The 110,843-nt window shown below is 43.4% G+C and overlaps 9 protein-coding genes across 11 annotated transcripts; 6 read left to right on the top strand and 3 right to left on the bottom strand.

The window, feature by feature from the left end:
• The first annotated feature begins 1,416 nt into the window (after window positions 1-1,416).
• Window positions 1,417-8,037, top strand: LOC139212678 (deoxynucleotidyltransferase terminal-interacting protein 1). The gene is made up of 13 exons (XM_070843183.1): window positions 1,417-1,742; window positions 2,545-2,615; window positions 3,844-3,940; window positions 4,057-4,155; window positions 4,391-4,450; window positions 4,530-4,586; window positions 4,974-5,029; window positions 5,120-5,162; window positions 5,886-5,944; window positions 6,153-6,213; window positions 6,721-6,792; window positions 7,574-7,629; window positions 7,723-8,037. Exons 1-13 carry the CDS (start codon window positions 1,668-1,670, stop codon window positions 7,829-7,831), a joined length of 915 nt encoding a protein of 304 aa, XP_070699284.1. The 5' UTR covers window positions 1,417-1,667; the 3' UTR covers window positions 7,832-8,037.
• Window positions 8,038-8,719: 682 nt separating this feature from the next.
• Window positions 8,720-10,056, bottom strand: polr2j (RNA polymerase II subunit J). Its single transcript, XM_070847681.1, has 3 exons — window positions 9,858-10,056; window positions 9,013-9,121; window positions 8,720-8,928 (listed from the first exon to the last, which is right to left on the bottom strand). The coding sequence occupies exons 1-3, from the start codon at window positions 9,998-10,000 to the stop codon at window positions 8,827-8,829; spliced, it is 354 nt and encodes a 117-aa protein (XP_070703782.1). The 5' UTR covers window positions 10,001-10,056; the 3' UTR covers window positions 8,720-8,826.
• Window positions 10,057-19,296: 9,240 nt separating this feature from the next.
• On the top strand, window positions 19,297-24,529 carry ube2c (ubiquitin-conjugating enzyme E2C). 2 transcript variants are annotated; one of them, XM_070844259.1, is made up of 7 exons: window positions 19,297-19,356; window positions 19,853-19,982; window positions 21,017-21,044; window positions 22,581-22,667; window positions 22,782-22,986; window positions 23,843-23,902; window positions 24,393-24,529. In XM_070844259.1, the coding sequence occupies exons 2-7, from the start codon at window positions 19,876-19,878 to the stop codon at window positions 24,428-24,430; spliced, it is 525 nt and encodes a 174-aa protein (XP_070700360.1). In that variant the 5' UTR covers window positions 19,297-19,356; window positions 19,853-19,875; the 3' UTR covers window positions 24,431-24,529. The 2 variants fall into 2 exon arrangements, with proteins under 2 accessions (XP_070700360.1, XP_070700369.1); XM_070844268.1 differs by having other exon boundaries at window positions 19,317-19,356; window positions 19,856-19,982.
• Window positions 24,530-26,625: 2,096 nt separating this feature from the next.
• On the bottom strand, window positions 26,626-29,976 carry LOC139219944 (regulator of G-protein signaling 9-binding protein). Its single transcript, XM_070851962.1, has 4 exons — window positions 29,775-29,976; window positions 29,483-29,686; window positions 26,992-27,134; window positions 26,626-26,805 (listed from the first exon to the last, which is right to left on the bottom strand). The coding sequence occupies exons 1-4, from the start codon at window positions 29,974-29,976 to the stop codon at window positions 26,626-26,628; spliced, it is 729 nt and encodes a 242-aa protein (XP_070708063.1).
• A 9,501-nt stretch (window positions 29,977-39,477) lies between these two features.
• On the bottom strand, window positions 39,478-41,842 carry LOC139218968 (E3 ubiquitin-protein ligase RNF182). The gene is made up of 6 exons (XM_070850728.1): window positions 41,779-41,842; window positions 41,122-41,275; window positions 40,442-40,509; window positions 40,220-40,343; window positions 39,873-40,099; window positions 39,478-39,660 (listed from the first exon to the last, which is right to left on the bottom strand). Exons 1-6 carry the CDS (start codon window positions 41,824-41,826, stop codon window positions 39,478-39,480), a joined length of 804 nt encoding a protein of 267 aa, XP_070706829.1. The 5' UTR covers window positions 41,827-41,842.
• An 8,140-nt stretch (window positions 41,843-49,982) lies between these two features.
• On the top strand, window positions 49,983-53,488 carry snrpb (small nuclear ribonucleoprotein polypeptides B and B1). Its single transcript, XM_070840976.1, has 7 exons — window positions 49,983-50,081; window positions 51,229-51,380; window positions 51,583-51,694; window positions 51,944-52,096; window positions 52,184-52,313; window positions 53,110-53,235; window positions 53,349-53,488. Exons 1-7 carry the CDS (start codon window positions 50,079-50,081, stop codon window positions 53,387-53,389), a joined length of 717 nt encoding a protein of 238 aa, XP_070697077.1. The 5' UTR covers window positions 49,983-50,078; the 3' UTR covers window positions 53,390-53,488.
• Window positions 53,489-56,520: 3,032 nt separating this feature from the next.
• Window positions 56,521-64,045, top strand: ctsa (cathepsin A). Of its 2 annotated transcripts, none has more exons than XM_070840956.1 (14): window positions 56,521-56,742; window positions 57,720-57,898; window positions 58,371-58,482; window positions 58,563-58,613; window positions 58,736-58,822; window positions 58,920-59,075; window positions 59,270-59,446; window positions 60,241-60,332; window positions 60,578-60,656; window positions 60,743-60,891; window positions 61,211-61,286; window positions 61,510-61,599; window positions 63,316-63,417; window positions 63,595-64,045. In XM_070840956.1, the coding sequence occupies exons 2-14, from the start codon at window positions 57,720-57,722 to the stop codon at window positions 63,676-63,678; spliced, it is 1,434 nt and encodes a 477-aa protein (XP_070697057.1). In that variant the 5' UTR covers window positions 56,521-56,742; the 3' UTR covers window positions 63,679-64,045. The 2 variants fall into 2 exon arrangements, with proteins under 2 accessions (XP_070697057.1, XP_070697065.1); XM_070840964.1 differs by having other exon boundaries at window positions 56,521-56,750.
• Window positions 64,046-67,042: 2,997 nt separating this feature from the next.
• Window positions 67,043-82,545, top strand: ralgapb (Ral GTPase activating protein non-catalytic subunit beta). Its single transcript, XM_070837496.1, has 32 exons — window positions 67,043-67,198; window positions 67,657-67,859; window positions 68,278-68,444; window positions 68,610-68,796; window positions 68,939-69,070; window positions 70,758-70,897; window positions 71,869-71,919; window positions 72,570-72,614; window positions 72,876-72,923; window positions 73,025-73,124; window positions 73,329-73,498; window positions 73,657-73,786; window positions 73,965-74,132; window positions 74,318-74,432; window positions 74,517-74,652; window positions 74,852-74,913; window positions 75,111-75,219; window positions 75,342-75,475; window positions 75,582-75,764; window positions 77,129-77,277; window positions 77,964-78,133; window positions 78,405-78,508; window positions 78,590-78,745; window positions 79,036-79,221; window positions 79,303-79,461; window positions 79,649-79,772; window positions 79,898-80,017; window positions 80,247-80,320; window positions 80,440-80,542; window positions 81,056-81,110; window positions 81,217-81,356; window positions 82,160-82,545. Exons 1-32 carry the CDS (start codon window positions 67,043-67,045, stop codon window positions 82,330-82,332), a joined length of 4,149 nt encoding a protein of 1,382 aa, XP_070693597.1. The 3' UTR covers window positions 82,333-82,545.
• Window positions 82,546-83,324: 779 nt separating this feature from the next.
• On the top strand, window positions 83,325-109,764 carry kcnq2b (potassium voltage-gated channel, KQT-like subfamily, member 2b). Its single transcript, XM_070842078.1, has 20 exons — window positions 83,325-83,457; window positions 84,792-84,942; window positions 86,098-86,188; window positions 87,414-87,540; window positions 88,201-88,376; window positions 96,152-96,277; window positions 97,046-97,156; window positions 97,255-97,350; window positions 98,036-98,130; window positions 98,268-98,336; window positions 98,505-98,534; window positions 99,346-99,425; window positions 99,642-99,857; window positions 102,309-102,356; window positions 104,540-104,648; window positions 107,847-107,978; window positions 108,467-108,587; window positions 108,718-108,890; window positions 108,994-109,559; window positions 109,623-109,764. The coding sequence occupies exons 1-20, from the start codon at window positions 83,325-83,327 to the stop codon at window positions 109,739-109,741; spliced, it is 2,769 nt and encodes a 922-aa protein (XP_070698179.1). The 3' UTR covers window positions 109,742-109,764.
• The last annotated feature ends 1,079 nt before the right edge of the window (window positions 109,765-110,843 follow it).

Genomic DNA, 110,843 nt, shown 5'->3' with positions numbered 1-110,843 from the left:
TCTGAGTTATTTTGAGACCTTTTTAAGCTTTAATTCAGAGTTTGCATCTCAATTCTGACATTATAGCAAGCATTATATTACAGAAGTCATAACTACAAGATAACACCTCCAGTTGTTTTGTCTCTGCTGACTTTGATGTACATGTTTCTTTAATGATTCAAACCAGCGACTTGTTTTGTGTCCGTCAGATTTAGTTAAAAGTCTACAGTGAAAACAGCAGTTTTATAAAATCAGACACATGATCTTCTCATCACACTCAAAAACCTCTCGAGTCTTGTTGTAAATATGAAATGACCTTCAGTGTGATGCTGTGTGGCGACGCTGCAGAGCGATGAAAGCCCGGCCATGTTTGCGGCGGGGTCCTCACAGCTGGAGAATGTAAATACAGTCTGTCCTTTATTCTGCCCGCAGACAAACTGCAGCTTCACTCTCCCAGTAAAAAAAATGTCCATCCCAGTTACACACCAGTCCAACTCGTCTTTCTGACCGTTCAGACCGCAACTCGCTGTGTATTTGCACATGTTGTTCTGAGGAGCCATGAAGTGAGAAGTTTCCATTGATGTTCCAACAGTCTCAACAGTCCCTGCTGGCAACAGGTTTCAAGATCTTAAACACAAGAAAACAACTTTAATGAAGACAATTAATTCAAACTGTCCAAAATCTAAAGGCAGCGTGCAACATTTCCGCATATTGAGCAAATATGTTTACAAAAAAAATCAGAGCAAATGCTCTAAAATATCGAATAAAATATTTCAACTGTAAAATACTGTGCAGTAGGATTTCTTTACATGATGCTAATTGCAGTTTAAGTCGGTAATAAATCAATCACATTGTGATAAAATTGGTTCCAAGAACTGAATTTTAAGAGAACCTGGACATCACATACCAATAAAAACCTTTAGGGAACACTACAATAATAGTTTAATGCCAATTCACAGAAATAGTTACACATCTAAATACAAACTCTTAATTACATGATTTTAATATCAAAATAGAAATATTTACAGTGACATGTCAGCCACCAAATAAACAAATAACCAGTTTATGATTATAAGTATGTCTGAAGCATATCTCCTGTTTAACTGTGAGAAAACAAGGAAACTACAGGGAAACGGAGAATTTCAAAATATATTATTACAATAATACAAAACATTTTGGGTTTTTTTCAAATTAAAGTTCTCGCTTCATCTTCACATTATATATTTTCTTGCACACAAGATCATAGAATACAAAGATGCATGAAATAACTACGAGTTAAAGATCTTGTGGTTATTAAATATTTTGTATTGGTTGTGTATCATATATAATATAATATTTAAAGGCTTTATTTTTGGATTCGTGGAGATCGTGCTTTTATTCTGAAGTGGATAACCGGAAGAGATCGTGGTGCTCCTGCTAGCTTCACCTAAGCGGAAGAAACAAGCATAACTTCCTGGAAACAAACATCACGGTCATCAGTATCGATTATCGGTTTATCAGGAATCATATTTCAGCCTCTAGGTGCCTGACAGCGCTGTGACTCGCGGTAACAAACCGATAACGATAACTAGCTTCCTTGTAGCATCCTTTCCGAAAGCTAAACACCGAAAGCTGCTTTAGCTGTTGTTAGCCTAGCCTAGCCTAGCCTAGCAGAGTTAGCTCCGGACTGGATCAGAACCGTTTCCACCATGGGAGCCCACCGCAGTGAGGGAGGCCGAGACTGGCTGGAGCAGGACGGACCAGAGCAGCCGGAGCAGAGCCCGGTACGAACCAGAGCTATCACTTCGGTAGCTACTAGTCTGAGCTCACATTGTAATAGTTCTATAGTAATGTATCAGCTATCATATTGTATCACATTAATATTCCTAAATCTGTGTGGTTTGAAATATGTGTCAAAGTATTTCAGGTGACGTCATAGCTGCCAATCAATCACTCAGTATTGTTTTCACTAACATTAAATATGTCATAAAACCAATTCGTACAAAATGTCTGACTTGGTTGATATACGACTTCAGGGATTAATTGATTGATCAAAGTAGTTTCTGCTTTCCTTTATGTTGATTGAATGATGGATTAATGAACTGTGAACTAAATGTTACGTCAGAGTGTGAGGTAACAGCACAGTGAGCCATTAAACTGAAGTTGCATGACGTCACAGTGTGTGACGTAGTATCTGAGGCGACAGGGTGAAAGCAGCAGAATCAATCAAAACATCGAAATTTCAAGGGCACCTATTATTACTACAAACTAGTGTTTTTGTCATTTATAAGCTCAAGAAAACAGCCAAAGACAGAAACCGGCTGCAGTTCTTCATAAAATGTAGTTTTCCCTGGAAACCTTTTCTGTATTCGGTTGTGTTTTCTTTGTTCGCTTTACTTTTTCTCTGAGCTCTCTATTCGCTGAGACTGAGCCATCTCTCATAGGTTGACTGTTTAGTATGTGCAGGTGTTATTTAAAATATCTTCAGTGTCAGGCTCTGTCTCTGACCTGATGCCGAGTTTATGCCTAAAGCTAATGAGTTATTTTTAATTATTTAATTCTTCCATTCACTCTGTGTTTGTGTAGATGCCCTGGAACCTGATGATCAAACACAGACAGATTCACAGACGAGGAAGACGCTCACACATGACTGTCAGGTAAGTGCTGCTTTGTAGTGGGTCGTAGTGGTCCACGCTGGTTTCTTCCTCCCCGACGGTACAGGTTGTGCTCCATCACAACTGGTTATAACGATCTTTATGAACCACAGCCTCCTGCGATTGTAAAGATTAAAAATGACTAGACCCATGACTAGGGTTGGTACTGTACATTTGAACACATCAGTTCTGGTATTGGTACTTTACTCTGCCTGTAATAACACAAATGTCATTTCAGTCGTAAAAAATAAGTCCTCTCCAACAACAACTTACCAAAAGATATTTATGAAATTCTCTCTCACTTGAATTTCATTGTCTATGAAGTGTTGAACTTCTTCAGCGCTGGCAGCAGGCGTGCCAACATTAGCTGCAGCTGCCTCAGGGAAGCTCAGATACCCAAACTTGGCAACGATTGATTTAACATGAATCGGCCATCTGTAGTACTGATGCAGTCCGGTCAGTACATCTAAAAGTATGGAGTTTGGTACCTGACCCTTCTAGTGACTGATTAGAAGTGACGGTGACGTTTGAAACAGTTTTCACACATTAAGAACAACAGACCTCTTGTATTTGTATGTTTTGGAGGAAGAAGACGATGCAGGAAGACTGATGAGAATTAAACATATCACTTTGCAAGTTCACTCTGCATCACCCAGGCCTCGGATTGACAACCATAGACCCCGGGGACGAGTAACGATCTTGTTAAGCTACCTGCCAAGTGAGGATGGCTTCACGCTATGACTTAACATAGAGACGTCTGTACAAAGACTGATTGCTCGACAAGTGACAAGCTGCTGATGAAACATGCTCTTTTTCCACCGACTGCAAAAGTTTACACGAGGATGGAATTCAACAATCTGTTTAAAAAACAAAAAGCTTGAGATACAATTCTGAAATTTACCACAGCACATCTTCCTATCTAGAAGAGTCAGAAGATGCAGTGTAGAAAGGCCAAAATCTTCCATCACAGGATAAGTGATTTTATATCCCGGTAACAGTATATATCACGATACAATAATTGTTATTGTGTGCAAATAAATACCAGGAGACACTTTATTTTGACACTGTTGACTGGTTCATACTGGTTTACACCACTCATAATGTTGGAGGAAAGCTTATGCTGGTTGGTACCTGTGCATACTGTTTTAACTGTGTCTGATCGTGTGTCTGACCGTGTGTCTGATCGTGTGTCTGATCGTGTGTCTGATCGTGTGTGTGTGCGTGCGTGTAGTTATACTGATCCTCAGGTGTCCATGGACTTGCTCAGGGCCGTGCTTCAGCCCAGTTTCAACGATGACATCATGGCAGTGTTCAAGAAGTACCAGAAGGTTAGAGGTCACACGGGGGGTGCGGGGGGGAGTGGGGCCTTGTAAGGTTTGTAACCAGGTGTAAGCAGATGTTTGCAGATGTTGCTAATGTTCACATGTTGTTGTTTTTGTTACAGTTCTTCGACAAAGCTGCGGAGAACGTGAAGGAGAATGTTGGCGACGACATTCAGACTGATCATCTTATCAAAGAGGCCTGCAGGAACGTTCTGGAACATGTGAGATCACTTCCTGTTGTCTGACCCTGTTAGTCATGTGACCAACTGTACCCACTTGTGTGTGTGTGTGTGTGCGATGTTCTTCACTTCCTGTTTCACTGCACACTGAGCGTTCACAAACAGAGAGGCTATGACTGGCTGTACACAGTTCTGACCTGGTGACCTTTGACCTCAGTTGTCTGTCTGATTGATTCTCTTTTGTGGTTACCATGGTTTCCTCTGATGTCATTAACAGGCCAAACAGCTGTTTCCAGAGGCGGAGGTGAAGAGGCCGGGGTCAGAGGTCGTCATCAAGGTAGGAACTGACCAATGGGAGCATGCAGAACTTGGTGTAACCTGGTTGAGTTCTGATCTGGTTCTTTGCGTCCTGCCAGAGGTCCAGACCTACTGATGAAGACTACAGTCAGAGAGGAAGCCCCCTCCTCAAGAAGGTAGTGCCACTTCTGACCTCTCAGGTGTTTACTAGGCAGTCAGGTGACCAGACCTAAATACAGGCTCTGTGTAAAGAAGGGACACAGCAAGTGAGAGTGAAGCTGCAGGTTGTCTGAACAACCAGAAATGCATTAATGCAGAATTAACTCTGGTTTGGACTTTTCTCAGTAAATCCAGAATTGTCTCATTACATGTTATTGGGCATAAACGTGTAAAAGCACCAAAAAGGTTACTGAAATCAGTGTGTACGAAATTAAACAGCTGGAATCAGAAAAGGAAGTGTCTGTGTTTCAGGTATTAAACCTGAGCATCCGTCCTCAACATGGAGGTCAGGTGTGTGACAGGTACTTATTGTATCATTAACTGTGATCATTGTGGGTGTTTAGAGAAGGACTCGTCCAGGAGCGGGGGCCGTCTCTGATCGACCTCACACCTTCTCTCAGTAAGTATCTGACAGGAAACGGGTGACATTATCATCAGTGTCCAGGTAGATTATGACACCTGACAAACCTTTCATGGCTCCTTTCCTCAGAATGAAGGTCAAGTCTGATCCCATCAAGAAAGAAGGACCAAAGGTGAGTCTGTTAGAGGAGCAGTTCACACAGACTGGCCTTCAGTCAGGTGTCTTCAGACAGGTGGTCCAGCAAAGTGAAAAGCTCAATCGATATGAAAACAGATCTGTTCCAAACTGGACTAAACTATAATTGAATATACTGTCATTCATACAGGCGTGTTTTATACCTGTAATCTCAGTTTTGTAATATTCAGGTCTGTGCTTACAGGCTTCATATGATCACTCAGATTTAAGCTTCTGACTGAAGACTCTCAACTCTAAATGAATATTTGCAACTCAGCAATGTTAGCATGACACCAGCACTAAAAGCAATGCCTATGATGCTGCCATTGACATTAGAACAGTTAATCTCAAAGTGCGCTTTGAAGACTTTGCGTTCAGAAGTTGAATGTCTTGCCCTCCTCCTTACAAAGCTCTGTGTATAAAGTCAGTAAGCCTGAAAGTGAGGGCAAAACCCTGCTGAGCAGACTTTACATCTCACCAGATGAAGTCTGATAGATAAAGATAAAGCTAAGACCGGAAAAACTCCAAAACTACACACACTTCACACGTTTAGTCAACTCTGTTCCACCACTTCATCCTTCAGCAGCTAATCCTCCATTTATCACACCATTCATCATCAAGAAATTACTACAAATACAAACATGAAGTCCCTGCTGTCAGGGATTCAGCATGCTGTGACAGTGACACATAAATAATGTGTGTGTGTGTGTGTGTGTTTCAGTGGGAGCCGTCAAGGCTGCACGAAGGCAGCACGTTTGTTCTCGGATCCAGAGCCAACAAGTGAGTTAACCCTGTGGAAACAGTAAGCAAACATCATGGAAACGTCATGGAAACGTCATGGAAACATCATGGAAACATCATGGAAACACGGCCCCAGTCTGGGAGATTTTTTAAAAGCTTAATTAATGTTGTGACATAAAAAGTGTCACATGTCAAACAACCAAGCAGGAAGTGAGTCATCATATGTTGTTGTGATGCCACTGTGTAGGGCGCTGGGGATGGGCGGGACCAGAGGACGGATCTACATCAAACACTCCGATCTGTTTAAGGTAAACACACACACACACACACGCAATTCCAGTCCAGTCCCCTCACTCTCCCACTCTGTAACTGTGTGTGGAGTCACACTCATGGCTGTGGAGGGTGTCCAGAATAAGGGGGAGGGTATAAACTTTGGGATGCTTTTTCGCTTTTCTCTGGACGTTGCACACGTTACAGTAACATTTGTAGGTATGTGGCGTTTCCTCCATCGTGGACACAAAAGTGGTTCTGCACTTGAGGAGCGTGGTTTGGAATCCTGCATGGATGCAGGCTCTGTATAAGAGGGCGTTATGACCCACTCCCATTTAAGGCTCAGAATGACACGTAATGTGGCCGACCCTCCATGCAAACACACGTACGGAGTGAGAGTGGGTAGGGGGAGGGAGTAGGGACCTATGTGGGCCTATGTGTTGTGTGTCCTGGTGTTTTTGTCCATCAGCTCTGTGATCGGCTCACTGCAGCTCTTCTCTCTGATGTCTTCACCCTCTGTGTGTGTGTGTGTGTGTGTGTGTCAGTATGCAGCAGATGCGAAGGATAAACAGTGGCTGGCAGAGAGACACCACATGAGAGCGACAGGAGGAAAGATGGTGAGGAAACACTTTTCAGTTTGATGTGTTAAAGCTCAGAGACGAATCATCACTTCTAGTTCAAACACAGTGGGACCCAGAGAAAGACTCAGACATTTGTGGTCCCACTTCCTGTTTCTTTTTAATCTCAGTCATGCCGTCTATCAGCTGTTTCATTAGTAAACGATGTGTTTGTTTCTACTTTTAAAGTCCAACCTAATGGATAATTCAATATTTTCATTTTTATAACTATAATGACAAATCTGAGTAGTATTATACAGTCTGCTACTCTAAGTACTAACCCTAAGTACTTTTGATATTTTAAAGGTTTTGCTGGTGTACCTGATAATCTGGGCACTGACTTTAGTTAGAGCAGATTAGTAAACTAGACAGAACTGACAGAAATAATGATAATGAGAAGAACTGATCTCAGCAGCCACAAACGGGAGGTTCAAAAGGCTGTGAAGGCAAAGACAACCAGGAGGTAGTGTAGCGTGTCAAAAATAACATGCTAAAATAGTCAAAACAGCTTCAAGCAGGAGGAGACGAGCTGGCAGACAGTCAGCAACACATTAAAGGTCACACGCAACATCTGAAAGCATCACTGTCATATTAAGGTGGCAAACAAACATATCAGCCTGGTGCAGCAGGAGCTCACAATCTGCACTGTTCAGTGTGCGAGCTCACAGCAGCCTGGGGTGGACACTAAAGCAGGCCAAGAAACCACAAACAACTAAGGAAAATGTGTGTGTGTGTGTGTGTGTGTGTGTGTGTGTGTGTGTGTGTGTGTGTGTGTGTTCAGGCCTACCTGCTGATCGAGGAGGACATCCAGGATTTGTCTCGCAGTGACGAGTACAAGTGAGTTTGACATCACCCCTCTGTGTCCACGGTAATGAGGTGTAGCTTTTCTGTGGTTGCCACGGTAACCGGCGTGTGTGTGCATGTACGCAGGGACTGTCCAGACGTCAAGATGGACGAGTTGAAGCCGTTCTCAGTTCCTATATGGATGGTGGAGAAGATGCAGAGATCCATGGAGACTCAGAGAGACGCTGACCTCTGAGACCCCCCCCCCCACCCCTACCACTGATCACATGACCTCTGACCCCCTGTAGTGCAAACCTGCCAGATGATGCTGTAGAAACGAAGAGCCAACGACAGAGAGGAGAAACTGAGCATGTGACTTCTGGGCTCTGATTGGTTGCTTCTATTGTTTTTATTTTTACTGTTTTTAAAAAATTAAAGAAAAAGATCCTTCTGAGACACATAGACCTGCTCTCCCTCTCTTCATTAACTGAAGCAGATCAAACCAGTTTAAACAGGGTTAAAACTTTTTGGATTTCTCTTATTTTAGGTCTCACACTTTAGTATTAACCTTTAGTTTAACGTTGAGCATCAAGTTGTACCAAAATTGATGCCGAACTGTTTCGGATTTTCAGTTTATCAGATTATCTGCCATCCAGCAGAGGGCACTTAACTACTATCATATTGACCAATAGGTAAGTACGCTAATTAATAACAAAGGAGGACACTAGCAAGCAAAGCCAAGCTGGTCTGATAATCAGGACTCTAATGCATCAACATGTACAATGTGTAAGTATTTGGGTATTTGGGTTATCATACTCCAAAACACAACACACCTGAGGCGGTGGAGGAACCAGAAGCCAGCTGTTCAACATCATCTGGCTGCCACATTGTTTTCACACTAACGAGTCACGAGCTTGTAAAAAGGCCATCAGTGATATGTCAGATCTCTGAAGGAGATGAAGCCCATTGATTTTGTTTCAGGATAATAACAGAACAATGCAGCGGTTTATTACTACACAGGAAAAATATAGACTGTAGTGAACTTTAATATGTTAGTTTGAACTTAATGAAGAGACAGCTCTGATGATGTCTGAGATGCAGGTTAACATCACAGAATGTTACATCACACACCAAACCCTGCAGGTTGTGACATCATGCACTTTATTTATAAAAAATAAACCAACAATGAAACAGAAACAGTATGAGAACGATCTGATCGGCAGTAAGCGACTTCATGAGGAGGGGGAGAAGTCACTCGATCCCTTCCTGTTTGTCCTTGATCGCCACTCTGAAGCGCTCCTCCAGCAGAGAGAGCTCACTGATGAGATCTGTGATGGCGTTCGTAAACGCTTCCTGTCAACAGAACACATCAGGTACATGACATCCCCTTCTGTCAAAATAAAACAGTAATAACATGATGTCAGGCGAGTGTGATACCTGTGGACTGTAGTCAGGTGTGGTCTGCACTCTGATGACGATCTTGTGTTCCAGAGGATGAGGGACTTTATAACCAGCAAACAGAACCTGAGGATCTTTCAACAGCTGACTGACACACACACACACACACACACACACACACACACAAACACACACACACAGTTAGGATCCTGACATCACCACAAATTACAGATCAAACACTATCTTTGGAGAAAAGTTAGATACAAAGTTCACATCTAACTCAACTGTGTGTTGCAGCAGCAGCTGACACTAGATAGGAAAAACACATCATCGTGTTATCAATCATTTTTTTCCAGGTCCATGAATGTGTCTAATGATGTAATTAAGAGATCTGTACTCAGCTCTGTCAGTCCTTCAGCTGTATGTTCAGTTATTCAACTGATCAGATATTTGATCACATGATTACAAGCTGCAGATGCCAATCTATATTTTCTTAACTGTGACGTGATCCTGATTGAGATTGATGTCTCACACTTGTATCTGGTCAGCTGTCAGTGTGGGAACAAAAGAGCAGAATTCTGTTTCATTGAAGGCCTTTCACAATAAAAGCTGCTGCATTAGCACCGTTCTATTATTCTATCAGATGTGTGTTCATACTGCACTTTTCAGTTTTACAAAAGGAAACATTTCTGCGATGAAGACTAGTTATTTTGCTAAATGTCCGCCTGTGCCGTAGTTTTAAACAGGGCTTCTCTAACAGGAGCCTGTTAGCATGATAGCATGTACATAGCTAGCCCATGCTAGTGCCCTGTATGTAGAAGCTGTTAGTATAGTTGACGCTGTGTGTATTTGTTAGCATGCTGTTAGCACACTTAGCCTCTTACGCTCGGATGATGTTCCCCAGCGTATGGTCCTCCTTGTTCAGGGTGAATAAACATGCATTCGGGACTTTAGTATCTTTAGTGATACTAATCTTTTTCTCTCCTTCAAACAGTAGAAACGACTCGAAGGCGGGTGGCGCGTTCATCTTTTCTGTCTGGGCTCAGGCACCATCTAGCACCAACACTTCCGTCTTCCTCGTCTTCTTCTTCTTCTTCTTCCGTTTGCCCGACAGACTCGACGTCTTCCGGCGCAGTGCTGCCCGTCACAGGTCAGGTTTAGGTAGCAGTGTATTTGTTCCCAAGAGTGAAGTGATGGATTCAACAAGTGTTTTCACAATGTTTGACCGGTTCTCCGCTCTTCTGTGTTCTGGTGTGATAATACAGCATCAAACTTTGCTATTTGTTCCATGTAATAGCTGCATTTAATGATCCCCCGCAGTGGCTCAGTCTGAGTCTAGTCACGGTCCATCTCTCTCTCTTTAAATGCTCTTTCTCTTCACATTTTATTGAGTTATAACACCCCTTATTTTAATTTCCCAATCTTTCTACTACACAGTTATGCTTCTTGTGATAATGGATACACACTCAGATATCCCATGTGTGTACTTTCACATATTCAGCCCTTTTTACACCAAGACCATAGAGAGGTCACACAGAACCGAATAACAGCAGCAGATTGCTGCTCCAGTGTGTGATTTTTAATGTTAGCCAGTGACATGAAGCTGCAAACTATTGCCTGAAATTTGTCGCTGTTTTCTTGGGGGTTTGTCTTGAGATATTTTTATTTTCCCTGCCAATCTGATGTTACACACTCCTGTCCAGGCGGTTGAAATGCATCTATAAACTGGTTTGCCAACCGCCATTAAAATCCAAGCCAAGCCTTCAGGAAGTGGGCCAGGCCACTCAGGGATGCAAATTATTACCGGCAGCGCCCCTCCAGCAGCTGCCGCTCTAGGCGACGGCCTATATGGCCTATGCCTAGAGCCGGCCCTGGTCCTGCAGATGTTGAAGGACCTCAACCGCCTCAGAAAACAGAGACGGCTCTGGCCCTTCCTATAAAGGGCATCAATGTTCCTCCCCCAGTCCAGTTTGTTATCAATGTGTACCCCCAAGTACTTATAATACTCAACAATGTCCACACTGACCCCCTGAATGAAAACAGGGGACACCGGCACCTTGGTCTTCCTCAGATCCACCACCAGTTCCTTCGTCTTTGTCACATTGAGCTGTAGATGGTTCTGCTCACACCATGTGACAAAGTTGTCCACAACAGCCCTGTACTCGACCTCATCACCCTTGCTGATACATCCAACCACCGCAGAGTCATTAGAAAACTTCTGGAGATGACAGGTCTCCGTGCAGTAGTTTCCGTGGTGTAGAGGGTGAAGAGGAAAGGAGAGAGGACAGTCCCCTGTGGGGCCCCGGTGTTGCTGACCACTCTGTCTGACACACAGCGTTTCAGGAGCACATACTGTGGTCTGCCAGTCAGATAGTCCACAATCCAGGACACGATGGTGGGGTCCACCTGCATTGCTGACATCTTCTTACCCAGTAGACCTGGGCTGATGGTGTTGAAAGCACTGGAGAAGTCAAAAAACATGACTCTCACAGTGCTCGCCGTCTTGTCCAGGTGAGTGTAGATGCGGTCAAGCAGGTAGATGATGGCATCCTCCACTCCAAGTTGGGGCTGGTAGGCGAACTGTAGGCGGTCCAAAAATGATTTGACCACGGGCCGGAGCTGCTCCAAGATGAGTCTCTCCAGGGTCTTCATGATGTGGGAGGTCAGCGCCACAGGTCTGTAGTCCTTAGAGTCACCGGGGCGCGGCTTCTTTGGCACAGGAACTAGGCAGGACGTCTTCCACATCACCGGGACCCTCCGCAGACTCAAACTCATATTGAAGACATGCTGAAGAACTCCACAGAGCTGGATGGCACAGGTTTTGAGCACCCTGGGGCTGATACCATCAGGGCCTGCAGCCTTGCCAGAGTGAAGTTTCCCCAGCTGTCTTCTAACATCTTCAGCTGTGATAGTCACTGAAGATGGGGGTGAGGGGGTGGGGAAAGAGTGGCCTTCCCTTGAAGATGAGAGGCTGTAAGGAGGGTGAGGGGGAGAGAGTGGAGTAGGTGTTGTTGGGGGCAGAATAATCGAGGTGTTGATGTTAGTGTCTATAGGGAGTGCAGGGGCCTGGGCATCAAATCTGTTGAAGAACAGATTAAGTTCATTGGCCCATTCCACACTGCCTTCAACTCCACTGTTGCCAGCTGACTTAAAACCAGTGATTGTTCTCATCCCTCTCCAGACCTCTCTGTAGTTATTTTGTTGGAGTTTCCGCTCCAACTTCTTCCTATATTCCTCCTTAGCCTCTCTGATCTTGTACTTCAGGTGTCTCTGTGTGATTCTCATCTCCTCCTTGTTGCCAGCCCTGAAAGCCCTCTTCTTATCATTCAGGAGGGCCTTGATGTCCTTTGTTACCCACGGCTTGTTGTTTGGGTAACAGTGAACAGTCTCTACTGGAACAATGGAGTCTACACAGAAGTTGAATAACCTGACACCAACAAAAAATTGCAAAATGTATGCATGTTTTAATTCCAAAAGTTCATGAGAGATTCACGTATGAGAGTTACTTTCAAGATATGAATTTAAACAACATTTAAGGCAATTTTTTTTTTTTTTAGGATGGAAATTGTTAATGTAATTCATTGTAAAGGCAAATAAACAGGCTCTCCAACCGTATGAAAAACAATGACAATTAGCATTGTAACAACAGAGAAATAATCTACAAAACTATTTTTGCTGAGTTTATTATGGCATAGTTCTGTTATCTGCACAATAGTATAGTAGAGTAGTAGTTACAAACTGCATTCTTTACGAGAAATGAATGTAAAAACTGCAATGTGACCTGTTATAAATATTACAGCATTTTTCCATTATCAGCACAACAGTTTGTGTATTTAACATTTAATATGTATTTTTAGCATGATGTGTATGCAAAAATTGCGGTTATAGCTGTCATAAATATTAAATCATGTACAATAATGTCCGTTATTAACACAAAAGTAGATCAATTTCTCAGGTATAAACTGTATTGTTTACATAAAATAAATGCAAAAATCGTCATGTTACTTCTTATAAATATTACGGCATGTTTCCGTTATTAGCACAATAGTGTGTTCATTTAACTGTGAAAAATTGTATTCTTTTCGAGAAATAAATGCAAAAATCACAGTATTGAATGTTAGACATATTACGGCATTTTTCCATTTAAAAAAAACAGTGTAAGAGTAGGGAAATGTATTTTTTCGAGAGAAAAACTGTAAAAAATAAATTTTTTTCCTGATTAACTTATTTATGGTGATTCAGTGTTGTATAAACAGTATCAAACTGTTTTAGAGTTTACAGATTTTTACTGTCATGGTTTGACAGTTTTTCATCGTAAAATCTACGAAATTTTTTGATAGTGTACAACATCTGAAGACATTAGTTTCCAGGCAACCAGCATCTTTGTACATCGTGTAATTTCTAAGCTGACAGATGCTTATTGGGAATGGCAATTATACTCATAATCAGGTCAACAGTGGTAATGCCTATCCCCACCTCAAGAGAGACGTGACCCTAAATTGGAGAACAGATTCTTTAAAAACTTGACTGGACAGCGACAACAAAACACAAATACATATACAGGAATTTTATCTAATTATCTATTTATTATTATTATTATTATTATTGTGGTGTGGGGGGAACCGGAGCACCCGGAGAAAACCCCAACAGCCACGGGGGGAACATAAGACCTCCACACAGAAATACACCAGCCGTTTGGCAGGTTCTCTCCGTGGAAGACCACTGCACCTCCATGCCGATGTGAAATGACATGATGTTGCCTTGTTTGGGTGTATGGTTTTCATCATGTTATCAAATAAACCTTTTTCACTGCAGACATTTTGGCTTGTCGTATTATGACAAGACAAAATGTTTGCTGTGAAAAGGGCCTATGGACTTCTTGGCCTCAATAGGTGGGGGGGGTAAAGTCCGGTAAGGTGCCTCAGTTGGATGGAGACACGTTTTCTTCTTTCTTTTTCTTCCAGCACTTTGGTTTTCTCAAACCCAGAAAGTGGCGAAATCTTTTCAAGCCTGAAATCCGCTTCGTCTCTGGGAGATTCTCCTGAGAGACATCAGCTTTCTTCAGGGCATCGATAGCCGGAGCATTCGGAATGGCTTCCTCCTGCCCGCACGGCATCTTCTCTACGATCTCGACCTCCTCCAGAAGTTTGATAGCCGGAGCATTCGGAATGGCTTCCTCCTGCCCGCACAGCATCTTCTCTAAGATCTCGACCTCCTCCAGAAGTTTGATAGCCGGAGCATTCGGAATGGCTTCCTCCTGCCCGCACGGCATCTTCTCTACGATCTCGACCTCCTCCAGAAGTATGATAGCCGGAGCATTCGGAATGGCTTCCTCCTGCCCGCACGGCATCTTCTCTAAGATCTCGACCTCCTCCAGAAGTTTGATAGCCGGAGCATTCGGAATGGCTTCCTCCTGCTTGCATGGCTTCTTCTCTGGGACGTCAACATCGGTTTCCTGTGTCATGGCCGGAGCATTCGGAATGGCTTCCTCCTGCCCGCACGGCATCTTCTCTAAGATCTCGACCTCCTCCAGAAGTTTGATAGCCGGAGCATTCGGAATGGCTTCCTCCTGCCCGCACGGCATCTTCTCTAAGATCTCGACCTCCTCCAGAAGTTTGATAGCCGGAGCATTCGGAATGGCTTCCTCCTGCCCGTACGGCATCTTCTCTACGATCTCGACCTCCTCCAGAAGTTTGATAGCCGGAGCATTCGGAATGGCTTCCTCCTGCCCGCACGGCATCTTCTCTAAGATCTCGACCTCCTCCAGAAGTTTGATAGCTGGAGCATTCGGAATGGCTTCCTCCTGCTCGCACGGCTTCTTCTCTGGGACACCAGCCTCCTTCAGAGGTTTGATAGCCGGAGCATTTGGGATGGCCTCCCTCTGCCCGCATGGCCCCTCTTCTGAGACCTTCTGACGGAGGGCGTCCAGCTCAGCCCTCAAGGTCTGGATCAGACGCTGGTCCTCTGACACCCTGTCTGCGTGACACCTGATTTCCTTCTCAAGCTCACACTGACGGGTTTCAGCCTGCTGTCTGACAGTGGCCAGGACCCTTTCATAGCGGATGCTGACCTTATGGTGTGAAGCGCTCATCTTCTCCAGTTCTTCTTTGAGACGGTTGATCTCCAGACGGAGATCAGCCATCTTCTTATGCTGGCTGGTGTCCCTCGCCTGAGCAGCAACCTCTGCAGTGCGTAGAGTTTCTTGAAGCCTCTCTAGCTCTCTTCTGGTTTCCTTTCCCCTGTTGATATACATTTCTTTCAGGGTTTTCTGCTTGGTCAGTTTCACCTTGATGTCATCCAACTCTTGGTCAAGTTGGACTCTGATTTCTTTCTCACTCAAATTGCGGGCTTTCTCTCTCTCCAAGAGTTCATTGAGCCTCGCAACTTCAGAACGAAGTGAATCAGACTCCATTGGGACGTCAACATCGGTTTTGTGTGTCATGGCCGGAGCATTCGGAATGGCCTCCCTCTGCCCGCACGGCACCTCTTCTGAGACCTTCTGACGGAGGGCGTCCTGCTCAGCCCTCAAGGTCTGGATCAGATGCTGGTCCCTTTCATAGCGGACGCTGACCTCATGGTGTGAAGCGCTCATCCTTTCCAGTTCTTCTTTGAGACAGCTGATCTCCAGATGGAGATCAGCCGTCTTCTTATGCTGGCTGGTGTCCCTCCCCTGAGCAGCAACCTCTGCAGTGCGTAGAGTTTCTTGATCACTGCACTGCTGCAGCCTCTCTAGCTGTCTTCTGGTTTCCTTTTCCCTGTTGATATACATTTCTTTCAGGGTTTTCTGCTTGGTCAGTTTCACCTTGATGTCATCCAACTCTTGGTCAAGTTGGACTCTGATTTCTTTTTCATTCAAATTGCGGGCTTTCTCTCTCTCCAAGAGTTCATTAAGCCTCGCAACTTCAGAACGAAGTGAATCAGACTCCATCGGGACGTTGTGGCGAGACACGACTGGGGCCTGCTGACTGGCGTCCCTGTTGTATCGCCTTGGCTCGCGTACTGGCTGCATTTCCTTTGGCTGGAAGAACCAATTTAAAAGAAATGCTGTCGTGTAAAGTTGCAGTTGGGCTCTGATGAACAGATGTCGTCTGTATCAGTGGTCTGCGTTGTCAATTCTTCCAAGATATCCTCGTCTCACAGTGCTGTTGAACGGGTTGAAATGAAATGACGTGACTGCCTGAAGAAATGTCACCTACTTATATACTCTTCAGAACCTCACGGAATTCTGCCTTTGATGATGCGAGAACATTCCATCCTGTCGGCGTGTGTCCGTTCAAAATCTGCGATTCAAATGTCAACACAAGAGCTGCCCCAATAACAAGGTTCCAAACAGCTATTAATGATGCAGGAGCTAATATGGTTGCCTCTGTCAGAAGTTTAAATCTAAGACATGCACTTTGCTTTGCTCATTCACTAAATTTAGTGGTGAAGAAGTCTCTTGATGCAACTTCTGGCCTACAAGACCTACGCACAATGGCACAAAAAGTAGTCACATTCTTCAAAATCAGCACAACAGCAAAAGAGAAGCTCAGAGAAGTGCAGGAGCAGATGAATCACCCAGTGATGAAGCCTATTCAGGAGGTGGACACACGCTGGAACAGCACCTTCCTCATGCTACAACGCCTTTTCGAAGCGAGACAGTCAGAACAGACGTGAGACCTCTGTCTTCTGAGGACTATGAAACAGCTGCTGCATGCCTGCCATTGCTTGCCCCCTTTTACCAGGCAACAGTACAACTGTCCAAGGAGTCTCAGGGTCAACGGTTATCCCAATGACGAAAATGTTAATGTTATACTTGTATGACACAATGGGGAAAATAAGCCACAACACAGCTAAACTACTGGGACAGAACTTGGTGTCAGTGATGCAAAACAAGTTTGACACTACGGAGAACCAAACAGCACTGACCATTTCAACGCTGCTGGATCCTAGATTCAAAACCATTGAATTCTACAATCAAGTACAGGCACAGGCATCAGTAAAACGACTGACAGCACAATGCTCACAATTGATAAGATACACACCACCTGACACACCTACAGAAGCAAGCACCAACCAGCACCAGCAAATGTTGAAAATCCATCATCCACAACTAATGTTATTGATAAAATGCAGGACAAGATACGTACAAATAAAAAAGGATACAAACTGAAACCTTTCAGTACTCATGATTACCTTTACTTTTGTCTTTCAGGTATTAACCTTTGGGAAACTCTGAACAGAGATGCTTCTGAAGCAAGGAGGGCAAGGAATGCCATAGCGGATGCTACAGTGGAGGTGCAGTGACTGATCCACCGCTGGAAAGATCAGAAGACCCACTGGCTTACTGGTTGATCCATCAAAACGTGTACCCTCATCTGTTCAAACTAGCCAGACGATTTTTATGCACGCCAGCATAATCTGCTCCTTGTGAGCGAGTATTTTCCAAATGTGGAGAAGTTGTGAGCAAAAAAAAAGAAACTGGCTCAATCCAAAAACAGCTGAAAAACAAATGTACCTCAGTAAAAATCTTTGAGTGCTCCCCATCCCATGGCATATTTTCCCAGCACTCTCTCCTCAATAACACAATACACACATTCATCAATCTTTATTTGTAAATAGAACATGATACTTCAAATCCGCTGCAGCCTCGCACTTCGCCAGGAGAGGTCACTGTAACTGAAGCTTCGAGTAATCAACCCATTTTCTAAACAACTGGCTCAAGTGGTTCAGTGCTTCACAAAAGCTTAATTTTACTTTGGATATCTTTTAATATCCTTTTCCTGATTTATAGAGCTCAACTACCTTTTCTCGCAGGTCCTTGGACAGTTATTTTGCTTTCCCCATGGCTCAGTATCCAGAAAAACTGTGCAGCTCTGGATGAAAGGTGCAGGGCTCTCTCCAGATCTAAGAAACCCACTGACTATTTATACACAGACACTAATTACAATCAAACAAGTCACAGGTGTGGACACTTTCCCCTAATAGCCATTTAAACCCGTGTGTGTCAACCTGTGTGAATATCATCGGGCCAAACCTTCAAGGGTATGTAAACTTTTGATCAGGGCCATTTGGGTGATTTCAGTTATCATTATGATTTAAAAAGATAATAAATGGCTTCACCTGACCACTATCTCTAAATAAAAGAAAAGTTTTCTGCATGATCAGTCATAACTTCCAAAATAAAAGCCAGGGTATGTAAACTTATGAGCACAACCATATATGACATTGACGCAAACTCTCTGCGTGCGTCTCAACAGCGGCGCCACTCGGGGATGCAAATTATTACCGGCAGCGCCCCTCCAGCAGCTGGTGCTCTAGGCGACCGCCTATATGGCCTATGCCTAGAGCCGGCCCTGCATACAGTCCAGTATGGTGGCAGCGTCTGTGAAGTTCTCCATGCTGTGCAACCAGTCAGTTGCCTGCTTGAGTATTTGGTCCTGTGTGAGCGGACAGAAGCAGGACGCCTGGCCACCGCATGTCACTATTGTCCCATTTTGGGTCCCACCCAGACAGCTGGGGCAGCGAAGCCCACCCAGGGCTGCACCAACAGAGTGGAGCTCTCCATTCCTCTGTGCTGCTGCTGAGCCCTTAGTCCAAATCCATTCACATTATTAGCCTAACAGTCCTTCAGGGCTGTTAGAAGCCAACTGTTGTGTTGGCTAATGCAAGTAACTATCTACTGCTCAACTGCTCAAAGGGAAAGGAAATTTGAAAAAGGAAATTTGGACTTTTGGAATAAAAATTATGATTTATTTTCTAAAATACTGCTGTATGTAGCAATTGCTGCACAGCCAGTTAATCACATTTCCATACAGCAAAGTGTTGGAGAACTGAAGCTGGAAATTATCATTGGACCAACGCTATGTTAATATTGTATTCTATCTATCTATCTATCTATCTATCTGTCTGTCTGTCTGTCTGTCTGTCTGTCTGTCTGTCTGTCTATCTATCTATCTATCTATCTATCTATCTATCTATCTATCTATCTATCTATCTGTCTATCTATCTGTCTGTCTGTCTGTCTATATGTGTGTATGTTTATCAATCTGTGTGTGTATATCTTGTGTGAGTTTCGGTATACACGTAGACACACACACACACACACACACACACACACACACACACACACACACACACACACACACACACATACACAAAAACAGGCTAAGATAGTTCGGAAGTTCGGTCGGTTTCGTCGCGTTCCAGACGTCCCTCCTGTCCAATCACATCATTGTTCCTTCCGTACACACCATTTCATTGGATGGCCAGAGGTAGTTTGTTTTTAAAAGTCGGGCGCTGATTGGCTGTGCGAGAGAGGAAGCGCCGGTTTAAACCGGGGGGCGGGAGTGTGTTCAGTTTGAATCAGAGGGACAACAGCTCCGCTCGGACCTCTAACACTCGGTAAGTCACCCAGGTACACGAATCGCCCGGCTAATACACGTAGATACATTAATACTGTGTGTAAATGTTTGTCCACAACAGCTGTGTTTTTGTGTTCTCTCCTATTCAGATTACGAACAGGCTAACAGAAGAGCTAATGTGTAGTTAGCCAGCTGAGATACCTTTAACAGTGCTGCTATCGTTAGCAAGAAGCTACAACAGAACCACTGCTGTACCGGAGCATTAACCAAACGGCTTCACCGAATAATGGCTTGTTTAACTCCGTTTAACAACCAGCTCAGTATCTTAACAGGGCTACTAGTAAATATTCTTCAGCGGTACATCCGGTAACGTTAGCTAACATTTAGCTGGTGTGGGCTAACGAGCAGAGGAGTGCTTGCTACTTAAAGGGCGAGTCTGAGGACTTAACCAGCTGTTTGTGAGCTGTGTGTCAGTGTCTTTGTCCTGCTGTGTGTCCCGGTGTGCCTTGTCTGACCGTCTGTCTGTCTGTCTCCAGCAGTAGCCACACCGCTAGCACTCATGGCCTCCCAGAACATGGACCCCGCAGCGGCAGCGGCTTCCACCACAGCCGCTCTGAAGGGCAGCGAGAGCGGCGGCAGCGCGGCCAGAGGCTCGGTGTCCAAAAGGTAAGAGAGACGGCGCCGCTGCGGTCAGCCAGTCCTGCTGTCACCGACTATACGGACCATGATTTCCAGTCTGAACAGTGTCAGCCCAGCCTCCGTTAGTGTGCTCTCATCTCACCCGGAGCTCAGCGTGACATCTGAAACACCACCGTGTCCGTTCCGCTCATTTCTGCAGTTATCAGGTTTTAATTCTGGGTGAAATGATCCTCCAGACAACAGTGGGCACAACCAGGATTCTGACTAACTGAAGCAGCTCTGAAGCCTGAAATTCACTGAATATATTTGAATAAGATGTTCTGTTGTCACAGTGGAGATCCTATTAATTATTTCTTACAGAGTGATAAACATAATCATAGATTCTGACAGGGTGATGGACTGTTTAACATTTGACTACCAAAATTAGACATTTATTTGAACAACACGGTTAAGGCCGTTTTCCATTATCTCCATGTTATTTTACAGTATAGGCCGATCGTGTTTGGACAAACAAACACACAAACAGATTGTTGCATCTGAAACAACCCGGGTTGAGCCTGCTGAGTTTTGTTAGGAACACAGACTCCTACAGCCTCGGAGAGATCTTGTGTCTCACTTCATGTTAAAGCTCTGTCATGTTCAGCTGCTGCTAAACTCTTGAGTACATCCAATCAAAGCTTCTTCTTCTCTTCAGCTCTCTTTACAAGCTCCCCCTAAACAGAACTTTCCCCCAAAGTCATTGACCTGAATTTGTTAATTTTTTGCAGACGATGTCGCAATTCTAAACAATGATTTTATCTACAGCAGCGTGTTAATGATGGCTGGTTAACATTTTTATTAAATTACTGTTTCAGTTTTCTGACATTTATTTTGTGACCAACAGCAGCTCAAACTGAACACTCACTGTTGACAGTTTAGTGCTGACCTTTTGTTGTATCTCACAGACTAAACACACAGGGTTAAAGAAGCATTGTGTTTGTAAATGTAAAATGACTGTAAATGACATTTAAGGTGTGTGTGTGTGGACAGATGTTTAACTGTGTGTCTCTGTGTGTCCTCAGGTTACAGCAGGAGCTCATGACTCTGATGGTGAGTTTATATCTGCTTTGTGTGTTTTTATATTGTCTTTTCATCCAGTCCAACCACTGGGCTAGTCACCATGGTAACCAGAGGTCCCTCACATGGTCTCTTGTAGCTCTTTTTCACTACAGGAACATGCTGACCTGGAGCTTCACAAACCTGACCCTGTGTAAGGTTCAGGTTTTGTGAAGCTCGTCTGCGTGTCCGTGGTTTATTTTCTTTGCAGCTGTCTGTAGAGTGACAAGAAGGCCAAAGAGCCGATCTAGCAGATTGGGAATCAAAGAATCGAGATAGGATTCTTTGCTTGAAGAGCTGAACAGCTCCACGTATATAGCTTTGTGGTTGGAGGAGGCTCAGGGTCTAGTTTTTTTTTTTTTTTTTTTAAAAGTCTTTAAATCTCCCTATTCAGTATTCCACTTCTGTTTTTCCATGCTCTGACCAGCTTTCTTCATTTATGATGCGTTTCTGAGAAGTCGTGTTTTGTCTCAGATCATCATTCATTTGATAGAACACCATTTGGTAATTGTTTCCCTGAATTCGATACAGCTAATCAAACCTCGTATAAAGCAGTGGTGCCAACGCTCTAAAATGAGCAGACACCCAGCGGCCAGCTACACAAGAGCCACAAGGCCCGTTTGAGATGACCAACATTGCACAGGTCTACATCCGCCTGTCTCCGTCTCACAGGGAGATTTTACTCAGTGCTATTGATTAAACTCTCCAATTGGCTTCACAAGTTTGAGTCACCACTCGCAATGAAATCACAACCATTAAAATGTTATTATCTTGACTTGTTTTACAAGGAACAGACACTTGAGTCACATGAATTTGTAGTGTTTCAGGTGTTAAGTTAAACCAGATCATTACATTAAAACGTTACAAATGGTCTGGGAATTGTAATTGCTGTTTGCACTACAATTGTATGATAGAATTCCATATAATCCATGATGTACACATCATATACCCCATAATAAAATGCCTGCTGAAGAATGGTTTTACACCAATATGAATTCTGGTACATGTTTATTATACCTCAAATGTTTCTCACATTGTAAGTGATCTGTAATGTTAAGTAGTCAGCCAGAATTACATACTCATACTTTTAAGTATACTGATACTGCCAGTAAAGGCCTCCACAGACAGTTCTTCTGCTTCCCTGTACAATAGTAGTTGGGTTTCTGTTGTATCCACTTCATCAGTAGCAAAACGTTGCTAATGCTGCTTGTGCTGTTGCAAGTCGAGTCAAACCGACTGAGCTTTGTGTCTTCAGGTACTTTCTGATCCCTGCAATCGATGACTCTAGTCTACTTTTGGGAGGCAAGCAGCTTCTCGTTTCAAACAAGTGTACAGGCTAGGTGGCTCAGCTGCAGCACATTAGATGACATGTAAAGGTGTCTGCAAACATCACCTAGATGTGTTTCATTGCTGGTGGGGTTCCTACTCTCCAGTATTACTAACCCTGCCCGTAAAGTTTGGCTACAGTGCTGGTTTGCTCACTTTCTGTGGCTCAGTGACGACATCAGGTGTCTCTTTGTGTTGATGCAGATGTCGGGTAATAAAGGGATCTCAGCGTTTCCAGAATCGGATAATCTTTTCAAATGGATCGGAACCATCGACGGAGCTCAGGGGACGGTACGCACACGGATGATAAATCAAAATGTCGCTGTCATGTGTCGTCAGAGCTGCATCTGCAGGGGATGTTTCTTTTTACTCGTCTGTCTGCTCACCTGTCTGTCTCTCTCTCAGGTGTACGAGGGCCTCAGGTACAGGCTGTCTCTGGAGTTTCCGGCTGGTTATCCGTATCAGGCTCCTCGTGTAAAGTTCGTCACTCCGTGCTTTCATCCTAACGTGGACGAACAGGGTTTCATCTGTCTCGACATCCTGAAGGACAAATGGTCGGCGCTCTATGACGTCCGCTCCATCCTGCTGTCCATCCAGAGCCTGCTGGGAGGTAACCAGTTTATTCTAACCAGTGCTTCAGCCGTCCAGGTTGTAAGAGCATAATGGCTGCTGTAAAGTCTATCTTTTGAGTTTGTGTCAAAATCGCAAATCAACTACGATCTGTTTTAGCGGTTTGTTTGTCAAACCGGAGTCAAATGAGATGGGCAAACACAGCTGGGTTTATTTGAACTGAACCAAAGAGGTCGGAGGTGAAATGATCTGAAACCTGCGTGCAGTGGCTTATTTAATCCACCTGGGGGCAGCAGAAACCAGTTGTGAACAGTTTAAGTCAATCAGCAGAAGAACTAAACTCCACTTCAGATCAGATACGTTTCTCTAATTCTGGCGCAGACGACCGTCAGATTAATTATGGGACTCATCTGTTTTTTAATATGTTGGTTTGTAAGCTAATAGTTAGAGTAGTTCGTCCAAATGTTCATCAGGATCTCTGACTTTAAAGAACTCACAACTTCAAGACAACTTGAGCTGTAAAAGTTAACTTGTGGTTTTGCCAAACTTAAAATTTTCACTCCTGTTTCATTTAGATTTAATCTATTTTTAGCTAATTTCTCTCAGTGGTACCCTTTAAAGTTACAGCCGCGCATGACCTCATCACACAGCTGTGTTCATCTCATCTGAAGATGTGAAACTGTTCACAAAAAACAGACTTTAGATGTCAATAAGAATGTTTCAGAAAGTTTAATTTCTTGCATTTGTTTTTTTTTTTTTCTCCGGACCCTTCAGGCTCATCAAGGTTTCACTAGATTACTGCAGATGTAATTTGTTCTCTACATGCAGATGTATATTTCTGATGTATGTCAGAGCAGTCGATGCAGCAGCTGATGTGTTTTGTTGTGTCCGTCCAGAACCGAACAATGAGAGTCCACTGAACACAGCGGCTGCTGAACTCTGGGACGATCAGGAAGGTAAGAAACTGCAGCTGCTGCCTTCAATGACGGCACGTCAATCTGATGATTCAGATAATGAGGGTTAGAAACAAGGACTTGACTGAGCCAGATAGTGATCAGTTTGTGAAATCAAAATAATGGCAGAGCTCATCTCCTACCTTGGAACACGTCTGAGGGGAAAAATGTTTTGCATATATTTAACACGTTACATAGTGCACTTGGTAAATTAGTAACATATTTTTATTACAAAGTATTTTTCCTATACAAATCAATATTTGTCGAACTTTCATTGTCCTTGGAATAAAGAATACATTTAAGTTTTTCTTTTTACAATCTGAGACCTTCACTTTATAAAAGTCTTACAGGCTGATCAGTTATTGATAGTTGTTTGATCAGTCAAATTCACTCAACCATATGATCTCCTGAATGCAGCAACTGTTAACAATGAACCTGCTGGCAGCAGGGGCTGATGGGAGTTGCAGTTCTAATAGCTGTTTGTCTCTTTCAGCCTTTAAAGCTCATCTACACTCGACTTTCCAGAAGTGAAGCAGCTCCACGTTCTCTTCTTCTGTCTTTGTCCTCTGTGTTTGTACAATATTTTTATGTTTGTTCCTGTGCCGTATCAATAAAGTTCTTAATACAACATATAGACACTGGCTGCCCATTTATTGGACTCTTAATGCTTCTTGTATTCGGTCGGTCAGGAAGAGAAGCCTCAGCTTTTTAAGAGTTTAGACAGGAGACTCGCTTGAGCCGATTAGCTTCCTGTCTGATTTGCATTGACGTCATGTAAACATCAGCTATGCTGACCTCACAAGATCAAGACAGCTGCAGGTTTCAGACTGCAGTACCTGCCAGTTTGCTTTGTTCAGGTCGCCTGGGCAAGTTCACATCTTCTAGCGTCTTTGCATTGACGTGTAATCCCACAGAAAAATGCACCTCGCTTTTGGTCTAAACAGTTATATTGTTTTGTTTTTTTTAACTCCAGATAAAAACTGTATAATTCAGCCAACAAATGTGGATTTTAAATACATTTACTACCATTTAGTCAACATACTCAAATACTATTGGAACCAAGCCCCCCCCGTCCCCCTTAATAACTTGATTCTGAATTTGTTTTCCATTTCAGAAAAGTGCTGGTGACATGAAATCATCCACCACAGTGATGCAGCAGCGCTCCAAATATTTTGAGAACCCATTTTTCTTTGGGCCCTCTGCAGCTGACTCAGTGGTCATATTAAACAGGCTTCAACTTTAAACAGTCCATGTTGTGCTGAGCTGATATTCTATGATCCAGTTCCAGTTTTGCTAACGCTACACTTCTATTTTGATTCAGTTTGAGCAGCTTTGCTAAAGCAATGCACCTGCTGAATCCAGCTTGTGTGAGTTCTTGTGCACTTGACACTGAAACAGGGACCTTTGCTGTTTAAAGATTTTGATGCTAAGCTCCCAGTTTCTGATTTTATTGTTGCTCAGAGAGATCTTTGTCTCTTTCTGCCTTTTCAGTGGTTGGTTTAGTTGAACCACTGCAGTGTTTTATTCTCTGCATACAAAATAACAATTGTAAGAAGGACTTTCTACAGCCTAAAAGCATGAAAAAACATTCAAAAATCTCAAGTCTCAACTATTTTATGGCACAGAATCAAGCTTTTGATTCCAAACTTTTGACCAGAAGTATACATATTTGCACAAAAATAATATACAGTAACCTCAAAGTGTGTATGTGTGTTATATGCATCTCTCTCTGATAAACATGCACCGAGTTATTTAATTCTCATGGTACCTTTGTTCCCACCCTGCCTATCTGAATGATGCTGCACTGATCTAGTGATCCAGAAGTTAGGACTCAAAGTAGCAATACGGTCTCAAAATATATGGTCTATAAAAAGGTCTTAAAAGGTATTAAACTTAACCTCAAGTATTCTGGATATACCCTGATAAAGTAACAGACATAGAAATACTCAAGTATAAATGCCTCAGACCTGACTTGTACTTAAGTGCAGTAATCCCCCCCCAACGTTCATCTTAAACTTTTCAACATGAACAGAACTGAATCGCATCCTCTGATGAAGACCATGTGATACAGTCAAAAACTCCAGAACAAGTGAGAACGCGGATCTTTAGTTGAGATTGTTTTGTCAATTAAAACATTTTAGCCTCTATCATGTGTTGTAGCTAAAATTCTTTCTCACTGCTAAAGTGGAAACACACTCCAACACACCAGCTGCTGTTTTAGTGTAACTTCTTTCCCAGATGCACCCTCACTGTTAGAGACGATGTCCGATGTATAAAGCACTAAACTGTTTAACTACTGAGGCGAGATTATTAATGCGCATGCTGTGTTTTCATACAAAGAGAGGGTGACTTTTATTCTGATAAAAACCACGTGCTTTTATTTTGACAGAGCTCACTTTGAATCATTCGACAGAATTTGGAAAAAAAAGTTTTGATAAAATCATATTAAAAAAGGCATATATCAATATTGTGACTTTAAAATTACAAATGTTCTAATTATATTGGGACCATTGCAGATACACTTACATTATCTTGAAACAGTACAATTCTTATATTAATATTACTTTATCATAACATATTTTTTGAAATATAAAAATAAGTAATAAAATCAGTATTGCTGAAGTTATTTTTGTGTCACATTTATTATTTAGACACAGACATGGGTATCCTGTATTGTCCTCAGGTGTGTCACACTGGCGACATCATGGTGATGTCAGCGGCCCCTTCTACCCGACGCAGCCCAGTCCGCAGCACGGTGGCTGGCAGCAGGCGGCCATCTTGTTGTTGTTGGAGACGACCTCAACCTCCATCAGGTCCTCCAGGCTGGCGTCTGGCTCGTCTAGTTCACCACGAGCCTCAGCCCACGCTGGCTGGGTCGCCTCCACCGACCAGAATGCAACAGGAACCTGCAGAATACCAACAAGTTTAAATGAAACATGACCAGACGCTCCCCCCGCATACAAGACACCCCCATCGTGTATGAAATACTCCTTCAGGTCCCACCTTCAGACCTGAGTCTGGTCTACAGGTGGAACCTTCATGTTCCATCTGTTCTAAAGAGGCAGTGTTCCTTCTCACAGATTCTGTCTCACCCTCAGCTGCATCTCGCTCAGCATGGCCTCCAGTCCTGCGATGTGATTGGTCAAATCAGGGCTCGGCTCCTCTTCCAAGGTGAGCCATGGCGCCTGGACCGACGCCACCCGAGCTGCCACGCCCACCACACCATCAATGCACCCTGAAGAGACAGACAGGTAAGAGGTTCCAGGTAAGTAAACACATGAGGAGTGTCTTCCGCTCCTCAAAGAAGATCCAGTGGTTCCACAGGAGGTTTTAGGGCTCTTTAAGGAACCTCAAAGAAAGCTTGGAGGTTTTCTTGCAGCTGTAACTGAGACTAGGGATGTAACACCAAACACTCACTGTATGATATTACCACAATAAAAAGTCCATGAGACCATATTCATCGCGATATTTAAAAAAAAAAAAAAAAAAAAACTAGAAAAGAACTCAGAAAGTGCAGATCTCCATTTCACTTTTTTTGTTTTCTACTACAACCTCTGGTCTCCCCTGGCATGTTTGTAATTGTAGACTCAAGCTGTATACACAAGGTGTCTTTAACTTGTATCATGTAACTGCTTCAATAAAGTTGTTAAAATGGCGGCAAAGATAACAGAAATGGAACTCATCTTGTATGATGCGAAAGTCTAGTGGATCATAACGTGTCGAGAAAATGAGAGCAAACTTTTCTTGATGTCAGTTTTTGAGCCATGACGAGGTCGCAGCTGCAGCTTGCGCCTGTGTGCAGGTCAGGATCATTGGACTGAATGAAGCGCACACGTGAAGGAACATTGTAGCGGAACTCCTGCACTTTCATCATACGCTTAAACCCTGCATCCTCTACGACTTAATATGGTCGCATATCCACAGTGATAAAGACTTTTCTAGCATTAGTTATGACTTTGGAACGGTCTGAATCTGCAGAGAGGCTTTGTGAACGCTGTGGTGAAACGGTCTGGTCTTCCAATCTGTTTTGTCTCATTCCGCTTATCAACACTCACTGCTGAAGCAGTCATGTTACCACAGACATACCCGACTTAAGTTGATCAACGTCGGCATGCAGTTTGACACAAGTCATTCATTTCCGTTGTAACCAACCACGCTAAGCTGACTAGCATGCTACAGCAGATAGACAACAACTAGTGCATTTCAGCAAACTTTCCAGGTAAAACGTGCTGTGGGTTAGGGTTAGGGTTAGGGTTAAGGTTCCACAGTCCCACAACAGCATCAAGACATTTTTTTATTGTGATATCACAAAATTAGATTACATCCCTACTAGAGAGCCCATCAGGGAGGTTCCAGGTATCAGTATGGAGGCTTTTCGGAACCTTGAAGAATGTATATTGGACCATATGGAGATTCAGGAACTCATTGAGGAAAAGCTATTCTTGACAATGTTCCAATTATTCTCCATTTCTTCGGAGGGCTCTAGAAGTTGTGAAAGAGTTCCAGGGGTCCTTGAGGAGGTTGCAAACATTTCATCTTTCTGAGTTTAGGGGATTTCTGGAGGATGTGGACCTTTGAGGAGGTTCTGGGGTATCCCTGAAGAGGTTCTTGAGGCCCTTGAAGAATGTCTGTTAGTCCTCAAGAACACTGAAGGGCCCATTGAGGGACATCCAGTAGGTCTTGAGGAGGTTCCAGATGCACTTGAGGAGTTTCTTTGGTTTGAAGAAATTCTCTGCTTCTCGTGGATGTTCTAGGGGTGCTTGAAGGATGTCTAAGACCCTTGAAGATGTTCCTAAGTTCTTAAGGTGCTTCCAGAGAATTTAGAGAAAGCGTTGGGGCCCTTGAAAAAGTTTCATTTGTACCTGAGGAGGTTGCAACAATCAATTTCAGGTTTCTGTCCCTTGGAGGTTGAAAATGTACCGGACACGTCCGAGGGGGTTCTGTGGTGCCTTGAGGAGGAACCAAGTATCCCAGAGAAAGTTTTATATGTCCTTTAAAAATATTTCTTGGTATTCAAAGATGTTTAATGACCGTTAACCTTGCGGATGTTTCAGATGTCCCTAACAAGGTTCCACAACTTCCTGAAGGAGCTCCAGTTTCAGGTTATTCTTGAGGAATTTCAACTGGGCTGTGAAGGGATTCAGGTACTTGAAGAAGGATATCTGGAATTTTCTGCAGAGGATGTTTAAGTCCATGAAGAATCTGGATGCCCATGGAGAGGCACAATCAATCAATCAATCAGTCAGTCAATCTTTATTTATATAACGCCAATTCATAACAACTGTACAGAGAATCTGTTCCAGGGGTGTTGGAAGATGAGGTTGAAGGTGTGACAGAGGATGTGTTGGTGAACCTTGAAGAGGCTGGTAGAGGTTCAGATGGAGGCTTCAGGTGTGTTTGATGGGTTTATTTTCCACTGCCAGGAAGTCTGGCAAAATGTAGTGGGAAGGAAGTAAACAGAGGAAGTAAGGTAGGAAAGTGAGGAAATAAGAATGTAAAAACAGCGGGTCAGAATCTAAGGTGGCACATGGCTCAGCCAATCACGAAGCTCCCACAGACGGGAAGTTGAAGCCATGAGCTGACCTGAGTTGACCAGGGAGCGTCTGTCTTTGCGCTGGGTCAGAGGGAACTGTCCAATTAGACTGCAGGCCTTATGGAGGTCAGACAGGAAGCTCTCCAAAGCTGACAGGAAGAGAACCCACAGACGCTCTGAGGCCTGTCTGTCCTCCACAGCTGAGGGGGCAGAGTCACAGTCTGACAGCAGACGCACCAGACGCCGGGACAGACCTGCAGACAGACCAACAGGTGAGAGAAAGACAGGCAGACCTGCAGGCAGACAGAAAGAGAGATCAAAGACAGGTGCAGGTCTTCGTACCACTGCAGATTCGGTGTGCGAGAGCTCTTGTCTCGTCCATCTCGTCTCGCAGGAAACTGCAATCCGCTGAGCTGCCAAGCGACGCTGCCAGCTGCTGGAAACAGGAAGTGACCCGACTGAGAGCCTCCTGGGCACGCTCACATTCGCTCTGCTGCCGCCGCCGAACCGCCAGCTCGTCCACCGAACGACGCCACCGACTCATGATGTCATCACCCACCTGCTGGGACGACAGCAGGTGAGGAGAGGCAAGTCTATGAATCTGTTGTCGTTTTAAGGTTATTATTACTTTAAATTGGGTTTGTAAGATACTCAATAAGATCTAGAATCAATCTTAATCTCTATTTAATCTTTGATTGAAACAAACAGCTACTTGGAGAGGAAACAGAGTCATAACGTGTGAAATGGGTTAAAAATCTTTGATCATTCAGAAGACGGAATATTTTTTCATCCAGATGACTTAATGCTGTGCTGCAGTTAAATCAAATGTGTATTTAGATGTATTAAAGGAGTTCTTTGCTGATTTTCAACCAGCTTTGTATCATTACATTGTGGGTAGCATATGCAAATGAACAATGTTACATTTCCTCCATGTTGCCTGGACCTAAAGCTGTAAAAAAGCACGTTGTTTTATGGTTCTAGGGCTGTTTTGTTTTTATGCCCACTATAAGAGAATGTTCTTAATAGTTTAATGCTGGAATCAGACATTCAGGGCTACTTGAGCCAGAATAGAGTTCAGAGGAATGACAGTGCACGAGGGACGAAGAGGCCTCCACAACCGAGAGTCAAGCACTGCCAGTGAGGACAGCGGTGCAGTGCATTCTGGTTATTGTAGGGGTTTTTTTTAAGCGAGAAAGAATACCATATCTTCTTTGTTTTCTCTGGCAGTTTCCAAAAATATTAGCACCTTCTACTGCATAGACAACCCATTTTTATTAAACTTGAATGTATTTAATTTACTGTATTGATTTGAATACACATGTTAACGGCAGACAAACTGATGTCTAATAAAACAGATACATTTAGTTCTTAAAAAGAGTGAAAATGAACAAAGAATAAAGAACATAGTTTGAAGATATTATGTTTTTCAATTGAATGTCTGTAGTTTTAAGTATCACGTGCTTCTATCAAAGGAAGTTTTGTAGTTTAAAAAAAGTATAAAATTGAGGCATTGCACCTGTTTTATCTGTTACAGTTTCCAGTCTGAGAACTTTAAAACCTTTATTTTCACCGTCACTCTGTCTGTAGATGGTTATTTGTATTCAGTATTCAAAAAGACAGTATTATTTTTCAACACAATTCATGTTTCAGTCTTCTGTGACTTCACTGTGGCACTGACTCAAAGCTTTAACTCCACATCTTTCATCTGTGATATAAACGATGTATTAATATATTACATGTTCTATAATTACATCTCCAATCAAAGAAAAGGTTGTTGCTCCTGGTTATTATGGAGACCTCAAAGAGTTCAGGTTTGGGGCGATTTCTACTTTTTTGAGCTCTACAGAACTAAACTACAATCATGTCTGACGTTCCAAAATGTTTAAAGACTTCAAAATGCTTCAGTGACCACGAGAAGACGCGTTTAAAGTTTTAGATCACAGAATAAAATCAGTCTGTTGTCCTACCTGCTGCTGATCACGACTACATCCAGCTTCTTCTTCTGTAACGGAGGACCATGAAACATCGGGCAGGTTTCTACCAACACTCTTCCTCTCCTGTCAGGGGACTGTCAGTGTTTTTAATTAACGCTGGGAGCCCAGCTGAGGCCTGAAACCTGTCAGCCCCTCAGAGACTCCTTATTTTACCCTCAGTCTTGCCTTGCGGGCAAATCTCTCTGTCAGGGATTTACCTGTCCAGGTAGACTGCGTCATGTCAGGGTTATTTATAGACAGACGGACCTGGTTCGGTACTACCACAGGTGTTCACACGCGTACTTTTCAAGCGCCTTAAAGTCAGAAAGTGCAGTTTCATGTTTCCAGCTGGAAACTAAATTAAACTAAACTAAACTAAACCAAAAAACCGAGCTGTCCATCATCACAAATCAGTCACTGTGTTTCTACTTTGCAATGTTCTACTCAAAGATGGCATCAGAGTGGCTTCTTATATATAGTCTGTGGTTATAATTGCTAGTTAATCAATCGCTGTTGAGTTCTTAAGATTTCTAGGATTTCGTCTTTTCATAAATCCTGTTCCTATTCATTTTATTTGTCTGGTTTAGTTTTAGCTACTGGACAGCAGGTGTTCAACTCATATGTGTTTTCTGATGTGTGTAACTACATCTGTGCCTGCTTTGAGTATGGAGCTAAAACAGTTTCACAGGTATTCGCAAACACACACTCGTAAAAGCACGATGCACAAATAAATGCAGAGTGATCTGTAACTTGTATGAATTAATTTGTATGTCAACTTAGCATTTTTAAATAGAAATATTTTATGAATCTCAACAGAATCCTGTGGATCTTTTTGAGACTGTTTTATGGTGCCGTTTCATACAAAATCCATTACAATACACAGCACATTACAATAATCAAAGAAAGTAATGGGGTTACATTCTCCTCACTGCAGCAGCTAGTTAGTTAGCCATGCTGCTGCTGCACCTTTACTTCGTCTTCTTCTCCTCCTCCTTTATCTTGTCCTCCTTCTCCTCATCCTTCTTCTGTTTAGTTGAACAGTAATCAGCATTATGGGGTCAGCATCCACCAAGTCACAGTTTTTGAGATGCACGCCATGTGGTTAAGCAATCTCATAAGGATCCACAGGAATCTGTTGAGTCATGAATATATTCCCATTTAAAAATGCTGAGTTGTCGTACAAATGAAAATATTTAAGTATCAAATTAGAGATACGGATGCAAAACTGATGAGTTGTGGATACAAATCACTCTACATTTATTTGTATATTGTGACTTCACAGTTGTTTGTGAATACTTCGACTGAGACTGATGTTTTAACTCCACGATTGAGGTCTGAGCTACAGTCCCGTGTAGGACTTTCTGATCCCTCTCCCCCAGGATTTTGGATCATTACCACCTGCTCCAGCAATATGTGTGTTCGCTCCCAACTGCATTAGGCAAAGTTTCGGATCATTCCTACTTGCAGCAAAGTTTGAAATCCCGGCCTCTGCAAGATTTGCATTGGCTCCTGTGGGACGCTCCATGGAGCTGTCCGTGGTGCTCAAGTATTTCTCTCCGTAGTATCTTCTTTAATATGTGCATGTCTATACTTTTGCACATTTGAAGGAACTAAGTCCAGTTAAGATAAGATAAGATAGACTTTATTTATCCCACACTGGGGAAATTCACTTGTTGACTCCCTCCTTCTAGTTAACAGTCAGCCCTAAATCCTGTGATTCATTTGACCGCCTGCAGCGAAGGTTAAACCACCTGCTCCCATGACATTTGTGCTGGGTCCCACAAGACAACTGATCCCACTCCCAATGCAGCCCTGTAGTCTGTTGACCTCGTGGATCATAAAGGGTAAAACTAAGCTAAAACAATGCAATGTTTATAACACTGGATGAAAACTATCAATCAATAGATCAATCAACCAGTGCTAGTTAATTTACTGAGATCACCTGCTAACTTTAAAGGCTAATGCTAACCCTGAACCTAAGTAGCAGCAGCAGTAGTAACAGCTGGACTAACAGTAGCGTTGTAGTAATATCTGCAGTATTCTGGGTTAAGAAATTGTGGTCAGCCATGTTTCAGTGTGTCTATAGTTTATTTGATGTTACAAAGTTTCATCACAGAAACAAGGGGAGCAGAACGTCCACATGCTCCGCCCACTACACAGACATGACACAACAGCTGCTGCAGGTCAGCTGACTATCAGTGTCCTCCTGATGTACACCTGATCGTCATCATCATCATCATCGTCATCGTCATCATCGCGTGATTCATCAATCAAACATCAAATCAAATGATGGCACTTCATAAAGGACAGAAAACATAAAGGAACAGTCCCACATTTATTAAATCGTCTTGATCTCTGTTTTGTCAGAGGGAAACTGTTAGCCTAGCTTAGCGCAGAGGCTGGAAGCAGGGGGAAGTGGTTAGCTTAGTTCATATTGGACGGCGTGCCCGGAAGCAGAGAAGTAAAATGAAAGATACTGTATATAATAGCATGAGTAACAATAAACTGTGAAGCGACTTCTTATCTGAGAGCTGTGTTCCTCCAGCATCTCTGTGCACCGTCTACGGCCGGTGCTTTTAGGCATGAAGAACATTAGAAACCCAGCGAGACGCAGTCAAATACAACAATAAATACGCATCCATCAAAGGTCACAAACTCTGTGCCAGTCGATGTTGGAGGTCTTGGTGTGAAATCACATCTAACATTACATCTGTCATTATGCAGATTTACTATTCAGGTATTTAGGTCAGAAAACCAGTAACATCATCAGCAGACGTGACGTGACACCTCCACAAACATAAACTGTACAGATTTCTACACCAATAACACTGTTTTCTGAAGACAATATCACACATTAAAGTGCCTACGTCACATCATTAAGACCTCAACAACATGGAGCCAAACTGAGAAATGATGATTCTGGAAAACACAGAAGAGTTACAGTTCCAAAAGGTACATGTCAATAAAATAAAATGAGAAAATTAATAATAATCAACTCGATCAGCTCAAAATGAAAAAGAGATTCTTTGTTTCCTGGAATAACGTCTAAACACTCCCGAGTCTGAATCACTGTCCTGTTGCAGTAAATAGGACAGGAAGTAACATCAGGGCTTTGATGGAGCTAGGCTAACAGTTTCCCCCTGCTCCCAGTCTTTATGCTAAGCTAACAGTCCTCTCACTGGACGGAAACACCCGCCTGTGGAGAAGAAAAACGGAGAACAGGAGGATTTAAAACATATCAGTGCTGACAAAAAGAAGTTACAGATTCACACATATTAAACAGTTACATGTTTTGTTTTCCAACATGGTTAATTAGTTATTTGAAGTCTGTGTCAGTCTGCACAGTACAGCGGTTCAGTCTACAGCAGCTTCTCTGATTGGCTGACAGGTGTGACATCAGCTGACAGTCTGGATCCTCCTGTTGTTTCTGAATATAAAATAAACTGTTCTCAGTTTGTCTCAGCAGGAGGTGACGAAAAATAAAACAAAACCTTCACAGTAAAATAGCAGAGAGAGGAGTGGGGTGGCCTATTCTCTGTACTGATGTCATTACCTGGTCCTGGTCTAATTGGCTGTAGCTTCACAGAGAGGAAGGAGGGGAGGGGGGGGTAATGCTGGTATTCAGAGGGGGCAGGAACAGAGTGGACAGGTGTCTCAGTGTGTGATGGGTCGGCCTACAGAGGGGTGTACTAAGAAGCAAGAATGGTGGGTTAGCGAGGTACGCTCAAGCTAAAGCCAGAGTTCTCAACGTCACGAAGGTTCCTCTCTTTTAACCTGGCTGGATCACAATGGTAACTTATGCTGCACACCAGACCTTCACCAATGTGGTTATGCTGAGATTTTTGTGTATAAATTGGGTTAAGATTTTTGGATATAAATCGACTGCAATAAATATCGTTCTTTCGCTAATTCTTTTCCTGACGATATTCTCTAAGAGCAAAATAGATTCTCAGCTGAGGGAATACGTTATATATGCAAAGCCTTTGAGCTGTACATTAGTTATGCCACAGAACGAAGCCATGCAGTTACAGTAGCTGAAACTGTATGAATCTGGTCGTCACGAGGACGCGCAGTTCATGCATTCAGCTGGTGACGCAGAAAATCGAACATGTCAACACAGGGACACAGATATATTTTACACAGCAGATCATCCACACACCAAAAGAATGAGGAACGCTCAGCAGCTCAGACCACTGTGGATTATGTTTTTATGCTTGGTCCTGATTTACTAGCAAGTCCATTTTACACTTTAATTATACTTTCAAACATTTTAATAGGCCACTGAATATAAAATGGTATTTATCGCAGACAATATTCAATCAATAAAATTCATTTCACTTTAATTTGTACAAACACTAAAATGATTTCCATGTATTCTTCGTTATGTCGGAACTAAATCAGCTTAAATCTGTTTAAGAGCTTGAGAGAGTGCAGCTGCTATGATAGAAATAAGTGAGGTGCACTGAGGGCGACTGGTCAAATAAATATGAAGGTTTTTTCCACCATTCTTTCTCGCCTTATCTGCAACAACAGTTGGTATATTATTCATAGCTCCGAATTATAACGACCCATTCCTCTTTACTGAAGTAGGAGGCATATGATTGGTTCATTTTGTGTGAAAGAACACTCAAATGATACATCCCTGTCAACGGGATGTATCATGTATCTTCAGGCACAGAGCCTGAAGAAGAGAACCTGTGTTAACCAACGTTAATGCTGAGCGATGACACAACGGTGGTTTCCCCAATCTAGCTCTGAGCTTGTTCACATAAAAGGGACGACGTTTGCACCATAAAACCACTCAAACATGGACCAGTCTAGCAGCATATTTTGCGAACTAAGCGCAAATATGACAAATACAAAGAAGTTGAACACATAATCCGTGCTAAAAGCACCAGTTACAGCTGTAAAATGCAAAAAATGTGTTAATGCGTAAACTAATAGGCTTATAATATCACTATAATTACATCTCCATTAAATGAATGTGTTGCTTAGTTGTATTTGGCCTTATTCTTTCAGCTGCAATCCCTGTGGTGTAAAATGGACTTGGGAGCAAATAAAAAATAACCATATCATACCATAATTCAGAGCAGTAAGTAGACTAGGCTCATTATCATATCTTATAAGTACAAGTGAAAGCAGGTTGGACATAACCCATGGCCTGATGGCCTGGGGCCAGCAAAAGTTTATGTTTTATGAAATGTCACTTGTTTTCAAGACATATGACCAATGAAATGCACTGTGATTCACTGAAATACACGTGGGGAAGGTGACTAAACTGTGGCGCAGGGTCACTGCTGAATGATTAGCATCAATTTTGTCCAAACGCAATAAACACACTATCTCTACTTTAAGCAGCCTGAGTTGGGGACGAGTCACAATTCTACATCAAACACTCCTTGACATCACCATCAGCAATCTTTTATTGCTTATTGTTTGTTAGAAAGTGCAGCTGGCAGCGAGGGCCGCTGCTCCCACTAGCTACCTGTTACAACAGCTGTAAGACAGACAGTCATGCTGATAATGCTGTCTGGCTGCTGTAAGTAGTTACTACCAAGAACCAGAGTTAGCCAAAGCCTCTCCTGTATGGGAGCCTCTATGTGCCCATAAAAACCTGCACAGCTCGTACAGTCTCTGAGTCTGACTATTTTGGGAGCTCATCTGTTTCTCACTTTGAATAGAGGAAAGTATTTCATCCTGCTTTATTTGTCCTATTGATGTACTTTCTGTTTTTATTTGCATATAGTACAGAATTATATTCAACTTCTTCAACAATCCACTGATTTTGTTTGTAGTTATTTGATGATCACAATTTATGGACAGCTCATTACTCTGGGTAGATTTGATGGATAGTCGTGACATTTTAAGTCTACGGACATCTAAAGTGACGTGCTAATGAGAGCTTTGTTCTGACTAATCATTTACCTGCTAAATAATTGTCCTGCCCTTCAGCACAGCTGCTGGAAAAAAATCATAGTGAAAACAGTAAACAACACTCCTGGGTGGAAAACAGCAACTGTGGTTCGATGCCTTGGAAAGGAGCACTAACGAATTCAAGGGAGACTTCACTGTTGTACATATTATGTACAGTAAATCACCAAAATGATGGAAAAAAAGACTTGTTTTCGTTTTTGGCTGCAGGGCCAGTGAAAATATATAAGGGGCTAGTAAAACTGGCCAAATGGACCAGTGTTGAAAAATGTCTCGTTGAACCCTGACAAGGCCTTAGTGCTTCTGCCAGTCTCTGTTGTAGGACGATAGAAGTACAAAGAAACCAATGAAATTCTGCCCAAAGTTCAGTACGGTGACCTTTGGGCAAGCAGACCAAACTCTGTTGGCGCTTCATAGCCCTACCATCGTGATCGAACCTGCTCCCTCTCTGCTGTTGTCTCCCCACTGAAATGACGGGAGGCGACAAATTGCCATTTCTAAGAGGTGCTTTTATGTGCAATGACCTGTTATCTTGAACATAACCTGCTCTAGAGTAAGTCAGGTGTGCAGCATGGCAGTGTACCCCGGTAAGAAGTCAACCACCATCGTAACCCTGAAAACACACGGTTACACCTGAGGTTACCTCACTAACCCCAAATCCTGCATTGTAGCCTCAGGTTCCACTGTTCAGTTGTTGTTCTGGTTCTGTCGTAGCGTTGATGAAGTGTGTGTGATGGCTCATGCTGTTACTGTGTCGATGGTTCTGGTTGCAATGTTGCTGTTCTGTGATTGGTTTAAATTTTGTTGTCTTGTTCTGGTGGTTCTCATTGTTGTGTCGTCATGGCAACAGCGCTGACGTTCTGACTGTTTTATGTTTGTTCTTGGGTTGTTATAGATCAGATCAGCACCCGACCCTTTCTGGGGGAAAACAAACGATACTCGCCGCAGACTTTAATGTACAATAGCAGCACCAAGCAAAACCAGTAGAAAGCCACCTGAATGAAATTACTTTATAAATGACCTGAAGACAACATGTCAGGAAATATATGCCCTCTCTGCCTGACCTAGAAATACAACATACATGGAAAAGATTCATTTGATCCACCTTCAGTCACATCCCTTCATTCTCCAGCATCAGGCTGGTGTATTAAGGTCCGTCAGTAACTCCACTCAGTGAACAGGTGTCCTGCCCGGACACTTGTTCTCACCTTACTGAATCTCCAGGTTAGCAAGTTTCCCCCTCTACTAATAGTATGCTAGCTAACAATAACACTGTGCTCTGAGCTGACCTAGCTAATGTTTCGTTATAGCATATAAATTAAGGTGAACGTAGCCCAGTCAGTGTAGCCTGAGCCCCAACCAGTAACTGTTAGTAGCCATAAAGAACATGGGTCCAATAACAACCTATTCTTTAGCAGGCTATCATTTTTATGCAGTCATTTGCTGCCTTGCTTCTGCAGAGAGGATGAGCGCTCACAGGCTCTCTGCCACTGTGCTGTCCTGCATGTGCTTTGGCTGGAAGCATGTGCTAGTAACACAAGACTACAGCTGTTAATATTAAATTCATGAGAGTAAAATTGGTTTGGCTTTGCGCCTCATAAATAAGCTAAGCTAATACAGGGTCAAGAAACACAGGTGACTCGTTTCACACACTGGCAGACGAGCGGCTAACACACAAGCATACGGCGTCAGCATGCAGCTTGGAGCCAGAAAACCCTTCTATCAGGATATTTTTCAGCACATGGCGGGGGAACAAATCAGAGATCAGTGATGTGGGATTTTATCCTGACAAAACCAACTACACAAAATCTCTTTGGCATATTGTTATTTATCTAAATTGGTGAGTGTGGGTGCTGTTGCTGTCTACGTGAGACAAGGGATTGTTTTCCCCCAAAAGGGGGGCGTGGCGATGAGAGCCTACACTGGACGACTTGATGCCGATCTGATCTATAGCAATAGTGATGTGTAGCTTTGTTCTTGTCTTTGTCATGGCAGCGGTTCTTGTCGTCATGGTAGCAATGTCACTGTTGTCATGGGAGTGATCATCTTGTCGCTCTTCTAACGCTATAATGGCAGCATGTGTTCTTGTCATCATGACAGCGTGTATTGTTGTGTAGTCATGGCAGCGTGTGGTGTCATCGTCATGGCAGCGTGTGTGTGCGTGCGGCAAGCGCCTCCATCAGCTCGTGGCACAGACACTGACAGAAGCCGTAGAGGACGAGCAGGAGCAGTGTGGAGGGAACCAGACTGACCAGGATCACGCCCAGCCACAACTGACCAATCATCAGCAGGTAAATCCCCAGAGGCAGAGAGCTGAAGTACACCTGTCCAAACACACAATGACACCACGTCAGATACACACTGGTCTGGTCAGCTGGTCTGTCTCCTGTCCTTCCTTATGGTCTGTCTCTATATATAGTTACTGGTTTGCTTGGAGCTGGGATTGGCTCCAGCCCCACCATGACCACTCAGGACAAGCAGTATAGATAATGGATAAATGGATGGATGGATGGTTTGAAGTTTTGAATGTACTGACCAGACAGAGCGCCCCCAGCAGGCAGCGGGGGAAGCTACGGGATGTCCAGGCGCGACACTTCTGAGCCGGCAGGTTGCAGGGCAGAGAGTCCAGGCTGGGGGGACGGTACAGACCCACCACATTGAGCATGCTTAGAGAGTCCGAGGACGGAGACTCCTCAGGGAGCTCCATGATGGTGATGACCAGACAGTCTGAGGAGCGATGAGACGAGTCCACGCCTCCTGCACCTGGCAGACAGACAGGCAGAGGGACAGACAGGGAGGCGTTTAACTCTACAGACTGTACATTTTAATATGGAGCAGCGAAATAAAAAACATTTAGAAAATAAGCTTGTCATGTTAATTTACCAGGCAGACTGGTGGGACTCAGCACCACCTCCCCCCCACCTCCTCCTCCCCCTCCTCCTCGACGGGCTCGGTCCTGACATGACAGAACAGCCAGGATGTGTCGGTCGTCCTCCATTAGCCACACCTGAAAAAGAAGGCAGTTTGACTTCAGTCCGTCCAAGTCTGACAGCTAGAAGTCAGGATGGAGAGAATCGCCTCTTTGTTAATAGACTAAAGTCTCACCTCTTCGTCCGGGACGTGGGTCTCATGCCGACAGAACGGACAGCTGATGACAGAGGGTGAGGACTCGCCTGTAAACCCGTCAGAAAGGAGTCACGTTATACTGACGATGGCAGAATCATGTCATAAGCCTCACACTGATCATACTGCTCATGTCTATCTCAAATCTGTGTAGACGGCTCTCTTTTGAAGTCCAAGTCAAGCAACAAGTTTTCATCAGCAAATGTCTCCAAAAGACTTTGAAGTGTGATTTTACCACTTTTTTGTTGTTGAAATTTTTGCTTTTAAGTCTCAAAACAAGGAGCAAGCTTTCAAGTAATTCAGATCTTACAGCTGTCAAATCCAAGTCACCTTTTAAATTCTTCACTCAAGTCCAACTCTCACTCTTAGAATTCTGGTTGACATCATCGACTCCACACCATCAACACCATCGACTCAAGCTGAACAAGCTCAGGACAGACAACTTTGCCTGCCAAGTCTCAACTCTTTTAAGACAAGTCCATGCCAACTCCAAGTCTTTCAGGTCAATAAAAGACTTTAATGTTTTTACTTTCAAGTCTCAAGTCAACTCAGACAAGTCAAGGAGTGATTGCTTGACTCACCATGTTTATCTCAGGTCAAGTGCAAGTGAAGCCACTAGTCTTCATTCAAGTCAGCAATCTTTATCCGGCAAATAAACTCACCCATGTCGACCATCTTCTTCAGACACTTGGCACAGACTCGGTGTAGACAGCCCAGCAGTTTGGGTTTCCGGCTGCGAGTGTCGTAGCGGTTGTAGCAGATTTTACACTCGAGTTCCTCTAGAGTGTAAACCAGAGACTGAGCCCAGGTCTGCACCTGAACACACCACAATAAAGAGTTAATAACCCTGACCCTCCCAACACCCGAAACAACTATGTGGAGCCACCACCTGATAGGGTTGGGTAAAACGTCAGGCAAGCAAAGGCGGGAACCCCTGCCATCATAGAGTGGTTCTAGGGATGTGGAGTGTCATCTCTCTGGCAGGGAAGGAACCAGGTTGGTACCACAGCACCATGTGCCATAGATCGATGACCAATTTTGTGATTGTGTCATCAGATCTTCGGCTGTATTTTGTTGGGACAGTTGGGTAAAGTGAGAGGAAGACCTGCCAACTGATCATTACCTAGAAGTGAGTTGGATCAGATGGTGGGGGATGATGCCTGACAATCCTGGTAAACCCCAACATGTAGTGAGGGTGAACTGAAAACGTCTCGACTTTATCTTCCACCTCTGGAAGGACTTCATCCCAGGGGAGGAACCTGCTCCAAAGTGATGAAGTCAGAGGTGACACTGCAGTGAGGCTTGATGGGAACTCTCACCTTGCCTTCCATCTCTGGGCCGGGCTCCGCCTCCTTTTGTTGGCTCATCCTACCAGCTGTCGTCTTCACCTGAACCAGGAAGGAGGAGCAGTGGTGGGTGGAGCTTAACTCAACCAGAGGTCGTCACCTGACTGGATGACAAACAAACAATAAAGAATACTACAGAGTAAAACTACTGTCTCCATGGTACGTTTTTCTCCATACAAGTAAAGCAGCAGGTAAGCACCTGACTCCAGATCAGCTGAGCAGTCTGACAGTCTGAGAGGATGTCCATCTGTCCAACCAGGAGATTGAATCTACAGGCAGAGAGGGACAGATAGATCAGAGTGAGAGAGACAGAGGGACAGACAGGCCAGAGGGAGAGAGAAACAGACAGACGCGCCTGAGGGACAGACAGAGATTTCAGAACTAGATCACAGATTCCTGTTGTTTTCTATAGAGCCTGAACAGGCGTGTCTACCTGAGGTGAAAACAGCAGTTTGATCAGACACATGCATAAATACTACACATGACCATATGCTGCAAGTATGTAAAGTAACCTAAGTAATTACATTACTCGTTGACCATTAATTAAAGCATCCTTTTCTCACAGCTTACAGAAATGGTTTGAGCTGTACACACACTGTATTTTTTGTAATGCATATTTTGATATTTTTTCATCTATTTGTGTGAACCTGATAGTTCTACATTAATGTTTTAACTCTATCCTTGTTTTTAGCTGGTTGTCTGTTTCTATCTTTCTGAACATTGTTCTTGTAACTGTGTGTAAGGACAGTGAACATATTGACGGTATAAATATGATGATTTGGATAAAATACCTTTATGCATAAATACAGGAACATGTGGCTGAGTGAGCTGCTGCTGGTTCGTTTTTTCCCTTTTATAATTACTTGTTTTTACAGAATAATAAATATTTTGCTTAAAATAAAGTCCTGTGTCTGTCTGGTCTCATTTATTGTTGATGTTAATTTAGAGTAGCCTCAGAAACACACACACACACAATCTGCTGAGGGTATTTATAGACTGCAGTTGTTATGTAACTGGGGGTGGGGACACTGGGGATGCTGACATTGCTATGGCAACAGCTTTCCCTGTGTTTCAACGAGAGATATCAGCCAATCAGATGAGTCAGATGTAATCATGCCGGTGTATCAAAACAGTGTGATCAGCTGATTCACTGTCCACAGAGGAGATGATTTCATTTCATTCAGCCCAAATGAATTGATTGGTCAGCCAACATGCCTGTCTACCTCCATACCTGCCTTCCTGTGTGTACCTAGGCAGACTTGTTGCAAAAGCTAGTAAATCGTACGAGAATGGCGGAGAAAGCACAGCCAAAATTTGAGCTGCGACTCAGCGACAGACTGCACGATGTACACACCCACTGAGCCTCAGCTCTCAAATTTGTGTACGACAACAGACTGACGTTTAGTTTGCTAACACCACAAAGTGCACTCGCTGAGCCGAGAGAGCAGTAACTATGAGATGTGGGTTCTTTTACTATTTAACAGAGCTGTTGTTGTTTGGTGGAACATATATTTTAAGCCAAAAAAAGAAAGAAATACTGATCTTATAAAGTAACTTACTGCAACATGTTTGAGAGTCTTGCATGACTGAGGGAGACTTGGATCTTTTTACTTGTTGTGTTTACAACTGAGACAATGATTGCTATAATTATGCTTTAAATTGTTTTTCAAAACTGCAGATTACCTGTTTGATACTCTTTCACAAAACTGTTGAGAATATTGTGTTAATTGTAGTGTGATCTGTCAACACTATGATTAAGTCTGACTGTGAAAAACAAATATTGTGTGCGCTTTTTTATTACTTTTATCATTATTTTTATTACTCAGAACACAGTCACAGAGTTAAACCAGGTTTGTTGACTATCCTAAATGCATGTTTTTCATATCACTTGTTTAAAACGTGTAATCACATACAATAGAAGAACAACTACAACAACACTATCAGTACAACTACTGAGGGCTGCAACAGCTCATTGCAGCTCGAAGTAGTTCTAATATATTAAGCTCTAGACCTGCACTGATGTTAGGCTGAAGAGTCCAGCAGTGGGTCTTTGTTGGTTGGTCTGACAGCTGTCAGACAGATGTCCCTTGTTGCAGGCCACTGGTGATGTGCTGCCTTCTATGCAGGAAACAAAGGCTACTGAACTTTATTTCATGGTCACATGGGCACTAATTTAAGTTACACAACGTTGCCAAGCAAATGAATTCCTGCAGTTTGACCATTTGTTTTTCAAACTTAGCTAAATCTTACCTTCAGTGGCATGTTAATTTAGTACATTAAGCTTACATAACATTACAGCAGCAGCACACACATAGCCGGGGCGAAATCGACCTTTTGTATAACAAATCTAATGCTAGGTCACAGCTAGTGCTGCAGTATGACGTTTCACAAAACGCACCATGAAAAAGCTGTAATCAGTATCCAACTTTACTCTTTAAGTTACTCTTATCATTTAGCGGTAGTCTGCTTCAATTGAGATTCACACAGTTGCTACTGACTAGCCCTCAATATTCCAACATTACCAATCTAACATCACTCCATCCCGTGATGATTACAGTAAATGCTGGCCACATTAACTGTACGACAACGCCAAGTTCATAAGGCTAACCTACACAATAAACAGTAAAACAGCATAAACATGGCAAAACTTACAGCTTCCAAGTCTGAAGTTGGATCACGGACAGCCGGTATCGATCCACTGAGCTTGTAGAGTTACCGAACAGACACACACACACTGGCAGCTTTCTAGTTGTTTTGGGGACATTTCCATCACATTTCTATCCAAAATAAAGAAAATCCACTGGGTCACAAAGACTGCTGCGTGGATTCAAGCAGCCAACAACTGAACAATCTGCATGCATTGGCCTTGCTTCTTTGTCTTATCAGTACCTTCATTAGCAAGCGAAAAACAATGGCAGCCAACGAGTTAGATTCATCTCTGACTTGAGGGCGCGCCAAACAAGCCTTTAGATGGGCTTTCTTTCAAAGTGATGTCATAATGTAATGGAAGAAAATGAAGTCCCTCATTTTCTTCCATTACATTATGACATCACTTTCTGTGGGACAGATCACTGCCTTTGGCGTGGACTTTAGGCTTCATAGCTATACAGAACAAAAGCTACACAATTCACAAAATGTATGAAATGTGTCGATTACATACATTTGTTTTTGTTCTTGTAGATTAATGTTGTGGAGTAAAGATAAAACGAAAATTAAGTGTTGTCATTTAATTGTGAGTGGTGATGTAAAACAAATTGGAGACTTTCATCAAAAACAAAAACTCTCACTGAGCACTCAGCTCCAGCTATTGGCAAGCATTTTGCTTCTACATGGAGATTTAGTGCAGCGCCTAGCTCTCAAAACTGTGGACATCTTTCCCCCGCAAGATTTCTAAGTGTCACACAGCTGAGCCTCTAGAACAGGGGTGTCAAACTCAATCAAAGAAAGGGCCAAAATTTAAAACATGGTCTAAGTCGCGGGCCAAACGGGCTCAACATTTAGTGAAGACTCTAAAAGTGACTCTTTTATTATAGTATATAATATGATATAATTATATATATATATATATAATTATATATATATATAATCCAGAAATATGAATGTAAACATCCAAACTTCAACAACTTTTCCTCAATAAAATAAATAGAATTTTAAATAATTTTTTTCTTTTCTGTACTATCCTGATGTTTTGTCTCATAGTGTCGTCTTATATTTATATTCTTTAATTATAGCCACATCAGCTCCACAAACAAGACACACAGGTTCACCTCCGATATCGACAAACAGGTAAAATTCTGCCCCCCACCTGCTTTAAAAGTCTCTGTTTTCAAAGTCCAGTTTTCGTTTAGCCATTTATTTTGGGGGGGGCTAGCTTAATGGCGCGTTTCCACTAGTACCTACTCCGAGTAGAGCTCAGTAGGTACTAGTGGAAACGCTATACACTATAACAGCGCTGATCGATGCATTGATCCGCTGATCGGTGTGTCATTATACCTGCGGGAGGAGGGGCTGCTGCACGGGTCCTGACTAGCGCGGCAGCTGTTCAGTGCATTGTGGGATTTGTAGTATTAGAGGTGGGAGTGCTGTTTACGGGCCATTCTTAATAGTCACATGACATTATCTCGCGGGCCATATATAATTGTATCGCGGGCCGTATGTGGCCCGCGGGCCTTGAGTTTGACATATGTGCTCTAAAACAAAATCATTATCATGCAATGCACTCAGTAAGACAGACATTTCAATTTTATACTCCACTCACAGGAAGATGATGTCAACACTAATTGACTCCACCAACCAGTGATACCCTATCATATCACCCTAGCTTGTCACCAAAGGTGCAAAATAACATTCCAACTTCAGGCAAAATTTTGGCAAAGGAAAAACTAGCAGCCATTTTCAAATTGGTTCCATTGACCTCTGACCTCAAGATACTCAGGTACGCTGGGCGCCCTCAGGTTGGTAGTTGCTTTAACAGGAGGTCCTCTCTGGCAGCTTTGGCAACCGTACCGGTAGTTGTAGTAGTGTTAGCTCAATATCTGATATCTGTTTCAGCATCTGTGCATCCCTAATGATACACAGTGTTACTGACATGTTCTACAGCCATTTGTGAAATGTTCTGGTGTCTACGGTGTTTCCGAAGTGTTCTAAGGTGGTTTTTATTCTACAGACTTTTTGAAGTGTTCTGCAGAGTTTCTGAAGCATTCTACTTTGTTTCTGCCATTTTCTACAGAGCTTCAGAAGTCTTATCCAGTGTTTTTTACATATTCTACAGTGTTTCTTAAGTGTTTCTGACATGTTTCAGGAGTGTTCTACTGTGTTTACTATGTTTCTGAAGTGCTGTACGGTGTTTCTCAAGTGTTCTACAATGTTTCAGACATATTCTACTGTGTTTCTGACATGTTCTTGTGTTTCTGAAACGTTCCACGTAGTTTCTGGGGTGTTCTACAGTGTTTCCAAAGTGTTCTACAGTGATTCTGAAATGCTAGTGTTTCTGAATTCTTCGACAGTTACTGCAGTGTTTCTGATGTGTCCTACGGTGTTTCTGAAATATCACAATGTTTCATATGTGTTCTACCGTGTTTCTGAGGTGTTCTACAGTGTTTTTGAACATTTCTAAATTGTTTTTAAAGTTTTCAAGTGTGTCTAAAATGTTCTACAGTATTTCTGAAGTCATCTACAGTGTTTCTAATATGTCCTAGTGTTTCCTAAAAGTGGTCTATAGTGTTTCTCAAGTGTTCTACAATGTTTCTGAAGTGAAAAGTTCTACAGTTTTCCTCAAGTGTTCATAAGTGTTCCACTGTATTAGTAATATTTTTTGAGTCTTGAAATGAGACTCTGTGCTGGAGGAGACTGAGAAAATGTGATGTTCCTTTAACAGAAATGAGAAAAACAGATCTCTCCAGCAATAAACAAGACTCTCTAGGTCTTCTGCTCTCTTATGATGCTCAGAACAAACAGAGTCAGTCTGTCTCCTGCACAACTTCTCTATTTATGCTCATAGACAAATGACCTGAGGTCATCAGGAGGAGGGCAACAGCCACCAGAGGTCTGTCCCTGGTTAACCTGGACAGGTGTTCTGTCATACAGTCTGTCTGGGATCTTTCCATATTTACTACATGTGTCACAGTATTTAATGTCCTCCATTTTGTCTGAACTCTGAGTCCAACATGAACTCTGTCTGCTAGCAATCCCATGATGCAACACTTCAAGGTACAGACACCTAAACTTTGAATACTGTGTAACGTACTGTGTACTACACTGTATACTGTGTAACACAAAGTCTGTTGTAGAGACGAGAGAATCATCAAAGATGGAAGAAACGCTGCACACTGTGACATCGCCACTGAGATTGTGACATCACCGCTAAGGCTGTGACATCACCTCAAAGGTTGTGACATCACCGCTAAGGCTGTGACATCAGCGGTGGAGAGGTGGAGATGTTGGCAGTGACATGTTGCTGCTCACCTGCTGGAAGATGGAGGCTGAGTTGATGGTTGCAGTAGATGTTCTTGCAGTTTGCGCTGCTGTCGTCTCACACTGTGATGGTTAAACAGCAACAGTCTGGTTGCTGCAGGCCCATTAGTTGCTGGGGATTGAGGAGTTGTAAGCTTGGTTGCTGAGGTCTCCCTCAGGTTGAAGCAACATGGTGGTTATTAAACACCAGCATTTTGTTTCCAAGTTGCTGTCCGTCCTGACGCCATACATACAGTAGTTGTAAGTATAGTTTCGGTGGGTTTAGTGGCTGAAGGTTTAGTGGCTGCTGGTCAGGTTGCTGTAGTCTCTGTCGGGGTGAAGCAACATGGTGGTCATCAAACATCAACAGTCTGTTTGCTAGTTGCTGGACGTGCAGTTGCCCTACATGTACTTGGTTCTTGCTGTAGTCTGGTTGTTGCTGTGGTCCCTCAGCTTGAAGCAACACTGCGGTACTCGGCCGTCATCAGTCTCATTAACAGTCCGTGGTCGTCGCGCGCCTCCGCTCTGACCGACAGCGCGGGGAAGCTAGCAGGCTAACAGGCTAACCGCCGCTCTGTCTCCGCTCCGTCGGCCGCTGGTCGCGCGTTGCCGGCCGCTGACCGGTTGTGGTCTCGGTTGTCGGTGACTCACCGTCTCTCCTCCGTCTCTCTGATGCTCACTGCGGCGCGCGGCCGGCGGCGGGATCCCGGGTTACCATGGCAACCGGCCCGCAGCGGGATGACGGGAAATCTCCGACTGATGATGATGATGATGATGAACAGAGAGTATCACCAACCTGACCAGTGACCTGATCAGCATGTGTACACACAGGAAGTAAATGAGTTACTTTGCTGTTACATAACAGTCGGAGCTGCTGTGAAACATCGGGACTGACCGCAGAAACTCACCTGCTCAGTGACACTAACTGCTTCAGTGATGAGGGCTGGCCACGTAAAGGCACAGTGTTGGGATTAAAGATGTATTTAAAGGGAATTTACAGCTTAATATTCAACTAAAAGACATCAGATGAATCATTGGTCACATAGAGGACAGTTTGTAGGAAACTTGCCGTTACTAATACTCCATACAGAAAAGTACCACCAGGTAAACTATTTAGAACCTGCAGGGAAATACTGATGATCTGAAGAAGAGTTACTGCGTTTATACAGTGTTTCTTTAGACTTTCTTTATTTGATCCCCCATAGGGGAAAATTTTCTTGTTACAGCAGCAACAATATAAACAGGGAGAGTGAAAAAGATAAAGCAATAGAAAAGACAAAAATAAATATAAATATAAATATATGTTTGTGATGAAATGAAATAAATATTTACACCATAGGATATTTACACTTTAGACAGGAATGGAATGACATGGATGGTAGGCAGTATATTAACATCAGCCAGTGATGCTGGTGTTATAGAGTCTGATGGCTGATGGGAGAAATGACCTGCGGTAGCGTTCCTTCTTGCAGGGGTTTCTGTCTCTCTTCTGTAATATTCCCATTATTAGCCTTCCTTGTTACGTTAAGAATAAAGTTCATTATTTTTATTTCTTTAAACTAGGTATATATGTGTGTGTGTATATATATATATATATATCGAGTCTCGAGTATAATCGAATTTCTTATTGCAGTGTTTGCATTTTCTTATCTGCAGTGCTGCCTGTAGTTTCTTTCATCCACATATATCAAGAATTCCATCACATTATTCCTTCAAATATAAAAGTCGGAACTTTGCTTCTTTGCTTCATATTTAGCTAAATTTCACATTAAAACGGAGTCTAGAAAGCCTCTCTGTATTTTCGAGTGTTTTAAAATCAGTTTATGTTATAGGCTACATGAAATCCCTGAAAATAATGAAAACATGAAAACAAAACGCTTATTATTAAGACTCGTGTTAACAGAACATCCTGGTGTTTTATTTATTCGTGTGGAGTTTTAGTTTAGTTTTTTTAGTTCTTCATGCTCCCATGTGTCTTTATAGTGATTACAATTGGAAACCTTTAATGTTGTTATTAATAATATTGAATGGAAAATGGCGCTGTAATTGTTTGTGAACAAAGCTGAAAACAAAAATATGCTCACAGACAAATATTAAAACAAACGTTCAAAATATCAAATGCCTCGACGATTGCAGGCCGGGTAGGAACCTTTGTGCTTTTTTTTGGTTCGGGTAGGAACAGTTCCGCTGCGGCACGCTGTCCCTTTATGTCACTTCCTCTTTATGTCTAATAAAGACGGGCCTGGCGGTAGCTCCGCGGGTCAATTTTTTGGGTTTGTTCGGTGAATCCGGCAGGAATCGGAGCCATCAGAACCGCAAACATGGTAAGTGTTTACCGGACAGAGTGTCCGTGCAGAGCCCACCGTGGAGGTCATTGAATTTTTACCGGTTTACCTTTTATTTTAATAATGGCGGGAGTTTGAATGAACGTCTGTCTAACGTCGGTGAATCGCAGTAGCTCGGTCTGGAGTCGAACGTTTGTTAAATGAATCAGATATGAAATAAGCAGTTCATCTCCAGTCAGCAGTGGTTCCGTCTATGAACGGGGTTCTGTGTAGAGAACAGCCGGTAATTTAACAGGACCGGCCGCAGTGTTCGTCAGCTAGCAGTTAGCTGACCAGCTAGCAGTTACCTCACAGGTGTTATGATTACTTTATCATACATTAGGTGTCCCTGTCTTGTTGAAAGCGCTGCCCTGCATCTGTGCTTTAACACTGAACACACATTTTCCGCAATAACGTTTGTTCACATTGCGGACTAGTGTTCGCTAACGTTAAATTTCATGCTGCCGGGTCCAGAGTCGCACTACCTTGAGCTAATCATGGTACAAGCTAACCAAACGCTTAACCAGCAGCAGCAGCACTACTCTTTAATTCCAACCTGCACCACCTCAACTCGTGCAGAAAAACAAATGTCTTACTAACAAGTGTTATACTGTCCCTCTGTTCCTGAAGGGTCATGGAGAACATGGACGTGCTAACTGAAGCACAATGGCTACTTTATCCTGCGTGTTTTAGTTCATATACAACACACGAGTAAGAAGAGAACTACTTAGGCCAAAGAACCTCTGGTCTTCTGTTGTATCAGAGTGGATGGACAGGCTCAGCCAGCATTTTAGAGATTCAAGTCTTTTTGTAGATATGATAGAATAATGGGTGAAATAGAGAACAAATGATACAACCAGCCCAAAACTATTTTTACCAGTTGAATTAAATAAAAAGTAATCTAGCACCACTGTTGGCATGATGTGACCTCTGATTGTGTCATGTATCTCTAACAAAGTAGAAACTTGCTTTTAACAGATTAAGACACCCACCCCCCCCACCCCAAAAAACAAAACTACAACAGGAAGTCAACTACTTCATGCCTGTGTCCATGTCCCGTCCTGCTGTTTTTCTGTTGAAGAAGGGAGGTCTGGCTGCAGGTATAGGTGATGATGTCATAATGATGTTTGCCTGTGATTGGTTTCAGACGGTGGGTAAGAGCAGTAAGATGCTGCAGCACATTGACTTCAGGATGAGGTGCATCCTGCAGGACGGTCGGATCTTTATCGGCACCTTTAAGGCCTTCGACAAGCACATGAACCTGATCCTGTGCGACTGCGACGAGTTCAGGAAGATCAAGTAGGTTCAGTGGCTCAAGTCAAAGGTCAGCCGGAACCAGGGTCCTTAGTCGACTCACCGGCATGACTTTAAGTAATTGTTACATCTGTAACTTCCTGTCTAAGGACTGAAAGATGAAGATGAAAACACATTTCTTGGCACAGAATTGTTTTTCTTTCAGACTTTTCTGCGAACTAATTTGATCTTCATTTTCCTCCTTCAGGCCTAAGAACTCAAAGCAGCCTGAGCGAGAGGAGAAGAGGGTCCTGGGTTTGGTTCTGTTGAGAGGGGAGAACCTGGTCTCTATGACTGTGGAGGGCCCACCCCCTAAAGATGTAAGTAGAACCCTGCAGCCAGTAGGAGACAGATTAATAAAAACTCAACACTCTGAGATCAGCACAGGACTGAGTCTTTATTTATCACAGTGACCTGACTTAAAACTGACAGACTGATCCAAGATGATAAATGAAAGATTGAATTTGATATAGATTTTCATGGGTTCTACAACCCAGTTACTAACTTTGAGTTGCATCCTTAAATCTAAGAATGTATTTGCATTTCAAAGTTCTCTACTTGTTTTTCAGACGGGGATTGCTCGTGTCCCGTTGGCTGGCGTGGCTGGAGGGCCAGGTGTGGGTCGGGCAGCAGGACGTGGTGTCCCTGCAGGAGCTCCAATGCCACAGGCTCCGGCGGGACTCGCAGGGCCGGTCAGAGGGGTGGGCGGGCCTTCGCAGCAGGTAACCATGACAATAACTACAGTTGTACATCCTAAAGTGGTGTGGGTGTGTGAGATCAGGTGATGACGGCTTCTTGTGTGTTTCCAGGTGATGACACCGCAGGGCAGAGGGACGGTTGCTGCCGCCGCGGCAGGAGCAAGCATTGCTGGAGCCCCCACACAGTATCCACCTGGACGAGGAGCACCGCCCCCGATGGGCAGAGGAGCCCCCCCTCCAGGTTAGACAAACTGATGATATGTTTTTGATTGGCTGCTCCTTTTGTTCGTTGATTGGTCTGATCGCGGGGAAGCTTTTTCTTAGAAACAGTACGTAACCCTTGTATGGTGTTTGGGTTTGTGGGACCCGATTGAATCCGTTTTCATGTTCTCTATCAAAAAGTGACTGGTTAATTGTATCAGTTATGTTTTCATGCTTAGGAATATGCTTGAATTAGAATGAGGGTGCTCTGATCTGGATTTTTGGGACAGCACTATTGGCTGATAATGATCATGGGATCTATTTGAAGCTTTCCATTAATCCTGTAGCATTATTTAACTTTTAAGACTATGTATGTCTAGTAAGTATTATGAGATGGAAACGTAACACGAATTGACAACTACTACTTTATTGCCCGATATATGTAACATATTCCCCCCTCACTCGGGGAACTTAAGCCACAGGAGCCGGGTTATTGGTAGCAGCTTTTAGCTTGACTCATAAAACTTTCCCGTGGAAGAAAATGAATAAAAAAAGAGTTTAATAAAACTGGAATAAAGGCTAAATGTGCTGTTGATAAATGTAATTGAAGCACCCTACCTTGTATCATCACAAACACTAAAGCAACAACATACAGGTTTTGGCAACCACTGGGAGAATCCTAGTAACCATCTGTCACTAGCCACAAGTAACACACGGACTCCTTTTTTAAAGCTAATTCATAACTCTCATCTCTGTTCAATACACTTAAGTTAATTTCAGTTCCTAACCCTCCTGCTATGTGCTGATTGGTTGTTTCCTGGTTCCTCCTCCAACAGGTATGATGGGTCCACCCCCTGGCATGCGGCCCCCGATGGGCCCTCCAATGGGGATGCCCCCTGGTCGAGGAGCTCCGATGGGTATGCCCCCTCCAGGCATGAGACCACCACCCCCTGGCATGAGAGGTAAGCTGTTAAGCACGGAGCGACCTTTGGTCAGACCATCATGATGGCAGCATCAGTAATTGCTTCATTCACTGTAAACGGATCATGTGACCTCTGCACTCTGCTGTTTTTAGGACCCCCTCCTCCCGGTATGAGACCACCCCCCCGGCCCTGAAGAAGCCCTGCCTTCTCACTCACCTGTATAGATTTTTTTGTTTTTAAACTTCTGTTCTGTGTTTTTTAATAAAAGGTTCCTCAGGATGGTTTGATTTCAGCTTGGCTGTTTGTTCTTTTTTTCATGGTAACGGTACAATAAAAGTCTGGTTAACAGCCCATCACAGCTCAGATTAACTCCCTCAATGATGTCTAGAAACAGGAGGCAGAGCTGTGAGTCCCTGTACATTTCTGTTTAACTGCACATTTGGCCCTGAAAAAGGAAGTGATGTCGCGTCTCTGCAGGTAACAAATATAGATCAAAGCGATCCTACTGTCGGCAGTGTTTGAGAGCCATGTTGCTGTTTGTACTGAGATGTTGGGTTCACGTGGGACATTTGTCAATCGACAATGAAAGTAAAGATGCAACGGATGTAATGAGGTGACTAGTTGTCATTTACTAACTCAAACAAGCAGATTTAGAGTTTACAGAAAGGGGCTGTACTATGAGTTCAACATGGCCAGAGCTTCTGTGTGAGCTGACTTCATAAACCCTAAACTCACAACCAGTGATTGAATGGCCTCGCGACAATTATCAATTAGTAGTCATCAACAGTCTTTCACTCAGGTTTTCTGCTTTAGGCTCTTTGCATTTGACTTGTCTGCACAAAATCTGTTTTCTTAATAATTGGTGTGTCAGTCAAGTGTGTGTATCTAGAATACAGAAACATGTTGCAAATAAGGTGGGGGTGGGGGGTGCGATTTTTACAGCCAATTTAAACCAAAACTAGTAGCATAACCCGGTCTGGACCGGGATAAGTTTGCAACCCAAAGTAGTATGTTGATTTAACATGGTTAAAAGAGAATCATCTTTGATGCTGAAATCCCTTCAGACTTGAGGCTCAACATACCTCACTAATCTCACTGTTGCTCATGCAACGGAGCCTGATGGAAGCTTATGGTATCCCAACAGGCAAAATGTTTGTTGGCCAACATTACCTCAAATTAATTGCAGTAGCAACACTTATTTTCAACCATATTAATACATCTGATTACAACGAATAGTAGCTACCTCAGCTAGAATACAAGGTGTTCCTCAGTTAATTCAGTCATTACCCACGTTGCTTGTTAGGCAGTGCATGATGACCTGGCAAGGCGTCTACCAAGGATTCAAAAAGCAACAAGCTTTGTAAGTATCAGTTATATCTGTAAAATCCAAAACGTAATGCCCATACCACTTAGATAGATGAAGATTTTTGAAAATACAGTTGAACACTCACAATTTTGGTTCATATCATCCCTGTAAGATGTGATGTAGCACTTTGGCTCTGAAACACCTCTTTCAAATGATCTTGTAGCATCGATCTTGTGATTTGCTCTCCCACAAAATGTGCCTGCAGAATGGTGAGGAAGACTTTATGTTCCACACACATTCCGTGCATTACCCCATTAGAATTTTCAATCACAATTCCATTGTAGTCATGTACATATTGCTGTAAAACACATTTAACCTTGATCAACGAGTGAAACATCCAAATTCTACAGTAGAAACATAACTAACTCACACAGTTTTCTGTTAATGTAATGTTTCATCACGGTCAGGTTGCTTCTGCTGACCTGACAACCATTTTCTTCTCCTGTTGGAATCTTTTGGGAAACTACACAATCCAGATCCCCTTCTCGGACCAATTGGTGTGTAAAAGTAATTGGACACGTGGATATGAAAATGTGGTCAATAAAAGGTTTAGAAATTATTTTTAACTATTCAATTTGCAATTTTAATATTATAGCAGTGTTGTTCAGATTTAAATGTGGAGAAACGTACACCGTTTTCAGTGCCATAGCTGCAACGCTTGATTAAAACAGCACAGACAAAGCATTGGATTAAACGTTTTATAACATTTTGTTGGGGTTGAATGCAAAACATTTAAAGTGAACAGAGACCTTGAGGAAAATGAGGAAAGTCCACAGTCCACAATCAGCTGGTTCTGGAGGTCTGACTGGGTCAGGATTGTGGTCAAAATAATGAAAAAATTATATCTTTCATTTAATGCCTTACCGCTTTTCCTTGACCTTGATGGAAAATGTCATGAAGTGTAAAGGAGAATTGATAAGGACTTAAGAAAAGATGGTGGTGCTGAGAGAATCTGACTGCACATATATTTTTTTTCCTCTTTCTTTTGTTTTCTTTCCACAGTGACACAAATCACATGGGTGTCACATTCTGTGTAATATATGTGTTGTGGCACCTGGCAAGTGTCCCAGAGGCAGAGGTGAGTGTGTGCACGTTTGCCTGACGGGTGTCACTTATCACTCTAACTACACAATTTTCCACTGAAAATTGATGAAAAGATCAAAAGAAATATAATTCCAAATGAGTTGAGTCTTAACTTATTTCATAAAACTGAGTAGAACAACCAGACTAGTAAGATATTTATTATGTAAAGTAGCTGATTTAAAAAAAAATTCTCAGGTTTTCTGCCTTCAGTTAAATGTATCATTGAAGCAAAAGATTAAATACAGTTTAAGTTCAGTGTTGATTTCATCAGAGCATTTAGCCTAGTCTAGTAAAAGTACCAATATAACGAAGTGAAGTAAAAACCATGATTTTAAAATTGCTACATTAGTAAAAGTAAAGTATGATAAAAGTATCAAAACTAAAAGTATTCTACAAAGAAAAGTCTGGGTTGTCAGGGTCATTACTGCAGTAGAAGTAGTGGTTTGGTCCCTGTTACATATCTATTATTACACTTTCCATTATTAGATCACTAATAGTAGCTGGAGGTGGAGCTCATTTCAGCAGGTGTAATAGATAACCCCTAAATAAACACATGTTGTAGGATTTCTTACTGAGACTGTAATTTCCAATCTAAGGCTAATTAAAAATCATTTGCAGTCACATTCTTGTCTTTACGGTCTTTATCTGTGTTGTAGGCTTATATTGCGGCGGAGGCGCTGAGGTTAGGACATTCTTACCGATACCTCAGATCATCTTTTTCACAAGTTATGGATTTATGGGCATGTCATATGTACCTGCAATCACGTGATCAGCACTCAGCCAATCAGACGAATCATGGTCACGGTTTCAAAATAAGAGCACATTGTTATTCAAGATAAATCCATTTAGGATTGACAAACCAGTCCTAAAACGTGCTTCATAGAACCAAATTAACTGGATTAGAACAAACAGGAGTAGTTTAGCCCGAAAAGTATGCTATGTTAGCCTGAATCCCATTTTGAAGAACAGGACCCCGTCTCATGTGACTGGCTGCTGTCATGTGACCCGTTAGGATTCTTTATTGTCGGCAGCTGCAGTCAGTCACATAAACTTCCCCCTGCAGAACGTGAAGACAGACAAACAGACAGACAGACAAGGTGAGTTTGTCTTTGTTTCTGACAGAAAGAAGCTCCGTTCAGATCCTCGGCTTGTCTTTGGATGTTCTCAGCTCAACTTTGTTGTTGTTTTCTGTGTGTTAGCAGTTAGCCTGACGTAACCTGTTTCCGGGTTATAAACCTGAGAACAGAAACTAACTTCAGCGTTTATTAAACTCTCAAGTTCAACTTTTGTTCAAGTTTTGTGAACAGTTGACATGAATCATTCTAACAGAGAAACATTAGCTTCAACTAACTTACTCCCGTTCCGCCGCCAGAACTCCATTCAGTAAAAACTCAATTAAATATTTATTTTCCCACTGAGTGAAAGCAATAAGCTGACGAAAAGCATCTGAAACCAATTCTGAATAGGAAACTTTTTGTCATAAATTCGGCTGACAAAGTAGCAGATCCTTCTTATTAGAAGTATGTATTCAACTGCGTGTTACAGCATGCAGTGAATGTGAGTGGTTAGCATGAGTTAGTCAGAAACGGTCAGAAAAAAAATGTTTATTCAAGGGGTAACAACGGTCATTTAATAATGCCAGGCAAGACATATTATTAATCGATAACCTCTTTTGATAAATTCGGCTCATAGAAAACCAACCACGCTGTTAACTTCCTCAAAATATCTCGAGGTTTGGCCCAGGTTCCCACAGTCCTGTAGCGCCCTCTGCTGCGTCTTTGTGGTGCTACCTCACATAAAAGTGAAACAATCTCTGCTTCTGTTTTTCTGTTCTGTTTCTGTTTTATTATTTTACTAAAATGTCACATGTTTGACAGGGAAGAGATGGAGCCCTGAACGAGAAGCCACTTAGATGCAACATCATCAGATTAAGATGTGAATATTTAATGAGAAAGATTAGATGAAACGGTCGGCAGATGTTCAGCTAGTGCAGCAGCACAAAGCCATTCTTTGTAAGGAATGTGGAATATAATGTCACAGCTTTTGATGATGTCACTTCCTGTTGTGTTTCCAGATGCAGGTGGTGATGGTGGTGGTGGTGGTGTTGTGTTACTTCCTGTCCTCTCTGCTGGGCACCGATGCTGCTCCGGCTGCAGATGAGATCACTTACCTCCCCGGTCTGCAGAAACAGCCAAGCTTCAAACAGTACTCCGGATACCTGAGTGTGGTCGATGGAAAACACCTGCACTACTGGTCAGTACCTGTAACACACCTGATACATCAGCATCATTGCAGTTGATCATTTTGGACACTTGTTGATTTTGTCTGTTCACCTGATTTCCAAAGTACCAGCACTATAACAAATGCAGGTGTGTTACTTGTGAACACTTTTAAACCAACAAAGATGAATCTCAGGACATTTTCTGCCTGAGCGTCAGTCTATCACCTGACTACACCTGAGTACACGGTCACTTGAGTGTCGATACATCACCTTTACGTCCTCTCCAGTATTGTACATTAACCTGATTTCACCTGCAATACATCACGGAGCATCTAAACAACTTTACCTCCACCTGTGTCTGTGAGCACACCCATCCTGGGCCTCACTGTGTCTCCCGTACTTCCAGCTGAGAGTACAAACTGTCAGTGTGTCCACCTGAGCTCACCTGGGTGTCACAACATCGCCTGTTGTCGCATCACCTGCGTGTGTTGTTGTTTTCTTCAGGTTCTTGGAGTCGCAGCATACCCCGTCCTCTGATCCGGTGGTTTTGTGGTTGAACGGGGGCCCCGGCTGCAGCTCTCTGGACGGACTGCTGACTGAACATGGACCCTTCCTGGTAGGCAGCCTCCGACTCCACAGCTGCACCAGTGTAACGACACAGCCACACCTGCTGACCTCTGACCTTTGCTGTTTTAGATCCAGGATGACGGAGTGACGCTGCAGTACAACCCGTACTCCTGGAACAAGGTCAGTTACCAATCTGAGCTGTCCTCACCTGCACACCATCATGTGACTCTCAAGTGGTTTGGTCACATGGTTAATCCTGCATGTAATGTCTGAAAGCTGATTGGCTCACTCTTTCTGAGCAGATTGCCAATATGCTGTACCTGGAGTCTCCTCCAGGAGTTGGCTTCTCGTACTCTGATGATCAGAAGTACGTCACCAACGACACGGAGGTCAGTGACGTGCCTCAAACTCGGCTCCTGATTGGCTCGCAGGTTTTCACTGTCTGATGTTTTTAAAGTTTTTTTTGTTTGTTTTTTTTCTTCTCAGGTGTCAATGAACAACTACCTGGCTCTGAAGGAGTTCTTCCGTCTTTTTCCAGAGTACAGCAAGAATGAGCTTTTCCTGACTGGAGAGAGCTACGGAGGGATCTACATCCCAACGCTCGCCGAGAGAGTGATGGAGGACGACAGCCTCAATCTGCAGGTACACTCAAATACTGCAGTACTTTACGTTAACATTGCAGTACAGCGAGTGATGGAGCATGCCAGCTTCAACCTGCACACACTGATGCTGTGGGGACACAGTGCTGCTGCAGCAGTACTGCACTGACACAGTAATATTGCACCATGGTGGGGCTGATCACATCAACATTAACTTTTTTCTCGCCTGTCTTGCAGGGTGTTGCCGTGGGAAATGGGATGTCGAGTTACGAGATGAACGATAACTCTCTGGTGTACTTCGCCTATTACCACGGCCTGCTGGGAAGTCGACTGTGGTCCGGGCTGCAGGCGTTCTGCTGCAGTGACGGGAAGTGCGACTTCTACAACAACCACAACCCTAACTGCTCCAACAATGTGAGTCTCAGCATGTTTGAACTGGTTTATGAAACGGGTTTATTTACAGCCGGTGTGAAGCTGGTCTGGAAACTAGTCGGTCAGAATATATGTGAATTGGTGCAGACCAATTCAGAGTGGATTAAACCAGTCTGAACGGGTAGTAGTGGGGTAGCCAGGTATGTTGATCCTAAAACCATACATTTCAGTATCACCAGTGTCCTCACTGTCTCAGATTATATTTAATCAGTAAAAATTTCACTTCGATTTGGTCAAACTGGAGCGACTTCTATGTCTCCTTCATTATGGGTCGGTTTCAGGCCTAAATGCACTTAAGTACAATGTTTAAATATGCTGTATTGAGTAAGAGCTCTACAGTTTGCAGCTGCTGCACTAGAAATAAACGAGGGGAACGGAGAATCGCTGACTGGTAAATATTAACTTCTTCTGCCAGCCAGCTTGTCTTGGCTTGTTTCCAACAGCAGTTGTTAGATTCTTCAAGTTCCTTTATTAAAGCGAGCCAATCCTCTTTACTAAAGCAGGCAGAACATGATCGCCTATTTATTTTTTCCGGTCTTTATTGAGAAAACACTTTTATGCTGAAGGAGACTCCAATGACAGAAATCCTGGGTGATAACCAGCCAGCTCAGTCTGACTATGTTGAACTTGCTTTGTAGCCCTCAAGTCTTTTTTTAAAAGGCTGAAGCTGCTCTACAGCTAGTCTGAACCTGGTTCACGAGGACTTAATCTGGTCTTAGATACTGGTTTTTATCAGGTTTAAATCACTATTCTCAAGCATTGCGTTCTCTATGCAGCTGGCTGAGGTTCAGGCCATCGTCTACAGTTCAGGACTCAACATGTACAACCTGTATGCCCCTTGTGCCGGTGGAGTCCACCAGAAAGCTGGGTAAGATGTCATACTTTTAACCTTTTTAACATCTGACTCACCACAGGGAACACAAGTGCCCATGTAAATGTTTAAATTTAGACCACATCTCAAACATTGCGTCTGTAGCTGCCACATAGCTGAATTTCCCCTCGGGGATGAATGAAGTATCAATCTAGAGAGCAGCTCACCTGCAGCAGGTGTTGTCTGACCACAGAGCTGACAGGTGACTACGACGCTATTGACCGGTTGCTATTGATTGTCAGTATTGAACGAGGTGTGCTGGTGATCAGAGATCTGGGAAACTCCTTCATCAACCATCCGTGGACTCAGCTGTGGAACCAGGTGTGTATGACTTCACCTGCCGACTCTTATTAAAGTTCAATCACTTAGGATGGTTAGAAACTCTTTTCTCCTCTGACTGTGTGTAGAAATTGCGAGGTCTGACATCTCTCCACCTGTCCGTCCGTCTGGACCCCCCCTGCACTAACTCCACCCCCTCCTCCCTGTACCTGAACAACCCGTACGTCAAAGCCGCTCTGCACATCAGCCCCAAGGCCCTGGAGTGGGTCATCTGCAGGTAACGCCCAAAATCACAACACACCTGATTGGCTGTACCTGAACACACACACACACACACACACACACACACACACACAGTATCCTCCTGTACAATTACACACCCATTCACTCTTCTGCAGGGAACACTGCACACCTAAACATATTTGTGTGACTACACACCACAGTTTGGGTAAAAAAACAACAAGCACATTTGATCTGTTTTTTGTCTCTGACTTATGTGATTTCTTGAGTTGCTGTGTGTTGCGTTTGTTGTTCCCCCATTCAGATTTTTCAGTTAATGTTGTGAAAAGCCTTCTGACCTCTGTCTTGTGTTGTAGCGCTGAGGTGAATCTGAACTATGGTCGTCTGTACCTGGATGTGAGGAAACAGTACATGAAGCTGCTTTCTGCTCTGGTCGGTGAACTCAACACCTTTTTTTTTCTCTTTTTTTATTTTAATGTTTTAAATCTAAAATCGCAGTCAAAGTTAGACTCAATATAACATTTTGCCTAATGCAGCCAGTTCAGAACGATCTACATTTCCACAGATTGGCTGATGTGTTCAGGTGGGCGTGGTCTGGTGATCATCCAGGCGTTTGGGGTATGTCCTTGTTGAAAGTGTTGTGTTCTCTCTGCAGAAATACCGAATCCTGGTGTATAATGGGGATGTGGACATGGCTTGTAACTTCATGGGGGACGAGTGGTTCGTCGAGTCCCTGCACCAGCAGGTAACCTTCAGATCAAACGTGTTCATTAATCAATACACGGATCCAGCTGTGATCACAGAAAACATCTGCAGTGTCTCTGCTGTTTTCATGCTGGTTCAATTTAGCAGATGCCTCTGAAGGGATGGTTTTTAATTCTAACATCAGTCTGAAGACCAAACGCAGTAAAAGAAAGTAGGAGAGATGCCAAATTCAGTAATGTGTATTTTGATAATCCAAGTGTCAGTGAAATGCTGCAGCTTTTACAGCCGGCTGTGGTAGGAAACATTAAAGGACCAGAACTGGATCGTCTCTCAGTCTTAACTCTAATGGATAATGACAGCTGATACGATCCATTAAAATGTGCCTGGTCTGGGCCATGTAGGGCCGTCAAAAGAGAGCAGCAAGCTAGGAGAGCTCCTGACAACCATCAGCTAATTATAAAGGTTTGGAATGATACATTTCACTCTACTTATGTAATGTAGTGTTGTCAGTAATCGACCAACAATTTGTAGCTTCCTGCTTAAATGTCAAAAAACAACAGAGCAAACGTTTTCAAAGGCACTGAAATGAGCAAGCTAGCTGCAAGAATCAGCCCACTGCCTCAGAGCGCCTCACTCAAAGTGACACCTGAGAGTAACCACAAGCTGAACTAACCCATTCGAAATCATACACAGGAGGGAATCACAATGATAGTAAGAGTAAAAGGTGTATTATCTCTCTCAAGTCCCATTCAAGGACGGACTTTTTCCTGAACACTTCAGTATGCTGAGCTGTGCTCTGTGAGATGGGTGCCATCACCCTCCACGACCATGGCACAGTGGAGCTGTATGATGACAGATTCTATGCGTTTTCTGAAACCTGTAACAGCTGATTAAAAATATTTAATAAAATCTGAGGATCATTTGGCTGAAGCCATAAAGTGTGATCAGAGCATGGACTGTATGAAAGAAGTGGACTGTGACATCACCACGTTGGTTTGTGGACCACCGTTTTTGAAGCCTCAAGTTCAGCTGTACGGGCGTCGCCATCTTGGCTTTTTGGAACCAGATGTGAGATTCAATCCACAAAGACCGCCTCTGGTTGGTTAGTCGCAAGGTAGTCTCGCCCTAAAGCATACCCTGCTTTATTGTCTGTTTTCTTCTAAAAGGGACATTAACTTACTGAATGAACATCATGCTGTATTGAAGAAGACTTGAAACTAGCGACTGAGACCACGAACTCGTCAGCAAAGTGTTTACTGAGGTAATAATTCAAATGAGAAGTAGGGTCACTTTCCCATAGACTTCTATACAACCAGAAATGTTTTTGCAACCAGCAGAGTCCCCTGGCCATTTGAAAGAATGCTTGTTTAAAGCACTTCCGCAGTGGCTTCGCTTTAAAGACCTGGAAGCTACGTCCACTTCTTTATACAGCCTATGGATCTGAGCAATGAGGAGGGATCAAAAATATCTGTCTGTATGGGGGAAATTTCCTCAGTGTAAGTCAATACGTGGGTTTTATTTTACTCCTCCTGAGCTCCACAAGTAATTTTATACAGGAAATGTCAGACAGGAACCTTTTCTACATGCAGTGTAGGAGCGTCAACTTGTTTACCCATTTGGGAAAAACGTGTATAGTTGAATATATAAAAACTCGGATGACGAATGTGCCCGTACCAGGCCTTGGTACTTAATCTGAGGTTCAGCCTCACACCTCTGTGGTGGCACCAGGTCGTCTAATCTCAGGTGTGTCTCTCAGGTGGAAGTCCAGAGGCGTACGTGGCTCTATGATGATGAGGACGGTCGGCAAGTCGGAGGCTTCGTCAAAGAGTTCGATAACATTGCCTTCCTCACTGTCAAGGTAAATGTGCTCATTTCAGTCAGCCGAGCCTCGGTGATCCTCAGGGCTCTGCTGTTGGCCCCTGGTCAGGATAGTTTTCATAATGGTTTTAACTATTTCCGTACATGTTGCTGATCAATTGTGACTTTGTGTTCTTTAAACTCTGCTGCTGACCTTTTGACCTCTGTGCTCCTGTAGGGTTCTGGTCACATGGTTCCGTCAGACAAACCAATTGCTTCCTTCGCCATGTTCTCCAGATTCATCAAGAAACAACCCTACTGAACCTTGACCTCTGACCCCTGCAATATCACAGTCTCCTGACCCCCCCCACCCCACCCTGCTGGGTCACCCCTCCTTCCTGTTCTCTGCTGTTTTGACTTTTTAGGCTGCTGTACTTGGATTTCCCCCCCCCCCCCATCACTGCCACCCAATCAGCACACCTCTGCAGATTATTGTTGCAGGAAATGAAACTCAACCTCACTCCATCACTCCTATTGGTCAACTCATTCTACGGGTCACCATGGCAACGTGTGGTTGTCATAGAAACGAGCACTGCCGTCAGTTGATTTTGAATGTGAAACTTCTTTTGGAGTATTTTGTTGATTTTTAAAGGGAAAATCGGAAAATAAAGTTTTGGTCATTAACTGGACTCTGCAGCAACTAATTGTTCCCATTATCGATTTATCTGCCAATTATATTTTCAATAGATCCTTTAGTTATTAAAATTTTAAAAAGTCTTGCGAGAAACAGTTTTTTTTTTTCTTGAAAAAAGACTGACTTACTAAAAATGTCTGCCGATTGACTAATTGTTGCAGCGCTACTTTAATTCACAAAAAAATGATTGGAGATCTGATCTGAAGAGGGGCTGAATCACTGTTTGAGTGTTTAAATGAAGACATTTAATGGCAAAGGTTAATTAAATCAGTTGACCTTACAAACTGACCTCAAATCAGAACAGACAGAAATATTCACTTGTAAATATCGGCATGCAGAGTCAGCTACAAGGTTGTTACAAAAACAGTCTCTGAAACATCTAGTGCTAGCAACATCAGCATGGTAGTGGTGGCTGTGTTTAATAAAGGCCACTCAGGGGTCTGGAGAGGTAAATACTGCACTAACCAACGAAGAACACAGATCCTTGTTTATGTGGATGGTGTCCCTGTGTGTCTCGCTGTCAGCTTCAAAGGGACTTTGGTCTCATTCATCATCAGGTTTGTCTACAACAACATTATACACGTCAACACCGTGTCTGTTCAAGTGGTTCACCCTGTTTATTGACTGTAAGCTGAGACTGTTATGTGTTCACATCACACCGACGTGAGGTCTGAGTCTGGCGGTCACAGCTCAGGTAGAAGACGGCATAGTCTCTAGTTAAACTTGTACTGAGAAAAGTGTGAAGTTTCCCAGCCTACCCTGAAGGCAGCAGCAGCAGCAGGAGGAGGAGGTGAGTTCAAGTTGAGAGTTTTGACTTTCAGAGTGACCTGACTGTTTTTTCACAGTTTCTGTCTGTGTATCAAATTGTGAACGGACGGCTCACCTGGACTCACCTGTGCAGGTACGACACTCAACTTCACTCTGACAGTAAATCAGTCTGTCAGCTGTTAGAGATTTTTAACATTTAAAACATTGACTGAAATGATTTCAGTTCACTCACACAGTTTAAAGTTTTGAATCTAAACTTGCTGAAACAGAAATGGAGGAAACATCGGGGGGGCAGTGAAGTCAGAGGTTTACTGGTGTTTATATAGATGCAAATAGCTTGCTGTGATGAAAGCTGTCGAATTAATGGGAGTTTGTTAAAAGAAACTGAAACTATAAAATGTGATATTTTTAAAATACATACCCCACTTAATCAAACTTAATAGAGACTGACTTAATGTTAAATATATCTCACATATCTTTGATTGATAGTTGACTAGAGCATACATTTAAAAATATGCACTGTAAATAAAATTAAAAAAAAAAAAATCTTGGAGAAGAATGTGGAGAAGAGTTTATTGCTTTGCAGGCCTGACACTTGTATGCAGGTCTACCTTTTAGGCAAAAAGCTTAAATTTCCACCAATCAGAGGCCAAAGCAGTGACCTATGTGTAGTCTGAGAGGCTAAATTTCAAATTTAATTCTCTTTATGTAAAGCGTCTTGAGATAACGCTGTTATGAATTGGCGCTATATAAATAAAGATTGATTGATTGATTGAACATTTTTTAGTTGTAGAGTCAAACCAAACAATTCGTATGGACTAATGAATTGAATAACTTGAATAAATGTAAAGCTTTAAAAGGAACATTTACCGAAGCTTCAGTTTGTGTCTAAGTGTGATTACATGAAGACATAAATAAACATGTTGATCAGAGTAAATGTTTGTGTGTTTGGAGTGTCGACACAGTTCAAATCTGAAACTGTGTTAACAGAAACACTGATTTTATTATTATTGTCATAAAATAACTTTATTCTGAAGGACATTTTTGTCCCCAACATGTTTGAATTACACAAACATGTAGTGTCAATACACTGACATATATATATGTATGTATATGTACATATATACATACACACACACACACACAGACACACACACACATATGTATATATATGTGTGTGTGTGTATATATACATATATGTATATATATATGTGTGTGTGTATGTGTGTGTGTATATACTGCATATATATGTATATGTGTGTGTGTGTGTGTATATATATATATATATACTGCACATATATGTGTATATATATATATACTGCATATATATATTTATGTATGAAATATGCAAACAAGTCACATTACAAAGGAAAAGAAAAAAAATAGAGGTGTAAATATTCCTGATAAAACAGATTCTGCAGGTTAGGGAAGTGTCAGACATGAAGGCAGTTGAACTGTCGGTCGAAGTGTAAGAAGAGAAAACTTCTAGAAAAATAAAAAACTATATATAAATAAAAACTGTAAACTGTCTTTGAAGGAGTAAGAGATAGAAAATGTTTAGTTTTTGTTGTAAGTGTAAGCAGTTGAAGTGTCGGCACGTGATGGGTTAAAGCAGCTGAAATTACAGTTACAGTTAGGACTAAAATGTTTCCAAATGGGAGCCAGTGTTGTATTTGTTTGACTGTAAAGCTGAGAGAGGCTGTCAGTCAGTGGTTGTGTACAGAACTAACGAGGGACCTAAGGGTGCTATGGCCTCTCCTCATCACTGCTTTGGACTCGTCCTCCAGCAGTAACATTTTCCAGGCGCCGCGTTCATGTGTTGTGGGGGAGTGGCTTTGAAGGAGAGCCTGAATTCGAGCTACTCTTGCTAGTTTCTCCAGTGTTGCAGTCTCTGCCTTTAAGGCATGACATCACAGGTCCTTATGTGAGCACTTCACTGTCTGCTGTGGCCTGATGATGTCACAGTGATGCCATCAGACTGCAAAGATGTGACTTTTTATCAAGCACGAAGGCTCTAATGAAAGATGTTATCCAGATGCATTATGGGAAATGTAGTATCCACCATTTTTGAACTAAAAATCTCTCATAACAGCTATGGAATGGACTCACCGAAGCACCGGATGGACCCTTTAAACATCAGACTTAAATACTTGTTACTAAGTAACCTATTGTCTCTGTCTTTCTCTCACTAGTGATCACGTATGTGAGCAGTCACTGGTGGATTATGGACCAATCACTGTCCAGTGGGCGGGGTCATGTGAGCGTGCTCAGTTGTTTCCCGCCCTCTGTGGGAAGAGATGTTGCTGTCGCCGTGGTGAAAGCCCTGGGAGCTGGCCTGGGAAACCCTGACACCCACAACCCGCTGCACACAGACAGACAGGTGTGTGTGTGTGTGTGTGTGTGTGTGTGTGTGTGTGTGTGTGTGACCTCTGTGGAAAGTTAAACACACACTCAGGTGTTGTTGTATAATCTGTGTTCAGCGTTTGGTCAACAATTGAAGTAGGGTCTAAAAATCATTCACTTGGTCAGTAAACACTGTTCACTGAATTCTACACTCACATTCATATCAACAAGGGTGGACTAAATAATAGAAACACCTCTCAGCATAACTCAGTTCCACAGCAGCACAAACTACATCCTCCACAACCTACAGTTGAACCAACACGTCTCTGAGCCACTTTAAACACAAAATGAACATTTATAACCTTCATGAAGGACTGTTTGTTTAGATTGACTTAGTTTCAGCTCGGTGTTCCTAATAAACTGAGCACTTAGAGTAAGACACTGTGATAGGTGAAGAAATATGAAATCTCTCTGTGTGTTTTTTGGTTTATTTAGGTGAAATGGACGATGGAGGTGTTGTTTTACGGTTTGACTCTCCCACTGGACAGTGACACCGTCAAACTCTGTGTCGATGTCTACACTGATTGGCTGATGGCCCTGATTTCCCCGGGAGACTCCATCCCTCCACCAATCAACAGAGAGCCCAACCTGTATGTCCAGGTGATCCTCCGACACCTGTACAGCCTCTTCCTGCCCAGGTAGGCTGTCACACCTGGACTGAGCCACTGACCACGGGTTAGTAGTCACATGAATTTCTCCGTAATAACGACCCTCTAGCCAGAGAATATATGACGAAGCATACACATATGTTACATTTGCCGTAGCTAACTAGCTACAACTAACTTTAGTTTACTTATTTTTATGTGTTCCCAACAAAACTAAGTTGCTGACTATTTAGTTTATAATGTTTGTAATAATGTTACTCGATGTCACTGATGACGTCAGCAAACACATGAAGCCATGAGAGGGACCTGACCAGGTACCTGAGTGTGTTCAGTGTTCAGTCTTCACTGTAAAATACTTTCATTTGTGTTGGACATTTGTTTCATCTGGACATTACATAAATATTAATGAACTTGTCCTGAAGCATGTCTTCCTGGCCCCCTCCCACCCCAGGTCGGACCAGGTGAGTCCGGTCTACCTGTCCCTCTGTCAGCAGGTGCTGTATGCAGTTCAGTCTGTGGCCAGAGAGAGCGCTGTGATGAGCAGGGACACCTGGGAGACGCTGCTGCACTTCCTGCTCCGCATCAACCACGCCATGCTGGCCCCGCCCACCACTACAGGTGAGCCTGTGACACCGCCCCTTTGTGTCCTTACCTGTCGGTCTCTCACCTGATTCTCTCTCTTACCTGTCCGTCTCACCCTCACCTATGTGTCTTCATCTGTCTGTCTTTCTCACCTGTCTCTGTCTTTCACCTGTCTCTCTCACTTGTCTCTGTCTCTCTCAGGTGGAGTGTCGGAGCAGCTGTCTCACCTATCGATGGCGGTGCTGTTTGAGGTCTGGTTGCTGTCTTGCTCTCGGTGTTTTCCGTCTCGCTCTCTGTGGCTGACGGGCAGACAGATGTTGAGCAGCTGGAGACATCAGCCTGCAGTGGTGGAGCAGTGGAGTCGAGTCATCGCCGCCCTGACCTCCAGGTTTACAAACGAAGCAACAAACACACACACATAAATACACAAACAAGCAAACCCTGTAATGATGGAGAACTCCTCTTCCCGTAGTTCTCTCAGTGATACATCTCATCATCACATCATCTGTCTGTCTGTGTTGTGTGCTCAGGTTGTTGCTGCTGACCTTCGGTCCGTCCTTCCCGCACTTTAAGGTCCCAGATGAAGACGCTGCTTTGATCCCCGCAGACATGGACGACCAGCGAATCTCTCACACCTGGTTCAGGTTCCTGCACCTGCTCAGGTAACACTCACTCACTCCAGGTAAATGCATTCGAATGTACTTTCAGTACACATACAATAAAACATTAGACATGTAAACGCATGTCTAATGCGTGTGACTTGTTCAACATTACCTTTCATGGAATACCATGATACCACCAAAAACATTTATTCTAATGTATAATAGAATAGAATAGAGAATAGCTTTTTTGCTGCTATAAGGTCAGTTTCCCAGGTGTCTGTTGGTCTATGTGTTACCTCCTACATGTTTCCTTCGCACATTTGCTTTAAATGACATTTCTGAAAGTATCTATTTTGGTGTATTGGCATCACCCCACGCCTTTAGCGTGCAGTGGTAGAAGAAGTATTTAGATCCTGAGGTAAAAGTGCGAATACCATGCAGTGAAAATACTCTACTACAAGTAAAAGTTCTGCATTCAAAGCCGTAGTTAAGTAAAAGTATGTAAGCATTATCAGCAAAATGAAGTTTAAGTTTGAAAAGTGACAGTAGTCATTGTGCAGTAAAATGATCCTTGCCAATGTTTTGTTTTTTTATCTGACGTCTCTGCATTAGTATTACTGCTGCAATAATGTGGATTTAGCATTTTACTGCTGTTGTATAAGGTTGCGCTAATTCTAACTACTTTATATACTGTTGGGCAGTTTAATCTGCAGCAATGCATCATGGTCTGTACGATCATCCTATGCTTGAAGTGTTGCTGTGCTGTGACAACCACATATCTCTAAAAAGTGAACCTTTTCATAAAAAACGAGTGATAAATAGTTTATATTGCTTAGAAATTAGGAGAATCTTCTCAACCCATAAAGCAACACAAGGAGCAGTGTCTTTCAGTTTATCACAAGCATTCAAGGTTTTCACTGGACAGGAAGTGGATAAAAACCTGGAATCTTAAAGGTAACTATAGCTGTCAGACAAAAGTAGTAAAAAGTATATTTACCTCTGAGGTGCAGTGGAGCAGAAGAAGAAAGTTGCATAAAATGGAAATACTCAAGTACAAGTACCTTGAATTTGTACTTAAGTACTTAAGTACAGTACTTGAGTAAATGGATGTTGTTACATTCAGCGCTGTTAGTGCGTCTCTAGGGAACATGAGCGTAGTCCAGCCTCCAATAACCTGGTTAGATTAGTGACACTTAGTGACACTTCCTGTACCATTCTTCATATAAGACCTCAGTACGTAGCTCTGATGCCCACAAGAATGCTGAGCTTCCCAGATGACCTGTATACATCCACAGTCATTTTAATTCTTATTCCTACTATTCATGTCTTTATTAGGGTCAGTCATCACCGCTTTCATGAAGTAGCCCGATAATTGTTCTGCGCTGTATGACAGATAATCATCTCACCCTCTAATCTCCTGTGGATGAACTGATAATGAATTAATTACTATTTTATCTCTTTTTTATATTACTTTTATATTATGTCTGAACTTTGTGACATCTGATCTTATCGTCCTGAACCAGTGTCAGAGTCTGTTTATGATGCAGGTTTGGTGTTATTTATCTCAGATGTCTGGAGTATGTTTCTGCTGACATTATTGCTGTTCTGACTCTTGGATCTGAACATTAAATTTCCTTCAGTGTGTCTGGAAATGGCTTTTTTATTGAATTAAAGGACAACCAATCACACGGATAAATGCAATACATTTCCTTTATAACATAATAAATCATAAATCTTCCTCCTCCAGTAACCCAGTGGACCTCAGTCGCCCAGCGGTTGTTGGTTTGACCTCCTCTTCTCAGGAGGAGACGTTAAGAGAAAGTCACCTGCCAAACATCTTCTTCAGAGCCATGAGGGGAGTCAGCACGCTGGTCGACGCCTTCCTGGGTACACCAACATGTGACCCTGACCTCACTCTTATCTACCCAAACCTCTAATGGCCTTTGACCTCTGACCTCCATCTGACTTGAGCTGTCATTAGCTGCATCTGCATCTGTATCTGTTCAACCAACAGCATGATTTGTCTTCTTATCTGTATAGAGGGCTGCAGGGTGTATTCTTGTAGGCCAGCCTGAAAGTTATCATCTCCCTGGGTCCTGCGACAAAAAGCCAGTGGGATTTTTCCTGTGAATTTTGGATTATTGCAGAAAACACTTCTACACTTTTTATTCATTAAGATAATCTTCATAAATCAGCCCCACTTTTATGATATTTGAAGCATTAATGCAGTTGCCTGAGGTGAAAAAGCTAATGATAGGCTACCAATTTTCAGCCACACTACAATGTGAAAAAACTACAATTGTATATATATGTGTGTGTATATATATATATATATATATATATATATATATATATATATACATACATACACACACACACACACACACACACACACACACACACACACACACACACACACACACACACACACACACACACACACACACACACACACACACATATATATATATATATACACACATTTCAGAATAAATATATATACACACATTTCACTGTGATATGTTTGGAAGAGTTTGATCAATAAAGTTGAGAAGATATACACTTTATTTATCAAGAATATATCACATTGTCACAATCATTTCATGAGAAGAGGTAAAAAACATTTTATTCCAACTTTATGGGCAACAGTGTATTTATATATGTACTATAAATTGATAAACCTACAAGTTGAAAGAGCACAGGTATAAACACAACTTGTGAGTAGAGTGAGTAGTGTAAGAGTAATCTTCACCTTAAGGGAGAGACAGACGCAGCTTCATTGTCCAGCCTGAATCGTACTGATATTTTTTTACTAATACTGGATAATAACTGTTTTACTATAACTTGTCATTCTGTAGGTGTGACTGTGGTCAACAAAGAGCCAACAGAGGAGCTGCAGCCACACACAGGTATATGCACACATTACCTATACACACAGGTGTGCACACATTACCTATACACACAGGTGTGCACACATTACCTAAACACACAGGTATACACACAGTACCTATACACACAGGTATACACACAGTACCTATACACACTGGTATACACACATTACCCACACACACAGGTATACACACATTACCTATACACACAGGTATACACACAGTACCTATACACACAGGTATACACACAGTACCTATACACACTGGTATACACACATTACCTACACAGACTGGTATACACACAAGTATACAAATATTACCTATACACACATTACGTATACACACATATACACACAAGTAATCACACATTAGCTATACACACACATACACACATTACCTACACACACTGGTATACACACATTACCTACACACACCGGTATACACACATTACCTACACACACTGGTATACACACAAGTATACAAATATTACCTATACACACATTACGTATACACACACATACACACAGATATACACACATTAGCTATATGCACTAGTATACAGACATAACACATACATTGGTGTCATTGTTGCTATTCATGTTGCTGTTTTTATTTCTTTTGTTGTTATTGCTTTTGTTGCTCTTCTTGATGTTGTCCCTGTGTTTCTCCAGGACTAACAACGAGGATCAATTTCAGAGACCGGTTGCCTTCTCTTGGTAAACCAAATTAAACCCAAGCTGATCAAGTCAATCCAATCAATAAACTAATCAAAGCAGAGCCGCTGTGAGTCCTCTGACAGCAGAGACAACCTGAACCAGGACTTGGTCTGCTCATTGTAGGATGCATGGGAAAAAATGTCTTCGATTGATTAAAGTTTATTCAGTTGATCGTGTTGATCAAATCTAAACCTTGAGTCTCACATCTGACTCCTGGCTTTCCGTTTGAGTTTGTAGCTTTTTGACCGTGTGTCCTTCCAGGTGCTGCTGTGACCAAGAGCCCATTCAAAGACCGCCTCCCGTCCTATGGTGAGCTCTGCCCTCCTGCCTCCCTACCCTGATTGGCTGATTGGTGGTTTTGATCCGCAGACACAGGGCAGAGTGGTATACCTGTTCTCTGGTCTCCTCAGGTCTCTCTCGTCCTCGTTCTGGTAGTGCCCCACCCACCCCAGTGAATATACTGAGCATGCCCAGTATGCCTCCCTCCACTACCCCTCCTACTCCACACAACAGACGAGTAAAACCTGCAAATGTTTCCAAGGCAACCATCAAGCCTACTACGGTATGACAGCGTTCTTCCTGCCAGGGACATGTCTCTTTAATGTACCTGTCCAGCTACATCACACTATTCCTGTCCAGGCGCTCCTCTTGTCTTGGTTTGTTTGAACTATGTTATGACTACAGGCTTCATTCTCCTCTCAGACATCTTTGTCTCCCCCATCACTGGAAATGTTCCTCCCAGCCTCCCCCTACCTCCCCCCATCTGTGCTCTTCCCCCCGGCCCTCCCCCTCCCCTCTCAGGTGTGATGTGGATTCCCTCCTTCACCTGTTCGGCTGCTGGCTGTTTGATGCTGCTCTGCTCAGCAGAGACCCCATTCCGCCCGGTCAGTGCTCAGTACAGTACAACAATACTACAGTGCTGCACACAGCACTACACATGCTTTAAACAGTTAAATACATACTGCACGCTCTTCATCCTCTGTGCGCTTTTACTGTGAAGCAGGTCACCGTCCACACATTAAACTCTCTTTGTCCTCTGCAGTTGGTCAGTGTGATGTCACTGTGATGCCAGAGAGGTGGGCGGCCGGTCGAGCCGAGGCCTGTGGGACGCTGTGCAGGATCTTCGCCTGTAAGAAAACTTCAGAGGACATCCTGTCTGTGTACCTATCCAGGTACAGTCCTCTCTGGTCTCCTAGGTGTCTTTCTGCAGGAGCTGGTGGGTGGAGTCAGTTCACCTGATCGGCCTTTTATAGTTCATTACCTGATCTCCTTGTTTGACTTTAGTTCAGTAAAATAAACCGAATGTGATTTTAACTATGTGTGTTCTCCCTCCTCTGTCCAACCTTCCAGGTTCTACCTGGTCCTCCTGCCGGGTCTCCAGGTGTCAGAGGAGTCGTGTCTTCCTGTTTTGGCCTCCATCCTGCTGAACTCCACCTGTCTGTTCTGCTGTGACCTGAGAGGAGTCAACTTGCTGCTCCCCTCCTTCATCTCAGCTTTAGAGAACGTGCTGCTTGACAGGTACAAGTATACTCTGCTCTGCTGCTGTTGGCCTCACAGGCTGATCTGGTCTGATGAGGCTCACCAGGGCCCGGCAACTCTGGACTGCTGTGCAGCCTCAGAACAATCTTAAATTCTGTTCTGTTAGTTTTCCCTAAAACACCATTCGAAATAATTTAACTAGCAAGTCTGTGTCTCTCGCCCAGAGACCTGTTGAGGTTTAAGAATTTTGTGAATCCAGTGGATCTGAGGCGAGCCTCCATCCTCATCCTGCTTTCCCTGCTGCCCCTCCCTCTGCGGTTTGGATCTGTCCAGTCAGAGGTAAGCCTCCGACACACACCTGTGCAGACCTGACTTGGACCTCACAGGTGAAGTCAGAATGACCACAGTTCCATTAACATTCAGGTGTTACTGAACGGGCGGTTCAGTGGTGATGATGTCACAGGAGGTAGCTTCCTTTCTCTGAGGCCTCGCCTCATCGGTGTTCTGACTGGAGCTCTGCAGACAGAGACCGACACCACCAACACACAGATCATCCTCGGTCAGTCACAGATTACTGGTTTCTGCTTCAAATTTATAATTTTTATACAACAACTGGCAGGACTGTGTTGATCTAAATGCTCTGTCTTCATGTGTTTTAGGTTAAAATCATTCATTCATTCATTCATTATGTAGACATTTACACTCTCAGAGTTCAGACACAGCTTGAATGATTTCTATTTAACCGATGTCTTGTGTAGCTGCCATACTGAACCTGGTTCAGGACTCGGCTCTGTCAGAGGCTGCAGGACAAATTCAGCAGGTGAGTCCACTGACATCTACTGAAACTACTCAAATCTACTGACACTCCACACAATATTTCACATTTCTGCTGGTGCAGATAGAAAACTAATCCTGAACATCATTAATGATACTCACTGTTACAAACCTTCTTGACAGCACTTTACACTGTGCTTTCTTTTATTATCTGGAAAAAGTAAAACCTGAATTTGTTTCCAGGAAGCTGCGTCCCAGTGTGGTGGAGTCAGTAGATCCAGACGGATCTGGGTAACCACTGGTTCCCCCAGTACATCTGGGTCCGGTGGAACTAGACGGACCAGAGGAACTGGTAGTTAAACGTGATGATAATGATAATTAATTGTCTGACTGACTTGCTTTATAACCTTGGCTCACCATGCCATGGAAACCTGATAGCAACCGTGTGTGTGCGTGCACTTGCATTACCAACAGCTGTCCAATCAGATACAGCGGGGGTCCTGTGGGTTCAGTTTGTGCGTCTGTTGACTCAACGTCTGACAGCTCAGTGGAGGAATGACTCAGCAGTTTGTCTGTCTGCACTGGAAGTACTGGGAGGACTTGCCAAGGTGGACACATAAGCACATACATGCACGCACACACACACAAACACACACACGCACACACACGCACGCACCCTAAACTTTCCTGTAACCCCCTGCTGTCGTCATGCAGGTGGAGGTGAGTGTGGATGAGAGTGAGAGGAGGCGAGCCGTCACTTCAGTCTGTAGCTACATCGTGTTCCAGTGCAGTCGTCCTCCTCCGCTCCACTCCAGAGATCTGCACTCCATCATCGTCGCTGCTTTCAACTGCCTGAATATCTGGTTAACAAGACACCCTGCCATGCTCGACCACCAGGTAACTAACCAACAGGTAACCAACAGCAAGGTAACCTACCACCAGGTAACTGACCAATACGTGACTAATCAACAGGTAACTCACCACAAGGTAACTAACCACCTGATAACCAACCAGCAGGAACCAATAAACAGTTAACAACCACCAGGTAACTAAACACCAGGTTACTAGTGTGTGTTGTGTACAGACATCTTTTTGTATTGTGTGTGTGCATTACAGTATACAGCATGTGCTGAGTGATCAGTGTTGTCTATATATATTTATATGTGTGCTGCAGTACATATGAGCCGTGTGTGTTTTCTGTTGTGTACAGCCAGGTGACAAAGGAAAAACCAACATAAAGTGTCTTAATAAGGCGTTGAGCCACTATATGCCACCAGAACAGCTTCAGTGCGCTTCGGTATCGATTCTCCAAATCTCTGGAACTTGAAAATCCAAAATCTCACGTTGGTGTTCAATTGGGTTAAGATCTGGTGCCTGCAAAGGTCTTAGCATATGATTCACATCATTGTCTAACTCATTAAACAGCCCAGTGACACCTTGTGCCCTTTAGATGGGGGCCTTGTCATCCTAAATCCTATCCTGATGGGAGAGGTCTCTTCCATTCATGATGAATGTTTCATCACTGGGTAAAGGCGATCACTCAGTATTGATTTGCAGGGACCCGTCCCTCTTAGGGGATGAGGAGGAGGACCCAAACCATGAGAGCAAAATGCCTAACAGAGCCTCTCCCTGTAGGGGTGAAGAATTCAGGCCTGCACCCTTTTCTTGGTGTGAGCCTCAAATGCACTCACTCCCTTGCAGAGAATATGGTGAAGGAGCACTTGTCTGACCCTCTGCGTTTTTTTTCCACATCTATGAAGACAAATGGTTTTGCACCACTGAACTCTCGAGTGTGCATTTATCTTTGTAATGAGGGAATTTTGCAATGCAGCCTTACCATAATCTCTCTCTCTATGTAATTGTAACAGTCTCATCATGTCCTGCACTAACATTCTCATCACCTGAGGAAGAGTTGCTCTTCTGTTTTTACTGACATATCGTACTAATGCACGAGCATCGCCCTTGTCAAACATGTTGGCGACCACAATTTCTGACGTTATTTACTGATGTCTTTCCCATAGATCTAAATGCAGATAGAATTTTAGCGATGCTTCTGCCACCCACGCCCCAACAGTGAACCCTCTTTCAAAGTCATGGCATGATTGCATGTTAAATTGTACCATACTGACTGTGTGGAGGCATCTGCATTTCTTATGTTTCTCCATTCATTTATTCAGGTTTTTCCTCACTCATCTGTATATACTGTACATAGATGTGTGGTTGTGTTACAGAATACTGTATGTGTGTATGTATGCTTTCAGGAGTGTTTGTTGGAGGTCCTGGAAATAGTGGAATTGGGGATTTCAGGCAGTAAATCCACACAGGAAGAGGAAGTGAGGTGTAAAGAGGAGAAGGACCTGAACCCGGCCTCTCTGAGGGTGAAGGAGGCAGCTGAGGCTACGCTGAGCTGGTGGGCAAAACAAACATGTCTGTAAAAATAGTAGATTTTTAAAAAATAAGAGCTGATTTTAATTTAATCTAATCTCTTAAATCTAATTTAAGAAATGCCTTAATTTTTTCGTCTCTGCCTCCATAATGACTTCAGTAATCAAACTTTACGCCCTCTGGAATGGGGTACTGTGTCACATGGAGTGAAAAGTGGCAGTGAGAGCGAGAGGGATGGTTAATCTGGCACATGTTAACTATGTAAACTAGCCACTAGCCAAAAACTAAACAACTAGCCAAACAGTCTTTTTCTGGACTTGCTGACTCTATCTTAAATGTTTGTGTTTCTTGCAGAATCATCTGGTCCACAGTCAGATCAAATTGTGACCTCATTTAACTCATTAATGAGTAAATTGTGAATTTTGTCAATTATTAAAATGATATCTGATTCTGATCAGACTCAGGTCTGAAATAGACCAGATTCAGGCCAGACTCAGATCAGATTATGGCCAAACTCAGGCTAGCCTCCAGCCAGATTCAGATCATGTGATGAATCACGTGCCGTGACCTTAAAACTGCACATTTAACTACAACTTATCTGGTAAAAATTCTAACCTGTTTTAAAACTAGTCAGGGTGACTGTTTTGGGGATAAAATTGGGACACATTCAAAAAGTATCTACTCAGCTTAACACAAGTATTCATGTCTCAGTGTTATGCAGGTTTCGGGGGCCTTCCCATTACTTGGACGACGGCTGGATGAGGATGCTCTGATTGGCTGCTCCACTTTGAGTGACAGCAGCATGAAGAAGTTCAGATATTTTGTGGTGGACAGTTCGGTGATCCTGGCCATGCTGGAACAACCACAGGGACCTGAACATGGTTAGTCCCCACTTACTGATCTTGACCCAGTTGGAGACTGAAACCCTGACCTGGATACGGCAGGAACGTGATGAAACTCTGTGACCAACATTAAGTCCAACATTCACACATTTACTCACAACAGAATCAAATTAACCTCTAGATAAAACAGACTAATTTGTTTTTGATTCATTTTTTGTGTAATTTATTGATTAATCAACTTACCATCTCAGCTCTTAAGACAAAACTCTCAAATATAACTGTTTTACATTTTATTGGTCCGTGTGTGCAGCACCGTGTCCGTCACTCACAGTGCTGATCAGAGGACCGTCAGGACATCACACCTGGACTCTACAGCTCCACCTGCAACCCAGAGAGGGAAGAACACTTGCAAAGGTGACAACTTGATGAGGTGATACAACTGGTAAACCAAGTGTGTCTCACAGTCTTCAGATCAGTGTTTTATCCCTACTGCAGCACACTCCGATCCCAGAACGCCGCGGTGCAGACCAGGGGGATGCTGGGATACAATGTGGCGTCCAATATCATCTGTTTCCTGAAAACATCGACAGAACTCCTTCAGTTACAGCTGATCTGAGTATTCCTGCTCTGCATGAGATAGTTACCGAGCAGGTCAGAACCCGGTCCAATCCGAATCTAGATCTGCCGAATGTTCATCATGAAACAGAATGTTCTCCGTTAAAATTGATGATGTTATTTCTTTACCTGTACATATCACCTGTGGTGTTCCTCAGAGATCAGTTTTTGGTCCCCTTCTTCACTTACTTGTCTTGCCCATATTAAAACATGGAAGTCACAGAACATTCTGAAGCTACATTTAAATGAGACACGTTCTTCACCTGTCTGTATGTAAAGAATGAACACTTGCTCAGGTGTGAGTCAGTGAACTCCTCCTCTGTCAGATGCAGCAGCAGCTGGAGCATCTGCAAGCAATTCTAAAGATGCAGCTACAGGTCGAGGCTTGGCCGCAGGTGAGCGGGTGGTCTGCTGTCATGGCGACCTGCAGGCCGCCTCCCCCAATCACCAACTTCCAGACGGCGAGACTCTTCTTGTCCCACCTGGGCCTGCTGACACCTGAGACCCTTAAGGTACAGGAAGGAGAATGATTGATTATTTACTGGTTTATTGATTTACTGATTGATTTAGAGCTGTCTGTTGTTTCTCTATAGGTACCAGGCACCAGTGGTGTCCCGGCTCAACTGGTGTCTCTGGATTCATCGCTTCCAGGTTTCACAGAGGATCTTAGACATTTGGACCAGCTGCCATCCAGAAACTGTGACTCTGCCTTCGTCTTCTTCATGAGAGCAAGACAGAGGACGGCTGCTGAGGTCATACACACCTGTCTGTCTCACCCATCTCTATATTTGTCATTTACATTATTTGAACAAGCCAATCAATGTTGTTCGTCAGTGCGATGTCACAGCTAAAAAAGAAATACCTCCTTCTTTCCTTCCTCTTTCAGTCTCACTCCCTTCCCGACCTGTCTCTGTCTTTAACCTGTCTGTCTCTCTGTAGATCCTGAGGAATGTGGAGTCAAGCCGCAGTGTATCGTCTCATTTCCTGGACTTCCTGTCGTCTTTAGGTTGGCCGGTGGAGGTAGGGCGACGGCAAGCAGGTGGGATTGGCACCAACAGTTCAGGTCAGTGCTCTTATTGGTCACTCTGAACCACATGACGCTCATTAGCAGGGCATTGTCACGGGCCAGACGTTACCTGAGGTCACTCAGTTCTCCCTGAAGCTGATTGGTTGTTTTCTGTCTCACAGAATTCCTTTCTGTGCTGGGTGACAGTGGAGGGAGCGTGTTTAATGGAGAGAAGTTTGTTCTACTGAACGCTGACGCTCTGACAGAGATCACCTTCATCGTCCCGTCATCATCATCACACAGTCAGTGTCTGGTGGTCTAACAGCTGATCTCACACTCATAAGTATTGATGTCAAAAAATTCTGAACAGAAAATCTTTGCAGTGTTTAACATGGTCAACTTATGCTGACAATAAAAGTATGACCACATAAGGACGGGTCTGATCATATAAGGAGTGGTGTGACCATATAACGAGTTGTGACCATTTTTTCTTTTACTTCATTCGATTTTTTTTCTTTTTGTTTAAAGCAGTTGATTGGCTGAAGAGTCCACAGGATGTAGAGCCTCCAACTGAGCTGCCATCCAACCTGCAGCGCCATTCTGAGGTCAGCCAAGACTCCACAGCATGGACCTTCAAAATAAAAGCTTTTTCACCTGGTTATTACTTATCTGTCTATCTGTTTGTCTTTCGATCTGTCTGTCTCTGACCCGTCTGTCTTTATAGAGTTCTCCTGCGGAAGACATGAAGTCTTTTCGTTTTACATTGTCCTCCACTGGCTCTGAATCTAAAGTCCTGATAGTCTGGGTTGAACGCTTCGAGGATATCGGTAACTAAATTCATAATGAAAGTGTATAATGTAATGTTTCTTAGTATAAAACTACTAACAAACTTTATAATTATACTATAGTAACTACCTACAGTATCACTATTAACTTCAGTGTTAAAAACAATTAATTAGAATTTTTGTTAAAGACAGTCTGCAATGTTGGAAAAACCAGAGTAGCCGAAAATGTCCCACCCTCTCCCTTCAGGCTTTCCTTCAAAGCTACTCCCCCACAAAACATGAAATGCTCTGCCTGACTAATGTAATACTTGGAGGACAAGTGCACGACAGTGATGATTGAAAACTAAATCTGATATAATATGTAAACGTTATTATATGAAAATAAAACCATCTTTATTAGCATCATTCCATGTATGAGATTGAGCTGAAACAGTTATCAGATTCAGCTTAGCAGAGATTGCAGAGCGAGGTGAACATCATCTGATCTGTCGGACAAAAATAACATCCTTTTATGGTGTGCTGAAGTGAAAAGAGCTCAGTGACTTTGTGTTTCAGAGAGGTTCCCTTTGTCTCAACTACTGTCTGAGATGAAGATAGAAACACAGACAAGGTAGAACCAACAAACACAGTCCACGCTGTTAGAAACAGCTTCAGTCATGTTAATGAAAGAACCGAAAATACAGACAAAGTGAGACACCTGTCTGTCTTTCTGTTAGTGTGTCAAACATCCAGCTGATCTTCATCCATCCTCTGAAAACGGGACTCTACCGGATCTGTTTCCATGTGAACGCCACCAGCAAGTTCAGTTTGGTTGTCCCATTGGTCAACGGGAGTGTGGTCAGCAAGAGGTGTCTAGGTATGTCTGTCTGTCTGTCTGTCTGTCTGTCTGTCTGTCTGTCTGTCTGTCTGCCCCCATTTGAAACATCTTATTAAAATGTGCTAAATTCACTTTGATGCTTTTGGGAGATGGATGTGAGGAGCTGCTAGCCAGGTGAGAGCTTTCAGTCAGAGTCCATGGCCATCATCCTGTGGAGTTCGATGTCAGCAGCTGTTGGGCTCTCATGTCTCTGTAGAGTTGGAAACAGAAGATAAAATATCTTTTAGAATTTAAACTTTCACGTCAGAGTGTAAATCTAATATTTAGTTTGTCTGAAGGTAAAGTGAAGCTTTACTGTACAGGTTAATAACAGAGCTGCTCTGTGGAGCTTTGGGCTCTGCATCTGCACACACACCAGTTTATATACTATACTATATCAATAAATGTATACACTATATGTTATACTATGTCATTAGTGTGAGTGCTGGGTAAGCTTTCTGCATACTTTCAGCATTCAAAGATGAAAATGTTCCGCTCTTTGAGGACCTGATGGCTATGACTTCTTTTTTCTGCCCTTTATACTTTTTAAAATATTCTGCTTTTTTCAACTTTATTTTACAATGTAAGTCAATGGAAGGAATCTTCAGATCCTCTTTGTCAGATTTTGTTTCAGTTGTCTTTTTAAATTACATATTGCTCGCCTCTCTTTTCAACAACAATGCCATCTAGGCATTCAGTCAGTTGTTTAATGAAGTCAGTTTCGTCTTGTCTTCGTCATGGAAAAAAAAGTTTTAAATGAAAAGTGTTAAAGAAAGATCTTTCTTTCTTTCTTCTCCCTCCAGGTTTCCTGGTCAGAGAAACAGTGATAAACTGTTGCCATCGGCGACGGTTGGAGAGTGACTCTGCCCCTCCGCCCCATGTCAGAAGGAAGCACATGATCAGTGACATCATCCTACGCTACCGCAGCCGCTGCTCTGAACCTGCCTTCTACTCTGCCCTGTTCCAGGAGCCCTGACCTCCGACCTTTAACCTGCCTTTACCAGGGCAACCTGACCTTTCATTTACCATTAACATCTTTAAAGTGTGTTTGTGTACTTTGTTTAAATCAGTTTCAACTAGTTACTGCTGTATGTTCTCACTTATTAGGAGCTATTAGGAGGTTTTCTGATGACATCAGCAGTTTGATGACAGGTTTTACTAAGAGATGATGTCACCTGTGATGATGTCACCTGTGGGTTTAATAAACAGTGTGTGTAGACGCCTGTGTGTGTGTGTGTCCTGTAAAAACATTCATTATTTACCAGCTGACTGATTCGTGGAAGACGTCCCTGACAACAAACCACAAGAACATCATCATTCTATAATTCATACAATTAATGATCCAATCAAAACTGATCCTCCTGATGTCATCGATCAGTACTACCTCCTCCTCTCTCCACCTCCTTCCCTCTTACTCTCCTCTTTCACTGTCTCCTCTTCCTCTCTCTCCTCCTTCACTTCCTACTCTCCCCCCTCTTCCTTTTCCTCCTCCTCCCCCTCTCTCTCCTGTATCCTTTTGTGTTTAGGTTGCTGGTCTCCTCTGGTTGTCATAGTTACCACCCTCAGATCATCCGGTTACCGTGGTGACGGGCAGAGATGATAATACACACACATACATTGATCTGTTCACTCTGCCTTTGCTTTTCTCTGATCATCTGATCAATGGTTTTTTTTTCCACCTGTAAACTGGATCAATAACCGCCGGTGACGTCATTCCATTTCCTTTTTGTGCGGGAAGTCGGTGAGGAGGAAAAAAACCTGCTGATCAGCCAATCTGCCCTCTGCGGGTTTTTATTTTCCTCCATTCCTCCCTCCTCTCCTCCTCATCCTCCTCTTCTCCTCTCCACCCTCTCTTCTCTCCCTCCTCCTCCGCCGCAGCGATGCTCCCGCCGGGCCTGGCCGGCCTCGGCACATTATCTGCGGGCTGGCAGTAGCTGGGCAGGTCGGTGCAGGTCGCGCCTCTCCGTCATGGTGCAGAAATCCCGGAACGGCGGGGTGTTCCCCGGAGCGCAGGCCGACCAGAAGAAGCTTAAGGTCGGCTTTGTGGGTCTGGAGGCCGGAGGGACCGAATCCAGCAGAGACGGAGCTCTGCTCATAGCAGGTAAACACCCGAAACGGGCAACAGCTGCTGGCGAATTAACGGATTATTTGTGTGTCTGTATTGTTTGCGCGCGCGCGTGTGTGTGTGTGTGTTATATAGGACCACATTATTGAGGCTTCAGATATTATCAGCAGTAAACAGGAGGCTCTTCTGACGATCTGCAGACTGAACATGAGAACTAGATCCAGACACGTTCATCCCATCTGCTCACTGGTTAAAACAAAAAAAGGAACTTTTTCACATCTAAAAATGAATGTTTGGACCCAATGAGGAGTCATTTTGTGTAGGTTATTCTTAAAAGTGGTGGCTGATGGCTCTCATATGTTGCTTTGTATTCGAACCATTATTTGTTCAGTATTTTGTGTATTTCCTCTGTACCATAGAACTTTATTGTTGTCCATTAAAAACACCACAGAGCTTTGCTGTTGCACTGTTGTGAGCACTGTAAAAAGTTTAAACCGAGAGATTAAACAAGGTTGAATTGTACCAATTTCAGCTGCTTTCAGCCTCCACTCACCTACTGATACTGTATCTAGTTTTTATTCTTCAACTTCAACACTTCAAGGGATATTTTATTTTAAGAAGGTACTGGAAGTACATAATCAAGGCTGCACGCTTGGCAGATGTAGTTCTTATTCTTAACTTTAATGTCCTGTATTATTATTATTATTATTATTGCCTCTCGGTGCCTAATTAGCTGCTAAATACTATGTTAGTCAGTGTACTTTCAGATGACATAATGGACACGCGATTAAAATGATATTTCTGTTAAAAACTATATTTTATGGCAGATCAAGTCTGTTTTTTGGCAAAGACTTCTCTGTTCTGTGTCACAGTAAACTGAATATTTTAGGGTTTTGGACTATTGTTGGCTGGATAGAACAAATTTAAATTTAAGGATGTTGGACTCTGAAACGGAAATACTAACTATACATTCATAAATGAAGAAGACAGAATAATCAAATATGAAAATAATTGTTTGATGTTAAGTTTCTGTGGCAATTTATGATACTGATGTCATCATTTTCGTTTAAAACATTTACTTTATCATTTATTTATGTTAGAAACAAAACAAGATCTAAAATGGACTCCTGAGGGACACCAAATTTAACAAAAACTGATGGTTTGGGTGTTTTTATGGAATATATTGTTGACTAAAAGAACAATATATAAATAAAACAGATCCTTTAACATCTCTTATTTCACATAATGATTAAAGGTCAAACAACTTTGAACAGAACAGAAACATCAGCAGTTTGACAGCTGGTGTGTGTGAATATTAGTGTTAGTGCTTGAGTATTGGTGTGTATCAGTAAATATTGACCTGTGTTCAGGTGGGGAGGAGGGTCCTCGGCGGCAGCGCAGCAGTGTCTCTGGAGGAAAGAAACCTCCGAAGCGAAACGCTCTCTACAGACGACTGCAGAATTTCCTGTATAATGTTCTGGAGAGACCTCGAGGATGGGCCTTCATCTACCACGCCTATGTGTAAATACCTGCTTATACATTACACCGGACTACGCACCCGTCTGTCCACCTGTCTTTACACCTGTCTGTAATTCTGTATATATGGATACTAATGTTGATCTGTTCACCACTTTGGTTCAGACTAATATCAACAACAATCTGGATGGATTGTGATGAAATTTGGGTCACACATTCATGTTATCGTCAGGATGCATTGAACTTTGGTGATCCTCTAACTTTTCATCTAGTGCCATCATCATCATTATCATCATCATCATCACGTCAACATGTCCAATACTACAAAACTAATGGCACTCCTAACAGCCTCAGCTGTACTTTGTTTTTACTGCTAATCATCAAATGTTCACTATCTTATTTCAGCACGCACCTGTAACAAAAAGACATTCAGCAGAACAAAGACAAAAGAGAGCTTATTCAGGGGCAAAGATACTGCATGAGAGAGTTTTATGTTTTCTTCAGGATTAATGTAATCCAGTGAGAGTTAAATGTACATCCATGGGTACTCTACAAACAAGAACTGCTAATAACTAATAGAGCATGCTTTGAATGGTGACACTGTAAACAAATATTGACCAAAAATACAGGGCTGAGAAGAGAATAGCACCTGGAGCTACCGTACAACAGCAAGTTTGGCAAGCTTTTATTGGGTCTTAGTCTCCTGATGGCTATAATTTTATCTGTCATCGTATTGGGTTAAAATCCCCCCACCTCCTGTACAGACAGAAATTCAGTCTGAATTGTTGAGACAGCAACAGCACGAGACAGAAATAAACAATATATATATTACAGTATCAGAAATAAACAGAAATGTTATTAAAAAGTGAAGTGTCTAATAAAATCATGCAGATTTAATCGTTAAAACAACCTGACAGCTGAATGCATCATAACTGATCTCTCCGAAACAACATCTTAATGATTATTGATTGATATAAACTTGATGGATGAATCAAAGTAAATAGCCTACTGCAGAGCGCTCTTATTTCAGACAGCTTACAGGAACAGCTGAAGATCAATAACTGAAGACAAGATCTCAGATCAGGTGTCACAGTCTCAGTCCTCCCCATGAAACACAGATATGTGGTCAGTGTTCAGAAACCTGAGAGTGAAGCAGGAACAGAGAGTCCAGTGTGCGTTTAATGTGTGTTCTCTGTTCAGGTTCCTGCTGGTGTTCTCCTGTCTGGTTCTGTCTGTGTTCTCGACGATCAAAGAGTACGAGAAGAGCTCGGAGGACGCTCTTTACATTCTGGTAAACTCTGCACGACTCATGGTGTTAAAAATACTCATCATTCATCTTCAGATCAGAGAGACACACATTGATCTGAGGTCTGAATGCATTCTTAAAATAGAATCTTTTATAATGTTTTTAGGTTCTTGTCCTCTGTTTTTGTAGTTTGATATTTTTAAACTCCTCAGTTTACATCATGTTATGACAGATTTGATTTCACACCAGTCAGCTGGTTGTAAATGTGCAACCACTAATTGATAAATGGATTAATTGACAGCTTAACGGCAGCTATTTTCATAATCACTTCATTGTGTTAACCATTTTTAATGCAGAAAAATGCAGAAAATGTACATATTGCAGCTTCTCAAATGTGAGAAGTTGTTTCTTTTCTCAGTTTTTTGTCACAGTAAACTGTTGAACATATGTATAAACACACATGCACATGTACATCTACCTACCTTAGTGGGGACTTCCCATTGTCACAGTGTGTACTGTAACTACATACAAACCTATTCCCCATCCTAACCATACTGTCACCCACACTAAGTGGGGTCCACAATGCCACCTAATGGTCCCCATCAAGTAGGTAATACAAGAATAAAAGTACACACAGGGACACACACATTAAAGTGTTGATCGTGTGGTGAAAATAAAAGGTTCAAAAGAAGTTAAAATTTTATTCTCCAATGTGTAGAAAACAAATAACTCAGATAATTCCTTGAATTAAAAGTCCCAGATTTAAACATGTTTAAAGTTTAGATTTTACATTCTGTTTAGATTTGGCTCCCCTTATGACATCATAAGGGGAGCCAAATCTAAACGGCATGTTTTCACACACATTTACTGAAAGGTGGAGCCGGAGATAAAGAGAGAGGATGGTCTTTTGTCATAGTTTGAGGGTGTCTAGACTCACCAGGGACACACATTTATGTTGAAAAGACATTAACCGTGCATTTTTGATAATATGGGGCCTTTTTAAAAGCAAAGCACAAGAACACTCTTGAATCATGCAGAGGAGAAAAGGTTCTGCTCAACATAAGCTGTGGGTTTTCCCTTTTTAAGATGGCCTCTTCCACTTGAACAATTCGCAGTCATTAAGCCACTTTCCACACCACTTAACTTGGGTTCTGAATGGGAACTTGTGGTCGGATGTTTTATAGACCAAATGATTGATCAGTTATTAAAAGGATAAACACTTGCAGCCCTGGTTGGTTCGTAACAGTGTGTTGTTGTTTTTGTGTAACAGGAAGTGGTGACCATTGTGGTGTTTGGGGTGGAGTACATGGTGAGAATCTGGGCTGCCGGTTGTTGCTGTCGGTACAGAGGATGGAGAGGACGACTCAAATTTGCCAGAAAACCTTTCTGTGTCATCGGTGAGTCAGATGACTTTAACAACTCTTCATCTACCCTCAGACATGTGAGTCTGATGATTTAAACAACACTTCATCTACCCTCAGACATGTGAGTCTGATGACTTAAACAACACTTCATCGACCCTCAGACATGTGAGTCTGATGACTTAAACAACACTTCATCGACCCTCAGACATGTGAGTCTGATGACTTAAACAACACTTCATCGACCCTCAGACATGTGAGTCTGATGACTTAAACAACACTTCTAATTAGCCTCAGACTGAAATAACACTTTATTTACTCAGACTGGTGCATCTAATGACTTTACCAACACTTGTTATTTAATTTACTGTCAGACTGGTGCATCTGATGCATTTAACAACTTAATTTTCTCTCAGATAGGAGAGTCTGATGACTTTTGCAGCACTTATTGTACCGTCAGACGTTAAAAACAATTAATTTACCTTCAGACTTAAACAACGTAAACAACACTTTCGTTAGCGTTACACTTAAATACCACTTTATTTACCTTCAGACTGGTGAGTCTGATGTCCTTAACAACACTTATTGTTAATGTTTAAAACAGATGGATGATGTGAGACATTATAGTCATCTGTCTGTCTCCCTGTGCCTGTCTCTCTCTGTCTGTCTGTGTCTCTGTGACCTGGCTGTCTGCAGACATCATGGTGTTGATAGCGTCCATCTCAGTGTTGGCTGCAGGGACTCAGGGGAATGTCTTTGCCACATCAGCCATCAGGTCACTTCGTTTCCTTCAGATTCTGAGAATGATCAGGATGGACCGACGGGGAGGAACATGGAAACTGTTGGGATCAGTCGTCTATGCCCACAGCAAGGTAACCTGGAAAATACCTGTCCATCTGTCTGTAGGGCTGCGACTGAGGGCTGTTTTCATTCTCAATTCATCAGCAAATTACTTCACTGTTTGTGTCATAAATATCATAAAACAGTTAAAATGTCTCAGTCCAACATGATGTCTTGTTTTGTTCAACCAAAACCCAAAGAAATTCCATTTACTCTGATAAGAAATAGAGAGAAATTATGTGTCAGGCATATTTCTTCAACAATCCAAGCCCTGAGTCCCGATAAAAATTATTTATTAATCTTTTGTTGATTGATAAATTAACAGTTTCAGCTTTATTGATGTTATTTTCAAATTCCATGAAAAGACTGAAACACTGTTAGTCCCTCTCTCAGTACTTCCCCACCTTTCACTGTGACACTTCAACTGCTTTCGTTTCCACACTTGAGCTGATACTCGTCTTGGCAGATCACTTAACATATCACATTTGCTTTCCTCACTTATATATAAATGAACCCTTCAGACTTTCATCTATTACATGTCAGCTGACACCTGGATTGATTTTTTATTCTTTAACTGATGGTGCAACTCCTTTCATCTCTTGCACTCACACTGACATTTCAGCCCACTTTTTCTTTTAAATGACATATTAACTAACCAACATTTTTACTACTTTCATCGCTACAATTTAACGGGTTTCAGTTAAAATATCTGCTGAAGGGTGCAAAGAGAGAAACAGAAAATCTGACATTTGTGAACTTTTAACATTTCACGTTAGCATCGTCTGCTTGTTTAAAACGGATGTGTTCAGATGTGACCGGCTCAGCGTCAGAAACATCTGGTTATTATCGTTTCATTAATTGTCTGATGTATATGGGTCTAATGAGTTAAGAACTTCAAGATAAGTATAAGTATGATGTGATGCAAAGTAGCAAGAATTGCCACGAAAAAAGTGTAGGCGAGTCAGAAACCACAATAACCCACCCCCGACAAAGGCCTGTGGCTTTTTTTTTTAATTTGTGAAGAAATCACAACATTTAGTCAAACTGTGCAAACTGGATTATAAAACTCTGTGGGACAAGTGGAGGATTTGCATGGATTACAGCACTGAGCAGGCCACGCTGGCAAATAATGGATGAAATGCTGTATTCACTGTGATTGCTTGGTGAAACAATGGAAAGAACGCATTTTAATTGAATATTTTCAGAACAAGATGGGAAATCCAGTGATATCTAGATGTTTATGGAACATGATATGAATCGGGAAAAATATTGATCTGCTCGTAGGAGGCTTTCAAAATGTTCATGAATAATAAATTAACTAAGCCTAAACGAATGCTTTGCATCAAGTAAATGCTTCTTAATTGAACTGAATTGGTAAATTGAGGACAAAAGACTAATTGATCCAGATAATCCCCTATTTGATGCTGCCATGGCAGAGGACAGATTCATATAAACTGTCATCGAGGCTCAAATAATAAGCATCAGATAAGATCGAGGCACCAACTTCATTTGCTCACAAATGGAGAAAACCAAAAAACACTCCTCTAAAAAGGAATTGATTTGACATTCAACCCTTCTACAGGAGCTTACCGTGGTGGAGTGTGGGACAGGTTAATTAGAGTAGTCAAAAAGCTTTTCTACTCTTTTTGAAGAAACAAACTGTTCAAGGTTCTTTTTTTGAGATACAAAGTAAAGGAGATGCTCAGTACACTGTGTGAAGATATCAGAGGGATCAATAAAATAAGTATATGTGTACATCCTGGTGTGGATGCTGCACAGGGTAGAGAGAGGTGTTCCGGTATCTGAACGTACCACTCTCTGTAGGGCGCTGCCGTCACAGGCACAGCACTTCTTGTACCAGATGGTGATGCTGCCTGTCAGAACGCTCTCCACAGCCGAAGAGTACAAGGTCTACAGGACGGAGGATGTAACCTTGAATTTCGCAGCTGTCAGAGGAGGTAGAGCCTCTGTTTGGATATTCTGAGTGTGTGCTAGGTGTGAAGAGGTCAGGGGCGTTACTCAGTGATGTGCACACTTAGGTATTTGTAGCTGGAGACCCTCTTCACAGGTTCTCTGTTGATCTTAAACATGGTATATCTGCTGACTTGCTGTTCACCTCCATTTTCATTATCTTGCTGACGTTCAGATTCAGGTTGTCAGACTGGTCATCTACCTGTTTAGGTTACATCTGTGTGTTTTGTAGATGATCAGGCCTACCACTACTGTGGTGTCCCCGAATTTGATGGTGGGGGGTATTGATGTTGTACAGCAGGGGACTCGAGACGCTGCCTTGGGGAGCACCTCTGTTGAGCTGTAGCGAGCCTTAGGCCAGTCCGCCCACCCAAACCATTGTTGAATACTGAGCTGTAATTAATGAACAGTATATAGAAGGTGGTGTGCAGGAGGTTTGAAATGGCATTATCTCCCCACCTTCTGGCTCTGTGGGTTAACTGGAGGAAATGAGCTGAGCAGAGCAGATGAGTAGTCTTTCACCAGCCTATTGAAGAACTTCATCACCACTGATGTCAGGGCTACTGGGCGATGGTCATTTTGGCATGATGGCACAGGGATCATGATGGTCTGCTTGAAACATGGGGGAAAGGCAACTTGGGCCAAGGTTTCAGTACCTGGCCAGGGATACTGTTTGGACAAGCACCTTTCCTGCTTTTTGCCCACCCTAGGATCCTCCTCTCAGTGACAGAGAATTGTGGGTCCCGCTTATAGCAGCATTCTCAGCAGCTACAATGGAAAGGTGGCTGTTATTAGAGTTGTTAGCACTGTAGCGTGCATAAAAGACATAAGTTAACCAACCAGAGGAATCCACTCTTGTCTATAAGCGGGGCTTGCTTTTTAAATCTATAATGGTGCATAGTCCATTCCACACTCACCCGGGGTTGCCCTCTTTGAATTTGGCTTCCACTTTATCCCAATATCCCCACTTAGCATCTTTGACAGTCTTTTGCAGATCATGAGCCATTACCCTGTAAGCTCAGGGCCCAGTCGAGACAATCATGATGGATAGGCCAATCACAACACTGATGACTGACACAAATGACCTTGAGCCCTTAAGTCCTAATCATTTACTTCAATTAAAAAGAAATCCAGTCCAATGGGCCACTGGACTGTTCCCAAGAGAAGACCTTTTGTCATGGAGGAGGTGGAGGCAGGCGAAATATCTTGCTGCCATACATACATAACATAAAAAGGAATTTCACCTCTGGAGATCTTGGTGTCATTGTTGATGACAACTAAGAAACTCTTGGCTCCTAAGATGTGTAGTCGAGGTTGAAGGGAAAGCAGTTTTCTGAAGTGCCTTGGTTCAAACCATTGACTGTATATAAAGATAGACGATACATCTCCACTATACAAAAATGAATCCAAATTATCCCAATTAAGGTACTGCTATCTTGAGCTGGTAGCATCCTCCGCACAGTTAATCTGCAATTAATCTGCCTGAATTTCAGATTATTGTTAGCTGTCAATCCTGATGTAAAATCCCTTTGTATATCATAATTTATTAAAACCATCTTTGGGAACAATTCGTTCAACATCTACTTGATTTTATTAGTGTGGCCTATCTCCCCCTTGAGCTGCCACCTTATCGTGGTGGGGGAGTTTGAGTGCTCGTATGATCCTTAGGAGCTATGTTGTCTGGGGCTTTATGCCCCTGGTAGGGTCTCCCAAGGCAAACAGGTCCTAGGTGACGGGCCAGACTAAGAGCAGTTCAAAAACCCCTATGAAGAAAAGACAACGAAGGACCGTGACGTCGCCCGGTACGGCGCAGCCGGGGCCCCCCCCTGGAGCCAGGCCCGGGGCTGGGGCTCGCATGCGAGCGCCTGGTGGCCGGGCCTTTGCCCACGGGGCCCGGCCGGGCCCAGCCCGAATAGATGACGTGGGTCCGACCTCCTGTGGGCCCACCACCCGCAGAGGGAGCCGTAGGGGTCGGGTGCTATGTGGCACGGGTGGCGGTCGAGGCGGAGTGCCCCGACGACCTGGGCCTCGGAGACAGCCTCTAGCTGTAGGGACATGGAATGTCACCTCGCTGGGGGGGAAGGAGCCGGAGCTTGTGCGGGAGGTTGAGAGGTACCGGCTAGATATAGTCGGGCTCACCTCCACTCACAGCTTGGGCTCTGGAACCCAGCTCCTCGAGAGGGGCTGGACTCTCCATTTCTCTGGTGTTGCCCGCGGTGTGCGGCGGCGGGCTGGTGTGGGCTTGCTTATAGCCCCACAGCTCAGCCGCCATGTGTTGGAGTTTACCCCGGTGAACGAGAGGGTCGCGTCCCTGCGCCTTCGGGTCGGGGACAGGTCTCTCACTGTGGTCTCGGCCTATGGGCCGAACAGCAGTGCAGAGTACCCGGCCTTCTTGGAGTCCCTGGGAGGGGTGCTGGATGGTGCGCCGACTGGGGACTCCATTGTTCTACTGGGGGACTTCAACGCCCACGTGGGCAGCGACAGTGAGACCTGGAGAGGCGTGATTGGGAGGAACGGCCTCCCCGATCTGAACCCGAGTGGTGTTCTGTTGTTGGACTTCTGTGCTAGTCACAGACTGTCCATAACGAACACCATGTTCGAGCACAAGGGCATCCATCGGTGCACGTGGCACCAGGACGTCCTAGGCCGGAGGTCGATGATCGACTTCGTTGTCGTGTCATCTGACCTCCGTCCGTGTGTTCTGGACACTCGGGTGAAGAGAGGGGCTGAGCTGTCAACTGATCACCACCTGGTGGTGAGTTGGATCCGCTGGCAGGGGAGGAAGCCGGAGAGACTCGGCAGGCCCAAGCGTATCGTGAGGGTCTGTTGGGAACGTCTGGCGGAACCCGCTGTCGCTGCGGTTTTCAACTCCCACCTCCGGGAGAGCTTCTCACAGATCCCGGGGGAGGTTGGAGATATTGAGTCCGAGTGGACCATGTTCTCCACCTCCATTGTCGGCGCGGCCGCTCGGAGCTGTGGCCGTAAGGTCTCTGGTGCCTGTCGTGGCGGCAATCCCCGAACCCGGTGGTGGACACTGGAAGTAAGGGATGCCGTCAAGCTGAAGAAGGAGTCCTACCGGGCCTTATTGGCTCGTGGGACTCCTGAGGCAGCTGACAGGTACCGGCAGGCCAAGCGTGCTGCAGCCCGGGCGGTTGTGGAGGCAAAAACTCGGGCCTGGGAGGAGTTCGGGGAGGCCATGGAGGAGGACTACCGGTCGGCCTCGAGGAAATTCTGGCAAACCGTCCGGCGCCTCAGGAGGGGGAAGCAGTACCCCACCAACACTGTTTACAGTGAGGGTGGGGGGCTGTTGACCTCGACTGGGGATGTCGTCGGGCGGTGGAAGGAATACTTCGAGGATCTCCTCAATCCCACCGCCAGGTCTTCCATTGAGGAGGCAGAGGCTGGGGATTCAGAAGTGGACTCGTTCATCACCCAAGCCGAAGTCGCCGAGGTGGTCAGAAAGCTCCTCGGTGGCAAGGCACCAGGGGTGGACGAGATCCGCCCTGAATACCTCAAGTCTCTGGATGTACAGGGACTGTCTTGGTTGACACGTCTCTGTAACATCGCCTGGCGGTCGGGGACAGTGCCTCTGGAGTGGCAGACCGGGGTGGTGGTCCCTCTTTTTAAGAAGGGGGACCGGAGGATGTGTTCCAACTATAGGGGGATCACACTCCTCAGCCTCCCCGGGAAAGTTTATTCCAGGGTACTGGAGAGGAGGATACGGCCGATAGTCGAACCTCGGATTCAGGAGGAACAATGCGGGTTCCGTCCTGGTCGCGGAACACTGGACCAGCTCCACACTCTCCATCGGGTGCTCGAGGGTTCATGGGAGTTTGCCCAACCTGTCCACATGTGCTTTGTGGACTTGGAGAAGGCATTCGACCGTGTCCCTCGTGGCATCTTGTGGGGGGTGCTTCGGGAGTATGGGGTCCGGGGCCCTTTGCTAAGGGCTGTCCGGTCCCTGTACGACCGGAGTAGGAGTCTGGTTCGCATTGCCGGCAGTAAGTCAGACCTGTTCCCGGTGCATGTTGGACTCCGGCAGGGCTGCCCTTTGTCACCGGTTCTGTTCATTATTTTTATGGACAGAATTTCTAGGCGCAGCCAGGGGCCGGAGGGTCTCCGGTTTGGGGACCGCATGATAGCATCTCTGCTTTTTGCGGATGATGTTGTCATGTTGGCTTCGTCAGGCCGGGACCTCCAGTGTGCACTGGGGCGGTTTGCAGCCGAGTGCGAAACGGCTGGGATGAGAATCAGCACCTCCAAGTCCGAGGCCATGGTTCTCGACCGGAAAAAGGTGGTTTGCCATCTCCGGGTCGGTGGAGAGTCCTTGCCTCAAGTGGAGGAGTTCAAGTATCTCGGGGTCTTGTTCACGAGTGGGGGAAGGATGGAGCGTGAGATCGACAGGCGGATCGGTGCAGCGTCTGCAGTAATGCGGTCGCTGTATCGGTCCGTCGTGGTGAAGAGGGAGCTGAGCCAAAAGGCAAAGCTCTCGATTTACCGGTCGATCTACGTTCCTACCCTCACCTATGGTCATGAACTTTGGGTCATGACCGAAAGAACAAGATCTCGGATACAAGCGGCCGAAATGAGTTTCCTCCGCAGGGTGGCCGGACTCACCCTTAGAGATAGGGTGAGGAGTTCGGCCATCCGGGAGGGGCTCGGAGTAGAGCCACTGCTCCTCCACATCGAGAGGAGCCAGCTGAGGTGGCTCGGGCATCTGTTTCGGATGCCTCCTGGACGCCTCCCTGGGGAGGTTTTCCGGGCATGTCCCACCGGAAGGAGGCCCCGGGGAAGACCCAGGACACGCTGGAGGGACTATGTCTCTCGGCTGGCCTGGGAACGCCTCGGGGTCCCACCGGATGAGCTGGAGGAGGTGTCTGGGGCCCGGGAAGTTTGGGCATCTCTGCTAAAACTGCTGCCCCCGCGACCCGACCCCGGATAAGCGGTTGAAAATGGATGGATGGATGGATGGATGGCCTATGTTCCATCTGCTTACATAAGGAGGCTGGGTTTCTGACCTATACGACAGCCAGCCACCAGCTGCACTTCTGGGTAGTAGTCATGTTGTCCATATTTATACTGTATATACTCTATGGTTAAAACCAATACATCGTTCAAAGGCCCATTACTAAGCTGTGCGTGCTTCAGGAGGCAGCTGACTGAGCCTGTTAAGCCCTGTCCCTTCAGACACGTGCATCTCTTGACTGCTGGATAGAAGGGATCTGTGGGACTCAGGGACAGCAGAGGTTAGCTTTGAACAGCAGAGCAATGGACTAACACACAGATATACACACATAATAGTGGTCTTACATGGACAGGTTACAGACAACTAAGGACTTATGCGATATACTATGGATTTGAATGGGCAAATATGCCAGTGACAGATGTCTGATGTTCCAGGTGTCATTATTTGGTAATTGCTAATTGCTTATTATGTGGCTTTGTAGTTTAAAGTCAGAGTATTTGTGTATGTGAGTAAAGGTGTCACAGTCAACTATGACACCAACATTTTACACCTGATCCTTTGCTGCAAGTCCTCTCAAGGCTAAGTGAGTAGCAACCCGTGCAGTAGTGTCACTGTGTTTCACTGTGTCAGCTGCATAGGTTTATTGGTGTCGTTTTCCTGACAGGGAGCTTGACATCTGATCGTTTTCATTGATCCTGGACTGTATCGATCAGAGTTATTGATTACGCCTCCATCCTCCTTCAGTGGCTGAACTTCTGTTAACTTCTGTTCATGATTCTGTGTTATAATGCCTGTCTCTCGCTCAAAATATTTTTATGTCTCTTTATTTCTCTCTCTCTCTCTCTCTCTGTCTCTGTATTATCTCTGCAGGAGTTGATCACAGCGTGGTATATCGGCTTCCTTTGTCTCATCCTGGCCAGTTTCCTAGTTTATCTGGCAGAAAAAGAAGACAATGAGCAGTTTGAGACGTATGCAGACGCCCTCTGGTGGGGACTGGTGAGACAAAACACACTTAGAATACACACTGATAAGCGCACACTGACGGGTGTCATGACACAGTTAATGCATCTAAAATGTTATTAGGTCTTGGGGATTTAATTACCGCTGTGCCCTCTGGCTGTACCAACTTCTAACAGGACATAACATAATGTGAATGTGCCTGAAACCAAAGGCGAGCAGCTCTTTGGCTCTCATGTGTCAGTAGAGTTTAAAACAGAAAATAAAAGAACTTTTGGAAGATACATTTTGGTTTCAGAGTGCAAATCTAATGTTTAGTTGGGTAGGGTAAAGTGAAGCGTCATGTTTAATTGGACAGTTTGACAGTAGAGCTGTTCTGGTGAGCTTTGAACTCTGCATTTGTACTGATGTCGACACATTTACATACCAATCAATAGATATGTATACATTAAAACAAACAGAGGGAACGCTGTCTGTATTAGATTTAGTTCTGTTTTCAATAAATATTAGAGATTGGATGACAGGGGAATCTTTTGACTGCACATCATCACTGTCAGTGAGGTTGTTTTGTTCTTCGGACTCTGTTAGTGCACCTATGAGCTGAGATGATGATGTCACAGTACAGTCAGATTCAGGTGTGTTGAAGCTGAGCTGATATCTCAGTTACAAACTGATCTTTCTGCGTCCTCCCGACTGTAAGACAAGTTGACAAGTTCAAAGTCGTCTGAAGTTGGCGCACTTTGTATGGAGAAAAGCCTACTGTCTCCTCCTCAGACGGTCTGATCGGTCTGTCTCCGTCTCTGTCAGATCACCTTGACAACCATCGGTTATGGAGACAAGTTCCCCATCACCTGGAATGGACGTCTCCTGGCTGCAACCTTTACTCTGATCGGAGTTTCATTCTTCGCTCTGCCTGCTGTGAGTCACTTTAGTGTTTACCTAGAGTTTACTGAGACAGATTAGCCTCTACCTCGTTCATCTCAGCTCACCTGTCTGTCTGTCTGTCTGTCTCTCAGGGGATCCTGGGTTCTGGTTTTGCTCTTAAGGTCCAGGAGCAGCACCGACAGAAACACTTTGAGAAGAGACGAAATCCAGCGGCTGGACTCATACAGGTGAACCAACACTGATAGCACTTGTTCTTTTCAGAGAGATGAAGGAGAAGCAAATAAAATGTGTGGTGAGTTTGAGTTAAAAATAGCACTCCCTCTCAGAGTCTTATCCCAGTCAAATCTAAATACACATTGATATCATTCAGTGTGACTGACTTTTATATCATCTCTGATGTCCATTCTGGCTAAACGTCCATAAATCCATCCATCTGTAGTTGTCTGTATGGCTACGCTGCTAAAAGGAAGGGGGTAAAAAACTGGACTGTACAGAGGATAACAGTCCCTGCTTGTAGTTGACATTACAGCAGCACATTTGATGAGCTTTTACTGCGTCTTGCTCTCCTCGTGGCTTTAATGTTTTTTCTGTCGATACATTGGTTTCCAAATTAGCCCATATTTTGGTGTTAGCATGTTTCCATCTATCAAATTAGAAAAAATCACGTTTGACATCCTTCATTTTCAATCAAAAGTCAAACTGCAGTTGAAGGAAAAAACTCTACTTTAAAATATAAGATCGTTGCTCTGGACAGGATTTAAATGACTGAGAAGGGTGAGCATTTTGAAGTCTAACATCTCCAGAGTAGAGCTTTTAGTTTGAAAATTGCTTTGAAAACAGCTTCCTTCCTCTGTCAGGGTCTGGTTTGTAGCTGTTTCCATGGAAACAATCATCTCTTCTCTGTCTCTACAGGCGGCGTGGAGGGTTTACGCCACAAACCTGAGCAGAACCGATCTGACGTCAACCTGGGATTATTACGAGAGGACCGTCTCTGTTCCCATGTACAGGTGAGAGTCCACCTGTCCACCTACAGGCAAACATTATGTTCTCTAGTTATTCTTATCGGTGTGATTTTTAGATTAGAACTCCTCATCTTGAATACATTTGTGTGTGTGTGTGTGTGTGTGTGTGTGTGTGTCACTAGGTTGATTCCACCTCTCAATCAGTTGGATTTGTTGAGAAACCTCAAGAACAAATCAGGACTCTCGTTCAGGTTGGAAACGTTTAAAACAGGAAATCACAAACACAAACTGCTACAACAACTGCAGTATTGTTGTTTCTAATCAGCTTAAGCATGTCTATCAATCTTGAATTGTTTAACATTTGATATCAATCATCAATAAGGACGAATCTGTCTGTCTGTCTGTCTGTCTGTCTGCAGAAAGGACGTCCAGCCTGAGCCATCTCCCGGGTCAGTGTCCAGTTCACACTCTTATAAACGAGTCTTTAATACTAAGTAAAACCAGACAGACTCTAAAGAGATTCAGCCTGCTTTTAGCCTGAATGAATTATGAATCGGAGGGAGTTTCCGTCAGATTTGAAGGCGTGATGCCTGATTTATCACGTCACCGATAAATGATCAGCACTTGGACAGTCGCAGATAAAAATGGCAGGTTCGGTGTGTGATTTAACACAATGTACAAGATTAATAAAAGCACACAGTGGTCAGATTTAGACTAGGATTCATAATCCTTTACCCTGATTTCTAACCTCAGACATTTCCAAACCTCTGTACTGGACTAACCCAGTACTGGACCACTGACCAAGCAGCTGGTAAACTCTTTTTTTTTAACACTGGGATTTAACACCAGTTCAGGTGTTGGAGGCAAATTTCAGGGAGGGTAAGTGAGTCCAGCTTGGGTACAAATATAAGGAGCACCTGAACACATCGCCAGTTTTGGTTAGATTGTCTCATTTGTGGACACTTACTGGTGTAAGACCCCAAGATGCTGTAACTCCTTGGAGGAAACACAAACTGGAGGAACCACCAACCCCACAATTAATGGCCAACCTGCTCTACAACATCCTGTTGTGAATCCAACATTAAGACAGGAATGTCCCATTTTAGATCACGTTTGACAAAGGGAGCAAACAGGGAGGATGTTTTCACTATAAAGGACATTCAGGACATTTTCTCCCACACTCCTTCTTGATCTCAAAATGTTTTAAATCTGTCTGTCTGTCTGACTGTCTGACTGTCTGACTGTCTCTTGTCCCTGCAGTCAGAAAGTCAGTCTGAAGGAGAGGGTGTTCTCATCTCCCAGGAGTTCAGGAACCAAAGGGAAAGGTTCTCCTCAGCACGGTGCGTGTTAGAACCAATGCTTTTTATGTTTGATAGTGCAATCAGGCTATTGTTGTACATGTTTCCTATGATATGGGAGATGAAGCCTAAGGTTTGATCGGTTCTCTGTCAGACCAACATGAACTAGGACATCAAACCAGTATGCAGCAGAAACAATGGTTGTGATTCTGATGTGTCCCAAACGTAACCCTTTCCTTCCCTACTTCCTGTCTCTAGTGGTCCCTACAGTCGGCTCCGGCGTCACTCCAGGTGTGGGTCCTGGAGTTCCTGGAGGCATCGGGAGTGTCCAGGCAATGCGACGGTCCCCCAGCATGGAGCCCAGTCTGGAGGACAGTCCCAGCAAGGTTCCAAAGAGCTGGAGCTTCGGAGAGCGTAGCAGAACCAGACAGGCCTTCAGGATCCGAGGAGCCGCTTCCCGCCAAAACTCTGAAGGTAAGGGGGACTCAATCTGACCAATCAGAACAGCCCACCCAAAACACTGAGCTTTAACAACCACAAGTGCACATCAACCTTAGGTCCACACATTTATGCAGATCAGATGAACTACATTTACATGTGTAGTATCATTAAGTGCCCTGCTGACGTTAAAAAATGCAGTGATGCAACAATGTTTGCCCCTGATGGTGATCTGCAACCGACTGAATATCCCCCTTTGATCTTACACTAAGGCTCTGAGGTCTAATGGAGTGCTTTGGAGGCAGATGTGTCACTGTAAACGATATTTTTGTTCACCATATTCAGTCTCCACCCTCTGACAGTCTGTGCTGAGCCACACATTCAGAGCAGCTACACAATTAACCACCAGACACATCAAACATGTCAGTGAAAACATTTAAAACATGTCAAACATGTACGTCCTGTTTACAAATGCACCTGCCTACACCATAAAACTGAAGGTGAAGCAAACACATCAAACTGTTCTGTTACCTGCCGTCATCTGTGGAACAATTCTAGGCTCATCCTATTGATGTAAGACCACCAGGGTTCCCAGGAAGCCTGTGGGCCCCTGATCTAGATGTTCTGTACATGGACCTGTTTGTTTATAGAACTTTAAAGATTTAATCTAGGCTCCAAATGAATGAAAGCAGGTTACATCATACTGTAAATTACACATTAGCTTTTAACAATTAACATTAGCTGTCAAGTATAAATGAAACAATTAGATCAGTTTCTTAAACTAAATGGATTCACACAATTTTCCTATTGTTTATGACGGCATAATACTCTCTAGATGAACATTTTTACACACATCTAATGTTGTGTTCACACTACAAGCGACAAAGTGTTGTTATACAAGTCATTTTCAATGAAAGCCAGTGACATGAAGCTACAAACTGACGCCTGACACTTGTCGCTGCATGACGGGCGTGATGCGCTACAAATAAAGTCAACCTTATTTGTAGCACATCAACTTTCAACTGTTTTCAGCGCTCCAATGATGCAGTGAAGTGTCAACCAACAATATGTTTTTCTTTCATAATGGCCTCTGGCCAGCTCCCTGTGTTATTTAACCCGACCGTTTTCTTCACTGACACTAACAAAAAAATGCAGCTTGGCAGAGGTTGGCAGCTTTTGCAGGAGTAACATTCATGTAATGTACATGTCTTAAATGCATATTTTTAAATGTCAATGGGAAGTTGTGGTAGTGTGTTATTCGGCTAGCTGATGCTATGCTAGCAAACATTAGCTTCTGTTTATTGCTACTAAACCACGTTTACAAGCTATTAAAGATTATCAGAAATTAATGTGGTACTCAAACCCGTGACGATAACCATGACAACGAGTGCTTGAGCAACACTTCAGCTGCAAATTGGCATCAGTGTAGCTGGTCACGGTAGCTGTTTCGTAGCTTTGTAGCTCATAGTATGAACACAGCAAAAGATTCAACCAAACCACAAGAAAGAAGGGGAGAAAGATGTAAGGGAGAGGAAACAGACCAACTGATCTGAAATGGTTCTGACTGGTTTGACCTGGATCTAATTTGTTTTAGCCGGTTTATCTGGATGGTTTTAACTGATATTGGCCTTGTTATTTTACTGGTTATAGACACAGAAACTACAGCTCCCATGATTCTTAGCCATAATTGCACTATGAAAACTATGTCTTCATGGTCTGCCTCCAGTGTTTTTGCTCAGCTAGGCTTACAGTTACCCTGTTTCCAGTGTTTTTGTTAAGATAGGCTTACAGTTACCCTGTTTCCAGTGTTTTTGCTAAACTAGGCTTACAGTTACCCCCCGTTTCCAGTGTTTTTGCTAAACTAGGCTTACAGTTACCCCGTTTCCAGTGTTTTTGCTCAGCTAGGCTTACAGTTACCCCTTTTCCAGTGTTTTTGTTAAGATAGGCTTACAGTTACCCCGTTTCCAGTGTTTTTGCTAAACTAGGCTTACAGTTACCCCGTTTCCAGTGTTTTTGCTCAGCTAGGCTTACAGTTACCCCGTTTCCAGTGTTTTTGCTAAACTAGGCTTACAGTTACCCCGTTTCCAGTTTTTTTGCTCAGCTAGGCTTAAAGTTACCCCCTTTTCCAGTGTTTTTGCAAAGCTAGGCTTAAAGATGAATCCGATGCTGACATATAACAGAAAATGAGATGATGTAATAAAATGCTGGACTGTTCCTTTAAGTCTACAAGCATCGTTAGTGCTAATGCTCAGTAGCTGACAGTAAAGATTCTTCTTTGTTGGTGTTTTCTGCTCTGATGATGTTGATGATGAAGATGATGAGACTGAACCTGATGTTGAAAGAGACCCTTTGATTTGATTTGAATAAACTGACCAGAACAAGTGTGAAAATCACGTAGAGGTGCTAATTAATCTCTGTGTGGTGGTGATGATACCTCTGATGAAGGTTTGTCTCCTCTCTCTCCTCCTCCTCCTCCTCCTTCTGTAGTGCTGATAGAGATGCAGGATGAAGAGTTCAGGCAGAAGAACTCCCCAGGTCAGCACACACACACTAACACTCACACACTAAAGCACGCACACACAAACACACACTCTAATAGATGTGGAGGACTGAAGGACTGAGCCAAGTCTTCTTCAGGGTTTTTAATAGCTTGTGATGACACTGCTACATTAGAGTCCTGCGCAGGATGGTTATTTTAACCCCACTCCAGCCCCCTCCAGCTGGATTTGTTACCATTACCACCTGCACCTGTAATGTATGTGCTCCACTCCCTCCCGCTCTCGCAGTGTGTGCATTCCAGATGGTCCAGTCAAGTCTTGCGGGTACCTCAACATCCCAATGCAGTCCTCCAGTGCATACCTAACAAAGCAAAATGATGTTCTCCTCTGCATTTAAACCAAAGATACTCCAATAACCGTTTCTGTTTAAACAAAACACTTTGATTTTTGTAAATTATTTAAATGATTATCCCGTTCATTATGAGCCACTATACCTTATATGTATATCCATGGCAACGACAATGAAGGGAGGAACCCTTTAAAGTCCGATCGATTCATAAGGAGTTTGTTCTAAATAAACTAGCGGTTATTTCAAGACAGTGTGATCCTTAACTCACTCATAAAGGAACTCCTCTCTACAATTTTGATTTGGAAAAAAATCAGAGGTCTTATTTTTTGACCACTTGCTCCTGCATACCGCAAAGTTCAAATCCTGCAAGATTTGTGTTGTGTCCCATGGGAACCAATGGGTCCCAATGCAGCGCTTTATGCTACAGCATCACAGCATAACTGATCCGAGCTTAACCGTGTTCAGTTGCCGGCACAGACTGTAAAAAAGAGGTGGATGTAACTCCTGGGTCTCAAAATTGAAGTCAACGAGGAAGTGCCTTAAACCTGCATTTTTTCAAATTGTCAGCAGGAGGCGACTCCACTGGTTGCAAGAAGACGTCTGATTGTATGGACGTCTATGGTGATTTATTATCTCAGTAAACATTCACCTAATAAGTGTGTAACCAATCAGAGGCAGGTCTTGTGGGTGGACAAAAACAAGTCAAGTGTCACTTCTGGCTCCAAAAAAAACAAGATGGCAAAAGCCAAAATGCTAAACTTTAGGCTTCTTGGGTGATGTCACGGTGTCCACTTCCTATATACAGCTGCAGTCAAAATTATTCAACCCCCTTTGCAACTTAGGTGAATTGGCAAACTCTCAGCTGTGCTTAATGAACAACTGAAACAAGAACAATTTAAATAGCTCAACACAACTAATATTACAGGTGGTTTCTCCAAATTCAACACAAAATGCCACAACTAATCAACTAATCAAGGGCCTCATTAGTTGCATCAGATGTGCTTGAGACAACTCCTGATTTGCAAATGAGTCTGTTATGAGTGATTCTATTCAGGGGGTTGAATAACTTTGAGACTGCAGTGGTGCTGCTCTCTGAAAATGAATCTTATCTTATTTGAATAATGCACCACGGGTAGATGTAATGAAGAGGTAAAATGATCTTGTGAATTACAGGAACAAGCAGCTTTATTTTAGATGATACCTTTAACATATAACCGGATCAGCATCCGTACTGGAACCAAACTGCCCAGGGGCCCTCGGCTCTGAAAGCCTCAGGTTCATTCATCACCACTGGTTTGGGTAATTTGATTAGTTACAAAGGTGTTAAGAGTTTTGGACGACTGCACCAACGTGGACACAATTTTGGTGTGAAGTTTGCAGATGACACCACCATCAATGCCCGAATTACAAATGATGAGAATGATGAGAATTCTTATTGGGAGGCAATCGGCAACCATGCAGAGTGGTGCACAGGTAACAACCTACTGCTCAATATCAGCAGATCATTGATTTTTAAAAAAAAGGAGGCAAAGACACACAGGACAATAGATCAATCAACAATCAATAGAGCTGGAGTTTTAAGTTCCAGGGAATCAGCATCACAGACTGGTCATGGAAAGACAGCAAGATTCACAGGCATCCTGACTGGAGACATCACAAATTAGAATGGGATGTACACAGCAGATGAAGGAGGGCTCTGCAGCAGGTGATTAAAGCTGCCCAGTAAATCATTGGTACCAATCCACCATCAGTGGTATGATCTGACATGATCAGATGTTCTGTAGCCTACAGTCTGCTGCAGCGCCATGTTTTCAGACAGGGAGCGCTGAGAGTGACGCAGTCCTTCAGACACCATGCTGTTGTTGTTTCAGAGGCCAGCCTGCCAGGAGAAGACATGGCCGATGACAACAAGAGCTGCCACTGTGAATTTGTTCCTCAGGATCTGACCCCGGGGTTAAAGGTCACCATCAGAGCCATCTGGTATGAACTGTGTGTTCATTTTCATCCAGAAAATCATTTTAATTTTCTCAGTTTATCTGCTCATCATTCATCGCTTTAATCACTGTTTATTTGCTGGTTATTATGCACTGAACTCATTCTGCCTTTTATTTACATTACTTTTTTGTTTGTTTTTTTAATTTATTTGTGTTCACCCCAGGGTCAAAGGTCACCATCAGCTGTTGGGTAAGACCAGTCAGTCTGACCTCCAGTTAGCTTCATTATTTTCTGTTGTTTTACTGGTTTCTTTTGTCTGCCACAAAAGTTCCTCTGTCATGCTGTTTGGTAAGACATTCTTTCATTATTATCATTATTATTATTATTGTTATCCTTGTTGTTGATGGTGTTGTTGTCCTAGAGAGCAGTGTTCAGTCCTCTTTCAGCTCCTCTCCTAATGGTTATTTGGGAATTAAAGTTTCAGATTCAGATTGTTAGTAATACCTTTCATTCATGCCTCCAGCAGATCTCTAACAACAGTTTACAGTTCATTTATACAGTCTGGGATCAGGGCCAGATTCTGGAGGAGCTGAACAGTAGTAGCTCCAAACCAAACCCAAAACTCTAACACTGGGTTCAGACAGGAAGGGGAGGTGCCACAAAGCACCTCAAGGAGCTGGCCGCTGCCTTCAGCTTGCATGTTAAAGAATAACTTTGGTATTTTTAAACATGGGTCCTATTGTTATATATTTTGCTTTCGAAGTGACTGCAAGGTGCAAAAAGTTTTGGAATTGGTCCAGTAGATCTCCTCAGTGTGAACAGGCAGTGGACAAACTACAATGGCTGTAATGTAATCCTTCAGGGCAATTGTACTAGATCAAAGTATGCCAACAAACAGTGCTTGTTTATGCCACTGACAGGCTCAGAATGTTATTTGAAATGTTTGACCACATCACAGAAAGGATCCCTACAGAGGTAGCAAGGTCCTTTTTATTCAACCAGAAATATCAGTTATATTTCTCAGTTCAAAGCCACCAGACTTCATTGGCAAAAGCAGTAATTTTACAGGGGAGTTGCTGGTCTACCACTGTCTCGATCAGTATGTTTATTTGTGTTTTAAAAATTAGTCCAGATCCAACGCAACATTTGTGTAACACACAGTAATACAAACAAACTGTAGATGTAGATGTAGGCACCAGTAGACCAGCCACTGTGTTCTGCAGGGTAAAATTAGTTTTTGTCAATGGAATCTGGTAGGTTTGAGTCACGTGATACAACGGCAGTTTCTTGTTAAATAAATGTTGTGTCAGATCTTACAGGTCTATCTCTGCAGGGATCCTTTTTAGTGGACATACTCGACTAGTGGACAGACTTGCCCTGAAGGATTATATTGCAGCCATTACAGCTCGTTCGCTACCTGTTCTCAGCTAAGGGCAGAGGTGTTTTACTTGATTTATTAGGTCCAAAAGTTTTTGTCCTGAAAAGTCATTTCAAACCCAAGATATGTAAAAATGGGTCCCTAGTTTAAAGATGCCGGAGTTATCCTTTAACCAACGGGGCTGTTTGTACAGGAAATGCCAGCTCACGATTTGCAGCAATAGCAAGAAAACACACTGATACACTATTATAAACAATATACAGTAATATATATATATATATATATATATATATGTATATGTATATATGATCTGATTCAGATGAATGCTAAAATATACATCCCAATGCTTGCCAACCCTTTTGATTTTTCTGCCCCTCTCCCTGCTCTTCTCCTAGTTTTAGAGTTTTAGTTCCCCCAGTTTTCCACATAACATTTCAAAATCTGCTCATCCGCCATATTTATAAGAAATGTCACTTCTCTTTGTAATTTTTTTTTTCTTTTTAATTACTCACTTATTCCAAATATCATACACACACGCATACACACACAAGCAGACGGACCAACAAAGACAGAGAGAGAAGATCAGCTCTACGTGTGATTAGCAAAAAGCAGAGGAGTGCAATAAGTTGCCGAGCAGCACGGTGTGAACAGCCAGGCTGCTGCTTGACATATGGCAGTGCCTCCGCCTTCTCTCTGAACCCGGTGTAAAAAGACCAGCACATACTGCATGTTCAAAAATGTAGTGCTAGTGTACTTTGTCTCTGGCTCTGTGTTTGCTGGTCGGGATCCAAGATCTCAGTTCCATCCATCCATTTTCCGTCATTCCTGGTCCTGGTGGTGGTCCAGGTCCAGGATAAGCAGCGGACTAAATGTGTGACCACACATTAGGACTGTATCCGCGATGATGAATCGGATTTATGACGACTGATGGGAGCCAGTTGGCCAAGGTCTGTTCCACTATGGGTCCGCTTGTGTTGACAGTCAAAGTCACAGTGTGTGATACATTAAGAATCTAATCTAAAGTGGCTGCCAGCTGTTCTCAGAGAGATTTTTGTAAATATGTTTGATATTTGCATCTGATGTCGGCAACCAATGATATCACTTGTTTTTCCCCTGTTTTGGCCTTTTCAGCACAAATGTAACTGCAAGCTGCTGGTAGGCGTCCATGTTTGTTTTAGTAAAGGAGCATGTGCCAGGGTGAGGGTCTCCCTGCAGAGCTCTAGTGGTTTAGTAGGTTTTCTGTTGTATTTACTCACTTGTAAGGTTTCTGCTCCTTCCTGACTTTCAAACACTAAAATATCTGTTTGTGGAAACAATATTTATGTGAGCGTGTCTGTGTAGCCCTCAGCTGGTCTTCAGCTTTATCTCAAGCTTTAGAAAGGTCGGCCAAATGCTCCCCCTGGGTGTCTCCAAGGTGTTCCCAGTACTGATGGAATATATATAATCCCTCCAATATGTTCTGGGTCTTTCCCGAGGTCTCCTCCAGTTGGAGTTACCCTGGACACCTCCTCAGGGATGATCCTGATCACATGTTGAACCACTTCAGCTGAAACTTTTCAACATTAAGGACCCAGTGATTCTCCTCCTCGCCCTGTCTCCAAGGCTGAGACCAGACACCCTGCAAGGAAAGTCATATCAGCTGCTCGGATCCACCAGCTCATTCTTTCAGTGCAGACCAACTGTAGGAGGACTGAGAGATTGATCTAGTCTACACCAGTTCAGACCAGTTCAGACATAATGTCAATAGAGGACTATAGATCTGTGAGATGAATCTGGTCTGCAGTCACCAGTCTAGACCACCTGAGCTCTTCCTGGCCTCACAGGTTGGGCGACAGCTGACTTCCTGTTTTCTCTCCCTCTCTCAGTATCATGCGTTTCATGGTGTCTAAGAGGAAGTTTAAGGAGAGTCTCCGTCCCTATGATGTCATGGATGTGATTGAACAGTATTCAGCCGGACATCTGGACATGCTGGCCCGCATCAAGAACCTCCAGTCAAGGTAAGACCTCTCCACCTATTGCATGTAACAAATCGGTTTGAACAAGATAAAACGTTAATGTTATTCAGTATTAGTAATTAGAATATCATGCCGTGTTTTGAAACTGAAAGAAAGCTTGAAATCTAATTAAGATTTTGCAAGATTGAAGCTAAGTTTTAAAGGCTTGTATAATGTTGATAAAAAAAAATTCAGATCTTTGCCATTTCAAACGCCAAAACCAAAACTAATCCAGGAGAACAGTGACAAATTTGAAACTCTAAAAATGTGTTGGATAAACGCTGTAAAAAGGAGGACGAGATTCGCAGAGATTTCTCTTCAGCCTATTCGAACACGGAGTTTCAACTTTTCAAAGCTTTTTCTCAGTTTCAAAACATTGCATGATATTCATCCCTTAGTGCTTGAACTCTTTCTCAGACTAAACCTGTATTGATTTACTGTGTGACGTCTTGGAGCTCTGAGTATTGCTCGTGCTGTCTCCTGATTGGCAGAGTGGATCAGATAGTCGGCAGAGGAACACCAATCGCAGACAAGGACCGTCCCAAAGCGGCGAATGAAGAACTTCCTGAGGACCCGAGCATGATGGGACGGTTGGGGAAGGTGGAGAAGCAGGTAACCTGTTGCTAAAAATACTTTGAGCAGAGCAGTGCTGAAGGCTCTTAAACTCTGAACCTGCAGTTTTTTTCTGCTGTAGCTTCAGTCTTGAATCTGATTGGTCCGCTGCTGGTCTTGTGTCCCTCAGGTTCTGTCAATGGAGAGAAAGCTGGACTTTCTGGTAAACATCTACATCCAGCGAATGGGAATCCCTCAGGCTGAGACCGATGCTTACTTTGGATCCAAGGAGCCAGACCCTGCTCCGCCCTACCACAGCCCAGTGGATCATCTAGAGAAAAGCCAGTCCATCTCCAAGATGCAGTCAGTGTCTATGTTAATGGGAAACCACAGAGCCAGTATCAACGTTGTTGTTGTTGTATAGGATGTTGACCATTTGCTTTCTTGTTGTTAACATGCTGTGCAGGGTGATGCCTGGGGACCAGGAAGAGAAGAGTCGCTACGTGACAAAGATGGTCCGCTCCAGCAGCTCCACTGGACACAGGAACTACAACACCCCCACCTGCCCGCCCTCCACCTCCTGGCAGCCTATCAGCTCCCAACTCCACCAGCAGGTTCCGCCCCCTCCCCAGCGTAGCCACGGCAACACTCCGAGTCCGGTTGGGGATGGGTCACTGGTTCGACTCCCACCTCCTCCGGCTGGAGAGAGACACAGCGGGAACCGATCGAACCGACACAGCACTGGAGACAGAGGAGGGACCGAGAGACCAGAGAAGAGAGGAGAGGGGCCCAACGGGACCAGGGCAGGAGGAGCAGGAGGAGCAGGAGGAGGAGCAGGAGGAGGAGGGGAGGAGGAGGTAAAGCCAGACAGCGACACCTCTATCTCCATCCCATCTGTGGACCACGAGGAACTGGAGCGCTCCTTCAGCGGCTTCTCCATCTCCCAGTCCAGAGAAAACCTGGACTTCCTCAACAACGGCTTCTACTCATCCTCTGCCAACCTGGGAGACCACCGAGGAGGAGGGGGAGGAGGTGGTGGTGGTGGTGGTGGTGGAGGAGGACGAGGAGGAGGAGGAGGAGGAGGAGGAGGAGAAGGTGGTGCTGCCCGCTGTGCCACCGTCCGGCCCTACATTGCAGAGGGGGAGTCGGACTCCGACTCGGAGCTCTGTGCTCCCTCTCCACACTCGGACCGGGCCTGGACAGGAACCAAGTAGACTGGAAGGTAAACCGGAGCAGAACCAGCAGAACAGTTGAAATAATAATCAAAATGTGAATGAAAACTGTGAAAGTCTGAAGTGAAACAGGCCCAAGTTAGGATGAAGTCAAAGACTTTAAGCACCAGCTGGAGTTACCAAGTGAAGCATTATGGGAATAGTGAAAGGCACAAAGTCATGGTGGTTTTATTTATGTGAATGTTTTAACCTGTACAGCAAATGTTTGTCGTCACTGTCACTGATTGGTTCACTGGTTCACTAATGGGACACGCTCACACCCGATTGGTTCACTGCTGCGACATATTCACTCCTGATTGGCTCACTGCTGGGACACGTACACATTTGATTGGTTGCTTGTTTCCATGTTCAATATGCTTACAAACACTATTATCAGCATTACATAACCACTGCTCACTGTTACATTTAATTATATATTTATTGTTTAAAAATATAACTTGATACAATGCATCATGGGAATAACACATGACAGACATTAACATGCCAACAGACTTTGTTGTCTGTATTTCCTGTCCAGAGCTTAAACATCATCATCCCGAACTTTCAGCTGAAACCTGAACTTCTCGGCTGTGACCTCATGTGGGACTGAAGGTAACAGAGGGAGAGAGTCCTTGTTTGTTCTGCTCTCTAAAGGCAGAGAGCTGTAAGTGCAGAAACTGTGACACAGAAAGAAAAGTTAAACATTTTCAGACGGGGCAACTATCTCAATTAACAGGTAAAAAGATTGTGATGTCTTCATTTGATGTATTTTTAATTTGTAACAAAAATCAATGTCATTGACCCAAACAGGATTCCTAAAAAATGGGAATCTGCTCTTTGTCTTTGTTCTTCAAATGGAAAACAGAGTAGCTAAAACAAGCTGGTCTTTCAGCTTTCTCGTCCATTCAAGTCAAAAGCTGAGATGGCAGTTAGTGCCACCGCTGTTTTTACAGATATTCTACATTTTTCTGGCATAATGAAATTTTGCACAGTAAAACAGATGCCAGAAAGTCTGATTCTGGTATCGACTCAGATTTACAGTTACTGTTTTGGGTTCATCAGACAACTGGAGATGGTTAAAATTAGTGCACACGGTCAGTACAAC

This window comes from Pempheris klunzingeri, chromosome 2 (genome assembly GCF_042242105.1).
Source record: "Pempheris klunzingeri isolate RE-2024b chromosome 2, fPemKlu1.hap1, whole genome shotgun sequence".
Lineage (NCBI taxonomy): Eukaryota > Metazoa > Chordata > Actinopteri > Acropomatiformes > Pempheridae > Pempheris > Pempheris klunzingeri.
This window is presented reverse-complemented; position numbering and strand designations above follow the sequence as displayed.

Bases quoted from the DNA above. Each gene is read 5' to 3' on its own strand.
- LOC139212678 (XM_070843183.1), top strand. From the start codon at position 1,668: ATGGGAGCCCACCGCAGTGAGGGAGGCCGAGACTGGCTGGAGCAGGAC. The intron at 1,743-2,544 runs GTACGAACCAGA...GTGTTTGTGTAG, and splicing joins AGCAGCCGGAGCAGAGCCCG to ATGCCCTGGAACCTGATGAT. The intron at 4,156-4,390 runs GTGAGATCACTT...TGTCATTAACAG, and splicing joins GCAGGAACGTTCTGGAACAT to GCCAAACAGCTGTTTCCAGA.
- polr2j (XM_070847681.1), bottom strand. From the start codon at position 10,000: ATGAACGCGCCACCCGCCTTCGAGTCGTTTCTACTGTTTGAAGGAGAG. The intron at 9,122-9,857 runs GTAAGAGGCTAA...TGTGTGTGTCAG, and splicing joins CTGGGGAACATCATCCGAGC to TCAGCTGTTGAAAGATCCTC. The intron at 8,929-9,012 runs GTATCACACTCG...TTCTGTTGACAG, and splicing joins CACCTGACTACAGTCCACAG to GAAGCGTTTACGAACGCCAT.
- ube2c (XM_070844259.1), top strand. From the start codon at position 19,876: ATGGCCTCCCAGAACATGGACCCCGCAGCGGCAGCGGCTTCCACCACA. The intron at 21,045-22,580 runs GTGAGTTTATAT...GTGTTGATGCAG, and splicing joins AGGAGCTCATGACTCTGATG to ATGTCGGGTAATAAAGGGAT. The intron at 22,668-22,781 runs GTACGCACACGG...TCTCTCTCTCAG, and splicing joins TCGACGGAGCTCAGGGGACG to GTGTACGAGGGCCTCAGGTA.
- LOC139219944 (XM_070851962.1), bottom strand. From the start codon at position 29,976: ATGAGTCGGTGGCGTCGTTCGGTGGACGAGCTGGCGGTTCGGCGGCGG. The intron at 29,687-29,774 runs GTACGAAGACCT...GTCTGTCTGCAG, and splicing joins CGCACACCGAATCTGCAGTG to GTCTGTCCCGGCGTCTGGTG. The intron at 27,135-29,482 runs GTCAGCTCATGG...CTGTCTCTTCAG, and splicing joins ACGCTCCCTGGTCAACTCAG to GGTGCATTGATGGTGTGGTG.
- LOC139218968 (XM_070850728.1), bottom strand. From the start codon at position 41,826: ATGAGCCAACAAAAGGAGGCGGAGCCCGGCCCAGAGATGGAAGGCAAG. The intron at 40,100-40,219 runs GTAAATTAACAT...TCTGTCTGCCAG, and splicing joins GAGTCCCACCAGTCTGCCTG to GTGCAGGAGGCGTGGACTCG. The intron at 39,661-39,872 runs GTCAGTACATTC...GTGTTTGGACAG, and splicing joins TGCTGGGGGCGCTCTGTCTG to GTGTACTTCAGCTCTCTGCC.
- snrpb (XM_070840976.1), top strand. The intron at 51,381-51,582 runs GTAGGTTCAGTG...TTCCTCCTTCAG, and splicing joins GACGAGTTCAGGAAGATCAA to GCCTAAGAACTCAAAGCAGC. The intron at 52,314-53,109 runs GTTAGACAAACT...CTCCTCCAACAG, and splicing joins CAGAGGAGCCCCCCCTCCAG to GTATGATGGGTCCACCCCCT.
- ctsa (XM_070840956.1), top strand. From the start codon at position 57,720: ATGCAGGTGGTGATGGTGGTGGTGGTGGTGTTGTGTTACTTCCTGTCC. The intron at 58,483-58,562 runs GTAGGCAGCCTC...TTGCTGTTTTAG, and splicing joins CTGAACATGGACCCTTCCTG to ATCCAGGATGACGGAGTGAC. The intron at 63,418-63,594 runs GTAAATGTGCTC...GTGCTCCTGTAG, and splicing joins TTGCCTTCCTCACTGTCAAG to GGTTCTGGTCACATGGTTCC.
- ralgapb (XM_070837496.1), top strand. From the start codon at position 67,043: ATGGACCAATCACTGTCCAGTGGGCGGGGTCATGTGAGCGTGCTCAGT. The intron at 75,220-75,341 runs GTAGTTAAACGT...CATTACCAACAG, and splicing joins TAGACGGACCAGAGGAACTG to CTGTCCAATCAGATACAGCG. The intron at 79,773-79,897 runs GTCAGTGCTCTT...TCTGTCTCACAG, and splicing joins GATTGGCACCAACAGTTCAG to AATTCCTTTCTGTGCTGGGT.
- kcnq2b (XM_070842078.1), top strand. From the start codon at position 83,325: ATGGTGCAGAAATCCCGGAACGGCGGGGTGTTCCCCGGAGCGCAGGCC. The intron at 84,943-86,097 runs GTAAATACCTGC...TTCTCTGTTCAG, and splicing joins TTCATCTACCACGCCTATGT to GTTCCTGCTGGTGTTCTCCT. The intron at 97,157-97,254 runs GTGAGTCACTTT...TCTGTCTCTCAG, and splicing joins CATTCTTCGCTCTGCCTGCT to GGGATCCTGGGTTCTGGTTT.